The sequence below is a fragment of the Malus domestica genome, chromosome 01, assembly GCF_042453785.1.
Source record: "Malus domestica chromosome 01, GDT2T_hap1".
In the NCBI taxonomy this organism is placed as follows: domain Eukaryota; kingdom Viridiplantae; phylum Streptophyta; class Magnoliopsida; order Rosales; family Rosaceae; genus Malus; species Malus domestica.
In genome coordinates this window covers 20,393,927-20,538,105 of record NC_091661.1, presented here as the reverse complement: position 1 = coordinate 20,538,105, position 144,179 = coordinate 20,393,927, and the positions used below count along the sequence as shown (strand labels likewise).

Genomic DNA, 144,179 nt, shown 5'->3' with positions numbered 1-144,179 from the left:
TTCCCTTTCACTATATACCCATCCGGTTGACACATATAGATCTCTTCATTCAAATCACCATGTAGGAAAGTCGTCTTCACATCAAGTTGCACAAGCTCAAGATCATACTGTGCAACAAGAGCTAACATAATGCGAATTGAGGAATGCTTCACAACCGGAGAAAAGATTTCATTGTAGTCAATGCCCTCCTTTTGTGCATACCCTTTAGCAACTAATCTTGCTTTGAATCTCACATTGCTTTTCTCATCAGCATCTTCCTTCTTGGCATACACCCATTTGCAACCGATAGCTTTCTTGCCCTTAGGCAATTTAGCTAACTCCCAAGTCTTGTTCTTCAAGAGAGAATTCATCTCATCACCCATGGCATTGCACCACCTCTCCTTCTCCTCACTCTCAATGGCTTCCTCGAAATTGGATGGAATCTCATCAGTGATAATAGGAAGAGCAAAAGAAACATAGTCACTATACCGAGCTGGCTTGGTAATTTGTCTCTTTCCTCTGTTCTTGGTAATAGACCCTTGAGGTGAAACTTGCTCTTTAACTTGAATAGAATCTTCAAGTTCAACTTCTTCAACATCCTCATGGTCTCCAACTTCTTCACTTGTAGTTGCTTCGACATCATCGGAAATAGGATTTGAAATACCAGAGGTAACTTTCTCAAGCTCCACCTGTTGGACATCTTTCACATTCTTCTCAGAGACTTTGTACATACTTTCTTCATCAAATGTCACATCTCTACTGATTACAAGTTTTTTCATCTCTAGGCACCACAACCGGTAACCTTTTACACCACTACTAAAACCAAGAAAGATAGCCTTTTTGGCTCTAGGATCAAGTTTATTTTCAGTCACATGAAAATAAGCAGGTGAACCAAAAATACGGATATAATCATAATCAGAAGAAGGTTTTCCAGTCCATACCTCCATTGGTGTCTTACCCTGAACAACAGCTGAGGGTAACCGGTTGATGATGTGACATGCATAATTAACTGCTTCTGCCCAAAATGACTTGCTTAAACCCGACTGAGACAACATACATCTAACCTTCTCAAGCAAGGTTTGATTCAATCTTTCTGCAACTCCATTTTGTTGTGGAGTTCCCCGAACACTGAAATGTCTCACAATCCCTTCTTCTTTGCAAACTTTAAAGAAAGGGTCGGATGTGTATTCACCACCATTATCCGATCTCAAAATCTTAATCTTTCTCCCAGTCTGGTTCTCAACCATTTTCTTCCAACCCAAGAAAATGCTCAACACCTCACTCTTGTGCTTCATAGTGTAGACCCAAGACCTTCTTGAATAATCATCAACAAAGGTCACGAACCAATGTCTACCACTCAAAGAGGGAGTCTTTGTAGGACCCCAAACATCTGAATGCACATAATCAAGAATGCCCTTCGTCTGATGTACAGCAGTACCAAACTTCACTCTAGTTTGCTTTCCCAAGACACAATGCTCGCAGAAATCAAGCTTACAGGTCGTGGCACCTTTTAGAAGACCTTGTTTCACAAGCCCTTGTAGAGCTTTCTCACCTGCATGGCCTAATCTCATATGCCACAGTCTAGTAGTATCAGAATCAGATATGCCCATATTTTCTGAGACTACAGATGCTTCACCTGTCACAGTGCTTCCTTGCAATAAATACAAATGGCCACATCGAAGAGCTTTCATCACAACAAGTGCACCATAAGTAACTTTCAATGTCTGTCCATCTGAATGATACCTGAAGCCCTTAGATTCCAAAGTACCCAAAGAAATAAGATTTTTCTTCAAATTCGGTACATACCGAACACCTGTCAACTCTTTAACCATGCCATCATGCAACTTCAAACGAACTGTACCAATCCCTTTTGTTGTGCAAGGATTGTCATCTCCCATGAACACAACGCCACCATCAAACTCTTTCAAGCTTGAAAACCAATCTTTGTGAGGAGTCATATGATGAGTACAACCCGTATCCAACACCCACTTAGTAGCACAATCAAATGATGAGGAAGTGGTTAAAGCAAAATCAGAAAAATCTGTTTCAACCTCAGCAACATTGGCTTCAGAACTTTCTTTTCCTTTGGTCTTCAACTTAGGACAATCTTTCTTCCAATGGCCCTTATTACGACAAAAGGCACATTCATCCCCTTCCAAAGGTTTTCTACCTTTAGAGTTTCCTCTAGGTCGAGACTGTGATTTTTTCCTACTAGAAGATGATCTTCTCTCCGATGATCTACCTCTAACAAATAAAGCTTCAGATGTACTATCATCATTTTTGTCTCTATGCCTCATTTCATAATTCATCAAGGCATTTGACACATCTTCAAATTTCACAGTTTCTTTACCATGCATAATAGTGGTAACAAAATGCTCATAAGAGTCCGGCAAGGAATTCAACAATATTAAGGCCTTGTCTTCATCCTTAATATCCTCATCTAAATTTAACAAGTCGACAATCAACTTATTAAAAGCATCAAGGTGTCTAATCAGTTTTGTATCTTCTTTGTATTGGAAGCGGTAGAGCTTTTTCTTCAAGTGTAGCCGGTTCTCTGCACTCTTCGTCATATACTTGTCTTCCAATTTTTTCCACAACACACTTGCTAATATCTCCCGCATCACAAAATACTTCTGAGTTTTTGCAAGGCACAACCGAATTGAAGAGCAAGCCAACAAATTTAATTTTTCCCATTCCGGCTTCGACATAGCTTCCGGCTTCTCTCCCAAAGCGGCAAGTAGATCTTGTTGAGCCAACACATCTTTGACCTCACATTGCCACATCCCGAAGTTGTTTGTGCCATAAAACTTTTCCACTTCAAACTTTGCATTTTGCACCGTAGTTCTTGCAAACCCGGAGCTGCTTCCAAAAGGATTCTCATCTTGCCCGTCTGACATCTTTGGCAACTAGACAGTACCCAAGAGCAACCAGTGCTCTGATACCAATTGTTGTGCTAGGATAGCACCAAACCCGTTGGAACCAACTCAAGCTAACCCACAAGAAAATTATCAAATGAAAATGCAAGAACAAAATATTAAAGACACCAAGATTTTAACGAGGTTCCTCAACAGTCAATGTAACTGGAGTACGTCCTCGGAGCAGTAGGAGCTCACCCAAGAATCCACTATCAACCAAATGGGAGTTTACAAGAGCCAGATCCCCGACAGGATTGCTTGTTCGAAAACCGAAGAGGCACCACTTTCCCAACTTCAAGAGCTGGATCTCCTTGGATAAAGCTTGTCTATAATCTTCACACGCAACATCAGCTTTCCAGATACTACAGACCACTTTTTCAAAATGCTTTGACAGAGTTAAAACATGTGAAGCTGGCAGCTCCCACTACCGTTCTATGACCAAGCAGGGTAAAGGAATAGCATTATTACTTGATGTTAGGGAGACTCCTATATATGTCGACCTCCATCCCCAACGGACAGGCAGACCTGCAAAAATGCTCAACCCTTCCTCTTATCTGAGAGGGCACTCCCAACGAAGCCTTTTGAAATATTCAGCTTTCTTTCCCCCCTATAATACCTCTGTAAACAAGCTATACTAGAGTAAGAATATCTCATATTATCAGGGTTAAAAGCAAGAGTATCCCATATCATGCTTTTTCCCTGTCTTTTCCTTTGGCCTTGTTCTTACCTGCAAGACAAGGAGAAAGAGAGCTATCAGTTAGCACTTGGAATCAAGCTTCCAGCCAGGAACTGACTGCCTGGAACCCCTTACCTGATTACTTACCTGGCATTGCTCTCGAGTACTCATCTTCAACATCTTATGTTTCCAGGGAAGATACCGCATCTGCCTGAGGAACAGATAGGGCAAGTGAGATGGATACAAGGAAGCATGTGGAGACAAGCGTAACAGCACACGTGCCGATACATCCACTACTCTGTCAAAAGCAAAAGTATCCCATATCAGCAGGGTCGAACGTACTCTAGATTTGATGGACTTGTTTTGACCCTCAAATTCTTTAGTCGGCCTTATACTCTGGAGGAAACTAGAAAACCCTCCAGCCCAGTTCAAGAATAAGCATGTGGAAAGTTACTTCTTCAAAAGCAAAAGTATCTCATATCATCTCTTCTCATTTTTCTTCTCTTTATCCTTCATGCTGCCTGCAAGATAGGGAGAATGTGAACAATCAGCCGGAGCTCTGATTGCTTACATTGTCTGTCACCTCTTTCAGCAGATCCTCTAGCTCGGTGACTTGGGGGACTCCTACTACATGGTTTGTATCGCGCTTGACCAAGCCTGAAACTACAAGTAAGCTTCAAGTGAAATTGATACATTACCTTGTGCATCTTCACCAGTTACAGATACCACCCCTGGATGAAGGAAGAGTACTTCCAGAAAAGATGCCACATCTACCTATGAGACAGATAAGGCAAGTCAAGACGATACCACACTCTGGTACTTAGAAGTTTCGTGGTTACGAGATCATTCTCCCATAATATTTCCTAATGTCATTTGTACTAAATCATTCACTTGTACTCACTAAAGGAGAGCTTGAACTTATGTACTTGTGTAAACCCTTCACAATTAATGAGAACTCCTCTATTCCGTGGACGTAGCCAATCTGGGTGAACCACGTACATCTTGTGTTTGCTTTCCTATCTCTATCCATTTATATACTTATCCACACTAATGACCGGAGCAATCTAGCGAAGATCACAAAAAGTGACCGTTTTCGCTACCTAGGATCTATCTTGCAAGAGAACGGAGAATTAGATGGAGATCTCAACCATAGAATACAAGCTGGATGGATGAAGTGTAAGAGTGCATCCGGCGTGTTGTGTGACCGTCGTAGGCCACTGAAGCTCAAGGGAAAATTTTATAGGACGGCAATAAGGCCAGCGATGTTGTATGGCACAGAATGTTGGGCGGTGAAGCATCAACACGTACATAAAATGGGTGTAGCGGATATGAGGATGCTTCGTGGGATGTATGGGCACACGAGAAAGGATAAGATTGGGAATGAGGATATCCGAGGTAAAGTAGGAGTAGCCAAAATTGAAGGAAATATGAGAGAAAATCGGTTCCGGTGGTTTGGACATGTGCAAAGAAGGCCTACTGACACTCCGGTTCGAAAATGTGACTACGGGACAGAGGTTCAGGGCCGAAGGGGTAGAGGAAGACCTAGGAAAACTTTGGAAGAGACCCTAAGAAAAGACTTGAGTACTTGGATCTAACGGAGGACATGACACAAAACCGAGCGCAATGACGTTCTAGGATTCATATAGCCGACCCCACTTAGTGGGAAAAGGCTTTGTTGTTGTTGTTGTTGATTCATTTAATGTTGGAAACTGCTACCAGTTTCCAACCGCAATCCTCATATCAACAATCCTAGACTATACGATGAGATCATTATTCTTTTTCTTTCAAGTACAATTTCAGACAAATAGGCTGAATTACCGAGGCTTAAGATCTTCGAGTTGCATCAGAGTATTTGGGATATTTCACTTGTATTATGTCTGGCATCACCCCTGTAAACATGAATACTGACAAGAAAAGGTTTCACTACCAGTTAGAGAAAGAGGCACACATTAGTGGTGTTTCGATAGGACAATCAATTGGAATAGATATTCCACCTCCACGCCCCAGAAGAAAACCAAGCAATCCTTATCTTTGGAAGTCTAGTTCAGCTCCTTCCACATGGGCCACATCATATGCGGGAACAAAGGATGAAAGAAGTTTATCATCAGCATCTTCTTCACACTGTAAACGAATAGTGGACTTGGAGATCAAACCACTTCATGAGGTTATTGTTTTTATTATTTACGTTAGTAACATTACTAATAAGAAGATCACAGTTCCTCTGTTTCTTCAGCAAACAATAATGCCATACCTTCACGGGTAGTGCTCGGAAATCCTGGTACGTATAGGGAGTTTGTGCCTTCGGTGAAAGGGTTAATAACTCAGCATGCAACAAATGAATCTCATGTCACTACGAAACGAAAAGAAAATCCGCATATGCATACAATGTATGCCAAAAGGATAGATGAAGATAATGGCACAAGTGAAGCTTTAGAGTCAGGGAACACTAATAGTGTTTTCCGTAAGAAGTTTTTTTAAGGTGAAAAAGCATGTCATCAGAATTGTGCATTCCACGATAATCTAGAGGACTACGAATCATTTCTCTATAGTTCCTCTATATTTTCAAGTCTTATTGTATCTTCTCTGCTAAAAAATCTTACAGTTCATGCTACGGCTAGTTCTGCTGCGGTCACATTTTAGCCTTATGCAAATGCAAAAGATAGGAAAGACCATCAAAGTATGGCATCAATTGCTACTGCCACTGTTACTGCTGCAACTGCATCGTGGGCTGCTCATGGCCTACATCCTCCCGTGTCCATGACTAGAGTACCTGTTCCATTAATGGATTCTGGTCAAGCTCCACCGACCAAAATTGAGAGAGGAAAGAATTCTCTTCGAATTCCTTTGTAGGATCAACAATCGGACCCAAAACACTCAGAGGCTGTGGAAGCTCACCATTCAGCTTTGAAATCACCAATGATGCCTAATAGCGATGATGACATGGATGTTGCATCAACTGAAGAAGTTCAGGATTCAAACAATGCAAAAACAAGAAAACAGGTTTGCTTCAACATTGATTGGTTTACTCTATACTTCTCATCTATTTTCAGAACTTCTTATCAAAGAAAAAAGAAAGCAGTTCTACCGTTCGTCATATGGTTCCAACACACCTTCCGGTAGTGTTGTAGGGACAGATGCCTCAAAGAAGCGTAAGAAAGGGAAGGAAGAGCTGAAAGAAACTGACATAAATCACCCATCTACCACGTCTAGTGATAATTGCAGTAGAACTGTCAATGTTAAATTTTGGATGTATATTTCTTGATTGAACCAGATACAATAGACCACATATATAGGATGAGAGATTAAGGAGGACAACACTCAACCTTCCTTAAATCACTCCTAATCTATTTATAATATCAAGACTCCTTAATTTAAGGTTAATTACAACACAAGTAAACACAATGGATAAAAGACTAAACCCTAGCTGTTCTACACATTGAGTAAAAACTGTAAACCCTAATTGACAAACCGATTAGACTTGTGTCAATGGGACTCTCGATATCCTCCAATCTGTCAATGTTCCAACATTGCCCCTCAAGCTGGATCAAGAGGGTTCCTTAAGCCAAGCTTGGAAAGAATGCACAAAAACTGAACTGTAGGAAGAGACTCGGTAAATATGTCAGCCAGTTAATCATTACTGCGAGTGTAATAAGTGTTTATGGTTTTGGATTGAACCTAAGATCGAACATAGTGACAATCTACTTCGATATGCTTCGTTATCTCATGGAAAACAGGATTGGAAGCAATGTGCATGGCGGCTTGGTTGTCACAGAACATAAACATAGGTGCATTGCTGGGAAACCCTAGATTAGACAGAAGGCTTTTCAGCCAAATAAGTTTATAAGCAGTTGAAACCGTGGCACGATATTTATCCTCTGCGATAGATCAAGGTACAACACTTTGCTTTTTGCTTCGCCCTGTTACCAAATTGCCACCTACAAATGTACAGAAGCCTGTAGTTGACTTGCGATCAAGGGAATTTCCTACCCAATCAGCATCTGTATAACCCATGATGGCACTACTATCATTTTTTTTCTCTTCACAATATGCATGTGAACTAATGTAGGAGCATGCATAAATTGACTGACAATACTCACAGCGTAAGAAATATTAGGACACGTAATTGTGAGATAGATAAGCTTGCCTACCAACCTTTGATATTAGTGACATTGCAAAAGAGCGCACTATAACTATGAAGACAGAGCTTATAATCCAAAGGAGTGCGTGCAGGTTTGCAATCCAGTAAGTTAGATTCCTTCAGGAGACCAAGGATGTATTTCCTTTGATTTAGAAAAAGCCCTTTCTGTAATGTGGCAAGCTCAATACCGAGAAAATATTTTAGAGTTCCCAGGTCCTAAATTGCAAATTTGCTGCAAAGAGCAAGCTTGAAATAATGAATTTCTTCAATATTGTCACCTATCACTATGAGATCATCAACATAGATTAACACAACCAACTTCCCAAATGAACCAACACAGACAAAAAGTGAGGAATCAGCCCTGCTCGGTTGAAAACCAAATGCTTTAAGAACTTAGCTTAGTTTTGCATACCATGCACGTGGAGATTGTTTCAATCCATAAATGGATTTGTGCAGTCTATAAACCATGTTAGGATCATGAGATTGAAGGTGACTTGGTGGTAGTTTCATGTACACTTCTTCCTCTACCTCTCCATGTAAGAAGGCATTCTTCACATCCATTTGATAAAGGGGCCAGGATTGGTTCACAATAACCGACAATAAAACCCTTACATTGTTCATTTTGGCAACTGGTGCAAAGGTTTCCTTGTAATCCAAGCCATAGGTCTGAGTGAAACCCCGAGCCACCAAACGAGCCTTGTGTCTTTCAATGGTCTCATCTGTGTTGAACTTTGTTTTGTACTCCCAACGGCTGCCCACTGCTTTCTTTCCCTTTGGAAGTTTAACTACACTCCAGGTTTTATTGTCATGAAGTGTTTGCAGTTCATCCTTCATTGCACTTTTCCAAGGTGCAAGTTCATTTGCTTCTTAAAAACTGCTGATAAGAAACAAAATCTGTGAGATAATACCTAGATATGTAAGTGACATAGTCATGTAGTCGAAGTGGGGGCTGTTGAACTCTGGAAGTATTTCGTTGAATTGGGGCCTGAGGTTCAGGATCTATGACTGGAAGGGATGACAACTCTAGAGATACTGGTGAAGAGTCGTGGGATGTGGGAGTTTCTTGGTACTAAGGAACACTGGACAAGGAACCATATCACTTAAAAACTCCCCCTGGCCTTCATCACTCAGTTTCTTGGAAAAATAAGGAATGTTTTCATCAAATCTCACATCCTTTGAGACCATAAGTTTTCTTGTGGTTGGTTTATAGCACTTGTAACCTTTATAAGTGGATGAATAACCCATGAAAACACATTTGGTTGCTCTGGGATCGAGCTTGTCACAATGGAGAGATTGATTGTGAACAAAACAAGTGGAACAAAAAACCTTCAAATGTGAGAGATCAATTTTTCTGTCTTTCAACACTTCATATGGAGACTTGAAAGCTAGTACTTTGCTAGGCAGTCTATTGATAAGATAAGTGGCTGTAAGAACTTCTTGTGACCAAAATTTCTTGGGCACATTCATATGAAACATGAGTGATCTTGTCTTCTCAAGAATATCTCTATTTTTTCTCTCAGTAACCCCATTTTGTTTGGGTGTACCAACACATGTGGTCTGGTGCAAGATGCCATGAATACTCAAGTATTGAGACATGTTATGGCATATGTACTCAGTGCCATTGTTGAATCTTAATACATGAATTTTGATGCAAATTGAGTACCAACTATTTTATGAAAATCTTGAAAAACATTTGGAAGTTCACTATTATATTTCAAAAGATATAACCAAGTTATCCTTGTAAAATCATCGACAAAGGTTACAAAGTACCTATATCCATCAAATGACCCTAGTATTGGACCCCAAATGTCTGAGTGAAGGATTTCAAAAGGATGACTAACTCTAGAAGTCGAGGAATCAAAAGGCAACCTAGCAAACTTAGACAAGTGACAAACATCACAGTGTAACTTGTCTTTACACAAACTTGGAAACAAAAAAGACATCACTTTCTCAAGGGGATATGCCAAACATTGATGCCAAAGTTGTGGATCTTGAGAGATACTTGAACTGGCTTGAAAAATGTAACACCCCATCCTGGGATTTACGGAATAGAAAGGGTATCTTTGTATTTTCACTAATTTCTGGGATATTTTCCCTTTTAAAAATGATTTTTAGGTCTAAAATGGTGTGCCCAAGGGGCCCACCCCTGATTTGTTTGTCTCTCGGTCCCAATCACTCTCCCTCACCTCTCCCATAACTCTCTTACATCTCTCTTTCTTTCTTCTCTCTTTCTCTGCACTCTCGCTTCTCTCTCTCGAAACTCCCTCATCTCTCTTCCTCTATTGCACTGTGACGAACCACCCACGCACACCATCTCACCATCTGCTAGATGTAGACAGCATCACCATCCTCGTCTCTCCCTCATCAGTTTGATCTCCTTCCCATCACAACTAGAATGACGAAACCCAGAAAACTCTCTGGCCAGTTTTCATCTTCTTTTTTCGATTAGGTAAGCCTCGACTTCCTCTATCAATGCTAGATTGATGTATAAATGTGATTATTGAGTTTTATCTCGTTATTTTCAAGGTTTTAGAACAAGATTGACTTGGGGGGAAAGTGCACCCATCTCCGATGAACCCGTAGGTGTGTCGAGAGGTTTTCCGACCACCAACGGCTGTTCCACGGCGAACTAAATGTATATACTTACTCATCTCACCTTCCTATTCACATTGGTAGTTAGATCGGAGCTTAAAGTCTACGTTTGCAATCGGCCATCTTCTCTGTTTCGCACTAGGCCCTTCAGGCCTTTTTTTTTTAACCTACGGGCCTTAAGCCCATTTTGTTTCAGCCAATACCCTAGCCCGTTCCCTTTTTATTTTTGTTTTAATTCCTTAAAGACCCAAAGGCCTTCGAGCCATTTCCCTTAGGGCCTTTAGCCCGTTGACCCAACCTAAAACCTTTTTAGTTTAATTAAATTATTTTTTTTGAAATAAGGCCTTTGGGCCTTATCTAAAACCTAAAACCTTTTCAAAGGTGGCCCTCGGGCCGTGTGGGTTTAGGCCGAGCCCGGAGAGCTCCTAACCCATTTCCTAAATCCTTTTCCTCTATAACCCAGCCCATCTATTAACCCTAATCCTAAAACCCTTCTAACCCATTAACCCTAAAATTAAACCCAAACCTTAGGGCCCAAATCGGACCCAATACCCAAACCCTAAATCGAGTTGACTCGGGTTGACTCTGACGGGTTGACTTTGACTTTGACCGGTCAACGGTCAACGTTGACTTTTCAGGTTTCCGTCAAGAACCTCCTATAAGTTAATTTCAACGTCCTGGACCTGTTTTGAAGTCTGTTTTCCCAAATTCAATTGTTTGAGTAGAGTTTGACTAAATGTACCATTTACGTGCTTAGGGGAAATTATAACGGTGTTTCTGTCTTCACTAGTTGCGTGGCTCTTTGGTGGCGAAGTATTGTGAGTGGACCCCTTCTAAAAATGCATGTTTTATAGTAGAAATGCATACAGTAGAAATGCATACATGAAAAGCAAGATTTAATGATTACGTTTTAGGAAATGTTTTATGACATAACATGCTTATTGAGGCTAGTTTGAATTATTACTATTTTTCCTATAACCCGTGTTCTTATAGAATATCTGATGGATGACGATATGATATTTAGAACATGTTTTGACCTCTTTATAGTATAGATGATGGATGACTTTATACTATGAAGTTGCTTTTCAATATATATATGTTCAATGGTTTTGTACTTACCTAGTGGTCCTTATTCCGCTACAGGACGTAGGGATAGATTCTGGTCCGTCTCAGGCGACGGTTTGGTGTTGGCATAAGGCTTGGAGTGTGTTTCCTCTGGCTATTAGCACAAGGACGGGGAGCCGGCATGAGGCCTGGGTGTTATCAGACATTCGCTAGTGATTATTATATATACAAGTTATAATTTGAGACATTGCACGACATGCTAGGTTTCGGAAAACCTATGTTTATCATTATATATGTGTTTTTATAAAACATGGGGGTTAGTGTATTGATAATTGTTTTAGTGTGTGTATAAAACTTGGTCCACTCATGTTTATTTTGCGCCCCCTTCAGGACTTAGAATCGTGGCATATAATCCTGGCGTCAAAGCACTTCCGCATCAGCATCTTCGAGTCCTCTCGGTGTAAGATTCATCATTTGTTTCATTTAATTTTATATTGTTTCTTTTAGTGTTCTAATTAGTTGTATGCTTTAAACACGTTCCTTAAATGCATATTCATTACTCTTTTATATTTATAAGTCTTATCTATCCCGTGTTTTCAGCTTTTGCACTCAATAAATGGCTTTTGTCACCCTCGGGTGTCGGCCAGCACGTGTCTATCTTGGTATTCGGGGAATATCAGATTGGGGCATGTCAGATTGGTATCAGAGCGTGGTTTATTCAAAGCATACTTAGGATCTTATCTTACTCTAGTGGTGTGTCAGTTTTGACATCATTTGGATGTTACAACTTCTGGATTTGGTGACATTCGGCGCAGTTGTGTAAATCTTTCTCAGTTTGAATTGTCACATTCTGATTGAAATACAAGAATTCATGTCAGGATTGTGCCTCAGTAGTGATGAAGTGGATTGTTGGACAGCTTTCAACATCAGATCGATACTCCGCAACATGCGTTCCCTAGGAATTCCGGGCGGAGTCAAATCTACATAAGAGCGTTGAGAAACAGAAAATATGAAGTGGTGTTGTACTCTACGACATGCGTTCCCTAGGAATGGTGGGCAGAGTCATATCTCTTTGGAAACTACTCGAAACTTTGGAAATACGTATTGAAGAAGCGAGAAAACACTAGTTGTTGCGAGGATTAGTAAGTGGTAGTTGGTGGGATTGAATCAAAGTTCTCGGACTTGTTCCCACTGAAGAAATTCGTGTGGATCTTTAGAACAATTCTCGGCGATTGTTCTATCGTTAACCTTCTTGCTTACTCCAACAATGAAGTCAAGTTCTCTAACCATCGACCATTAGCTTCACATCAAATTCTTCGAGTGTTGACTTTGATTAGTTTATATACTTTTCTTGGGAAACTCCTCGGTAGCAGACGCTATTCTCACCAATTTCCCAAAATGAGTGCGATTCTTATTATTATTGTAGTTGGAATTGGATCATGAAGATCCAAACTTGTTTGGATAAACAAATTTATTGAATTTCACTTAAGTCTAGTACTTGGCAGTAAACCCTAGCTCATTGTCCACGTACTTTTCAGTATAGGAACAATTAGCCTATTGCTTGTAGCCCAACTGAGTAGTGCTCTTGTGTACTAGTTGTTCAGCCTTGTAAATATCAGTGTAATAGCTTGAGACTTGATAGGAGCATATTTATCCGACTTAGTTAGCTTGTTTCTTGGCATTTATGTTGTTAGTTCGTAGTTATTTTAGTATTTTAAGTTATTTTTGTGTGTTTGTAGGTCCAAAGGGTTAATGTGGCAAAGAAGTGCATTTTGGAGCATTTTTGGGCATGGAATGGATGGCATATGCTTGGAGCAAAAGGAATTGACGAAATTTGAAGTTTGTGCATCATCCTCTCCCTATAAATAACCATTTTAGCACACTCATTTCACCCAACACATCCATTCTCCAAACATTCACCCACTACACCTATTACATCCACTCATTACCACAACCCACTACACCCATTACATCCACTCATTACCAAACATTCATCCACTACACCCATTACATCCACTCATTACCAAACATCCACCCACTACACCCATTACATCCACTTATTACCACAACACTCACCCACTACACACATTACATCCACTCATTACAACTCCATACACTCATCTCCCTAGCCTATAAATACATCCACCCTTCACCATAATTTTGAGAGAGGCCATCATCCAAAGACACCACATCATCTACACAACTCTCCACCCTTCACCATAACTCACCTATATCCATCCACCACCACAAGAGACCATTCATTCACCACTCATACCTTGGTACCGCATATTTGCAAGGAAGGAGGATTGCTTGGAGTTGTGCTAGTCATTCAATTTGGATTGCTGGAACATTCTAGGTGTATTCTACTTTGGTTTTCAATGTTTAATTTTAATTGTTTCTATTTAATTGCAAGTATGAGGAACTAAACCTCTTTTGGCTAGAGGAGAATTTGAAACCATGAATATATTTGCAATATGAATTGATTTCTTCCAATTGTGATTTGATATGTTGTGATTGCAATTCAATTATCTATTTTATTCATAACGGATTTGTGTACGTTTATTAAGGATGCATACTTAGTTTTCATGCATGAATTTGATGCTAGGATATAAATAAGTTTCACCTAATCGTTACAAGTTTATATTCATGAGTAGTGAAGGTTGCTTGTCACAATTGCGTTAATTGAATTCTTGGCAAACGTATCATGCATTCATAGTTACAATTGCCTCGTCAACGCTTATGATTTTCATGGAACGTAATGATCTTTAATTGTATCTTTATTATGCATTCATATAGGGGACTTTTAAAGAATGATTTGGGTTGTCGCATGCATTCATCCAATTCAATGAGTAAAGGAAAATCTAAGAGTTAATTTCTGCATCACGGTTAATTTGGGGTGTTGAGTATCATAGTTTATTGAAAAGCAATTGGAGATTGATTTGTATGCAAGTGTGTCATGTGTGGAGAAAGACCTTCTAGCTAGCCCATCATCCATCCAAAACAACCAATTTCATGCAAATCTGTTTAGTTCTAGTTTCTGTTTTGTTTTACTTTATTTTCATCCAAAACCCAATCCCCCTTTACTTTAGTGTGTCTAATTAGTTAGAATCTGTTTTAGTTTGTGTTTTTAAGTGTTTTGAGTCTATAGAGTCTAGTTAAGTGTTTTTAAGTTTCTTTTTGTAAGTCAGTTTAGTTTAGATTAGCAATCCCTTCTAATCCCCGGTCCAGAACGATCCCTACTTATACATATACTACAATTGTCAAAAGAGGGTTTAATTTGAGTGCTTAACTTTCATCGCATCAAGACTCTACCATACTCATCCTTGTATGAAGATCGAGCTTTGCTCTGAATTTCTTTCAACTCATTGAGCTTTGGTTTGCTCAAGAGCATCATTTTAAGATAGCCAATCATGTCACTGCATGCTTACGCAGGCTGTTTCGTATCTTTCTTCTTCGTCATTATGTTGATTCAGAGGTTCTATATTTAATTTTTGAACTTTGAAACAACTCTCACAAAGTATTGTGAATTTCAAAATGTCTTTGGCCTTGTCAAATCTTATTAACAGTTCTTAACTATTCTTGAGCTTAGACCTGTTTCCTTTTGGCTAAGAAACCAGTTGACCTTATTGTGATGATTAGCCAAATAATCATAAACAGTGACTTCTATCTCTGCATCTTCATTTTCCTTCTCTTGTTTGTTTCTCAATGTAAACTGAATCATGCTAAAACAATACATCGAGGGTGAAAAAAAAAACGTTTGTTCTCGGTGTGGCTTCTCGTTCAAATCCCAATATCTTGTACTCTAGATTCTAATGGACTTGTTTTGACCCTTTAATTCTTAAGTGTTCTTTCAGCCTTCTTGACATGATTTCTCGCTCAATTAGTAAAAAATTCACGATCGATCGTTTCAGAGAAAAAAGTGTGCACCCAGTTCATGTCAATTCGGACAGGAACGTTAGGAGCATAACCTTTTCACAAGCTTACCAGACTTACCAGAAAGAGTTCTAAGTGGGTGTGAAGTTAGGCCATCTTTTGGTAAGAGATTGGTGAAGATTATAGCGTAAGTGATTAGCTGACTACATCACTATCTTCACGTTGAATTGAATAGTCACCACTCTTTATCTTGCTACAATTCATAACCATCGTATCGTACTCTGGTAGACATTTTCGATGATGTGATCTGTTCACCTCAACGCAGCTTTCCACTACCTCGTAGCAGGATCCTTCGGTTCACGAGCATATGGGCGTGAGGTTTGAGCAATCTTTTAGTAAGAGTTGGATGAAGGTTTTAGTACAGAAGGTCAGCAAATTGTATCACCATCTTACTATAATTCATAGGCACCATATCAGTTCTTTTCCAAAGTTATGTGTCGTCTCAATGCATCTTTCTACTGCTTCACTTCCGAACTTTATTGTTGTGAGTATGTGGATGTCGAAATGCTTCTAGTAGATCTATTGGTGTACTCTGGAATGGCACCACAGCACAGTCATGGCGAGAATTGAAAGATCTTTGCACTTCTCTCGAGTGTGCTCTCATGGGGTTTTTAGGTTGATCATTTGTGAGTCCTTCTTTCCACCAACATTGACCTTCTTTGACTAAAAGTCTGCAACTAAGCAAAAATGGAAAAGTGGATTGAGCTCTACAACAGTTCGCAAGAGATACTGCTTGTTGGGAAAAATGACTTCTCGTTTTCTACTTACTTGGCTTGAGCTTTTGAGTTTAATATTACCATGGTAGCCATTTGTCTTAAATCCCAAGATACCGTTTTCAAATGGATTCTCTAATGGTAAACATTGGAGTAGTTGGTTACATTTGGAAGAACTGAGGAAGATGGTGTGCTTGGTGCTGGATAGAGTTTTACAACGACAATTTTTGTTTTGTTCAGTTTGAGTATGGCATTTTTTGCGACATGGTACGAGAGTTTTCTACAAGCAACACTGGTTGGCAAAGAAGTATTGTGATAGTATTCGGAGGATCGAATTTACGACATGCGAAATTATGCACCCTCAGGAAATTACTGTTTGCTTATCAAGACGACGAATGTGTGATCGATATCGCGGGTGGCCAACTGTGGTATCGATAGCTTATTCGTTGGGTTCGTTAAGCAAGTGGGCAGGAAGGCCCATCTATGATAGCTGTCACGGAATTGTTATTCTTAGGACTCAACCCAAAGACACATTTGTTCTCGAAGTACGTGAGGTTACGAATGCTTGGGTGAGACCCATTCTCATTTTTCAGTTTTGGTTTTCAGTATAAGTATTTTAACTTCCTTTATTTTAGTTATTTGTTTTTGATGTTACAAATATTTTGGGAGAAGTATTTCCATTTTCAGTTTTAAGTTCAGCACGAGTTTTTGACCTATATGTTATTACTTATCTATTTTGGTGTTATCGTATTTACATACATATTTTTGACCTTATGTCAATATGCGTTTTCGACTTTATATCTTTATAAAGTATGTTTTCTACTTTTACACTAATGGGGAAGAAAGTAAGAGCTTGGAGGCATGATAGAGGATTTTGCAACCCGCTCGCGACGGTGTGGCATATTCTCTTTGATGCACCCATTCTGACTTGATTTCTTCGTTACGTATACATATATTCTTCTTCCTATTTTAAAGTTTTTCAGTGTAGCAAATTATTTTAAATTTCAGGAAGAAATTATTTTAAGGGGGTAGATTGTAACAACTCGTCCTGGGATTTACAGAACATAAAGGGTATTTTTGTATTTTCACTAATTTTTGGGATATTTTTGCTTTTAAAAATGGTTTTTGGGTCCAAAATTGTGTGCCCAAAGGCCCCACCCCTGATTTGTTTGTCTCTCGGTCCCAATCACTCTCCCTCACCTCTCCCGTAACTCTCTCATATCTCTCTTTCTTTCTTCTCTCTTTCTCTGCACTCTCGCTCTCTCTCGAAACTCCCTCATCTCTCTTCCTCTCTTGCACCATGAGCAACCACCCACACACACCATCTCACCATCTGTTAGAGGTAGACGGGATCACCATCATCGTCTCTCCCTCATCGGCTTGCACTCCTTCCCGTCACAACTAGAACGACGAAACCCGGAAAACTCTTCAACGAGTTTTCTTCTTTTTTTTCCGGTTAGGCCTATTCGTGTTAGATTGATGTATAGATGTGATTTTTGAGTTTTATCTCGTTATTTCCAAGGTTTTAGATTGAGATTGACTCGGGGGGGGGGGAGGAAATGTACCCATCTTCAGCGAACCCATAGGTGTGTCGAGAGGTTTTCCGACCACCACCGGCCGTTCCACGGTGAACCAAAGGTATAGACTTACTTCTCTCACCTTCCTATTTATGTTGGTAGTTAGATCGGAGCTTAAAGTCTACATTTGCAGTCGGTCGAAGCTAGGAAAGCTCCGGTGTTCTTTTCTGTTTCGCACCAGGCCCTCCAGGCCGTTTTTTTATACCCACGGGCCTTAATCCTGTTTTGTTTTAGCCTAATACCCTAGCCCATTCCCTTTTTATTTTTGTTTTAATTCCTTAAAGACCCAAAGGCCTTTGGGCTATTTCCTTTAGGGCCTTTAGCCCGTTGACCCAACCTAAAACCTTTCTAGTTTAATTAAACTATTGTTTTAGAAATAGGGCCTTTGGGCCGTATGCAAAACCCAAAACCTTTTCAAAGGTGGCCCTCTGGCCGTGTGGGTCTGGGCCGAGCCCATAAAGCTCCTAACCCATTTCCTAAATCCTTTTCCCCTATAATCCAGCCCATCTATTAACCCGAAACCCAAAACCCATCTAACCCATTAACCCTAAAACTAAACTCAAACCCTAGGGCCCAAACCCTAAACCGGGTTGACCCGGGTTAACTCTGATGGGTTGACTTTGACTTTGATTGTTGACTTTAACCGGTCAACGCTCCACGTTGACTTTTGGGGTTGACTTTTCGGGTTTCTGTCCAGGACCTCTTCTAAGCTAATTTCGACATCCTAGACCCGTTTTTTAAGTCTGTTTTCCCAAATTCAATCGTTTGATTAGAGTTTGACCAAATGTACCATTTATATGCTTAGGGGCAATTATAGCGGCGTTTCTGTCTTCGTTAGTTGCGTGGTTCTTCTGCGGCGAAGTACTATGAGTGGACCCCTTCTAAAAATGCATGTTTTATAGTAGAAATGCATACATGAAACGCATGATTTAATGATTAAGTTTTACAAAATGTTTTATGACATAACATGCTTATTGAGGCTAGTTTGAATTATTACTATTTTTCCTATAACCCATGTTCTTATAGAATATCTAATGGATGACGATATGATATTTAGAACATGTTTTGAACACCTCTTTATAGTATAGATGATGGATGACTTTATACTATGAAGTTTATTTTCAATATATATATGTTCAATGGTTTTGTACTTACCTAGTGGTCCTTACTCCGCTACGGGACGTAGGGATAGATTTCGGTCTATCCCGGGTGATGGTTTGGTGTTGGCATAGGGCCTGGAGTGTGTTTCCTCTAGCTATTAGTGATAGGAGCATATTTATGCGACTTAGTTAGCTTGTTCTTCTGCATTTATGTTGTTATTTCTTAGTCAATTATGTATTTTAAGCTATTTTCATGTGTTTGTAGGTTCAAATAACAAAGTTAGCAACAAAGTGCTATTTGGAGCATTTTGGAGCATTTTTGGGCCAAGATTGGATAGTGCAAGCATGGAGACATGAGGATGGACGTTTTTGAAGATTTGAAGGCTAGAAATCAGCATGTGTGTGTGCAAGTGTGTTGACCTACAACTCCAAACATCCATCCACTACACCCATTACATCCACTCATTACCAAACATCCATCCACTACACCCATTACATCCACTCATTACCAAACACTCACCCACTACACCCATTACCTCCACTCATTACTACAACATACACCACTACCACCTTAATTAGATGGTGGTCCTCTCCCTAGCCTATAAATACATCCACCCTTCACCATAACAGGGGGAAGGAGAAAAGATCCATCAAAAGACACTACATTACTCACAACTCCATACACTTACACTTTCATTCCTTGGCCGGGAGAACACAATCCACCCATCCACCCTTCACCATAACTCACCTATATCCATCCACCACCATAATTTACCACTCATCCATCAAACCACACCTTGTGCCGCAACAAAGAGAGGAAGGAGGACCCTTGGACATGCTTGCCATTCAAGTTGGATTGTTGGAGCGTTTTCAGGTGTTTTCATTCTTTTGTTTTCAATGTCTAAATTTGTTTATCTTTGCTTTGTGAGTATGAGGAACTAAACCCCTCTTAGCTAGGGGGAATTCGAAACCATGTTCATGCTTGCAATATGATTTGATTACCTTCAGTTGTGATTTCATAAGTTGTGAATTCAATTTGTTTAACTGCTTGATTGATAACTTATTCGTGTATGTTTATTAAGAGTGCACACTTAGTTTGCATGCATGAATATGATGCTAGAGTATAAGGGAGTTTCACCTAATAGTTACAAACTTATATTCACAAGTAGTGGAGGTCGCTTATAAACGATCGCATTAAATAAATTCTTGGCACGAGTTTCATGCTCATCATAGTAACGAATGCCTCGTCAATACTTATAGTTTTCATAATGCTTAATGATCTTTGATTGTATCTTTATTGTGTTGTTCTCGTAAAGAACTTTTGAAGAATGCTTGAATTGTTGTATGCGTTTTCCCATCCAATTCAATAACTTAAGGAGAACTTGAAGGTTAATTTAAGCGAACTTAATTAACCTGGGGTGTTGAGTTTCATGATTGATAGAAAGAACAACTAAAAATTGGTTTATGTGCAAGTGTGTCATGTGTGGAGAAGAACCCTCACTAGTAGAAAAAAGCTCATCTTTCAGGATCGATGCCCGTGGTAGATTGTAATCCACCACGAACACTGTGCCCGTTAGTAATCTGGATGTGATAGAAAGTCACAGATTCTACCACGGATTATGCTCGTTGTCAATTGTAATATAACCACAGATTATGCTCGTTGTAGATTAAGATCTAACACCACGTGCACTATAACCGTTGTGGATTACAAATTGGCCACGGCTAATGCCCGTTATAAAAAAATTTCTAAAAAAAATAAAATAATAATAAACTATTTAAGAAATATAATATATATATATATATATATTTAATATTTATATACAAAATAATACATTTACTACAATATAATAATTACATAAAAGATCAAAGATTCAAATTACAAGCTGTACATTAAAGCAAAGAAAGAAAAAAAAGAACCACCGAGTTATACTAAGAAATATCAATTTATCCATGAAGTACCAAATAAACCTCCAATAACCAAGACATAGTTACTTGAACACTTCATTTTTCTTTGAACACCTCCAAACAAAGGACTTCGAGAGTGAAACACTGCCTCGAATGCTTGAGCTTCAGAAGTTGTTGCCTCCTTTGATCTGCATAGACATAAGTATATGGATGAAAAGAAAAACAAAATCTTGTACTGCTATGGGTGGAACTATACATTTGATCTCAATTTAAAAAATGAATAGATAAACACATGATTAGATCACGAATCTACTACAGCCACTACATACATTTCTGGAAATATATACTATATATTTCTTTGCTGCTCCGTTCTATCTCCCACCTGACCTAAGTCATTAGCTTCTTATCAATTGCTTACACATTCAGGTTATCTAGTGCACAAAAACCAAACATGATACATATTTACTCCATTAACTACCACTTATGACTTGTCTCTGTCGTTGTAATCAACCATTTCCAGACCGATAAATGGTGATTTAAGACGGGGAATTGTTCGTTCCCACAATGCAATTGATTGAACTCATAACTGGAAAGATAATCATCACAAAGCCGAGTAAAAACACAACCATATGATTTTATCCATGAAAAATCATATCAAAATTACCTTCATTTTTTAAGCATTAACTACCACAAATAAACCATTTATCATTTCCCATAATTTGTAATTGATTAAATTAAAAAAATGGAAGAATTGAAACATATTAAATTATAACAATAAAATAAAAAAAGATGAAGCTTAATTACCCCCAGTGAAAAGAGTCCCATCTGAAATCGTATTCTCCAAACCAGACACCGGCGAGATCTCATGCGCTCTAATTGGAGGAGAAGACGGAGATCCAGTAGATTGGGAATAATGAGACGCCCAAAAAATTAGAAAAAATAGGCTTCTAAAAGTGTATGCAAACAAGGCAAAGAAGAAGATGTAAGGGAGCCAGATTGCAAAGAGAGAAAATGGGTTTGGGGTCGGAGAAGAAGAATAAGAGAGATCGAGCAAGGGGCAGGGAGTTTAGCAGGCGTTGAAATTCTGGGGAGGGGAGTCTTGCAGTAACTACCTAGTTGATGGGATGGGATAAACCGATAAATGAATTATAACTTCTTTATATTTTGAGAAGTTTTCGAGAGTGTTGTGAAATTTTCAAATTTTACAAATGTTTGAAATTTGGTAAAATTCTTGTGTCCCGCCTCCTAAAAAAATTTTAGTTAAGCATGTATGATTCTACCATAGATTATGTCCGTGGTAAACAACAAAAAGGCTTTGTGGATATTAACAATATTGACCACGAGCATTGTCTGTGATGGCATGGTATATTTACAATGCGCAAATTTGCGCATGATTATTTGCAGCTATTTCACAACGAGCTATAATTTGCTCGTGATAAAAATTGTTATTTACTACGTGCTTATTATGCCCGTGGTAAAATGGTACTTTTGATAACAAGCTCATAAAGTCCGTGGTTATATTGTCGTGGTAGATGAGCTGTTTTGTTCTAGTGCCTCTAGCTAGTCCATCATCCATAGTTTACCCAAATTCGTCCAAAATCTGCTTTAGTTTACAATCTGTTTGTTTTGTTTTCAAATTCGTCAAAATCAAATCCCATTTTACTTTAAAGTGTTTTATTAGTCAAAATCTGTTTTGATTTGTGTTTTTAAGTGTCTTGAGTCAAGTTAGAACCTAATTTCGTCCAAAACCATCCCTGGAGTCAGTTTAGAGTCTAATTCATTGTTTTAAGCAATTTTGAGTCTTTTAAACTAGTTTTGAGTTCTTTGAGTTTGTTTTGAATTCTTTGAGTCTAGTTTAGTGTTTTTAACTTTGTTTATATATTTTTAAGTCAGTTTAGAGGTTATTAGCAAGCCCTCCTAATCCCCAGTCTAGAACGATCCCTACTTATACTTATACTACAATTGTCAAAAGAGGGTTAAATTTGTGTGTTAAGTTAATTTGCGCATCAAATTTTTGGCGCCGTTGCCAGGGATTAGCAACTTTGCTAATCCCCTGTTGTTTCTTTTTCATGTCTTTTGTTTTAGTTACTGACTTTGTTTCTATTTGTGTCTTTTATTTTTACTTATGATATTTGATTTAGTTTTGTTTCCTTGATTTCAAGTACTAGAGAAGTAAGACATGGATTTTGCTACCATTCAAGCTCAATTGGCGAAACTTACTTCTCAATTGTCACAATATGCCGAAAGGACCACAATACAAAGTGTCCCTACAAATGGTGTGTCCTATGGGCAAGGATATCCAACTCATCAATGTTCTCAATTCACTGCGAATGAAGATGCTTGGGGTTATCAAGGCCATAGCCAATCATGGGACAACATGTTTTCCAACGCTTACAATTCGGATTAGAGAGATTATTCAGATTACATGTGGGGAGAACCTCAACAATTCCAACAAGATGGGTATTGGCAGCAAGAAGAGGAATTATATTCAAGACCTATGCAGCCACCACAACAATCTGCCCAATTCAATTCAGGTATGTCTTTGGATAATGATATGTTTAATAAGTTACTTACCTCTTTGAACCAGGAAGTAGAAAATGGAAACAAAGAGATGCAAAATCAAGCCAAGAAGACGGGTGAATTGGAGAAGCAAATTGGGTAGATTATGGAGTTCATGGCACAAATTCAAGAGCAAAGTGAACTCTCCAACTCAACTATTGAAAATTTGAAGGAAGATTTTGAAATCCATGATGCTATCACTTTGGGAAGTGCTATGGAGGTTGGAGGTGAACCCAAGACATCTAAACCAAGCCAAAACATGGATGAACAACTGCTCCTCAAAGAAGAGGAGAATAACAAGGCCACGTCAAGGGAAGAACCACCCTTGCCGCAGCCTCATATGCCTTCTATGCCATCCACTACAACCAAGGTAAGCCTAAATTCAATTTGTCCTAACCCCGTTTCACCAAATGTCTTTATTCCTTGCAGGATCATGCAATCCAAGGAAGAAGCGGGTGAGAAAGGCATCTTCGAAACCTTTCCAAAGAATCAAGAGCAAGAAGTGGATGGGGAATGTCTAGAATTCATCAAATAAGATACACTTGAGACAAAAATTCCCAAAGAAGTTGGAGTTTATGACACGGGACAAGTCATAACTCTCAAAACACCAAATCTGGCCAAGTCCCATATCCCTGCAACCTTCAAAGATGTGGTGTTCGTAATTGAGTTTGTGTTGAAGCAAGCAAGTAAGCCATCTTCTCCAACTTCAATTTTATTATATACTAACTTGCTGATTTTGATGATTCAGGCACCTACACTAGAATTTAAACCATTGTCGGATCATGTCAAGTATCACCGTCCATTCAAGGATCAATTTGATGTTATGGGCCCTATCCAAGTTTAGAAGGAAGTTTCGTCCGGCTGGAAGACGTTAAAGCAAGCGCTTCTTGAGAAGCAACCCATGTATTCAAATAAGGAATTTTTTTAATTACTCCACAAGCAGTTTTGCGTTTCTAAAAACCTTCCCTTTTCTGCAGTTTTATTTTACCATGATTATCATTTTTATTTGTTGCTTGTTTAATTGTTTTTGGCGTTGGTTTATTTTTGAAACACTGACAGATATGCAAGGTATTTTTACATTCATTTTCATGAAAAAAAAGAACATTAAGCAGAAAAATACAAGAGGGAGCCTTCACAAAGGCTGTTTGGGAGAAGTCTCAGTAGTCGGAGGAGCCTCAGCAGTCGGTAGAGCCACAGAATGAGGAGGTATTGGAGGTTGATCATTTGGAGCTTCACTACACGGTACAGCCCCAAAAAATGAAGGCAAATGATGTTGGAACAAACCCACAAACCTCTGATGATCAAGTAAAATCTGACCATCAGATTCCTGCATCTGGTCAATTTTCCTCTTCATGTTTGTGGCATAGTTGTGTGCGAGCTTGTGCAATTATTTATTCTCATGCTTGAGCCCTCTAATCTCTTGTTTGAGACTCATCACTTCAGCCACCTACGATTCAACTTGACGGGTTCGAGCAAATAGGCGTTGGGCCATATTGGACACAGAACCGGCACACTGCACACTGAAAGCCAAATAATCCTTAACAGCCAACTCATCAGACCGTTTGGAAAGCAATCTGTTATCTTTAGGAGTGACAAGGTTCCGGGCCACCACCGCAGCAGTTATGTCATTCTTCATCATCGAATCCCCAACGGTAAGAGGACCAATAGGGGATATGAAGGATGAGCGCCATATGTTGTTTGGAGAAGGCAGGACTACCTCTTCACCAAGGTTCAAGTCAAAACGACGGTCGAAAGGGCTAGACATTTTCAGAGGTGTTAAAGAAAGAAGAGGTCAGACAAGTCAAGGTCGTAGAAGTGCAAGAAAGGAGTTTCTACAGGCAGAAATTCAAGTGTGCTTTGAATGTCTTGCGTACCTCTATAAAAATCAGCACTCGACGGGATTTCAGAGATGGAAGAGGCGAGCTCAAAAATAGAAAAGGCCAACTCAAAAATCGAAGAGGTGCTAGCTTTCTCAAAAGCTGGGCTTGCTCAGAAACCATGGGCCAATCTTCTTTTCCATATTTGTCCGCACTTGTCACATGCAACCTCTGCACTCGACGGGATTTCAGAGATTGAAGAGGCGAGCTTAGAACTCGAAGAGGCAAGCTCAGAAATCAGAGAAGCATCTGCTTTTCCAGACGTGTCAGCATTTGTCATATGCAGAGTCAGTTTTGTGGCAATCACGGGCAGTTTGTCGAAGCGCTGATTCCAGATATCGAAGAGGTACTTGCTTTTCCAGACGTGTCAGCGTTTGTCACATACACACTCAGCCTTGCGAAAATTATAGGCAATTTGTCGAAGATCTCTTGTGAAGTAGAAAACACGTGGAGTTTACTATTAAATCATCCAACGGTTGCTGACAAGGGTGAAAGAATAATACCTGTTATTAATTCCTGTAAATGTCACCCTTCACCCTTCATTGCAAGGCAAACATACATAACCCTTCTTCTTCTCCGAGAATGCCTTGCCAACAAACCCTCTCGAGTCACTCAGTGTTCCTTATTCCTTGGGGTACCTCTGCAAACAACTCATCCAAAGCAAAAGTATTTCATATCATGAAGGTTGAAAGCAAGAGTATCTCATATCATGCTTTCTCCCTATCCTTCTCCTTGTCGTTGTTTTGGGACAAGGAGAAAGAGAGCAATTAGCCAGCACTTGGTATCAATCTTCCGATCTGGAACCGACTGCCTGGAACCCCTTCCTGATTGCTTACCTAGCCTTGCTCTCGAGTACTCATCTTCATCATCTTATGCTTCCTCTTCGTCTACCACATCTTCCTGGGGAACAAATAAGGGAAGTGAAAATGATACCTCGAAGCATGTGGAGACAATATGCCAATTCATCCTCAGCTGGGGACAAGGAGAAAGAAAGCAAGAGGTGGGCACTTGGAAATATTGAAGAAAGAAACAGACCAACACCTCTACCTCGTGCCTACCTGCCGTGCAGAAGAAACAAGCAGAGAAGAATGTAGACTGCACAATCAAATCAACCCAGCAGAAGAAGTTTGATTTGAAACCAAGGAACTCTCGCTCAGAATTCCGAACCAGTTCGAGATCAAAGCTGTGGAAAGATAACAAGATCATATATCTCCAAAACCAGATTTGCGTTCTTAAACTCTACTCTGTCTGGTTTTTACTTTGCCATACTTGTCATGTTTATTCGTTGTTTGTTTGAGTTTATGCTTGAAACATTGAGGACAATGTTCGATTTAAGTGTGGGGGGTAACCAAGTTATTTTGCATGAAATTCGTGGGAGTTTATCACCCATTACTTCTAGTGTTGTTTCTTGCTATTTTTAAGTGTTTTTATGCTGTTTTGGAGTGTTTTAGTGTGTTTTGACATAAAAATCCGAAAATCTCATAAAAATTTGAAAATTTGTTTTGAAAAACCCAAAAAGAGTTATTTTTGTGTGTTTGTTTGTGTCTTAAGGTACTTTCCAACACAATGATGAGGATTTGGTTTTTAATTACATGACTGTTAAAGAGAGTTATAAACATGGATGAAAATTTTATTTACTCTTTGGTGTATGCTTGGTTGTGGTTATAATTTATGAATTCACATGCAATCATAAAGGAAAAATCAGTTTTTGTAACATGCTTGAAAGAAGGAACTCAAATGAACGCTACAACGTTGTGAGACTTGAGCCTAAACGTTTATTTAGAGAGTTAATAATCTGTGCATCATTGTTTTCTAAAGTCGTTGCATAATCTCATTATTCTTTGCTTGGTTGCTACTTAGAAGACGTTTCATCATTTAGTTCCAAATGCTAGAACTCATGCCTATTTCATTCAAAGCATGCTATTGATTTGCATAACACATATTCAAGATGAAGTTGTGTAGTGACCACCAAAGCCAAATTGCCATGCCCCTATTTCATTATGTGTTATAGTTTAACCCCATTGAGCCTTGTTAAGCCTATGTTCTTTGTTAACCCACACTATCCTTACCTAGCCTAGTGTTAGGACCATCCATACCCTTGTTCTTGAAGCATAGTAAAACATGACTTAAAATGAACTCCTTTTTTATCAATGTATTGCAGAAAGCAAGTGTGGGGGAAGTGATTCTTGTGTATGTGTGTGTGCCAAAGTCCTTAATAAGGCACGGGTAGAAAAGAAAAAAAAAGAATTGAAAAAAAAAGTATGAAAAAGAGCTCTAAAGTGTGGTTTGTTAAAGAAAGGGTTCAAAACATTGAATTCGGCCCTAAGTGTTGCATAAATCTTCCCTTTGTAATTAAAAGTTGATTCTGCATTTTAAAGTGATTTCCAAGTGTCTATTTCATTGCTTTGCTTGCTATCGCCTTAAGAACGTTTGTTATCCCTATCCTTTCTTTGTTAGCCATTACCCCCAAGCCCTGTTACAACCCTTGACTTCAATCTTAAGTGTTGTGTGTTTCAATTTGTGGAGTTCGAAATTGGTATGAGCATATGGTGTCACTGGTTCTCGCATCTAAGTAGTAGCATATCATTCATGAGATCATATCTAAACATGCTTATTAACTCCAGAAATTGTTTTCTTTGTTATAACATATGTGAGTACTAGTCTTCCATGTTTACATCAATCTTATCACATATAACTAGTGTAAGGTGTGTAGTCAGAAAATGTGTGTGAAAATAGAGAGTATCTAGTAAGGAATTGAGGGAATTCTCTAAGGCATGTTACTACATTCAAAATGTTGTTTTAATTGATTAAATGTGAGCTAGTGAATGGTGACTATGATTAAGTATGCTCGAGGGTAAGGATTGCTTAAATCTATGTAAGTGGTGATCTTTGGCATGTCATCTTTCATTGAAAATCCCTGAGGCAAATGTTGGAAGGTCTAGGTTATGTTTTGTTTGTTTCGTTTGTTTTGTTTTGCTCGAGGACTAGCAAAAGCTAAGTGTGGGGGAATTTGATAGGAGCATATTTATGCGACTTAGTTAGCTTGTTCTTGTGCATTTATGTTGTTATTTCTTAGTCAATTATGTATTTTAAGCTATTTTCGTGTGTTTGTAGGTTCAAATAACAAAGTTAGCAACAAAGTGCTATTTGGAGCATTTTGGAGCATTTTTGGGCCAAGATTGAATAGTGCAAGCATGGAGACATGAGGATGGACGTTTTTGAAAATTTGAAGGCTAGAAATCAGCATGTGTGTGTGCAAGTGTGTTGACCTACAACTCCAAACATCCATCCACTACACCCATTACATCCACTCATTACCAAACATCCATCCACTACACCCATTACATCCACTCATTACCAAACATCCATCCACTACATCCATTACATCCACTCATTACCAAACATCCACCCACTACACCCATTACATCAAATCATTACCAAACATCCATCCACTACACCCATTACATCCACTTATTACCAAACACTCACCCACTACACCCATTACATCCACTCATTACCACAACATACACCACTACCACCTTAATTAGATGGTGGTCTTCTCCCTAGCCTATAAATACATCCACCTTTCACCATAACAAAGGGAAAGAGAAAAGATCCATCAAAAGACACTACATTCACATCTCACAACTCCATACACTTACACTTTCATTCCTTGGCCTGGAGAACACAATCCACCCATCCACCCTTCACCATAACTCACCTATATCCATCCACCACCATAATTTACCACTCATCCATCAAACCACACCTTGTTCCGCAACAAAGAGAAGAAGGACGACCCTTGGATGTGCTTGCCATTCAAGTTGGATTGTTGGAGCGTTTTTAGGTGTTTTCATTCTTTTGTTTTCAATGTCTAAATTTGTTTATCTTTGCTTTGTGAGTATGAGGAACTAAACCCCCCTTAGCTAGGGGGAATTCGAAACCATGTTCATGCTTGCAATATGATTTGATTACTTTCAGTTGTGATTTCATAAGTTGTAAATTCAATTTGTTTAACTGCTTAATTGATAACTTATTCGTGTATGTTTATTAAGAGTGCACACTTAGTTTGCATGCATGAATATGATGCTAAAGTATAAGGGAGTTTCACCTAATAATTACAAACTTATATTCACAAGTAGTGGAGGTCGTTTATAAACGATCGCGTTAAATAAATTCTTGGCAGGAGTTTCATGTTCATCATAGTAACGAATGCCTCGTCAATACTTATAGTTTTCATAATGCTTAATGATCTTTGATTGTATCTTTATTGTGTTGTTCACGTAAAGAACTTTTGAAGAATGCTTGAACTGTTGTATGCGTTTTCCCATCCAATTCAATAACTTAAGGAGAACTTGAAGGTTAATTTAAGCGGACTTAATTAACCTGGGGTGTTGAGTTTCATGATTGATTGAAAGAACAGTTGGAAATTGGTTTATGTGCAAGTGTGTCATGTGTAGAGAAGAACCCTCTAGCTAGCCCATCATCCATAGTTTACCCAAATTCTTTCAAAATCTGTTTTAGTTTACAATCTGTTTGTTTTGTTTTCAAATTAGTCAAAATCAAATCCCATTTTACTTTAAAGTGTTTTATTAGTCAAAATCTGTTTTAATTTGTGTTTTTAAGTGTCTTGAGTCAAGTTAGAACCTAATTTCATCCAAAACCATCCCTAGAGTCAGTTTAGAGTCTAATTCATTGTTTTAAGCAGTTTTGAGTCTTTTAAACTAGTGTTGAGTTCTTTGAGTTTGTTTTGAATTCTTTGAGTCTAGTTTAGTGTTTTTAACTTTGTTTATATATTTTTAAGTCAGTTTAGAGGTTATTAGCAAGCCCTCCTAATCCGTGGTCCAGAACGATCCCTACTTATACTTATACTACAATTGTCAAAAGAGGGTTAAATTTGTGTGTTAAGTTAATTTTCGCATCAATTAGCACAGGGACGTGGAGCCGACATGGGGTCTAGAGTGTATTTTCCTTTAACTGTCTACTCAGAGACGGGGAGTCGGCATAGGGCCTGGGGGTTATCAAACATTCACTAGTGATTATTATATATACAAGTTATGATTTGAGACATTGCACGACATGCTAGGTTTCGGAAAACCTATGTTTATCATTATATACATGTTTTCATAAAACATGGGGGTTAGTATATTGATAACTGTTTTAGTGTGTGTGTGTGTATATATATATATCAACTTGGTCCACTCATGTTTTTTTTGCGCCCCCTTCAAGACTTAGAATTGATGCATACAATCTTGGCGTCAAGGCATTTTCCCATCGGCATCTTCGAGTCCTCTCGATGTAGGATTCATCATTTGTTTCATTAAATTTTATATTATTTCTTTTAGTGTTCTAGTTAGTTGTATGCTCTGAACACGTTCCTTAAATGCATATTCATTACTCCTTTATATTTATAAGTCTTATATATCCCTTGTTTTCAACTTTTGCACTCAATAAATGGCTTTCGTCACCCTCGAGTGTCGGCTAGCACGTGTCTATCCTGGTATTCGAGGAATATTGGGATCAGGGCATGTCAAAAAACCTTGGGATCCTTTAGCTAGGTAATGGAGACCATTCAAAAAGAAACCTTTACCAATCATTTTCTTGGTGATGATATCCTAAAAGATAACATTGTGAAGAGAGAAAATGGCTAAACAGTTTAAAGAATTGGTGATGGTTGCTACTAATAAAAGGTTGAAAGGGAATGGGGGAATATAAAGGGCTACTAACTCTATGTGTTTTAAAAGTAGATTGACTTTCCCTTTCCCTACAACTAAGGCATCTTCACCATTAGCTAATGACACTTGATCAAGTTTTGATAATTTTCTAAAATCATGCAAGTTGGTAATTTGATTTGTCATGTGATTCGTGGCTCCTGAGTCTATAATCCAATAGTCATGTTCATTACTGGCATTTAAGGCAGTTAAGAAGGCACTTGAAATAACTGGAATATCTTTCTGCAAGACATGATCATGTTCAGCCAAGAAACCAGCAAATCTTCCAAGTAAAGTTGTGTTCTTCTTCTCAACAACTGCAACGGCTTCATCTCCATTGTTATGCACTTGTTTGTTTTGAAGATATGTTGTGAAATTCATTGATTAGTGCAACATGATTGGCAGTGAAGTTCACCATTCCTTCAGTCGAAGAGGTAGTTGCATGGTTGGCCTTGTAAGAATTGTTGTTCAGGTTTCTTTGTGAACCCTTTGTCTCCTTTAAGAACTTAGGCTTCAACTCTGGATGGAGGATCCAACACTTGTCTCTTGTGTATCCAAGTGTGTCACAGTAGCTGCACTTAGGTCTCATTCCTTTGTAAATTTTGCCTTCATTTCGGTTGTTACTGGAAACATCGACCCTTGTTTCGAAGACAACATCTTTCATCTCTTGACTCATGACTTTCTTCCTTACTTCTTCCCTTTGGATGATAGCGTAAACATTAGTGAAGGACGAAAGCTTAACAAATGTGACTTCTGAGATCTTCAAATTTTGGACCTAGCTTGCCAAAAGCTAAAAGATCTTGTCTTCTTCAGCTCTCTTGGTCAACACAGTGGCATCAGTGGTGTAGGGACGATAAACATCGATTTCATTCCATATGCTTGTAAGTCTACCAAGGTGTTGCACAAAGTTCTTTTCCCTTTGTTGGAGGCTAGAGATATCTTTCTTGAGCTGGACGACCAATGCAGCATTATTTTGATTTCCATACATCTCATTAACTTGTTTCCAGATATGCATCGATGACTCAGAATAGCTGAAAATCTCAACAATCCTACGCTTCATGGAGTTGAGAAGCCATGACATGACCAGCTAGTCTTTACATAGCCACGCCGCATAGGTAGGAGAAGTAGCTGCAGGAGCAGCGATGGCGCCATTCACATAGCCTAGCTTTAATCTTCCTCCAAGTGCAAGTGAAATGGCACGAGTCCAGGGAAGGTAATTGAATTCATTCAGCAAGACAAAACTGAGATGTTGATTAGGGTTGACCTCAACTTCGGTTGAATCTGAAGCAGCTAATGAGCTTTCAGCTTCAGAAACGTTGTCTTCAGCCATCTTGGTTTAAGGCAAAGGAAACTCAACGGAGATAAAAAAAAAGGCAGAAACATGAATTTAGAGTTCCTGCTCTGATATCATATTGAATTTTGGATGTATATTTCTTGATTGAACCAAATACAGTGGACAACATATATAGGATGAGAGATTAGGGAGGACAACACTCAACCTTCCTCAAATCACTCCTAATCTATTTACAATATCAAGACTCCTTAATTTAAGGTTAATTATAACACAAGTAAATACAATGGATAAAAGACTAAACCCTAGCTGTTCTACACATTGAGTAAAAACTGTAAACCCTAGTTGACAAATCGATTAGACTTGTGTTAATGGGACTCCTAATATCCTCCAATCTGTCAATGTTCCAACAGTCAACAACATGAGTGATTCATGGAAAGAGGTCTCAAAAGAGGTATTCAAACATATATGTTTTGCAATCGGATTGGATTATTGAATAATCTGTTTTTCGAGTTCATTGTTTTCTTATCGTGTTAACTTCCTCTGTCAGGGGCGGATGGCCTTTCAAGCATCATTCTCTCGAGAGGTATTGCCCCAGATTTTTTCACTTCCATATGACCTCAACCATAAGGGGCATCAAAAGGACATTATGGAAGAAGAAAAGCAAAATTTTCAATTGTAAAACTAATAGGTATAACCAAGGCCATATTTTCAATTGCAGTCCTGGCCATATTTTCAATTGTGTTTGCTTTGCACCAAAGTTCAAATCTCCCTTCATAGTTTAAGTTATATTAGAATATCGTTCGAATAAAGAATGACCAGAGTTGGAATTTGTCACCAAGGAGAAAAAGTTCGATACGTAAATTATCAAAAGAATAAGGAAAGTTGAAAAATGTACATGCAGTAGGTGGCTGGGGACCTGGATTCTGTACCATTCTTGTATAATGTTACTCAACCATCTAGAAAAATTCAATATTGTAGATATGGCACCATATCAGCAAAATATGTAAAATTCATTTTTAACTACCTTGGTGACTTTTTTAGAAGAATCGAATTTGAGACGGCTGAAGAGATAAGCTTTGAATGGAAGGTTCTTCTGATAAGTTAATATATCCAAAGAAAATTGTGTTATTGGAAAGTTCTCTAATGGCGATTAAGAGCTTAATTAGGTAGATACAATTAAGTGCCTAATAAAAAATTGGAAAGTTCACTTTTAATGAAAAACTACATTTTTAATTTTCTCTGGTACTATTCATTACACTTTTATTTGTCATTTTTCATTAAAACTTAAGTTTTGTTTGGACTTTTCGTTAGTTTTCTTAAAAAATTGATGATAGGCAGATTAATTTTTATTATTTTCATAGATACTGCTACCACAAATTAAATGTATTTTATCAACTTATGGTATAGAACTCCACCTGTGTAAGTTTATCTTACATTGCCGGTCCCAAGCCCAGGTAAAGAAGGAGGGGGAGGGCGTCAGGTAGTCGACAGTCGGCACTCCTTGGTTACGTCGAATCCTTATGAAAATGAATCCATAATGAAATCGCGCAAAAGCTAGGGCGTCACCCGTAAGTGGCACGCTATGTGGCCTGAGCACAGTGATAAGTGAGCAAGGGTCGCTGTATCTCCATCGGCACCCGGATGCAGTGTTAAATGAGCAAGGGGGCCATATAAACTTCTTTTCGAACGACTCCACTCAAAGTTGTTTGGGAGCATATGCTCCTATCAACTTTACACAGGACACACAAAAGAAGTACTTTGATCCTATTGGACGGGGGAGGGTGAAGAAGTTAGGACAGAAGGGTAGAGTTCAAGAGAGTATAATGCGTTTAGGAACGTGGAATATAGGAATCTTAACGGGAAAATCTATGGAAATAGTGGAAGTTATGGTGAAGAGAAGGATAAATATTATGTGCCTACAAGAAACTAAGTGGGTTGGTCTTAAGGCAAAGGATCTAGAAAATTCAGGGTTTAAACTTTGGTATTCGGGCACAAATAGAACGAGAAACGGTGTTGGCATCATCGTGGACAAGACCTTGACACAAAATGTTGTAGATGTCAAAAGGGTAGGAGATAGAATCATGGCAATCAAGATTGTAATAGGACAAGAACTCATCAATGTGATTAGTGCGTACACACCTCAAGTAGGGTTGGATACGAGTTCGAATGAGAAATTTTGGGAAGACCTTGGAGACTTGGTGCAAGGAATTGCCCAGACGGAGAAGTTATTTATAGGAGGAGATTTAAATGAACACGTGGGCAGGGAGACGGGCAACTATGGAGGTTTTCATGGTGGCCATGGTTTTGGGGAAAGAAATGAGGATGGGGAAGCTATCTTGGATTTTGCAATGGCATATGATCTCTTCTTAGCCAACACCTTCTTTAAGAAGAGAGAAGAACATGTGATCACCTACAAGAGTGGGTCGTCAAAAAACACAAATAGATTTTCTTCCAATGAGGAAAGAGGATCGTATAACTTGTAAGGATTGCAAAGTTATACCGGGAGAGAGCTTGGCTAATCAACATTGCTTGTTGGTGATGGATGTACATATCAAAAGAGAGAAAAAAGAACAAGACTTGGAAGTGCCCAAGGACTAAATGGTGGAATCTAAAAGGAAGAAAAACAAGCCATTTTCAAAGAGAAAGTAATCACCCAGTGTGTGTGGGATAGAGAGGGGGAAGCTAGCCAAAGGTGGGATTCCATGGCTAGTTGTATCCAAAAAGTAGCAAAAGAGGTATTAGGAGAGTCCAAGGGCTTTGCTCCACACCAAAAGGAATCTTGGTGTTGGAATGAGGAGGTACAAACAAAGGTGAAGGCTAAGAAGGAATGTTGTAAAGCTTTATACAAGGACAAGACCGATGAAAATGGTGAAAGGTATAGAAAAGCGAAGCAAGAGGCAAAGAAAGCTGTGAGAGAAGCTAAGTTAGCGGCTTATGACGATATGTATAAGCGACTAGATACCAAATAAGGAGAGTTGGATATCTATAAACTAGCTAGAGCAAGGGAAAAGAAGACAAGGGACCTAAACCAAGTGAGGTGCATCAAGGATGAGGATGGAAAGGTTCTTGCTACAGAGAACGCGGTCAAAGACAGATGGAGAGGTTATTTTCATAATCTTTTCAATGAAAGACATGAAAGGAGTACTTCTTTAGGGGAGTTGAGTAACTCAGAAGAGTGTAGAAACTACTCATTTCATCGTCGAATCAGGAAGGAAGAAGTGGTTGTAGCTTTGAAGAAGATGAAGCATAGAAAAGCAGTAGGCCCAGATGATATACCGATCGAAGTGTGGAAAGTCTTGGGAGAGACAGGTATAGCATGGCTCACTGACCTTTTCAATAGGATTTTGAAAACGAAGAAGATGCCAAATGAGTGGCGAAAGAGCACTTTGGTGCCTATCTACAAGAATAAGGGCGACGTACAAAATTGCATGAATTATAGGGGTATTAAGCTAATAAGGCATACAATGAAGCTCTGGGAGAGAGTCATTGAGCATAGATTAAGGTAAGAGACACGGGTTTCGGACAACCAATTCGGGTTCATGCCAGGGCGCTCAACCATGGAGGCAATCTATCTCTTACGAAGATTGATGGAAAGATGTAGAGATGGGAAAAAGGATTTACACATGGTCTTTATAGATTTGGAAAAAGCGTATGATAGGGTCCCAAAAGACATTCTTTGGAGGATTTTAGAGAAGAAAGGAGTACGACTAGCATATATCCAAGCTATAAAGGATATGTATGAAAGAGCAAAGACTGCTATAAGAACTCATGAAGGACAAACCGAAAGCTTCTCCATAACTGTAAGATTACATCAAGGTTCATCCTTAAGTCCTTACCTTTTTGCGTTGGTAATGGATGAGTTAACAGGACATATTCAAGATGATATTCCTTGGTGTATGCTTTTCGCAGACGATATAGTGTTGATAGATGAAACTCAGGAAGGGGTAAATGCGAAGCTTAACCTTTGGAGAGAAGTGTTGGAATCTAAAGGTCTTCGCCTTAGCCGATCAAAGACAGAATATATGGAATGCAAGTTCAGTACAAATGGAGGCCAAAATGAGTTAGGGGTGAGGATCGGAGATCAAGAAATACCAAAGAGCGATCGTTTTCGCTACTTAGGATCTATCTTGCAAAAGAACGGAGAATTAGATGGAGATCTCAACCATAGAATACAAGCTGGATGGATAAAGTAGAAGAGTGCATCCGGCGTGTTGTGTACCGCCGTATGCCACTGAAGCTTAAGGGAAAATTTTATAGAACGACAATAAGGCTGGCGATGCTGTATGGCACAGAATATTGGGCGGTGAAGCATCAACACGTACACAAAATGGGCGTAGCGGAGATGAGGATGCTTCGTTGGATGTGTGGGCACACGAGAAAGGATAAGATTAGGAATAAGGATATCCGAGGTAAAGTAGGAGTAGCCGAAATTGTAGGAAAGCTGAGAGAAAATCGATTACGGTGGTTTGGACATGTGCAAAGAAGGCCTACTGACGCTCCGGTTAGAAGATGCGACTACGGGATAGAGGTTGAGGGTCGAAGGGGTAGAGGAAGAAGTAGGAAAACTTTGGAAGAGAATCTAAGAAAAGACTTAAAGTACTTGGATCTAATGGAGGACATGACACAGGACCGAGTACAATGGCGTTCTAAGATTCATATAGCCGACCCCACTCAGTGAAGAAGGCTTTGGGGTATTTAACACAATATGTTGAAATGAAGCAAAGCTTATTTATTGATATCTCCGCTAAGTTACAAATATGTACATATACATGAGTCAAAATAAACAAACAAGAGGGAGCCTTCACCGAGGTTGCTTAGGAGAAGTCTTAGCAGTCGATAGAGCCTCAGAAAGAGAAGACACCGGAAGGGGATCATTCGGAGCCTCAGTACTGAATAGAACCCTAGAAGGAGGAGGCATCAGAGGTTGATGATTTGGAGCTTCATTACGTGGTACAGCCCCAGAAGACGAAGGCAATAAATGCCTTTGGAACAAACCCACAAACCGCTGATGATCAAGTAAAACCTAACCATCAGATTCCTTCATCTGGTCAAGCTTCCTCTTCATGTTTGTAGCATAGTCATGTGCGAGCTGGTGCAACTGTTTATTCTCATGCTTGAGCCCTCTAATCTCCTGTTTGAAACTTATCACTTCAGCCGCCAATGATTCAACTTGGCGGGTTCGAGCAAATAGGCGTTGGGCCATATTAGACACAGAACCTGCACACTGAACACTCAGAGCCAGAGAATCCTTAACAGCCAACTCATCAGGCCGTTTGGAAAGTAGTCTGTTATCTTTGGGAGTGAGAAGGTTCCTGGCCACCACCGCAGCAGTCATATCATTCTTCATCACGGAATCCCCAACGGTAAGAGGACCAGTAGGGGATAAGAAGGATGGGCGCCATATGTTTTCTGGAGAAGGCGTGGCTTCCTCTTCAACAAGATTCAAGTCAAAACGACGGTCGAAGGGGCCAGACATTTTCAAAGGTGTTGAAGAGAGAAGAGGTCAAACAAATCAAGATCTTAGAAGTGCAAGAATGGAGCTTCTACTGGTAGAGATTCAAGTGTGCTTTGGAACTTAATGCCAGCCTCTATAAAAATCTGCACTCGACGGAGCTTGAGAAATCGAAGAGGCGCCTACCCAGAAATTGAAGAGGCGTTTTGCTTTCTCAAAAGCTGGGCTGCTCAGAGACCACGAGGGCCAATCTCAGAAATTGAAGTGGCGTTTGCTTTCTTAAAAGCTGGCTGCTCAAAGACCACGAAGGCCGATTTCAGAAATCGAAGAGGCGCTTGTTTTCTCAAAAGCTGGGCTGCTCAGAAACCACGAGGGTCGATCTCAGAAATCGAAGAGGCATCTGCTTTTTTCAGCCTTGACTCAGCTTTGCTGAAATTACGAGCATTCTGTTGAAGATTTCTGGTGAAATAGAAAGCACGTGAATCTTACTTTCAATCATCCACTTTCCACGCGCACCATCAACTCATGGGTACCACAGATAACTTTACCGAAGATCTCTGACAAAGTTTAGACACATGAAGCTTGCAGCTCCCACTACATCACTATGACCAAGAAGGGTAAAAGAATAGCAAAGAAACAGCACTAACAAAGTTTAGACACATAAATTTTGAAGATCTAACTACTATATTATTACCCACAAGGGTAAAGGAACAGCACCACTGCTGGATAATTGGAAAGTCCCTATGTGTCAACCTCTGTGCTCCGTGGCAAGGTAGACTAGCAAACATGCCCAACCTTTACTCACATTCGAGAAAACACTCCCAACAAGATTGCTTGCTCCAAAATCGAAAAGGTACCGCCCTCCAAATCTCGAGAGCCAGACTCCCAACATGATTACTTTCTCAAAAATCGAAGAGACACCGCTCTTCGAATCTCGAGAGCCAGACTCCCAGCAGGATTGCTTTCTCAAAAATCGAAGAGGCACCGTTCTCTGAATCTCGAGAGCCAGATCCCCTACAGGATTGCTTGTTTAAAAACCGAAGAGGCACCGCTTTCTCAACTTCGAGAGCCAAATCTCCTTGGATAAAGCTTGTCTGTAATCTTCACACGCAACATCAGCTTTCCAGATACCACAGACAACTTTTTCAAAGTGCTCTGACACACGTAAAGCTGGCAGCTCCCACTACCGTGCTATGACCAAGCAGGGTAAAGGAATAGCATTACTACTTGTTGTTAGGGAGACTCCTATATATGTCGACCTCTATCCTCAACGGACAAGCAAACTTGCAAAAATGCACAACCCTTCCTCATATCTGAGAGGGCACTCTCAACGAAGCCTCTCGAAATACTCAGCTTTATTTCCCCCTGATAATACCTCTGCAAACAAGCTACACCAGAGCAAGAATATCTCATATCATCAGGGTTAAAAGCAAGAGTATCCCATATCATGCTTTTTCCCTGTCTTTTCCTTTGGCCTTGTTCTTACTTACAAGACAAGGAGAAAGAGAGCAATCAGTTAGCACTTGGAATCAAGCTGTCAGTCAGGAACTGACTGCCTGGAACCCCTTACCTGATTACTTACCTGGCATTGCTCTCGAGTACTCATCTTCAACATCTTATGCTTCCAGAAAAGATACCACATCTGCCTGAGGAACAGATAGGGAAAGTGAGAAGGATACAAGGAAGCATGTGGAGACAAGCGTAACAAAACACGTGCCGATACATCCACTACTTTGTCAACAACAAAAGTATCCCATATCAGTAGGGTCGAACGTACTCTAGATTTGATGGACTTGTTTTGACCCTCAAATTCTTCAGTTGGCCTTATACTCTGGAGGAAACCAGAAAACCCTCCAACCCTGTTCAAGAATAAGCCTGTGGAAAGTTCTTTCTTCAAAAGAAAAAATATCTCATATCATCTATCCTCCTTTTTCTTCTCTTTATCCTTCATGCTGCCTGCAAGATAGGGAGAATGAGAACAATAAGCCAGAACTCGAAATCAAACTTCTGATCTGGGACTAATTGCCTGGAGCTCTGATTGCTTACCTTGTCTATCACCTCTTTCAGCAGATCCCCTAGCTCGGCGACTTGGGGGACTCCTACTACATGGTTTGTATCGCGCTTGACCAAGCCTGAAACTACAAGTAATCTTCAAGTGAAATTGATACATTACCTTGTGTATCTCCACCAGTAAAAGATACCACCCCTGGATGGAGGATGAGTACTTCCAGAGAAGATGCCACATCTACCTATGAGATAGATAAGGCAAGTGAAGACAATACCACACTTCGGTACTTAGAAGTTTCGTGATTACGAGATCATTCCCCCACAATATTTCCTAATGTCATCTGTACTAAATCATTCACTTGTACTCACTAAAGGAGAGCTTGAACCTATGTACTTGTGTAAACCCTTCACAATTAATGAGAACTCCTCGACTCCGTGGACGTAGCCAATCTAGGTGAACCACATACATCTTGTGTTTGCTTTCCTGTCTCTATCCATTTACATACTTATCCACACTAACGACCAGAGCAATCTAGCGAAGATCACAAACTTAATACTTTCTGTTGTACCAAAGTCCTCATTGATTTTGTGCATCAACAATCCTTAAGTCCTTACCTTTTTACATTGGTAATGGATGAGTTAACAGGACATATTCAAGATGATATTCCTTGGTGTATGCTTTTCACAAACGATATAGTGTTGATAGATGAAACTCAGGAGGGGTAAATGCGAAGCTTAACCTTTGGAGAGAAGTGTTGGAATCTAAAGGTCTTCGCCTAAGCTGATCAAAGACAGAATATATGGAGTGTAAGTTCAGGGCAAATGGAGGCCAAAATGAGTTAGAGGTAAGGATCGGAGATCAGGAAATACCAAAGAGCGACCGTTTTCGCTACCTAGGATCTATCTTACAAAAAAACGGAGAATTAGATGGAAATCTCAACCATATAATACAAGCTGAATGGATGAAGTGGAAGAGTGCATCTGGCGTGTTGTGTGACCGTCGTAGGCCACTGAAGCTCAAGGGAAAATTTTATAGGATGGCAATAAGGCCGGCGATGCTGTATGGCACAAAATGTTGGGCGATGAAGCATCAACACGTACACAAAATGGGTTTGGACATGTGCAAAGAAGGCCTACTGACGCTCCGGTTCGAAGATGTGACTACAGGATAGAGGTTCAGGGCCGAAGGGGTAGAGGAAGACCTAGGAAAACTTTGGAAGAAACCCTAAGAAAAGACTTAGAGTACTTGGATCTAACGGAGGACATGACACAAAACCGAGCGCAATGGCATTCTAGGATTCATATAGCCGACCCCACTTAGTGGGAAAAGGCTTTGTTGTTGTTGTTGTTGTTGTATCAACTTATGGTATAGGCTGTCTTGGCTCCAGGTCTGCTGTTCTGAAAATAGTCTCTCTTTTATGTCTCTTCATTCATTTTTTTACACTTGTCATACCATTTAATTCTAACTTTGTTATTTTTTAATAATTAAAATAAATAAATAATAAAAAGTAAAAAATCCCTAAGGCGTATAATCCTCCAGGCCCTGCAAAACACAAGGCAATGTACCCCAATCATCATCTGACAAAAAACCTTAGGGCGTTTGCAGGAAGAGATGCATCGCAGCGACAGTGGCGGTTTCCCACTGCCACTTCAAGGTTTAGGGGGTGGGGGTGGGTGGGGACTGGGGAATTTTGTTTCTTCTTCTTCCTGTCAACCTTTCCCACTGGCACTTAACTCTAACTTGGTAGATACCGCTACCATTGATTATATTTATTTTATCAACTTATGGTATAGGCAGTCTTTAAGAGAAGAGACTCATTTTTTTTTGTGAGACCTACATCATATCGAATTTCAACGATCTGAATCGTTTATTTTTTAAGTTGTATCTCATACATCATCCTTACAAAATATTAGCCAAATCAAAAATATTTGAGACACCTAATTGAGTTCAAAGAAATTGACAAACATTATGTTCTAAAAAGAAAATTGAAATTTTGTTGTGAGAATTAAATAGGCAAATGGTATCGGAGTAAATTGAATTTTTGCAAGGATGATCTATGAATCGAGACTTAAAAAATAGATGATTCGGATTATTGAAGTTCGATGTGGAGTGGATCTCACAATTAATCTCTATTTTTTGAAAAATGCGGAATTTTTTAAAAAGGTTGAAGTCTATTCTTTAAAGTGCCTAATGGTATATGTATCATATATGATAATGTCACAGCCCGTCCCGAAATTTCATTTATCGTTGATGTGAATTGACAGAATTGCCCTTAAAGGTTACTAAGGTATGTGTGACTTATTTATTTGAATAAAACATACCTTCCTAAGTTTTTGGAAAGTTAAGCTGGATTAAAAATTATGTGCATTTTGTGTGGTTAGGGTCTTAGGAGGACCACACATCACCTAAAGTACTTCTCTCTCTCTCCCGTAGACTTCCTCTCTTTCTCCCCTCTCGGTTTCTTCCCATGCACTGTCCACGTACGGACAAAGCTGGAACTTGCTCATTTCTTCACAGATCAAGACTGAAAAGGTAAGTTTTAGAATCCTTGTAAGCTTGTGAGTTTGTTGGTACCATTTTTGGAACTTAGAACCTTCGAAAACTCATGAAATCCGAACCCTAGTTTTGAGTACTGTTCATATGGACGTAAATATGGTTGTTTCAGGGAATTTGAAGCTCTTAGGAAGCTTAGTAAGGATCTAAGGAAGATTGGAGAAGAAGAATCGAAGGAATTGGACGTAAGTATCCCTAGTTTTTCTAATCCCCGAATTGGTCACTATTCACGAACTTTTAAACCCTTATGTTTTTGTGAACTTTAGGACCATAGCAAGCTCAAGGAGGTTCTCACGACCTTTGAGGTGCTTCATTGGTAGAATTTGAACGTCGGAGGACTGAGAACAAAGCTTTTCAAATTTGGCCGGATTATCGAGCTTCCTCAGGTAAGATCTAGTGGATTTTAGACCTTGAAACTTATGCAACGTGATTCTACATACTTAGGGCTTCATTTTAGCGTAAATTTCATGAGAAATGGTTGAGAATCGATGGAGAATAAAGAGTTTGAAAATTTGCCCAGTTTCCGGCGCCGGCGACGGTCACCGGAGCTGGAGGTTGAAGACGACGAATATTCCGTCAATTTTGACGGAATATTTTGACGCCGTTAGTTAAGTTGACGGTTTCTGTTAGGATTAGGTGGAATATTCCACATAATATTCCTAACGGCGACACAATCCCAACCCCGTGTGCCAGGCACGTACCGCGTCTGGGTGACGCATCTGGCCGTGCCTTGGCCGACGAGTGAGGGTGCGTGAGGCTTCCAAAAAAATTTCTAAAAATTTGGTGATGATCCTGAGGTTGAGTAGATCGCGTTGGTATATTCAAATACCAAAATTGAGCAATGTATGAGAAGTTATTAGCTAGTTTTGCCTATGTGCTTTAAATAACGTTTTTATAGTTGTTTCGCATATAGGTGAGACCTATCCCGAGGGCGAGCGCATTCAAGGGCGTCACTGGGGTTACGACCCTTTGACATACCAGTGAGTGGGCAGTTATTTTCTGTATATACTTATATACTACTGACTTTTCCCAGAAATTTAATTTAAATGAAAGTATGTTTTAAAATGCCATGCACACATAATATGAAATATATGAATTAGTATTTGATGCATATATGTGAAATGGTGTTGTGGACGCACAGGTGAGTATCAGGTGAGCTTTATGTTGTTCATGTGATTTATTGATGATTTGAATTGTGTTGAGAGCTCATAACCTGCATCCCTAGTGTTAGTGCTTATATTATTCACCCCGCACCACACGCTCACCTTGGATCCAAGTAGCTGCATGTCGTACAGACCATTAGAGGTGTTTCTGACATGTAGTACAGACCATTAGAGGTGGTTCCGACTTGTAGGTGACTTTAGATTGTTATACAGCTGTTGTTGAGAAAAGCACTAGAGCATATTCTTACACCATTCTTGTCGTACAAACTACTTCTGGTAGTTCTGATTTTATGTGCAGAGTAGCGCCGTATAGGTCACAGTTGTTGACTACGGTTGGATTGAATATTGAGCTATAGAATTAACCGTACAGGACAGCTGCAGGGTCTCTAGTTGATTCCTTATTTCATATGTTATATTGATGCATCCTTATTATGCTTTGAAGCATAGCATGGCATATTTTTCCTGAAAAGTGTTAAAGACTTGTGATTTGAGTTTTGCTATTATATATGGTAATATATATACTATTTTTCTGGGAAAGTATACAGGTTTTACAGTAAGGGGTTAGAAGTGTTATTAATTGAAATATTTTCAAAAAGCTTTGTTTTACTGACCCACTCAATCTTGTTTTGCGCCCCTCCAGGTTCTAGTTGGTAATGTTGGTGGCTCACGAGGATTCCCACAGCGTTCTGACAGACTACTTAAATGTAGGACTCACCTTTGGGTGTTGTAATTTAATAATGGCCCTACTTGACTGCACCTAGTACTTATGCTCTGCTTATGTGTGTTTCGCACTTAAACTCACTCTAGCATGTTAGTTGGATATAATTGCTAGTAGTTGGTTTTTATTCCTTCGTATTTCTTGTACCTTTTTGCTTCCGCGTATACTTTTGGTTACGTCACGCTCATGTGACGGCCAACACGCCTTGATTCTAGGATCGGGGTGTGTCAGTTTGGTATCAGAGCCTAGGTTTGCAGTCCTGTATAAATTATGAATGCTCTAATGATCTTTTTGGTGTCTTCTGTCAGAACTATGTCACCTCGTAGGGAATCACATCGTGCTTCTGAGCCTAATTTCCCTGATATAACTCAATTAGGGGAAGCGATGGCCCAAGCCTTTCAGACTGCAATCCGTCCTCCTCAGAGAACACCCCTAGAAACTATGTATAATCTGAAATTAGACCGCTTCATGGGTAATTAGGGTCTTGAAGGGGCAAAAAAGTTGTTAGACCGTATTGAGAAGACCTTTCAGTTGATGCTGAGTCAAGGGAATCTTCCTGCTAATAAATGGGTCGAGACCACTACCTGGTTTTTAGGACGAGAGCCTGCAGCTTGGTGGGAAAATCAAACTCAGTTTATGTCAACTGAAGCGGCAGCTGATTGGGAAGTATTCAAAGAGAATTTTAAGAAAATATTTATTCCCCCGGAGTATATTGATCGTAAGAAGCAGGAGTTCACTCAATTGAAGCAAAAGAATATGTCGACGCATGAGTATTATAGGAAGTTTACAAACTTATCCCGCTATGATCCTGATACAGCTAGTAATCAGGTCGAGATGCTTCGCCGTTTTAAGCAGGAAACTAAGAGGAAATGGCGGATGTTTGCTAGTGCGATTCCTTGCACCACTTACCATGAGTTTTCTAAGATTTTGGTTCGGATGGAGGATTCCGAAAACCTTCATAGTAATAGTGAGGAAGATGAAGATAAGAATGATAATCATAGGAAAGATGTCAAGGGTAAAAGTATCTCCACTCAGGGACCCCGTAAGACACAGAATTTCAAGAGAAGTGGAGCGAGCTCGAGTTCTTCCATAAGAGGATTTAGTGTCACAGGCCCAAGGAGAGGTGGAAGATTTACTGGTAGACCCAGGTTTCAGAGACAGAGAGACTTTGGTGGTGCTGGTGGTTCAAGTCCTCCATTGTGCTGCCGTTGTAATTTCAGACATCATGGAGAATGTAGGAGAAGTGGCGGTGGTTGCTACACTTGTGGACAGTTGGGACATAGAGCTACACAGTGTCCCCAGAGTTAACATAAGCCTCAGTAGTCTGTTATGCCACCTCCAGCGTCGATTCAGCAGAACTTTAAATCAGGCAGTTATGGTCAGACGGGTCGCGGTGGTGCTTACCCCTATCAGGGTGATGCTGCTCCCTATGCTTCCAGACAGTATCAGTATTCCCAAGATCCTTATTTTCAGACTGGGTATTCCCAAGATTCTAGAGGTTATACTTCATATCCTTCCATGCCAGCCAGCGGATCTCAGTGGCATCAAGGAGGTCAACCCCGACAGGGAGAGGTTGCTGCTAGTAGTGCAGGACCGTCTAGGCAGTCTAGCCAGACAGGATAGGGATGTACTTCTCAGGGGCGAGGTAATCAAGGTAATAGAGGTCGTGGAAGACCACAGCAAGCTCATGAACGTGTTAATCACATCTCACTGCAAGATGTTCAGAACCATCTAGATTTGATATTGGGTACGTTAAACATCCTTGGTCACTTTTCTAGAGTTTTGATTGATTGTGGTGCTACACATTCTGTGATTTCTCATACATTTGCTCAAATGACACAACCTCACCTACACCTCTAGGATTTGAATTAGAGTTTGCTAGGCCTAGAGGGGACAAATGTTATGTTGATAGTGTTTATCCAGGGTGTCCAGTGATGGTAGATGATATAGTTATGCCAGCTAATCTTATCCCGTTAGATATTGTGGATTTCGATGTGATTTTAGGGGCAGATTGGTTACATTATAATCGTGCCCATATAAATTGTTACAGGAAATCAGTTACTTTTCATCGTCCTAGACTACCAAAAGTTACTTTAGTGGGTGAAAGAAGTGGGGTGAGACATGGTGTTCTTTCTGCCATAAGAGCAAAGAAGTTGTTATCAAAAGGTTGTCAATGATACTTAGCACATGTGGTGTTAAATGATGTTGTTCCTAGCAATGTGGAGGAAGTTAGAGTAGTCAGGCACTATCCTGATGTATTCCCAGATGATTTGTCTGGATTGTCGCCAGACAGAGATGTGGAGTTTTCTATTGATTTGCTTCCAGGTACGAATCCTATATCTTTGACTCCATATAGAATGGCTCCAGCTGAATTGAGAGAGTTGAAAATTCAGTTACAGGAATTAACTGATAAAGGTTTCATTCAACCTAATACTTCACCTTGGGGAGCTCCAGTGTTGTTTGTAAGAAAGAAAGATGGAACTTTGAGATTATGTATTGATTACAGGTAATTGAATCGGGTAACGATTAAAAACCGTTATCCATTACCTCGTATCGATGATTTGTTTGATCAGCTTAAAGGTGCATGTGTGTTCTCTAAGATTGATTTGAGATCTGGCTATAATCAGTTGAAGATTAAAGATGAAGATGTACCTAAAATGGCTTTTAGGACCCGTTATGGACATTATGAGTTTTTGGTGATGCCATTTGGATTGACTAATGCACATGCAGCTTTCATGAGGTTAATGAATGAAGTATTCCAGCAATATCTTGATAGATTTGTCATTATTTTTATTGATGATATTCTGGTATACTCTAAGTCAAAAGCAGATCATATTCGACATCCTAACTTGGTATTAAAGAAATTAAGAGAACATCGGTTGTATGCCAAGTTTAGCAAATGCCAATTTTGGTTGAATCAAGTGGCATTTTTGGGACATGTAGTATCGGCACAAGGAATTCAAGTGGATCCTCAAAAGATAGCAGCAGTGGAGAATTGGGAACAACCACGAACCGTCACTGAGGTACAGAGTTTTCTTGGTCTAGTAGGTTATTATCGACGGTTTGTTCAAGATTTTTCTATGATTGCTTTACCACTAATGAAGTTAACCAGGAAGGATGTTAAGTTCGAGTGGGACGATAATTGTGAGCAAAGTTTCCAGTAGCTGAAATATTGGCTCACTCATGCTCCAGTATTAGTACTTCCTGACAATAGTGGTAACTTTGAGATTTACAGTGATGCTTCCTTGAATGGTTTGGGATGTGTCTTATTGCAGCATAAGAGAGTGATCACCTATGCTTCTCGAAAGTTAAAGATTCATGAAAGGAATTACCCTACTCACGATCTTAAGTTAGCAGCCATTGTTTTTGCTTTGAAGATTTGGAGGCATTATCTCTATGGTGAGAAATGTAAGATTTTCACAAATTATAAGAGTCTTCAGTACCTTTTTACTCAGCATGATCTTAATCTTCGTCAGCGAAGGTGGATGAAGTTACTAAGTGATTATGACTGCACTATTGAGTATCATCCGGGTCGTGCAAATGTGGTAGTTGATGCACTGAGTAGGAAACCTCAAGGTCGACTTAATGCTTTGTATGCTTGTCGTGTTCCTCTTCTTACAGATTTGAGAGCTACTAGAGTAAAGTTGGAGATAGAAAAGCGAAGAGAAGCTTTTCTTGCTAGTTTCCAAGTCAAGCCAGTTTTGGTCGATCGTGTACTTGAAGCTCAGATGGTTGATGAAGAGATCCAAGAAATGATCCGATTGAGAAATAAAAGGAAAAAGAAAGACCTCAGGATTCGAGAATCGGATGGCATGCTTATGCAAGAGAACAGAATGTATGTGCCGAATAACGAGAAACTAAAGAAAGAAATTTTGGATGAAGCACATTGTTCGGCTTATGCGATGCATCCAGGAGGAACTAAGATGTACCATACCATTCGACCATTTTATTATTGGCCGGGTATGAAAAGGGAAATTGCATAATATGCAAGTAGGTGTATTGTTTGTCAGCAAATCAAAGCTGAAAGAAAGAAGCCTTTTGGACGGATGCAACCACTTCCTGTTCCTCAGTGGAAATGGGAAAATATAACTATGGATTTTGTGTATAAGCTTCCACGTACACATAATGGATTTGATGGTGTTTGGGTGGTTGTAGATCGGCTTACCAAGTCAACACACTTCATTCCAGTAAGGGAAAAGTATCCCCTGAATAAATTGGCTAAGTTGTTCATCACGAAGATTGTGAAGTATCATGGAGTTCCAGTGAATATTATTTCTGATCGAGATCCAAGATTTACTTCTAAGTTTTGGATAGCTTTTCAGGAAGCTCTTGGTACGAAATTGCTTTACAGCATTGCTTATCATCCTCAAACAGATGGACAATCAAAGATGACTATTCAGACGTTAAAGGATATGCTGAGATCTTCAGTATTACAGTTTAGTGATTCTTGGCATGATCACCTAGACTTGATGGAATTTGCCTACAATAATAGTTTTCATTCGAGCATTGGTATGTCACCATTTGAGACACTTTATAGTAGAGCTTGTCGTACACCATTGTGTTGGTCAGAGGTTGGCGAAAGAGTGCTAGAGGGCCCAGAGATTGTGGATGAAACTACTCAAAATGTTCAGGTGATTAAGTCTAACTTGAAAGCAGCCCAGGATTGACAAAAGAGTTTAACAGATAGACTTGCCACTGATCGAGTATATGATGTGGGTAATTTGGTATTCTTGAAATTGTCACCTCGGATAGGTGTAGTGCGGTTTGGAAAGAAAGGCAAGCTAAGTCCTAGGTACATAGGACCTTATGAGATCACTGAAAGGATTAGTAAAGTTGCTTACAGATTGGAGTTGCCTCTGAAGTTATCTAAGGTACATAATGTGTTTCATGTCTCGATGCTTCAACATTATGTTTCAGATCCTTCACATGTGATTCCTCCTCATCCTTTGGAGATTAATCCGGATTTGATGTATGATGAGGAGCCAGTGACTATCTTAGATTGGAAAGACAGGGTTCTAAGGAATAAGACTGTGAGCTTGGTAAGAGTATTGTGGAGGAACCCCTTAGCGGAAGAAGCTACTTGGGAGAGAGAAGATCGAATGAGAGAGATGTATCCAAGGTTGTTTTCTCAGTATTAGTGGATTGATTGGTTGTATAAAGTTCGAGGATGAAATTCTATAAGGAGGGTAGATTGTCACAGCCCGTCCCAAAATTTCATTTATCGTTGATGTGAATTGACAGAATTACCCTTAAAGGTTACTAAGGTATGTGTGACTTATTTATTTGAATAAAACATACCTTCCTAAGTTTTTGGAAAGTTAAGCTGGATTAAAAATTATGTGCATTTTGTGTGGTTAGGGTCTTAGGAAGACCACACATCACCTAAAGTACTTATCTCTCTCTCCCGTGGACTTCTTCTCTCTCTCCCCTCTCGGTTTCTTCTTCCCGTGCACTATGCACGTACGGACAAAGGTGGAACTTGCTCATTTCTTCACAAATCGAGACTGAAAAGGTAAGTTTTAGAATCCTTGTAAGCTTGTGAGTTTGTTGGTACCATTTTTGGAACTTATAACCTTCGAAAACTCATGAAATCTGAACCCCAGTTTTGCGTACTGTTCATGTGGACGTAAATATGGTTGTTTCAAAGAATTTGAAGCTCTTAGGAAGCTTAGTGAGGTTCTAAGAAAGCTTGAAGAAGAAGAATCGAAGGAATTGGCCGTAAGGATCCCTAGTTTTTCTAATCCCCGAATTGGTCACTATTCACAAACTTTTAAACCCTTAAGTTTTTGTGAATTTTAGGACCATAGCAAGCTCAAGGAGGTTCTAACGAGCTTTGGGGTGCTTCGTTGGTAGAATTTGAACGTCGGAGGACTGAGAACGAAGCTTTTCAAATTTGGCCAGATTATCTCGCTTCCTCAGGTAAGATCTAGTGGATTTTAGACCTTGAAACTTGTGTAACGTGATTCTACATACTTAGGGCTTCATTTTGGTGTAAATTTCGTGAGAAATGGTTGAGAATCGACGGAGAATAAAGAGTTTGAAAATTTGCCCAGTTTCCGGCGCCGACGACGGTCACCGGAGCTGGAGGTTGAAGACGACGAATATTCCGTCAATTTTGATGGAATATTCTGACGCCGTTAGTTAAGTTGACGGTTTCTGTTAGGATTAGACAAAATATTTCACAGAATATTCCTAACGGCATCACAATCCCAACCCCGTGTGCCAGGCACGTGTCGCGCGTGGGTGGCACGTCTGGCCGTGCCTTGGCCGACGCGTGAGGGCGCGTGAGGCTTCCAAAAAAATTTCTAAAAATTTGGTGATGATCCTGAGGTTGAGTAGATCGCGTTGGTATATTCAAATACCAACATTGAGCAATGTATGAGAAGTTATTAGCTAGTTTTGCCTATGTGCTTTAAATAACGTTTTTATAGTTGTTTCACATATAGGTGAGACCTATCCTGAGGACGAGCGCATTCAAGGGCGCCACGGGGGTTACACCCTTCGACATACCAGTGAGTGGGCAGTTATTTTCTGTATATACCTATATACTACTGACTTTTCCCAGAATATGAAATATATGAATTAGTATTTGATGCATATATGTGAAATGGTGCTGTAGACGCACAGGTGAGTATCAGGTGAGTTTTATGTTGTTCATGTGATTTATTGATGATTTGAATTGTGTTGAGAGCTCATAACCTGCACTCTTGGTGTTAGTGCTTATATTATTCACCCCGCACCACACGCTCACCTTGGATCCAAGTAGGTGCATGTCGTACAGACCATTAGAGGTGGTTCTGACATGTCGTACAGACCATTAGAGGTGGTTCTGACTTGTAGGTGACTTTAGATTGTTATACAGTTGTTGTTGAGATAAGCACTAGAGCGTATTCTTACACCATTCTTGTCGTACAGACTACTTCAGGTAGTTCCGATTTATGTGCAGAGTAGCGCCATACAGGTCACAGTTGGTGACTACGGTTGGATTGAATATTGAGCTATAAAATTAACCGTACAGGACAGCTGCAGGGTCTCCGGTTGATTCCTTATTTCATCTGTTATATTGATGCATCCTTACTATGTTTTGAAGCATAGCATGGCATATTTTTCCTGAAAAGTGTTAAAGACTTGTGATTTGAGTTTTGTTGTTATATATGGTAATATATATACTATTTTTCTAGGAAAGTAGACAGGTTTTACAGCGAGGGGTTAGAAGTGTTATTAATTGAAATATTTTCCAAAAGCTTTGTTTTACTGACCCACTCAATCTTGTTTTGCGCCCCTCCAGGTTCTAGTTAGCAGTGTTGGTGGCTCACGAGGATTCCCACAGCGTTCTGACAGACTACTTAAATGTAGGACTCACCTTTGGGTGTTGTAATTTAGTAATGGTCCTACTTGACTGCACCTAGTACTTATGCTCTGCTTATGTGTGTTTCGCACTTAAACTCACTCTAGTATGTTAGTTGGATATTATTGCTAGTAGTTGGTTTTTATTCCTTCGTATTTCTTGTACCTTTTTGCTTCCGCATACACTTTTGGTTACGCCACGCTCACGTGACGGCCAGCATGCCTTGATTCTAGGATCGGGGTGTGTCAGATAATGTATAAATTTTGGGAACTGTTATTAGCACTCCAAAAATCTCATTTTACACTCATCACAAGTGTATTTTTCTTTCTAATTATAGAAAATTTGGAGTGCTAAATGAGATTTTTGGAATGCTAATAACAATTCCCTAAATTTTTTCTTTTAATTATTTTTCCATGTAAGGAGTTAGATTTTCATATTTAAATTAAAATTTTGCATAAATTAAGAAAGACTTTTTATAATAGCACCTTACAAAACCTTGAATGCACACCGCATTAAATTTTAATACTAAATGATTTATGTATGGTACTATGCAATGACAATTTTAACCTTATTAGGTTTTAAAAAATAAAAAATTTCTAAATACACCACAAATCACTTTTATTATTTATCTTCATCAACTATCAAAACTCATCACACCCTCCATTTTTTATGTTATTCTCAACTAGGTTTATCTAACATAATAGAAAGTACAGAGCATTTAGGAAGCATGAATACTACAAATTGGATGAACACAGATATCCAATAGCTATAAAATTTGTTAGCAAACCATAATTTGTCATATTAAAAATGCCTACAAATTGGTAAGAGCTTTTGGCTTCATTACACGGGCCAAATATTGCTTCGTAAGATACTACATCAAAGCACAACTTAAAAGTTCACATGTATCAAAATGACCATCGAAAATTAATAGGCTACACAGGCAAGCCCTAGCCTGAACAACAAAGTTGAACAAAAAATAAAATCATAAGACGCTTAATTTCTAAGATGTTAGAGCGTGATTCGGATGGTGAAGCAGAAAACTCGAGTCACAGTTCAATGAGCCTACTAAGCTATTTAAAAATGAACGAAAAACAACAGAGTAGAACAAAAAAAAAAATCATATGACGCTTAAAAATGAATGTTACAAGATTTGAAAAATGTGAGGTGTATAGAAAAGGTAGGGTGTATGGAGAAAATGTGAGGTGTATGGTGAGAATATGGGGTATGGGGGTACTATGTGGAAGTATGTGGGGTGTATTAAGATAATTTTTAATTAAAAAAGCAAATGTAGGGTGTATTAAGTATGTGCGGTTTATTCAACAATACGTTAGGTGTTAATATAATAAGCCAAAAAAAATTATTTCTTGAAGTGGATCAAAGTACCCCTTTATTACATATGCAAAATGTTAATGCGAAAGGTATAAAATCCAGAACAATACTTGGCTATTCAAAGATTAGTAGGAACTCCTACTCAAAATTCTTAGTATTTTAATCACAATGCTTTGTGCTTATGATCAGAACCATTCATACTATGAATCATACTATAAAGATCATCTTTACAAAAAATAAATTAAAACTAAGGTCGTTTAGTCAATCTATTGTGGCAAATACATAAACGTTTGTAATGCTTTTACTAATACTGTTCATTTGTTTTTAAACAGTTTGATGACTAAACGACCTTAGTTTTAATTGATTTTTTTCCAGAGATGATCTTTATAGGATAATTTATAATATGAACGGTTCTGATTTTAAACACGAAGTTCTATAAATTGACAACGAACAATTTAAGAAATTTTGAGTAGAAGTTCTTATTCATATTTGAGTAGCCAAGTAGTATTCTAAAATCCAAGGAGGAACCTGTAAATGTAATACGTACCATTACATCTTGTTTGTACCATACTTAGGGCCTCCGTATTTAGATCTCGTATAAATACTCAGGGGACTCAAATGTAATTATGTAATAAAAGAAGGGGCAAATGTGTAATAAGTGAAGAGCCCTTATTCTATAAAAGGACCCCTCACTCTCCTCATTAAGGGAGGCCAATTCTTAGGCCATGGGAAGAGCTCTTGATGCGAAAATTATCTTAACACACAAATTTAACCCTATTTTAACAATTGTAGTACAAGTATAAGTAAGGATCGTTCTGGACCGGGGATTAGGAGGTCTTGCTAATAACCTCTAAACTGACTCAAAAACATAAAACTAAACTTAAAAACACTTAACAAGAGTCACAAGACTCAAAGCAAACTTAAAATACTCAAAACAACTTAAAACAACTAAATAAACTTAAACTAGACACTAGGAATGACTTTGGACGAAAATAGACTTTTACTTGAATCAAAATATTTAAAAACACAAATTAAAATAGATTCTAACCAATTAGACACACTAAAGTAAAGGGGGATTGAGTTTTGGACGAAGTTGAAACAAACAAACAAATATGAAAAACTAGACAAATTGTAAAACAAATTTGAGAAATAAGATGATGGATGGGATAGCTAGAGGCTTTTTCTCCACACATGATATGTACGCAAACAACTCGATTTCCAGTTACTACTTCATTGAATTATGAATGACAATGCCCCAAATTAACCGTGACATCACTAGTTAACTCTCAGAGTTTCCTTGTTTTACTGGATTGGATGACATCATTCGACAACCCAAAACATTCTTTAAAAGTTCCCTACATGACATCATAATAGAGATACTATCAAAGATCATTATGTTTAATGAAAATCATAAGCATTGACAAAGCACTTGCAACTATGACATCATGTCACTCATGCTAGGAATTGAACTTAACGCGATCGTTTATAAGCGACCTTCACTACACGTGAATATAAGTTTGTAACGATTATGTGAAACTTCCTTATATTCTAGCAACGGATTTATGCATGCCAATTAAGTGTCCACCCTTAATTAACAAATACAAATAAGTTATCAATCAAATAGTTAAGCCAATTGCATTCACGATTCAAGAGTTCATAACTGGAATTTATCAAATTATATTGCACACATAATCATGGCTTTGAAATCACCCCTAGCCAAGAGGGGTTTAGCCACTCATATTTACAACAAAACGAAAGGAAATGAATTTAAACATTAGAAACAAAAGAATAAAACACCTAAATGCTCCAACGATCCAAGTTGGACAGCAAGCACGTCCAAGCACTTTCCTTCCCTTCCTTTGCTACAGCACAAGGTGTTGGTTAGTGTTTGAAGGTTTGTTTGTATGGAGGAATGGATGTGAAGATGAATGGACGTGTTTGGATGAAGGTTGTGTTGAAATGGGAATGAATGATCTAACCAAATATGAACTCAATTTATGTTACACACAATTCCTTTTATAGAGGAAGTGCATGGCAATGGAGGGGAACATGGAGTGGTGTAGCAATTAAGTGCAATGCTGCATGAAATCTGAAATGATGGAGGGAATAAGGAATTGTGTAGCAATTGAGTGCAATGATTCAATGTAATGATGGAACAAGGAATGATGTAGCAATTGAGTGCAATGATTCAATGTAATGATGCATGAAATCTGAAATGATGGAGGGAACAAGGAGTAGTGTAGCAATTGAGTGCAATGATTCAATGTAATGATGCATGAAATCTGAAATAATGAAGGGGACAGGGGTGATTATGCATGGCATGGGTGGAAAGGTGAGTAAGTGGTGAATCAATGAGTGCAAGGATGTGAAAGGATATTGTGCACATGGTAGACAAAGGAAAAGAAGTGGAATGATGCAACAATTGAGTCAATGGAGGGAACATGGATGATGATGCATGGTATAGGAATCCAAAGGGAGTGCAATGGTGGTGCACAGCAATGATGGAAAGGTGAATGGTGGAGTGACACCCCTTTGTGGCTGAGCTCTTTGTCCTTTTTACATTAATTCTTCTTTCTCTTTAACACATTCCTAGCCTCTTTAGTCTTCAATTTCATCCATCCACCTTGCTCCATGCATGTGCTATTCATTCCAAGCCCAAAACTGCTCCAAAATGCACCAAAATGCATCTTATTGCTTTATAAGGCCTATGGACCTACAAACACACGAAAATAGCTTAAAATACATAATTAACTAAGAAATAACAACATAAATGCATGAGAACAAGCTAACTCAGTCGCATAAATATGCTCTTATCAGCTCTCTCACCCTCAGAAGCTCTCACCCTCTCCCTCACAATCCTCTCAGAGAAATAGAATATCAGTGTGGACGTAGCCCAAACATTGGGGTGAACCACGATACATCTTATGTTCTTTACTTTCTTGCAGATTCACGGTCGGATTTACGTTGTTCCAAGACCCATCCGGTTTGTGCATCAACATTTGGCGCCGTCTGTGGGAATCGACATGAAAAGCTATGTCGGTTCTTTCACTTTTTTTTTTATCTCCACCTTGAATCTGCAAAAAACCCAGAAACATAAAAGATCCAAATCTCAAACACTCATCAGCTTTCTCTCTCTAGGCATTTTCCATCCAAACCATCACCATGTCCCTATTTAACACCCAGTTCTCCTTCTTCTTCCTCACAGTCTTTCCATTGACCTTTCTCCTCTTTCTCTCTCTATCCTTCTCTCTCTCCTCTACCAACATCCATGACCTCCTTATCTCCCATGGGCTGCCACCTGGCCTTCTCCCGAATGAGGTCAAGTCCTACACTCTTTCAAACAACAGGGAGCTCCAGGTCTTCCTTGATGCCCTATGCCTCACAAAATATGAGAATAGGGTTTTCTTTGAGAGTGTTTTAAGGGCAAATCTCAGCTATGAAAGTCTTATTGGGGTCGAGGGTTTATCTCAGGAGTAGCTTTTTCTTTGGCTGCCGATCAAAGACATCATCGTTGATGATCCAAGATCAGAGCAGCAGCAGCAAAAAGCAAAGGCTTGGATCAGGCAAAAATGGGTAAGGGTCCAGCCACTGTAAAAACGATGGATGCGGTCTCTGTCTCTCTGTTTCTCCCTTGCCATGTCTGAACGACCTTCTCGCTGCTCCTCCTATAGCAGACGGGGTCAGCCACCGCAACAACCCCAAAGCCTTAATTTCCCCCTCCAAAACCCCATCAACCCTACCCAAAACCCTGGCTTCACTCCTCCTTAGGTTTCGAGCTCTGAGGTCTTTCGGCCTCAATTGTATGGATTTTCCTCCGTCGAGTCTCCAGAAGTAGTGGCAGCGTTTCTGGAGAAATACACTGGACAATGATATGTTTCTGATGTAAAGGTTTTTCCCCCGAAGGACTGAAAATCAAGAGCGTCTGCCATAGTGGTACAGACCCATCTGCTTGACGCCAAAGTTCTGAATCGGTGGCAAAGGAGATCACGAAGAAGGTGAAGTTGCTCAAAGGGTTGTCGAAGAACCTGGCGGCGTATTCTCATATGGGTTTTGGACCGTTGGATTCTCAAGAGGGTTTGGTTGATCAACTTCAGAGGAAGATGATCTCGGAGAGAGCTGAGGAATTATTGCTAAAACAATTGGAACAGCTAAGAGCAGAGAAAAAGAATATTTCAGAAAAAGAAAAAGGGAAGAAATGGGTAGAGAATGAGCGGAGCGATCAAGAAAAGCAAATGGGTGGTGTCGGACAAAAGAAGATGCCCACACTTTCATCATATGCATGTTCCCATTTTCTGAAAAAAGAAAAGCAGAAAGAGAAAAGAAGAAAGCAAAAGCAAAAGCAAAAAAAAAAAAAAGGGAAATGGCATTATTCCCTTGTCTGTCATCTGTCAAAAGAAATAAAAATAAAGAGAAAGGAAAAGGTAAAATGTTCAGTAGGCGCAATACGCATATGGAAAAAGATTGTAATTTATTTTTCTTATCTTTCGCAGATATCTGTATAAACCCCATCAGAGGGTAATACAAAAAAAAAAAAAAAAAAAACAGGGCAAGCCCAAAATAATGGGCTGGAATGTTATGTGGAGGGCGAAGGCCCATACGCCCAAAAGAGCCAGGCCCTCTATTATCACCAACCAGGTGATCAAAAGTACGTCCAATACTACAAAAATTATTCGGCAACCTGCCGCTATTATCACCAACCAGGTGATCAAAGGTACGCCCAATACTCCAAAATTATTCGGTAGCCTGGCCTGTTGCTATTATCACCAACCAGATGATCAAAAGTACACCCAGTACTCCAAAATTATTCGGCACCCTGCTGCTATTATCACCAACCAGGTGATCAAAAGTACGCTCAGTACTCCAAAATTATTCGACAACCTCCCACTATTATCACCCACTAGGTGATCAAAAGTACGTCCAGTACTCCAAAATTATACATGAGCATCACTCATGTCATTCGTACATAAACATTCATGAGCATTACTCATGACAATCATACATAAACATTCATGACCATCATTCATGTCAACATTCATGAGCATCACTCATGTCAACATTCATGAGCATCACTCATGTCAACATCCATGAGCATCACTCATGTCAATCAACATAAACATTCATGAGCATCACTCATGTTAATCAGCTTCGAAAGCTTCATTTATAAAGCTCCAGCTTCAAAAGCTTCATTTACAAAAGCCCCAGCTTCAAAGCTTCACTTGCAAAGCTTCACCTACAAAGCTTCAGTGCAGGGTATATAAATACTGCCTCCGAACAACTGCCATTTCGGCCCATACATGGATTCAATTTAAAGTCTCCAACCAACAAACTCTATTGACTGAAGACTTGGGGGACTACATTATGCACCATATATTGGGCCTCAACTGGGCCTCATGAAAAATACTTGGGGGACTTAACCCATTATTTATGTACTGAGGAACGAGCCCTTATTCTATAAAAGGGACTCCCTCACTTTCATTAGAGAGCACCCATTATTCATGTACTGAGGAACGAGCCCTTATTTTATAAAAGGGACTCCCTCACTTTCATTAGAGAGCACATATTATTCATGTACTGAAAAGCGAGCTCTTATTTTATAAAATAGACTCCCTCACCTTCATTAGAGAGCATCGCCGCCATCTGAGCAACCGCCTCGCCGCAAGCATCACTCCTAACCCATCACTTATGTATTGAGGAGCGAACCCTTATTCTATAAAAAAGACTCCCTCACCATCATTAGAGAGCATCGCCGCCTACTGAGCAACCGCCTCGCCGCGAGCATCAACTCTAGCCCACCATTTATTTATTGAGGAGCGAGCCCTTATTCTATAAAAGGGACTTCCTCACCTCAAACGCCTCAAGCCGAGCCAAACAAGGCAACATAAACGACAAGCCGAGCAGTCTCGCAGCATGTGCTACTTCTAGTTGAGCATCATTTCAGATTGGGCACCGCCTCATATCGAGTATTCAGTTCTAGACGACATCTACTTACTTTGGCCCACACATAGACTGAATTTCAAGTCTCCAGCCAAAAGACTCTCTTGACTGAAGACTTGGGGGACTACTGTTTGTACCATACTTAGGGCCTCCGTATTTAGATCTCGTATAAATACTCGGGGGACTCAAATGTAATTATGTAATAAAAGAAGGGGCAAATGTGTAATAAGTGAGGAGCCCTTATTCTATAAAAGGACCCCTCACTCTCCTCATTAAGGGAGGCCTTAGGCCATGGGAATAGCTCTCTCACCCTCAGAAGCTCTCACCCTCTCCCTCACAATCCTCTCAGAGAAATAGAATATCAGTGTGGACGTAGCCCAAACATTAGGGTGAACCACGATACATCTTGTGTTCTTTACTTTCTTGCAGATTCACGGTTGGATTTACGTTGTTCCAAGACCCCTCCGGTTTTGTGCATCAACACATCTCAAAATTCAGAAAACACGCACAAAAGGATCCTGTAATTAATTACACCCTACACTTATTTCTCTTTATCGATCCTTTTCCATTTTCTCTTCTTTTCCTTTTTTAGTTTGCAGTTATCCTGGATTGATGACATTATAAATTGATAAGCTTTGCTCCCACAAAGGGCCACAGCCCCAACTTATAGAACTATTTGAAAATCAAGCACAAGCACCAGCAGGGTTCTTGTTAGCGTTACAATGGCTACACTGTTATCCGACCTTGTGTCTGGTGCAACCCATGTTCCCTCTAACTATGTCCGACCGGCACACGATCGTCCGAATCTGGACCAGGTCCAGTCCTCCGATCACTCCATTCCTCTCATCAATCTCCAAGGCCTTGAGGATTCTAGGCGCTCTGACATAATCAAACAGATAGGCCTTGCCTGCCAAGATTACGGTTTCTTTCAGGTACAAAATTAAAATACGTCCCATAAAACATACATGAATTTTCGAGATTATGTGTTATATATAGTTCCTTCAAACGAAAGTATATATTAACTTAATTTCTTTCTTTTAATTAATTTGTTTCCCTGTAAAATGGAGGTCCAAAACCATGGAATTGAAGAGGCCGTGATCGGTAACATGCTGAGTGTATCAAAGGAGTTTTTCCATTTGCCAGAAAGTGAGAGGTTGAAGAGTTTCTCCGATGATCCACTTAAAACCACGAGGCTGTCGACGAGTTTCAATGTCAAAACTGAGGAGATCTCCAGTTGGAGAGACTACTTAAGGCTCCACTGCTACCCTCTAGAGGATTACATGCATGAATGGCCGTCCAACCCTCCATCTTTCAGGTAATTTTCATGACATTTATCTAACAAATCGTGTTTTTATGAACGTTTAACATGACCAAACGGTTTTCGATTTGATAACCTAAAATATAAAACGGTTCTAATTGTTTAAATAGCCTTAGGAAAGATATATTTAACATGCAATTATACACATACAAGTTTTAAGAAAATTTCCTCTTATTATACAGTTTGATATGCATGTTAACTAATATCGTTATACTGTTAATAATTTGTATCATTCATTTGGCAAACTTCTGCAGAATTCTAAATATCGGCTGGCTTATTAAGAGCCTTATTAAATCAATTACAATATGTTAACTGAATTAGAATATTTTCTACAGAGAAGATGTGGCTGAGTATTGCAGGAATGTGAGAGGATTAGCAGTGAGACTGCTCGAAGCCATATCAGAAAGCTTAGGGTTAGAAGGGGATTACATGAACAAGGCACTGGGGAAGCATGGACAGCACATGGCAATCAATTACTATCCGACTTGTCCTCAGCCAGAGCTCACCTATGGCTTACCCGGTCATGCTGATCCTAATGTCATCACTGTTCTCCTTCAAGATGACGTGGCAGGCTTGCAGGTTCTCAACAATGGCAAATGGGTGGCTGTCAAACCCATCCCACATACTTTCATTGTCAACCTTGGTGATCAAATCCAGGTCAGTTAACTCTCTCGTAAGTCTAAATCAAATGAAGGTAATTAAAAATGCGTTCTAATACGAGCTTACGTCAGTTAAGGATGAGTACTGATTGATGGGAAGAGTGACCTTACATGGACTTATAAGTAAGTTAGGTTACTCTTTATATTGACAATTGGTTTTATGATGAAACCCCAACTTTTTTCATGATATTAGAGCAGCTTGCCCCTCGTATGAAGTCAAATCATATGCGCTTCACATCATCCCAGTCACACACACTCCACGTCACCAAGTTATGTTGTCCATGTGTATTATCAATTAGTTTATGATGAAATCCTAACTTTCTTCAACATCGATGGTTTAAATAATTGTCACTCGTTATTACATAATAATATTGATGGTAATGCTAGAAGGCTAAATTTATAGATAAAAATGTTCATTCATATTAATGACACATCATTTAGTTGTAAACTTTGTCTCAAAATTTAGTCTCCCTAACATTATCCTACAAAGAAATGTCTTAGCGTGGCTCATATTTTGCATGATTTTCTATTGGTGACATATCATTTAGTTTGTAAATTTTATCTTCAAATTTAATCTCCCTAACAGTACCTGTCAAAAATTTCTTAGCGTGGACCATACTTGCATGGTTGACAAGTGTGGCAAGTATTTGTAATCTCGAAGGGTAGAGTAAGGACTAGGCAATGGGTGGCACGTTATGTGACCCACAAAAAGGACAAGGATTGTCTACCCTCCTTGTTCTCGTGCTCTCCCGTGCCCTCATATTTTGTGTAGTCACGGTTAAACCACGTCAACATTTTATATTATTTTTTATAGAGATAATAAGACAAAAATAAATAGTAATATAAAATGTTGACGTGGTTTAACCGTGACCATACAAAACAGGAGGGCACAGAAATAAGTAGGGCAGGCAATCCTTGTCCCCACAAAAAAGCACAAAACTAGCCGAGATCCCGCCTGTTCAAATGGACAAGGATTGTCTGCCCTCCCGTACCCTCCTATTTGTGTGGTCACGGTTAAGTCACGTCAACATTTTATATTACTATTCATCTTTTTCTTATTATCTCTATAAAAAAAATAATATAAAATGTTGACGTAGTTTAACCGTGAACACATAAAACAGAAGGGCACGGGAGGGCACCAGAAGTGGAAGTACAAACAATCCTTGTCCCGTTCAAATTTCTTTCTGTCAAATGATGTTGGCATAAATATGGTGAGATCATCGCCGATGTACATATTTGATTAGGTCTTCCTGAATCCTGACACATAATAGTATCGATCCGTGGGTTCAAATTCAACAACAGAAACGTGTTCTTTACAACAATCTCTGCTCCATATAACACATCTTCAACCTTTTAATTGGACCGCCAATGATCCAGTGCTGCCTACAGAGTCAGTTTTGAAGAATCTACCGTTTGAAATATAATACAAATTTACCGAGTCTATGCAGTGCATAAATATGTGAAATCTCGATCTATTGGTCCAACTTATATAGTGTCATTTGTTGTGAGTGTGATGTCGTACCTCACGCCCACTGGTAGGTACTTAACCCTCACTCGTGCTAACAAATACTATTCTAACACGCACGCTATGCATGTCACACTGTAGTTTCACGATAATAATACAATATCGTACTGAAGCGTTGATAAAAAAACATGACATTGTATATTTGCTCAAAACACTACTATTCGGACAGATATATATAATTCACTCTCCTAATAATGGCGCACAGGTACAAATAATGTTCAAGAATACTTTATAAGTATTTTGAGCTGCATTAACATGTCTTTATCTTTTTTACGCTTGATTAGAATTTTTTGGGAAAACTTGAGCTATAAGAGCAACTCTACTCTTTAGGACGATAATTGCTTGCGCTATTAGGTAATTATTGGTTTAATGAATAGTAATTGTCTAAGGACATCTCCACCAGAAATAAATTGCCCGGGTAATTGGCATTAATTTTTTTTTTAAATATTATGTTTAATTTCAAATTCTATTCCTTTTAATTTTTTTTCTATTTTTTAATAATTTTGGTTTATTATCTTAAGACCTCATATATTGTTGAATAAGCCCCACATACTTAATACACCTCATATTTACTTTTTCAACTAAAAATTATCTTAACACACCTCACATACTCCTCCATAATACCCTCACACCCCACATTCACAACATACACCTTACATTTTCACATACACCCCACATTCTTTAAATCTTATTATATTAAAGTTCTGTTAGTCGATGCACCTGTTACCTTAAATAAAACATTATAAAAATTGATCTGAGTTTATATTCTTGCTTATGTGGTTTTCATTATTTTCCATGGAATGATCTTTCTTTTCCTTCTTTTTGTCCAACATAAAAATTGATCTGAGTTTATATTCTTGCTTATGTGGTTTTCATTATTTTCCATGGAATGATCTTTCGTTTCCTTCTTTTTGTCCAACAGATAGTTTTGCTACTTTGGCTTTCTCCTTTGCTTTCATTTAACATGTTGAACTATCTCCCGGTGACTCGTGTTAACGTAGAGGACTATGTGTTGGCATCTTGGTTAGGGATGATGGTATTCACTTGCTTTGTTTAAATACCGATTTAGTCATGAAGATCATTTTTTTACCAGAGCTCATAATTTACTAATCTATCTAAATGTCAAATCCGAAAAGTTCAGTGCCCACTGCCAATTTAGCCACAAAGATCTTTTTTTTTACCAGAGACCATTTATACCCTATTGTTCCTAGGTTAAAAATTCGGTTCTGCAATCATGCTTGAATGATATTGCAACCCCACCCATCCTAAGAAATAAACAGCAAGCATGCTTAAAAAAATTTAGCAAAAGAAAAAAAAAACACCACTAAACTATCTCAAAGAAGATTTGAATATTTCAGAATATATCTTTGTCTATTATGATGCAGAATACTTAACAGTTAATAAAAAAAACATAATGACCAGACATTGTGAGTGCAGGTGTGTACAAACTACAAAATTATAAATAAACTTGCGGGTAGTTTTAGGATTTTATTTTTCATGATTTGAGTGTAGGAAAAAAATAATTGCTTTTTTTAATTTTAGATTTTTTTGAGAAAAATAGTGTTTAAATAGTCATTTTATACAAGTCATTTAACATTAAATATTAAGTGGGGTGTATTCAATAATTTGTGAGGTGTTATTAAAAAAACCTATAATTTTTTTTTTTATTTTGTTCCAAATGAATGATACAAACCGTTGGATTACAATTTGTGCAATCCAACATCCCATGTTGTACCACATGGGCTCAACCATTTTTCAGATTTTTTTTTAAATTAAAAAAGGTAGATTATTGTGGATCGTCAAATTTGAGAAATCCAAAGGCCCACGTTTGAACAGAAACTGAGTGCACCTGAGCACGGGTCCCACCAACACTTTTTGGTCAACTCACTCTCCTCACTCGCGCATGAAGGCCACGCACCTGATGCACACCAAAAAAAAAAAATCTAAAACGTGATTGACGTCGGATCCACTAAAGTGGACACAGGGGAAAGAATGACCCAATTGCTTGGTCTAGGGGTGGTGTTGGGCCACTGAATGGCCCCATTGATTTGGGGTAAGAGGATTGCATCACCCAATTGCAAGGGGAATTGTGAGGGGGGTGGTGTTGCTCTAAGGAATAAGCTGGTTCTAGCCATTCCGATATAAGAAACCATGTATCTTTTCCCATAGTAGAACTTCAACCTTTGCTAACTGCATGTGTGCGCCTTATCAAATTTTTTACTTCACAGGTTCTTAGCAATGATCGTTACAAGAGTGTACTCCATCGGGCGGTGGTGAATTGCAACAAGGAAAGGATCTCCATCCCAACATTCTATTGCCCATCGTACGATGCCGTGATGGAACCAGCCCCACAACTGATTGATGATCGTCATCCTCCCCTCTACAGGAGCTTCACTTATGCTGAGTTCTATGAAAAATTCTGGGACCGTGGCCTTAACACTCGATCCTCTTTGGACTTGTTTAAGACCACTTCTCATTCTGCTTAATGATTTCATCTGCTACCCCTCAATTTCTCGATGCTGCATGTTCAACATTTCAGAGCTTCTAGTTAACAGTAACAATAAATCCAATACTATGTCTTTGTTATCAAATATTTAAGAAATAAAGGATCAAGTGATCAACTTCCCATAGTATATAGGTCATAACTGATGTTGGATCAATTTTCTCTTTTTTGCTTACAGTGGTGTAAGAAAATCGAAACCTTTTGTTTAACCACTTGAGCTAACTCGCAAGGGCGTCCCACCATTTCCGAGATAGCAACAATCATGCCGTTGATTTGATGAAAAATAATAATTCCAACAGCTATGGGCTAATTGATTCAAGGCTGTAAATAACTGAAAAAATGCATGGCTCTTGTATCTCTAAGTTATATAGCTAGAAAAGGATTGTCACGTGTCAGCTGGTTAGGGAGCCAAGTGAGGAGAAAAGTCTGGCTCCTTAAGGTTGAGGAGTTTTGTGAATTTTGGAAGGTGGTAATTCACCAATTCTCATTAATTCAATTCTCTGTACAATACTACTATCTGTAGCCATATGTTTACAATCAATTCCTACTAACTAGCCACTAATTGACAGCTTATAATACAAGATAGGAATGTAATCAATTACAATGTATTAATCCTTGATATCATTGACTCATAATATTGGCAAGTATCTTGATGATGATCCTTGACTTTCTCAACACTCCCCCTCAAGTTGGTGAGTGAATGTTGCGAACTCCCAACTTGGCTAGCAAAGAATGAAATCTTTCCTTCCCAAGAGCTTTAGTGAACAAATCAGCAAGTTGTGATATGGAAGGAACAAATCCCGTCACAATTTTTCCTTCCATAATCTTATCTCGAACAAAGTGACAATCAATCTCAATGTGCCTCGTTTGCTCGTGAAACACCAGATTTGCCACAATATGAAGAGTAGCTTGATTGTCGCACAACAAGGTAGCCGGCCCTTGGTCTTGAATTTGAAGATCTCAAAAAAGACTTTGGAGCATGCAAGCTCACAACATGCTACTGCCATAGATCTACATTTGGCTTCAGTAGAAGATAAAGATACGGTTTTCTGTCGTTTGCTTTTCCATGAAATAAGGCTATTTTCAAGGAAAACATAATAATCAATAGTTGAACGCCGAGTGGTAGGACATCCTGCCCAATTGGAATCACGATATGCCTTTAACTTCAATGAATTCTAGAAAGAAACATCATGCCTTGCCCTGTTGTGCCCTTCAAATACTTGAGGATGCCTAGGGCTACTTCATAATGAGACTTTTGAGGTGATTGCATGAATCTACTCAATAAATGAACTGAATATGTAATATCCGGTCAGGTTATAATGAGATATATCAACCAACCAACCAATCTTCTGTACTTGGCTGGATCATCTAAAGCATTCCTATCATCAGGGAGCAATTTTAGATTTTGTTCCATAGGAAAACTTGTAGCCCGTGAAACCAACATCATTTAGAATATCCAACAGATACTTTCTTTGTGAAATGAAAATATCTTGTTTCGAGCGTCCCACCTCAATCCCCAGAAAATATTTCAAATTACCAAGATCTTTGATACGAAAGGTGGTATTCAAAAATGTTTTAAGATCATCAATCGCTTTCAAGTCATTCCATGTTATCAGTATGTCATCCACATAAATGAGAAACACAATAAAGGACTTCCATCTTCTCTTAATGAAAAGTGAGTAGTCTACTTTGGATTGAACATAACCAGCAGATCGAATAACTTGTGAGAACTTGAAAAATCATTGTTTAGAAGCTTGCTTCAACCCATAAAGCGACTTATTGAGGCGACACACCAAATTTTCCCCATGTTGCTGAAGACTGGGTGGTGTAAGCATGTAGATTTCCTCCATGAGATCACCATGAAGGAATGCGTTATGGACATGAAGTTGATGAAGTAACCATGAGTGAGCAGCAGCAAGAGCAAGTAAGCAGCGGAAAGCGACAAGTTTGGCCGTGGGGGAAAAAGTGTTGTGATGGTCAATACCTTCTAATTGGGTGTAACCTTTAACAACCAACCGAGTTGTGTAACACTTAATACTCCTATCAGATTTTCTTTTAATCTTATAAACCCACTGACATCCAATTGGGACTTTCCCGGAGGGGAGAGGAGAAATTGTCCAAGTGTTATTGGCTTAAAGTGCCTTGAGTTCCTCATCCATGGCCTGGCGTCACTGGGCAGATTTGGCATCTTCTGTATAACTGTTAGGCTCCAAAACAATAGACAATTATGCAATGAAGGATTGATATTTGGGAGAAAGCCCTTGATGGGACAAGTAATTAGAAAAAGGATACCTTGTACTAAGACCGGAATGTGAGGAATTAGCTGGGGGCAACGTAATAGTCGGGCAAACATAATCATGGAGCTTGGTCGACAGAACTCAAATATGACTGGAATGTCACAAAGGATGCAGTGGTAGGTTGGGCAGGTGATGGACATGGGTCCAGAGAAACAGCATGCCCATTAGGAAGGGCTGAAACCTGGTCAAGCTCGTCAGTGGCAGAGGTGGATATATTTGGGATTGGTGTTGGGCTAGAAGAAAGGCATGGGTTAGCTGTTTGGTGGTCTAATGGGTAAGGATCAGGGGCGGGTAGAGATAAGATTGGGCCTGGTGGAATGCCAATTTTTGGGTCCGGGGTAACTGTTTGAGGTTGGGGATATTAGTGAAATGGGAAAATAGTCTCATGAAATGTGACATCTTAACTTTAAAAATTTGTTTGGAATTAAGATCATATAATTTGTAAGCTTTTTGCCCGAAATGATACTCGAGGAAAACACATTTTTTAGCCTGAGCATCGAACTTATGTTGTGGGTGAAGATTAGTGGCATATGCCAAACACCCAAAAGTGCGTAGATGGGTATATGAAGGAGGGTGACCAAATAATTTGTCATAAGGCGTAAAGCCCAATAAGAGAGGGGTAGGAAGGCAGTTAATTAGGTAAATAGATGTGAGAATGCATTCATCCCAAAAGTGCAAGGGAACATGGGACTAAAAATGCGAAGCCCATACAGTTTAGAGAATATGTCTATGCTTACGCTCCACAACCCCATTTTGCTGAGGGGTGGAAACACAAGAGCGCTAAAAAAGTATGCCATGTCATTAACGAAATTATGCATAGAAACAAATTTGTCGCCATTGTCAGTAGTAATGGTTTTAAATTTATGGTGAAATTGTGTTTCGGCATAGGCAATGAAAGATTTAAGAAAAGATTGTATGTTTGATTTATGACGCATGAGATAAACCCAAGTGCAATGCATAAAATCATCAACAATAGTAAGTAAATAACGAGCACCCAAATGAGACGCTACTCTATGTGGTCCCCAAATATCACAATGTATAAGTTCAAAAGCATGCTTAGTATTAATACGACTTAATCCAAAGACAATCGAGTTTGTTTTTCCAAAGGGCAAATGTCACAAGGTTTATTTTCAAAATGGGGAAATTTCAGGAAAATATTTAGCTAACAGTTGAAGTCTCAAGGGTGAAAGATGACCAAGTCGACAATGCCACGTGACGGAAAAACCTTGGGAGATGAGATAGTTATAAGTGATATCCGCCCTTTAGAGTCCACCAAATAGTAAAGCCCATTACGTTGTCACCCCCAACCAATTATCGTCCTCGTCTCTAGGTCCTGTAAAATACAAAAATCAGGATAAAAGGTTACTGAGCATCCTAATGATCGAGTTATCCGACTAACGGAAATTAAGTTGATAAAAAAATAAAGCTATGCCATGAACATTATAAAGAGATATTTTGGAACCAAAGCTGTAGGTGACAACATAATTTATGGGAACTCGAGTCCTATTAGGCAATGCCACTAGTGGTAGAGGTGGATTTGAAGTTGTATTAGTCAATGGGAGACTAGATATGTGGTCAGTGGCACCACTGTCTATAACCCATTGGAAAGAAGGAGGCCCATCTGCTATATTTGCCTTGGAATCAAGGCCTTATCTTTTGGCTCATCATAAACAAAAGTTGCTGGAATCGTTCGGTTGTGAGGTTGGGCATGGAGGATAGTGCCACGGTGGATGCCACATTGTTGACAGCAGGTTTGCCGCTCGGCTTGTTGTCGAACCCACCAGAACTGCTCAAACCACTAGATTTACCATGAAGACGGTGCCCCAACGGATATCCATAGAGCGTTCAACACATTTCAATAATGTGATGGTCCTTATCACAGTACGAGCAGTGCAACGGTTTCCTCTCGGTTCATTTTTCTTTTCCATTGCTGCTACTATTTCCACGGCTTGTTTGAACAGCCATGGTTGTAGGTCCAATAAGGCTAGGCCCAGTAGCCGTGCCTCTCTGTTTCTCTTCTTGTGTCAACATGGAATAGATAGATCGAATCGAAGACAGTAGCTGGATAAGCAAAATCTGCCCATGAATTGCAGAATATGAGTCGCCTAACCCCATTAAAATATGCAAAACCTTGGTTCTCTCCACCTATTCATTGTTGGATTGAATAGCCTCACAAGAACACAACTTTAAAGTTTGGTAGGAATCCATCTCGTCCCATAAACCTTTAAGCTTGGTGAAATACACATTGATAGGTTATTAATTATGTGTAAGACGTGTAAGGTCACGCTGAATTTCAAAGAGAATAGACACATTTTTTCGAGAAAAACGTTTTCAAATATCCCAAACGTCTTTGGCGATTGTCATGTACACCACACTGGTGGCAAGTTGCCGGAAAGCGTGTTAAGAATCCATATAAGGATCATGTCGTTGCTCCGTTGCCAAAGAGCAGATTATGTGGGCTTTGTCTTCGTAGATGGTTGTTCAACACTTCCATCAACAAACCCTAATTTGTTCTTCGCACTAAGTGAAATTGACATGGAACGACACCAAGTGCCATAATTTTCACCGGTAAGTTTTGTTGAAACGAGCATCATTCCAGGGTGATCTGAATTATGAATATAGAAAAGACTAGCAGGATCATTAGAGGTTCAAGTTTGGCCATCGCTGATTTTGTGTCAATGCCAGATGTTGAATCCTCCACCATAACCCAAGAAAAAATGACTAAGAACCTAGGAAAGGCTCTGATACCATGTGAATTTTGGAAGGTGGTAATTCACCGATTCTCATTAATTCAATTCTCTGTACAATACTACTATATGTAGCCATATGTTTACAATCAATTCCTACGAACTAGCTACTAATTGACAGCTTATAATACAAGATAGGAATGTACTCAATTACAATATATTAATCCTTGATATCATTGATTGACTCATAATATTGGCAAGTATCTTGATGATGATCCTTACTTTCACAACAAGTTTCTCCTAAAAAATACATAGTGACCGATTTATGAAATTACAACTGGACCAAAATCGAAATTAAGTTACCTTCGTGTGTGGTACTCTTGTCTACGAATTTGTAAGTGACAACGGAGTCGAATTTGGTGAATTATGGAGAGTTTGAATGCCTTATCAAAAGTTGCCATGGAATCGTAACAACGTCCACCAACTTCTTATAAACACCTTTTTGGATAAATAATCTAAATGTAACTTCCAAAAAATTTCTTCTTGTTTGATAATAAATTTCTCCAGTCTCATGAATATAAAATAAATAAATTTAACGCGTCACTTGATATTGTTGTTTGTACCATACTTAGGGTCTCCGTATTTAGATCTCGTATAAATACTTGGGGGACTCAGATGTAATTATGTAATAAATGGAGGGGCAAATATATAATAAGTGAGAAGCCCTTATTCTATAAAAGGGCATTCTCACCCTCACAATCAAAGGGCTCTCTCTCCCTCACAATCCTCTCACAAACAGAGAAATACAATATCAGTGTGGACGTAGCCCAAACATTGGGGTGAACCACGATACATTTTGTGTTCTTTACTTTCTTGCAGATTCACGGTCGGATTTACGTTGTTCCAAGACCCCTCCAATTTTGTGCATCAACATTTGGCGCCGTCTGTGGGAATCGATACGAAAAGTTGTGTCGGTTCTCTTTCATTTTTTTTGAAACGGTGGGTTTGGAAAATTAGTAACACGCGAGACACCTCATTCGGCAACTCTCTTCGCCTGAAGACTTGGGGGACTCCCACCATATGCTACGGCACCTTGATAGCTCACCTGATACCAAAGCCAAAGCCGAGGCACCCAGATTACACGCCCCCGAATAACGCGGGCATGTTTTGTTGCTACCATGAGCAAAACGGCCATGATAGCGAGAAATGTATCATCCTCCGTGATCGTATTGAAGCTTTGGCACGAGAAGGAAAAATTGATCAATTCCTTCTTCACCCTCAAAGGGATAACCGTAACCAACGCCAGGTGAATGTCATATATTCCATAAGTGGCGGCACACCCATATCTGAATCTTCCAATAGGGCCATGAAAAACAGTGAACGAAGTCTGATGCCTGGTCACCAAGTGTTTCACGTGGAAGACATCAGGGGAGGGAAGTATCAAAAACCTAACTGGGATCCGATATGTTTCTACCCTGAGGAAGAAAGAGGCATCATCTACCCTCATAACGACCCATTGATCGTGGAGGCTCACATAGCCAACTTTGATGTTCGACGAATCCTCGTAGACACGGGGGCTTCGGTCAATATCATGTTTGCCGAAGCTTTCAGGGCACTCAGTGTAGCTGAACACTTGCTCGATCGCTCGATTTCTCCTCTGATAAGCTTCTCCGGTGATATCGTGCAACCCTTAGGGAGCATACATTTACCCTTTACTATTGGTACAGGCCCTTACACGGCTACCATTACCACTAACTTCCTAGTGGTTGACTGCCCAACGGCATACAATGTCATCTTTGGGCGCACAGGCATCAATGATCTCAAGGCTATGGTATCCACGCATATGCTGTTGATGAAATTTCCAACCCCCCATGGCAACGGCTACATCAGAGGAGATCAGCTTAGTGCACGATCATGTTACAACACTTCAGTTAAGCAACAACACTTGCCCGGACCCAAGGAAACCCTGTCTGTACATGACCAAGTCACAAAGACCAGCCTAGATGAAGCGACCTTGGATCTTCCTGATAGCAACAATCAACCCGATGATCCTCGAGATGACTCTTTCACCCAGCAAGCCTAACCTGCTGAAGAGTTGGAGAAGGTACCTATCTCAAGAGATCATCCAGACCGCATGGTGAATATTGGCACCACATTGTCACCACCCCTTCGGTTAGCATTGATATCTTTTTTGAAAGAGAACACTGAAGTCTTCGCCTGGTCATACGAGGACATGCCAGGCATCTCTCCCAATGTCATCTGTCATCGTTTGAGTATTGACCCCAAGATCAAGCCGGTGAGACAGAAGCGAAGATCTTATGACGCTGAACGATACGAGGCAATGAAAGCAGAAGTTGAAAAACTCAAAGGCATAGGCTTTGTCCGCGAAGTCATTTACCCGACATGGGTAGCAAATGTGGTCCTTGTTAGGAAAAATCCGACCAAAGAAAGTCTTTCGCTTCAAAAGGTCTTGTGGAAGATGTGTGTTGACTACACCGACCTAAACAAAGGGTGTCCAAAAGATAGTTTCCCTCTTCCTCTTATTGACAGGCTTATAGACTCTACGGCAGGGTGTGAGCTCTTGAGCTTTATGGACGCTTATTCAGGATACAACCAAATCCTCATGAACCCCTCAGACCAAGAACACACGGCCTTCACTACTGACAGGGGACTATATTGCTATAAAGTCATGCCTTTCGGCCTAAAGAATGCAGGAGCAACTTATCAGAGACTGGTCAATTCAATGTTCACCGAACAAATTGGGAAGAACATGGAAGTTTACGTTGATGATATGCTAGTCAAAAGCAAACATGCTGACCAACACATCACCGACCTATCTGAAACTTTCACCATTCTAAAGAGGTATCGAATGAGGTTGAACCCCAACAAATGTGCCTTCGGCGTGGGCTCTGGCAAATTCTTAGGCTTCATGATTAGCCAACGAGGCATTGAAGCTAACCCTGAAAAGATCAAAGCAATCCTCGACATGAAAGAGCCAATAACTTCAAAAGACATCCAAAGCCTTACTGGCAAGGTGGCAGCCTTAACCAGATTCATCTCTAAGGCCACAGACAGATGTGCTCCTTTCTTCAAAGCACTCAAGGGAAATAAGAAGTACATTACATGGACGGAGGAATGTGCCAAGGCATTCAGGAACCTCAAAGAGTACATGAGTAAAGCCCCTCTGCTCTCCAAACCAGAAGTTGGTGACACTCTCATCATCTATCTATCGGTTTCGGCTTCAGCAGTCAGTTCTGTTCTTATTCGAATGGACAGTGGTGTCGAACGGCCCGTCTACTACGCTAGCAATGCCCTACAAGATGCGGAGACACGATACTCCAACATTGAGAAATTAGCTCTAGCATTGGTCATGTCTGCTCGGAAACTTCGCCCTTATTTCCAAGCACACGCCATCATCGTGCTTACCAATCACCCTATTCGACAGATACTCCAGAGTCCTGACACGTCTGGGCGAATGATCAAATGGGCGATAGCATTGGGTGAGTTTGACATCTCCTACCAACCAAAACCAGCCGAAAAAGGTCAAGCAGTAGCAGATTTCATCGCCGACTTCACATATCCTGTTGACATTGCTTCTACACCTGAAGCAGTAGCTTCATTACCATCGGAAGCTCAGAAAGTAGAATCAACGACCTCAGCATGGAGTCTGTATGTTGATGGCTCATCCAACCAACAGGGCTGTGGAGCGGGACTAGTCTTGACTACGCCCGACAAAGTAGCAATGGAGTATGCTCTTCGTTTCAAATTCAAGGCATCAAACAATGAGGCCGAGTATGAAGCTCTTCTAGCAGGATTACGTTTGGCCAAACACCTCGGGGTTAAACAAATTGATATTTTCAGTGACTCCCAATTAGTGGTCAACCAGGTTACCAACAACTTTGATGCTAAGGACAGCTCCATGGCAGCATATCTTGCGCAAACACAACTTTTGCTCAAGCACTTCCACTACCAGATCACCCAAGTTCCTCGAGCGGCAAACAGTCATGCAGACGCCCTGGCTCGCCTCGCCTCAGCTGTGGAAGACAAGATTGGAAGAAAAATTCATGTCGAATTGTTGGCAACACCAAGCACCATGGCCGCAGAAGTATGCAACTTACAACAGGGGGATAGTTGGATCACCCCGATCTATAATTTCCTTGCTCATGGCACCCTCCCAAATGATAAAGTCCAGGCTAAGCAAATTCGATACAAGTCTACCCGCTACCTGATCATCAATGATCAACTCTATAAGCGAGGTTTTAGCCTGCCATACTTAAGGTGTCTTACGCCTGCCGAGGCGGAAATCGTCCTTCGGGAAATACATGAGGGAGTCTGTGGAGATCATGCTGGATCTCGGTCCCTAGCACACAAGACTTTTCGCCAAGGATATTACTGGCCAACACTCCACCAGGATGCCATCAAAGTATCCCGCTCATGTGACAAATGTCAACGATATGCGACTATTCCTCATTCCCCTCCAGAGCCTCTTACTCCTATGATCAGCCCTTGGCCCTTCGCCCAGTGGGGACTTGATTTGATCGGCCCAATGCCGGCAGGGAAGGGCAAAGTCTGTTACGCAGTCGTTGCAGTGGACTACTTCACAAAGTGGGCCGAAGTAGAACCCTTGGCAACCATTACTGAGGCAAAGATAGAAGACTTCGTGTGGAAGAACATCCTTTGTAGATTCGGCATTCCCAATGCGATAGTCACTGACAATGGGCGACAGTTTGACAACAAGAAGTTCAGGTTGTTCTGCTCTAAGTTCAACATCAACTTATGTTTTGCCTCTCCAGCTCATCCCCAGTCTAATGGACAAGTTGAGGCCATCAACAAAATAATCAAGCGCACTTTGAAAACCAGCTTGGACAAAGCTAAAGGCTGTTGGCCAGAATTTGTACCCCAAGTTCTTTGGTCATATCGCACTTCATATCGGACTTCAACAGGAGAAACTCCATTCTCACTTGCCTTTGGCACAGAGGCGGTTGTCCCTGTTGAGCTCGAGCAAGCAACATTCCGAGTCCAGAACTACATTCAAAGTGAAAATGACAAACAACTCACCCTCAACTTGGATTTAGTCGAGGAACACAGAAACCAAGCTCACTTGAGGAATGTCGCCTACAAGCAGCGCATCTCCAACTATTATGACTCTAGGGTCAAGCCTCGTTCTTTCAAAATAGGAGACTGGGTCTTAAAGAAAAGATTACTCTGCGACAGAGTCCCGAGTGAAGGCACACTTAGTCCAAACTGGGATGGACCGTATGAAATCATTGGCATCAGTCGCCCTGGCTCTTACACACTTAGAAGCTCTGATGGCAAGACCCTTGGCCATCCATGGAACGCTGATCACTTGAAGTACTACTACAAATAGACTCACGATGTACAAGTGTTGAGCTATAGCCGTTCGGCATCCTATGTAATGAAGGCCATTTGGCAATGAATTCAATAAAGAGGTAATTTAGCCAACTCAGCCCTCACTCTTTTACATTCATAGCAAGCGATGCCAGAACCCTTCTCAATCAGAAAGCAATCCGTCTTCCACAGTCACTACAAAACAAGCAAATGAAAACCGTGTCAAGCGCCAAAAAAAAAAAAAAAAAAAAAAAAAAAAAAAAAAAAAAAACAGCTTCATCCAAAAAGCTTCACCCGAAAAGCTTCACCTCCAAAGCTTCACCCACAAAGCTTCACCTAAAAAGCTTCACCCAAAAAGCTTCACCATCAAAGCTTCACCCAAAAAAAACTTCACCCGAAAAGCTTCACTTAAAAAAGCTTCACCTACAAAGCTTCACCTAAAAATCTTCACCTAGAAAGCTCCCTCTACATACTTTCATCTACAAAGCTTCACCATCAAAGCTTCACCTCGAAAGCTTCATCTACAAAGCTTCACCATCAAAGCTTCACCTAGAAAGCTTCATCTACAAAGCTTCATCTACAAAGCTTCACCATCAAAGCTTCACCATCAAAGCTTCACCCAGAAAGCTTCATCTACAAAGCTTCACCATCAAAGCTTCACCTCGAAAGCTTCATCTACAAAGCTTCAACACAAAACCTTGCTCCAAATAAACAAATTTTGTTCACAAAACCCAAGATGCCCTTGAACTTGTACAAAAACACTTGGGTAAACATAAACCTTTTTTGTTTTACACCCACAAGGGCCCAAAATTTTCCTTCTTATTTATTCACTTATATATGTTCCCAAACATATTATAATAGATCCAACAACAAGCCAAAGTCCCAAGTTTCATAATGGACAAAAGTACAAGCAATTCATCAATAATGAAGGTGCTACAAAAATTGGAATCTGCCCCAAAATAGAAATCCAACCCAAGAGACTTTTTCTCTCTCTCCCTCTTCCGCCTCCTTTCATCTATCAAATTTCTGCAACCTCTGCTCTTCTCCAATGGAGCTGAATTTTGGACACCCTATAGTTCTTAAGCATATGAACAACTTTCAAGAAGGAACCATTTCTGTTTGAGCGACGGAAATTAAAGTGTTGAAGCTCCAAACATGACAGTCGGATTCTTGCAGATTTCGAAGCTGCTGTGATGTTTCGAAGATCTGGAAATATTTAACCATTAGTTCATTCTGAATTTTTGATATGTTATGAAAGAGACGATGAGGAACAACTTCAATGCAGAAAGCATGCCGATCTGAACAATAGAAAATGGAGTTTCGAAGCTCACAACAAATCTGACGGGTTGACAGAAAAATAATAACCAGTCATTCATCATACCTGGATTTCTGGAGTTATACTGCTCCGAGGGATCTCAAATTTGGATATGTTGTAGTTAACGAGCTGAGGAACAACTTCAATGAAGAAAGCATACCGATCTGAACAAGAGAAAATGGAGTTTCGAAGCTCACAACAAATCTGACGGGTTGACAGAAAAATAATAACCAGTCATTCATCATACCTGGATTTCTGGAGTTATACTGCTCCGAGGGATCTCAAATTTGGATATGTTGTAGTTCACAAGCTGAGGAACAACTTCGATGAAGAAAGTATGTTGATCTGAACAAGAGAAAAGGGAGTTTCGAAGCTCACAACAAGTCTGACGGATTAACAGAACATTGATGAACAGTTACTCATCATACTTGAATTTCTGAAGTTGTACTACTCCGATGGATCTCAAATTTGGATATGTTGTAGTTCACAAGATAAGGAAAAACTTTCATGAAGACGACTTTGCAATCTGAGCTATAGAGAAAGGTGTTATCTTGCATCCACTCAGGCTGATTAGTGGAAACGAAAAGCAATTCCACCAAAGAAAAGATGAAAAAGAGAGAAAAGCTACTAATTGCACTTGATCTTGTCTAGTCAATAGCATGCAGCATCAAACACACAAAAGTTGGAAATATTTTTAGATAAAGCATATACGAATGTGTGACATCGAAACAAGGATTCGTTACTTTGACAAATTAGTAACACGCGAGACACCTCATTCGGCAACTCTCTTCGCCTGAAGACTTGGGGGACTCCCACCATATGCTACTGCACCTTGATACTCGGCAGTCTCACAACCACTCAGTGACTTGGATTTTTCAAGTCTCCAACCGAGAAGTTTTCCTCACTCGGGAAATTAAGGGAACACTACCTCAAACTACATGCTTCACTCACAAAGCTTCAACAATACAGGTTTCAACAAAAGCAAAAATTCAAAGAACTTTATGAAGAAGGCTTTGGTGTATTTAACACAATATGTTGAAATGAAGCAAAGCTTATTTATTAATATTTTCGATAAGCCACAAATATGTACATATACATGAGTCAAAATAAACAAACAAAAGGGAGCCTTCACAAAGGTTGCTTAGGGGAAGTCTCAGCAGTCGGTAGAGCCCCAGAAAGAGAAAGCACCGGAGGGTGGTTATCCGGAGCCTCAGTACTTGACAAAACCCCAGAAGGAGGAGGCATTGGAGGTTCATCATTTGAAGCTTCATTACCAGGTACAACCCTAGAGGACGAAGGCAATAAATGCCTTTGGAACAAACCCACAAACCGCTGATGATCAAGTAAAACCTTACCATCAGATTCCTTCATCTGGTCAAGCTTCCTCTTCATGTTTGTAGCATAGTCATGGGCGAGCCGGTGCAACTGCTTATTCTCATGCTTGAGCCCTCTAATCTCCTGTTTGAGACTCATCACTTCAGCAGCCAATGATTCAACTTGGCGGGTTCTAGCAAATAGGCGTTGGGCCATATTAGACACAGAACCTGCACACTGAACACTAAGAGCCAAAGAGTCCTTAACAGCCAACTCATCAGACAGTTTGGAAAGTAGTCTGTTAACTTTGGGAGTGAGAAGGTTCCTGGCCACCACTGCAGCGGTCATATCATTCTTCATCACAGAATCCCCAACGGTAAGAGGACCGGTAGGGGATATGAAGGATGGGCGCCATATGTTGTCTGGAGAAGGCGTGGCTGTCTCTTCTCCAAGGTTCAAGTCAAAACGACGGTCGGAGGGTCCAGACATTTTCAAATGCGTTGAAGAGGGAAGAGGTCAGACAAATCAAGATCTTAGAAGTGCAAGAAATGAGCTTCTACTGGTAGAGATTCAAGTGTGCTGTGGAACTTAATGCCAGCCTCTATAAAAATCTGCACTCGACGGAGCTTCAGAAATCGAAGAGGCGTTTGCTTTCTCAAAAGCTGGGCTGCTCAGAGACCACGAGGGCCGATCTCAGAAATCGAAGAAGCACCTGCTTTTTCAGCCTCGTCAGCACCTGTCACATGCACACTCAGCTTTGCGGAAATTACGGGCAATCTGTCGAAGATTTCTGGTGAAGTAGAAAGCACGTGAATCTTACTATTCAATCACCGCTCTCCATATGCACCATCAACTCCTCGGGTACCACATATAACTTTGTCAAAGATCTCTGACAAAGTTTAGGCACGAGAATTTCGAAGTTCCAGCTACCCTACTATTACCCATAAGGGTAAAGGAACAGCACCAGTGCTTGACAACTGGAAAGTCCCTATGTGTGTCGACCTCCGTGTTTTGCGGCAAGACAGGTTGGCAAGAACGTCCAACCTTTACTCACATTCGAGAAAAGACTCCCAACATAATTACTTTCTCAAAAACCGGAGTAGCACCGCTTTCCGAATCTCGAGAGTCAGATCCTCGACGGGATTGCTTGTTCGAAAACCGAAGAGGCACAACTCTCAGAACTTCGAGAGCCAGATTTCCTTTGATAAAGCTTGTCTGTAATCTTCACACGTAACATCAGCTTTCCAGATACCACATACCAATTTTTCAAAGTGCTCTGACAAAATTAAAACACGTGAAGCTGGCAGCTCCCACTACATTGCTGTGACCAAGAAGGGTAAAGGAATAGCATTACTACTTGTTATTGGGAAATCCCTATATACATTGACCTCCCTCCTCAACGGACAGGCAAACCTGCAAAAATGCTCAACCCTTTCTCGCATTCGAAAAGGCACCCTCAACATAACCTCTCGAAATACTCAGCTTTATTTCCCCCCGATAATACCTCAGCAAATAAGCCACACCAAGAACAAGAGTATCTCATATCATCAGGGTCGAAAGCAAGAGTATCCCATATCATGCTTTCTCCCTATCTTTGTCTTTGTCCTTGTCCACACCTGCAAGACAAGGAGAAAGAGAGCAGTCAGTCGGAACCTGAAATCAAACCTCCAATTTGGAACTGACTGCCTGGAACCTTTGCCTGGTTGCTTACTTAGCATTGCTCTCGAGTACTCATCCTCAACCGCTGTCAAGGTCACGAATTCCACCGGCAAATACCTCATGACAGTTGATCAGATATTGGCTCTTTACACTGAAGCTGCCAAGCGTGGATGAGTCACTATGAAGGAATGTTCTGAAGGACCATTAAAATGCAAAGGTTGCACACCACTTCTGCCATGCAAAAGATTGAAGCAGAAGGTTCAACGGTGAGCTGAAACAGATCACTACAGCACGACACCTTTCCATACCACATTCATTATTCCGTCAACAGCAAAAGTATCCCATATCATCAAGGTCGAACGTACTCTAGATTTGATGGACTTGTTTTGACCCTCAAATTTTTGAGTCGGCCTTATACTCTGAAGGGCACCAGAAAACCCTCCAGCACAGTTCAAGAATAAGCCTGTGGAAAGTTACTTCTTCAAAAGCAAAAGTATCTCATATCATCTCTTATCCATTTGCTTCTCCTTATCCTGGTAGTTGAATGAGAGACAAGGAGAAGGAGAACAATCAACCGGAAGCCGAAGTCAAACCTCTGATCCTGAGTTGCTTACTTGGAAGTTTGACTGCTTACCTTGTCTGTCACCTCTTTCGGCAGATCTCCTAGCTCGGCGACTTGGGGGACTCCTACTATAGGGTTTGTATCACACTTGACTAAGCCCGAAACTACAACTAAGCTTTAAGTGAAATTGATACATTACCTTGTGCGTCAACATCAGCTAAGTACACCATTCCCGGATGGAGGAAAGGTACTTCCAGAGAAGGGCAGATGAAGATCAGACCACACTTCGGTACTTAGAAGTTTCGTGATTACTCAAGGGATTGGATCTTGCAAGTCCCCAACCGAGGAGTTTCCCTCACTCGGGAACTTAGGGGAGCACTGTTTGTACCATACTTGACCAATCCCGAAACTACCGAGCACCGGCCAACGCTATACTGTCAAGGACCCAGAAGAGTTCCCCTCCGACCAGGAGGCCAATCACTACTCGACACGTGTCAAGATTAAAAGCCAATCAGAGCGCAGCACGTGTCGACATCAAGAACCAATCATAACATGACACATGTCAATGTGACAAAGCTACAAGTTTTTCTATAAATAGAGGTCATTCCCCCACAATATGGCCTAATGCCATTTGTGTTAAATCATTCACAAGAACTCACTAAATTGAGAGCTTGATCCTTTGTACTTGTGTAAGCCCTTCACTACTAATAAGAACTCCTCTACTCCGTGGACGTAGCCAATTTGGGTGAACCACGTACATCCTGTGTTTGCTTCTTTGTCTCTATTCATTTACGTACTTATCCTCACTAGTGACCGAAGCAACCAAGCGAATGTCACAAAACCTGACACTTTCTATTGTACCAAAGTCTTCGCTGATTTTGTGCATCAACATTTGGCGCCGTCTGTGGGAAACGACACTTATTCCTACTCTCTTTAGCTGTGTCAAGCTGGTTTCTATCATTCGTACACTTTCTTTTGACCAGGCATCCCTCTCCAACATGGGAAGCGAAGGAAGCCACAGCACACAGAATGACACCCCTCTTGCACATAGTGCGAAACAACGAAAGAAGGAAGGAAAAGGAGTTCTTCTTCAAGCTAAAGTCGATGAGTTGGAAGCTCAGAACAACAAGATAGCAATGAGGAATGAGGTCCTCTAGGAGCAATATGAGAAGCTCTTCGAGACACTCCACGAAGCTAGGCAAGCTCAGACACGCGAGCTTGTTGCCCCCGTGGAAGTCAACCATCAACTGGGTGCCCTCCAACATGGAGGGTCACATGCATTCGACATAGATATCCCTGATAGGGAACAGATTACCCCTCGACTTGATAATCAACATGAGGCTTCTCTTAACCCAGTTGCTTCGACCCGAACCATGAGAAGTGGAGGGAGACACCTCTTTGCTGAAGGGGCAGAAGGATCGAAAGCCGTCTTTCGCGATTGTCGGGATTTCCTGAAGCAACGTCGAGAGAATTCCATCCATATAAGCTCAAAGATTAATGACCCAAGGATTTCTGAGAGACTCGGTCCCTTGCCACGGCCCAAGCCGGCCACCAATTTGGGGAAGGGGCAACAAGTCCTAGAGAGACATGAGGGTACAGGGGACTCAGAGGTGTTCCGACAGACATACCCTGGAAGCCAGTACAGCGAGTCCAGGGAAAAATCACATGCCCTTGATCAAACCTTCCTAATTCCAAGAGGAGATGGAGATTTACGAAAGAAAGCTCCAGTGACACATAACTCCGCTCAGGACCCCCTTGTCCTACAACTTCTTGAGGAAGTAAACAAGTTGAAGGCTGAACGTCAGGCTGAAATACCTGACTGGAACCAACCCAGGCCTGGCCCTCTTACAAGGAGGATCCTCAACACCCCCCTTCAAGCAAAGACAAAGCAAAAGCTTGGCTTGCAACTTTATACTGGAAAAGAGGACCCGATTGAGCACCTTAACCTCTTTGAGTCCACCATGGCATACCGGATGCACACCGACGAAGAGCGATGTCTTCTCTTCCCCTCCACCCTCTCTGGTGGAGCTCTAAATTGGTATTGTCGTCTTACACCTGAGACGGTAGACTCATTTGAGGAATTGAGGAAACTATTTGTTTCCCAACACATTTTCCAAACCGATCGCTTGCACTCTGCAGATGACTTGTACACTATCCGCCAGAAGCCAGACGAGTCATTACGTATGTATGCTGGCCGCTTCAGCCATGAATACTCCCGGTGTGCCGAGGCAGACGACAAGACTGCCCTCAAAGCCTTCACGGCAGGCCTACGTGATTGTTTCTTTAAATACATGATCAATGCCAATACTTGGAAGACTTACTCTGAGGTGATGGCGCAGGCTTATAACCATGCCTCCGCCGAGGCAAAGACATATCAGGAGAAACCCCCTACAACCATCCTTTATCAACAAGTGGGAGGTGGAAGCCAGACTCACCTAAATGAGAAGACCTCGACTTTCCAAACAGCAGTGGCACCTCCCCATGCCTTGCATAATGCTTCACCGAATCAACAGACATATCAATTTCAAGGCAAGAGGAAGGATTTCCATCCTCACCACTCTCCTTTCAGTAAAAAGAGTAAGGGACACTATCCCGATAACCAAGGGTATCGCCACAATAACGTTCGCCCCCAGGCAGTCAATGCAGTGGGTCAAACCCGCGTCAAGATACCCCCTACCCCAAGGTATGAGACATACACGCCCTTGAATGCCACATGCGCGGCCATTTACCCCAGCACAGCTCACCTGATACCAAAGCCAAAGCCGAGGCACCCAGATTACACGCCCCCGAATAACGCGGGCATGTTTTGTTGCTACCATGAGCATAACGGCCATGATAGCGAGAAATGTATCATCCTCCGTGATCGTATTGAAGCTTTGGCACGAGAAGGAAAAATTGATCAATTCCTTCTTCACCCTCAAAGGGATAACCGTAACCAACGCCAGGTGAATGTCATATATTCCATAAGCGGCGGCACACCCATATCTGAATCTTCCAATAGGGCCATGAAAAACAGTGAACGAATTCTGAGGCCTGGTCACCAAGTGTTTCACGTGGAAGACATCAGGGGAGGGAAGTATCAAAAGCCTAACTGGGATCCGGTATGTTTCTACCCTGAGGAAGAAAGAGGCATCATCTACCCTCATAGCGACCCATTGATCGTGGAGGCTCACATAGCCAACTTTGATGTTCGACGAATCCTCGTAGACACAGGGGCTTCGGTCAATATCATGTTTGCCGAAGCTTTCAGGGCACTCAGTGTAGCTGAACACTTGCTCGATCGCTCGATTTCTCCTCTGATAAGCTTCTCCGGTGATATCGTGCAACCCTTAGGGAGCATACATTTACCCTTTACTATTGGTACAGGCCCTTACACGGCTACCATTACCACTAACTTCCTAGTGGTTGACTGCCTAACGGCATACAATGTCATCTTTGGGCGCACAGGCATCAATGATCTTAAGGCTATGGTATCCACGCATATGCTGTTGATGAAATTTCCAACCCCCCATGGCAACGGCTACATCAGAGGAGATCAGCTTAGTGCACGATCATGTTACAACACTTCAGTTAAGCAACAACACTTGCCCGGACCCAAGGAAACCCTGTTTGTACATGACCAAGTCACAAAGACCAGCCTAGATGAAGCGAACTTGGATCTTCCTGATAGCAACAATCAACCCGATGATCCTCGAGATGACTCTTTCACCCAGCAAGCCCAACCTGCTGAAGAGTTGGAGAAGGTACCTATCTCAAGAGATCATCCAGACCGCATGGTGAATATTGGCACCACATTGTCACCACCCCTTCGGTTAGCATTGATATCTTTTTTGAAAGAGAACACTGAAGTCTTCGCCTGGTCATACGAGGACATGCCAGGCATCTCTCCCGATGTCATCTGTCATCGTTTGAGTATTGACCCCAAGATCAAGCCGGTGAGACAGAAGCGAAGATCTTATGACGCTGAACGATACGAGGCAATGAAAGCAGAAGTTGAAAAACTCAAAGGCATAGGCTTTGTCCGCGAAGTCAATTACCCGACATGGGTAGCAAATGTGGTCCTTGTTAGGAAAAATCCGACCAAAGAAAGTCTTTCGCTTCAAAAGGTCTTATGGAGGATGTGTGTTGACTACACCGACCTAAACAAAGGGTGTCCGAAAGATAGTTTCCCTCTTCCTCTTATTGACAGGCTTATAGACTCTACGGCCGGGTGTGAACTCCTGAGCTTTATGGACGCTTATTCAGGATACAACCAAATCCTCATGAACCCCTCAGACCAAGAATACACGGCCTTCACTACTGACAGGGGACTATATTGCTATAAAGTCATGCCTTTCGGCCTAAAGAATGCAGGAGCAACTTATCAGAGACTGGTCAATTCAATGTTCGCCGAACAAATTGGGAAGAACATGGAAGTTTACGTTGATGATATGCTAGTCAAAAGCAAACATGCTGACCAACACATCACCAACCTATCTGAAACTTTCACCATTCTAAAGAGGTATCGAATGAGGTTGAACCCCAACAAATGTGCCTTCGGCGTGGGCTCTGGCAAATTCTTAGGCTTCATGATTAGCCAACGAGGCATTGAAGCTAACCCTGAAAAGATCAAAGCAATCCTCGACATGAAAGAGCCAATAACTTCAAAAGACATCCAAAGCCTTACTGGCAAGGTGGCAGCCTTAACCAGATTCATCTCTAAGGCCACAGACAGATGTGCTCCTTTCTTCAAAGCACTCAAGGGAAATAAGAAGTACATTACATGGACGGAGGAATGTGCCAAGGCATTCAGGAACCTCAAAGAGTACATGAGTAAAGCCCCTCTGCTCTCCAAACCAGAAGTTGGTGACACTCTCATCATCTATCTATCGGTTTCGGCTTCAGCAGTCAGTTCTGTTCTTATTCGAATGGACAGTGGTGTCGAACGGCCCGTCTACTACGCTAGCAAGGCCCTACAAGATGCGGAGACACGATACTCCAACATTGAGAAATTAGCTCTAGCATTGGTCATGTCTGCTCGAAAACTCCACCCTTACTTCCAAGCGCACTCCATCATCGTGCTTACCAATTATCCTCTTCGACAGATACTCCAAAGTCCTGACACTTCAGGGCGAATGATCAAATGGGCAATAGCGTTGGGTGAGTTTGACATCTCCTACCAACCAAAGCCAGCTGAGAAGGGCCAAGCAGTGGCAGACTTCATTGCCGACTTCACATATCCGGTTGACATTGCTTCTACACCTGAAGCAGTGGCTTCATTACCCCCGGAAGCTCAGAAGATAGAACCAACAACCCCAGCATGGAGTCTGTATGTTGATGGTTCATCCAACCAACAGGGCTGTGGAGCGGGACTAGTCTTGACTACGCCCGACAAAGTAGCAATGGAGTATGCTCTTCGTTTCAAATTCAAGGCATCAAACAATGAGGCCGAGTATGAAGCCCTTCTAGCAGGATTACGTTTGGCCAAACACCTCGGGGTTAAACAAATTGATATTTTCAGTGACTCCCAATTGGTGGTCAACCAGGTTACCAACAACTTTGATGCTAAAGACAGCTCCATGGCAGCATATCTTGCGCAAACACAACTTTTGCTCAAGCACTTCCACTACCAGATCACCCAAGTTCCTCGAGCGGCAAACAGTCATGCAGACGCCCTGGCTCGCCTCGCCTCAGCTGTGGAAGACAAGATTGGAAGAAAAATTCATGTCGAACTGTTGGCAACACCAAGCACCATGGCCGCAGAAGTATGCAACTTACAACAGGGGGATAGTTGGATCACCCCGATCTATAATTTCCTTGCTCATGGCACCCTCCCAAATGATAAAGTCCAGGCTAAGCAAATTCGATACAAGTCTACCCGCTACCTGATCATCAATGATCAACTCTATAAGCGAGGTTTTAGCCTGCCATACTTAAGGTGTCTTACGCCTGCCGAGGCGGAAATCGTCCTTCGGGAAATACATGAGGGAGTCTGTGGAGATCATGCTGGATCTCGGTCCCTAGCACACAAGACTTTTCGCCAAGGATATTACTGGCCAACACTCCACCAGGATGCCATCAAAGTATCCCGCTCATGTGACAAATGTCAACGATATGCGACTATTCCTCATTCCCCTCCAGAGCCTCTTACTCCTATGATCAGCCCTTGGCCCTTCGCCCAGTGGGGACTTGATTTGATCGGCCCAATGCCGGCAGGGAAGGGCAAAGTCTGTTACGCAGTCGTTGCAGTGGACTACTTCACAAAGTGGGCCGAAGTAGAACCCTTGGCAACCATTACTGAGGCAAAGATAGAAGACTTCGTGTGGAAGAACATCCTTTGTAGATTCGGCATTCCCAATGCGATAGTCACTGACAATGGGCGACAGTTTGACAACAAGAAGTTCAGGTTGTTCTGCTCTAAGTTCAACATCAACTTATGTTTTGCCTCTCCAGCTCATCCCCAGTCTAATGGACAAGTTGAGGCCATCAACAAAATAATCAAGCGCACTTTGAAAACCAGCTTGGACAAAGCTAAAGGCTGTTGGCCAGAATTTGTACCCCAAGTTCTTTGGTCATATCGCACTTCATATCGGACTTCAACAGGAGAAACTCCATTCTCACTTGCCTTTGGCACAGAGGCGGTTGTCCCTGTTGAGCTCGAGCAAGCAACATTCCGAGTCCAGAATTACATTCAAAGTGAAAATGACAAACAACTCACCCTCAACTTGGATTTAGTCGAGGAACACAGAAACCAAGCTCACTTGAGGAATGTCGCCTACAAGCAGCGCATCTCCAACTATTATGACTCTAGGGTCAAGCCTCGTTCTTTCAAAATAGGAGACTAGGTCTTAAAGAAAAGATTACTCTGCGACAGAGTCCCGAGTGAAGGCACACTTAGTCCAAACTGGGATGGACCGTATGAAGTCATTGGCATCAGTCGCCCTGGCTCTTACACACTTAGAAGCTCCGATGGCAAGACCCTTGGCCATCCATGGAACGCTGATCACTTGAAGTACTACTACAAATAGACTCACGATGTACAAGTGTTGAGCTATAGCCGTTCGGCATCCTATGTAATGAAGGCCATTTGGCAATGAATTCAATAAAGAGGTAATTTAGCCAACTCAAAAAAAAAAAAAAAAAAAAAAAAAAAAAAAAAAAAAAAAAAAAAACAGCTTCATCCAAAAAGCTTCACCCAAAAAAAAAAAAACTTCACCTCCAAAAAGCTTCACCCAAAAAGCTTCACCTAAAAAAGCTTCACCCACAAAGCTTCACCTAAAAAGCTTCACCCACAAAGCTTCACCCAAAAAACTCCACCCGAAAAGCTTCACTTAAAAAAGCTTCACCTACAAAGCTTCACCTAAAAAAGCTTCACCTAGAAAGCTTCATCTACAAAGCTTCATCTACAAAGCTTCACCATCAAAGCTTCACCTAGAAAGCTTCAACACAAAACCTTGCTCCAAATAAACAAATTTTGTTCACAAAACCCAAGATGCCCTTGAACTTGTACAAAAACACTTGGGTAAACATAAACATTTTTTGTTTTACACCCACAAGGGCCCAAAATCTTCCTTCTTATTTATTCACTTATATATGTTCCCAAACATATTATAATAGATCCAACAACAAGCCAAAGTCCCAGGTTTCTTAATGGACAAAAGTACAAGCAATTCATCAATAATGAAGGTGCTACAAAAATTGGAATCTTCCCCCAAATAGAAATCCAACCCAAGAGACTTTTTCTCTCTCTCCCTCTTCCGCCTCCTTTCATCTATCAAATTTCTGCAACCTCTGCTCTTCTCCAATGGAGCTGAATTTTGGACACCCTATAGTTTTTGAGCATATGAACAACTTTCAAGAAGGAACCATTTCTGTTTGAGCGACGGAAATTAAAGTGTTGAAGCTCCAAGCATGACAGTCGGATTCTTGCAGATTTCGAAGCTGCTGTGATGTTTCGAAGATCTGGAAATATTTAACCATTAGTTCATTCTGAATTTTTGATATGTTATGAAAGAGACGATGAGGAACAACTTCAATGAAGAAAGCATGCTGATCTGAACAATAGAAAATGGAGTTTCGAAGCTCACAACAAATCTGACGGGTTGACAGAAAAATAATAACCAGTCATTCATCATACCTGAATTTCTTGAGTTATACAGCTCCTAGGGATCTCAATTTTGGATATGTTGTAGTTCACAAGTTAAGGAACAACTTCGATGAAGAAAGTATGTTGATCTGAGCAAGAGAAAATGGAGTTTTTGAAGCTCACAACAAGTCTGACGCGTTGATATACAAATGACGAACAATCACTCATCATACCTGAATTTCTGGAGTTGTACTGCTCCGATGGATCTCCAATTCGGATATGTTGTAGTTCACGAGCTAAGGAACAACTTTTATGAAGATGGTTTTGCGATTTGAGCCACAGAAAATGGTGTTATATTGAAGAGCTACCACTCCCTCTACGTAGACACCCTCCTTGGTTTACCTAGCTCCAACACCCACATTTCCTTCAACAAGACTGCAGCAAATCCGATTGTGAGGAAAGATGGCAATCTTTCCAGCCAAAAAGGAAAGGCAAAGCAAAAGAAAATTAAACACATTGATGGCATATTATGAAAGAAGAAAAGGAAAAGTAGTAAATGATGATGAAGTGTGGGAACAACATCATGACAAATGATGATGAGTCATGCTTTCCCCCCTCCTTGGATTCGGCTGAAAACATCCCCCTATTTGGATTCAGCTGAAAACATCCCACTCAGTCGACAAAAAAAAAAAAAAAACAAAAACAAAAAAAAAAAAAAAAAAAAAAGGGCCTAGGCCTCCACTTCTTTGGGCCTAACACATCTTCATAACAAAAAAACAATATATGAAGAAAGAGCCCTGGGTTACCACTTCGAAAAGAAACAAGTGAAGTTTTCCTACTCATGACATTGACTACTAGCTAGACACCTCATTCGGCAACTCTCTTCGCCTGAAGACTTGGGGGACTCCCACCATATGCTACTGCACCTTGACACTCGGCAGTCTCACAACCACTCAGTGACTTGGATTTTTCAAGTCTCCAACCGAGAAGTTTTCCTCACTCGGGAAATTAAGGGAACACTACCTCAAACTACATGCTTCACTCACAAAGCTTCAACAATACAGGTTTCAACAAAAGCAAAAATTCAAAGAACTTTATGAAGAAGGCTTTGGTGTATTTAACACAATATGTTGAAATGAAGCAAAGCTTATTTATTAATATTTTCGATAAGCCACAAATATGTACATATACATGAGTCAAAATAAACAAACAAAAGGAAGCCTTCACAAAGGTTGCTTAGGGGAAGTCTCAGCAGTCGGTAGAGCCCCAGAAAGAGAAAGCACCGGAGGGTGGTTATCCGGAGCCTCAGTACTTGACAAAACCCCAGAAGGAGGAGGCATTGGAAGTTCATCATTTGAAGCTTCATTACCAGGTACAGCCCCAGAGGACGAAGGCAATAAATGCCTTTGGAACAAACCCACAAACCGCTGATGATCAAGTAAAACCTTACCATCAGATTCCTTCATCTGGTCAAGCTTCCTTTTCATGTTTGTAGCATAGTCATGGGCGAGCCGGTGCAACTGCTTATTCTCATGCTTGAGCCCTCTAATCTCCTGTTTGAGACTCATCACTTCAGCAGCCAATGATTCAACTTGGCGGGTTCTAGCAAATAGGCGTTGGGCCATATTAGACACAGAACCTGCACACTGAACACTAAGAGCCAGAGAGTCCTTAACAGCCAACTCATCAGACCGTTTGGAAAGTAGTCTGTTATCTTTGGGAGTGAGAAGGTTCCTGGCCACCACTGCAGCGGTCATATCATTCTTCATCACAGAATCCCCAACGGTAAGAGGACCAGTAGGGGATATGAAGGATGGGCGCCATATGTTGTCTGGAGAAGGCGTGGCTGTCTCTTCTCCAAGGTTCAAGTCAAAACGACGATCGGAGGGTCCAGACATTTTCAAATGTGTTGAAGAAGGAAGAGGTCAGACAAATCAAGATCTTAGAAGTGCAAGAAATGAGCTTCTACTGGTAGAGATTCAAGTGTGCTGTGGAACTTAATGCCAGCCTCTATAAAAATCTGCACTCGACGGAGCTTCAGAAATCGAAGAGGCGTTTGCTTTCTCAAAAGCTGGGCTGCTCAGAGACCACGAAGGCCGATCTCAGAAATCGAAGAAGCACCTGCTTTTTCAGCCTCGTCAGCACCTGTCACATGCACAATCAGCTTTGCGGAAATTACGGGCACTCTGTCGAAGATTTCTGGTGAAGTAGAAAGCACGTGAATCTTACTGTTCAATCACCGATCTCCATATGCACCATCAACTCCTCGGGTACCACATATAACTTTGTCAAAGATCTCTCACAAAGTTTAGGCACGAGAATTTCGAAGCTCCAGCTACCCTACTATTACCCATAAGGGTAAAGGAACAGCACCACTGCTTGACAACTGGAAAGTCCCTATGTGTGTCGACCTCCATGTTTTGCGGCAAGACAGGTTGGCAAGAACGTCCAACCTTTACTCACATTCGAGAAAAGACTCCCAACATAATTTCTTTCTCAAAAACCGGAGTAGCACCGCTTTCCGAATCTAGAGAGTCAGATCCTCGACGGGATTGCTTGTTCGAAAACCGAAGAGGCACAACTCTCAGAACTTCGAGAGCCAGATTTCCTTAGATAAAGCTTGTCTGTAATCTTCACACGTAATATCAGCTTTCCAGATACCACATACCACTTTTTCAAAGTGCTCTGACAAAATTAAAACACGTGAAGCTGGCAGCTCCCACTACATTGCTGTGACCAAGAAGGGTAAAGGAATAGCATTACTACTTGTTATTGGGAAATCCCTATATACATTGACCTCCCTCCTCAACGAACAGGCAAACCTGCAAAAATGCTCAACCCTTTCTCGCATTCGAAAAGGCACCCTCAACATAACCTCTCGAAATACTCAGCTTTATTTCCCCCCGATAATACCTCAGCAAATAAGCCACACCAAGAACAAGAGTATCTCATATCATCAGGGTCGAAAGCAAGAGTATCCCATATCATGCTTTCTCCCTGTCTTTGTCTTTGTCCTTGTCCACACCTGCAGGACAAGGAGAAAGAGAGCAGTCAGTCGGAACCTGAAATCAAACCTCCAATTTGGAACTGACTGCCTGGAGCCTTTGCCTGGTTGCTTACTTAGCATTGCTCTCGAGTACTCATCCTCAACTGCTGTCAAGGTCACGAATTCCACCGGCAAATACCTCATGACAGTTGATCAGATATTGGCTCTTTACACTGAAGCTGCCAAGCGGGGATGAGTCACTATGAAGGAATGTTCTGAAGGACCATTAAAATGCAAAGGTTGCACACCACTTCTGCCATGCAAAAGATTGAAGCAGAAGGTTCAACGGTGGGCTGAAACAGATCACTACAGCACGACACCTTTCCATACCACATTCATTATTCCGTCAACAGCAAAAGTATCCCATATCATCAAGGTCGAACGTACTCTAGATTTGATGGACTTGTTTTGACCCTCAAATTTTTGAGTCGGCCTTATACTCTGAAGGGCACCAGAAAACCCTCCAGCACAGTTCAAGAATAAGCCTGTGGAAAGTTACTTCTTCAAAAGCAAAAGTATCTCATATCATCTCTTATCCATTTGCTTCTCCTTATCCTGGCAGTTGAATGAGAGATAAGGAGAAGAAGAACAATCAACCGGAAGCCGAAGTCAAACCTCTGATCCTGGGTTGCTTACTTGGAAGTTTGACTGCTTACCTTGTCTGTCACCTCTTTCGGCAGATCTCCTAGCTCGGCGACTTGGGGGACTCCTACTATAGGGTTTGTATCACACTTGACTAAGCCCGAAACTACAACTAAACTTCAAGTGAAATTGATACATTACCTTGTGCGTCAACATCAGCTAAGTACACCATTCCCGGATGGAGGAAAGGTACTTCCAGAGAAGGGCAGATGAAGATCAGACCACACTTCGGTACTTAGAAGTTTCGTGATTACTCAAGGGATTGGATCTTGCAAGTCCCCAACCGAGGAGTTTCCCTCACTCGGGAACTTAGGGGAGCACTGTTTGTACCATACTTGACCAATCCCAAAACTACCGAGCACCGGCCAACGCTATACTGTCAAGGACCCAGAAGAGTTCCCCTCCGACCAGGAGGCCAATCACTACTCGACACGTGTCAAGATTAGAAGCCAATCAGAGCGCAGCACGTGTCAACATCAAGAACCAATCATAACATGACACATGTCAATGTGACAAAGCTACAAGTTTTTCTATAAATAGGGGTCATTCCCCCACAATATGGCCTAATGCCATTTGTGTTAAATCATTCACAAGAACTCACTAAATTGAGAGCTTGATCCTTTGTACTTGTGTAAGCCCTTCACTACTAATAAGAACTCCTCTACTCCGTGGACGTAGCCAATCTGGGTGAACCACGTACATCCTGTGTTTGCTTCTCTGTCTCTATTTATTTACGTACTTATCCTCACTAGTGACCGAAGCAACCAAGCGAAGGTCACAAAACCTGACACTTTCTGTTGTACCAAAGTCTTCGCTGATTTTGTGCATCAACAACCTCCATCGTGGATCTGCAAAACCAAGAGACATTCTCTCCATTTCCTCTTGCACCGAGAGACAACACCATCACTTTCACCACTCTCCGTCACCATATCAGGCTCCAGACCATTTTCCCACATCCAGTTCAGCAACCCTTTGGCCTTCTCAAAATGCTTATTCTTGCACGAAATCTTGATTAGAACATTGTAAATCTGCAAATTCGGCTCCAAACCCACCGTTTCGAAATAGGCAAAAAACTTCTCAGCTCGGTCCTGCTGATTGGACTCAATAAATGCATTCAGCAGAGAATTGTATGACCTTACGCCGGGCGCACACCCGAAAATCTTTTCCATCTGTTGAAACACGACCAGAGCTTTATCCGGCATGGAGTTCTTCATATACGATTTGATCACCGTCAATGTCACGTCCTCAGGGTACTTGCATTTCTGGGTCCGAACCAGCTCAACGACTCGGTCTACGTGGGCGACGAGTTTCGAGTCGACGAGCCGGCGGAGGATGTGGTGGAAGACGTCGGGGGAATGGTTGTAGTTGGGGTGGCGGGTCACTGAGTCGAGTAGTGCGAATGCGGCGTGAGGATTATTCTCAGCTTTAACTCGCTTCAGGACTCGCTTCGGAAAGAGAGATTTGGGGAAGTCGACCATGGCAGTGGCAGAGGTGCAAATTTGTGTGGTTGCAGTGTCTCATTATACAGCGTGTTAACGGTAGCTTTTGCTTCGGCTACAAGGGGGAGAATCGCCGCCATCGAATCAGTGAGTTATCTCGCGATACAGCACTGTACAACAAAACACCCTGGCTTCGCTGGTGAACTTGTCTCTGGAGAAGCCCAACAAGGTGAAGATCGTACAGTCAAGATTCGTGCCACATTTGGTGGATGCAGCAAGCACAGCTCTTCGATGGGCACTCCACAACCTGGTTAGGTTTGGAAACTGGGTAACTCTGGTTCATATTTTTCCAAACCTCAAGATCCAGAAACAAAAAAAAACAAAAGCAACAAAGGTGCAAAGGAAAGGCAAAAGCAATCAAGTGAGCTGAGAAAAACGAAAGCAAAAGCAAAGCAGAAAACGAAAGCAAACGCAAAAAAAGAAAATGGCATTATTCCCTTATCTGTCATCTGCCAAAAGTAAGAAAAATAAAGAGAAAGGAAAAGGTAAAACGTTCAGTAGGCGCAATACGCACATGGAAAAAGATCTGCAACAACCCAGTATACAGTAAGTGCAGTACGCACCAACGATCTGCAACTGTCAAAGCTTTTGTGTCGAAACCTTTGTTTTGAATGACGTAATTTATTTTTCTTATCTCTCGCAGATATCTGTATAACCCCATTAAAGGGTAATAATAAAATAAAATAAAAATAAATTTAAAAAAAAGGCAAGCCCAAAATAATAGGCTGGAATGTTATGTGAAGGGCGAAGGCCCATATACCCAAAAAATCCAGGCCCTCTATTATTACCAACCAGGTGAACAAAAGTACGTCCAGTACTACAAAAATTATTCGGCAACCTGCCTCTTTTATCACCAACCAAGTGATTAAAAGTACGCCCAGTACTCCAAAATTATTCGGCAGCCTGCCACTATTATCACCAACCAGGTGATCAAAAGTACACCCAGTACTCCAAAATTATTCGGCAGCCTGTCGCTATTATCACCCACTAGGTGATCAAAAGTACGTCCAGTACTACAAAATTATACATGAGCATCACTCATGTCAATCATACATAAACATTCATGAGCACCACTCATGTCAATCATACATAAACATTCATGACCATCATTCATGTCAACATTCATGAGCATCACTCATGTCAACATTCATGAGCATCACTCGTGTCAACATCCATGAGCATCACTCATGTCAATCAACATAAACATTCATAAGCATCACTCATGTCAATCAGTTTCGAAAGCTTCATTTACAGAGCTCCAGCTTCGAGAGCTCTAACTTCAAAAGCTTCATTTACAAAAGCTCCACCTTCAAAGCTTCACTTGCAAAGCTTCACCTACAAAGCTTCAGTGCAGGGTATACAAATACCGCCTCCGAACAACCACCACTTCGGCCCATACATGGATTCAATTTGAAGTCTCCAGCCAACAGACTCTATTAACTGAAGACTTTGGGGACTACACTATGTACCATATATTGGGCTTCCGCAACTGGGCCTCATAAAAAAATACTTGAGGGACTTAGCCCATTATTTATGTACTGAGGAGCAAACCCTTATTTTATAAAATGGACTCCCTCACTTTCATTAGAGAGCACCCATCACTTCTGTATTAAGGAGTGAGCCCTTATTCTATAAAAGGGACTCCCTCACCATCATCAGAGAGCATCACCGCCTGCTAAGCAATCGCCTCGCCGCGAGCATCACTCTAGCCCATCACTTATGTATTGAGGAGCGAGCCCTTATTCTATAAAAGTGACTCCCTCACCATCATTAGAGAGTATCGCCGCCAGCTAAGCCACCACCTAGCCGCGAGCATCACTCATTACCCATCACTTATGTATTGAGGAGCGAGCCCTTATTCTATAAAATGGACTCCCTCACCTTCAACGCCACAAGCCGAGCCAACCAAGGCAACATAAGCCACAAGCCGAGCAGCCTCACAACATGTGCTACTTCTAGTTGAGCATCATTTCACTTTGAACACCGCCTCATATCGAGTATTCAGTTCTAGACGACATCTAGTTACTTTGGCCCACACATGGACTGAATTTCAAGTTTCCAGCCAAAAAACTCTCTTAACTGAAGACTTGGGGGACTACTGTTTGTACCATACTTAGGGCCTTCGTATTTAGATCTCGTATAAATACTCGGGGACTCAAATATAATTATGTAATAAATGGAGGGGCAAATATGTAATAAGTGAGGATCCCTTATTCTATAAAAGGGCCTATTCACCCTCACAATCAAAGGGCTCTCTCCCTCACAATCCTTTCACAAACAGAGAAATACAATATCAGTGTGGATGTAGCCCAAACATTGGGGTGAACCACGATACATCTTGTGTTCTTTACTTTCTTGCAGATTCACAGCCGGATTTACGTTGTTCCAAGACCCCTCCGGTTTTGTGCATCAACAATTGTGATTTAGTTGTACTTATTATAAATAAAAGATGTTAAGTTCGAATTTCGTAAATAATGAGTTTAATAAAAAAATCTTAAGTTCGAATTTCATAAATAATAATTTTAATAAGAATTTATTATGACTAATCATTTGTGAGATTTAGTCCAAATTACAGTATTAGTGTAAAGACGCATCATTTTAACCAAACATAACCATAGGCAAAAAGATTCGCACGTTTGTCTTATTTTAAACTTGCGATTAGTAACAACGTACAAAACTCGTCGCATCATTTGGTCGACTCTTCATTCATTGGTACAGACAGTCAAATGAATCAGTTATTCATCCGCAACTTTAATTGAAGTGGTAGTTGGAGACTTTTAGTTTGCTACTTGGACCAATGGTTTTAACTCCTGTTCTGAAAAAAAAACTCAATTTAATATTCAAATTTGTGGATTTGGATCTCATTCAATTCTAAATTGTGGGGATCTTAATGATTCTCACATCCTAATCGTTTATCGTATATCGTACGGCTAAAAATCATTTTAATTTTCTTTATTTAAGATTAAACACAAATAATACTTAACGAAAATTAACGACACGATTTAAAATTAACGGTCATGATGTGAGAATCTCTAAGATCTCTACCAAAGGGATCCAGAGAGGATCCTCATCCCAACCTTGTGCTCACTGTCATTCAAAATTATTTCCCATTACTTAATTTGACTATTCAAGCAATCCATGCCCGCAGACAACTTTGTTTAATCCCAACTTGTAAGCTATAATATATCAAGTATGAAAATAAAACAATAAAAATAAATCCAGTCAAAAATAAAACAATAAACAATGAAAATGACAGAACACTTAACCTAATAAATCGAAGATTTTTTAGCATATAAAGCAATGTAGACAGCTTAGCTAGATGCACAAGCACTAGTCCAATGGCTTCTCTAGAGGAACCAAAAGGCCTTCCTGATATTCCTCTTGATGATGAAGCAAGGAAAGAAGAAGAGAGCTACTGCCATGCACTGCAGCTGGTGGTTTCTTCAGTGCTGTCCTTCTCCATGCAGTCAGCAATTGAGCTTGGCGTTTTTGACATCATAGCAAAAGAGGGTCAAAATGCGAAGCTCTCTTCATCTGAGATCGCAGCTCACATCGGAACCAAGACCCCTGACGGACCCATGATGCTAGATCGCCTTCTAGCTGTCCTGGCCAGCAACTCCGTGCTCGACTGCACAGTTGTTAACGGTAAACTTGACAAGTGTTTCCGGAGGCTCTACAGCCTTACCCCTGTGTCCAAGCACTTTGTGACTAATGAAGATGGTGTTTCCTTAGCCCCTGTGTTGACTATGGTTCAAGACGAGGCCTTCTTAAAAGGCTGGTATGTTTTTTAGTCAAGACTTGCTGCTCAACCACATTTTGAAAATTGGGCATGTTCATGTATGTATGAAGAGGATCAAAATGTGTCCCAGATTCGTTGGTCATGAGCTTCGTATATACATGAATGTGTCCCATATTTGTTCAAGGATAAGATCAAAATTTCCAAATCCGAAACTGTTAAATTATTTTAGAACCGGAGTTCTCTCTTTTATGGAAAAGTTTTTATTTGATCAGAAATTTTAATGGTAGAATCGAAAATTCCTAATCTAACTAGCACTACCCCTAGTCTAGATCTAAGAATACAACATTAAAGTAGCTATAGCTAACTCTAATTTTGTGAAAATCGACAGGCGTCAGGTGAAAGATTCAGTTATTGAAGGAGGAATTGCCTTTGACAGAGCTCATGGCATGCACCACTTTCAGTATCCAAGTGTCGACCATAGGTTTAATGAAATATTCAACAAGGCAATGTTCAACCACAGCACCATAGTTATGAAGAGAATTCTCAAGCTCTACAAAGGTTTTGAGCACGTTACGCAGCTTGTTGATATTGGTGGTAATTTGGGAGGGGCAATTAGTCTCATTACTTCTAAATATCCACATATTAAAGGCATCAATTTTGACTTACCTCATGTTATAAAACATGCCTCCTCTTATCCTGGTACGACTTTAAATTTATAGTATTATGGCTTATAATTTGAATTCTATCTTTTCTGCGTAATAAAAGATTGGAGTAATTTATTTTGCAGGTGTTGAAAATGTAGGAGGAGACATGTTTGAAAGTATTCCAAATGGGGATGCCATTTTTTTGAAGGTGATTTTTAAACTCCTGATGCATTATTTTTGTTTGTTAAATATTCAATTTGGCCTGAGAAAAGTAATATTATAAATTGGAATTTTCTTTTTATTTGATCTTTTATACCATGAGAAGCCTTTTTCCAATGAATATCATTAACCGAAGCTTTTCTGTTTAACTAATAATTCCATTTTTGTTGGGACTATTTTGTAGTTCATACTTCATGACTGGTTGGATAAAGACTGCATAAAGTTATTGAAAAATTGTTACAATGCAATTCCAGACAATGGAAAAGTGATCGTGGTGGAGGCACTTCTCCCAATTAAGCCAGATTCTAACCTATCTGTGAGGACCAACGGCCAACTTGATCTGCATATGATGACTCAAACCCCGGGAGGGATGGAGAGGAGCCAAGAAGAATTCATGGCCTTAGCAACTGCTTCTGGATTTAGTGGAATCAGATATGAATGTTTCACTGCTAATCTTTGGATCATGGAATTCTACAAGTAGAGGAGTGTTGTTACGGTTCATGGTCCTGATAATCCCACACGCAAATACCTAATAATCTCATCTTTTTCTTTTTCTTCTGAAGTTTATTTTCTATCATACAAAATAAGAATACATTTTTATGTATGTGTAACTTGACGTTTGAAGGGGACTATTTTTGTGTGTTGTTCCAAGGGATTTTTAGTAGCTAATTAATTTCAGTCGTTATATACACATAAGTTTTGTGTTGGGACCTACTTATATTTTGTGTTGCGACTCAGGCCAAAACTTTATTGATATGAAGTAAACAAAGCATTAACATCGTCGCGAAGGTAATTAAGAGTTAACCAACCCCGGAATGAAATATTGTAGCACTATCAGAAAATAAATAAATAAATGATTATTTTTTCTGTTGGAAATTTAGTGTCAAAACTTTTGATTGAAAATATATGTTGTCTGCTAGTTGTTAATAAATAGATGTGTAATGCTCAATTGGTCAAAATTTTAGACGACATTTGCAAGTCATGTGATGTGTCATCAAAAAAAATTAAGTACGTTAATCAATGTTTAAGTAATAATTCATTCATCAACAACCTCATCATATATTTTACAGAACATAATTTAAGTAAATAGTATTCGTACACTAGTGCAAAAAACAGTTTGCGCGACGCAGGTCCTTCGTTGCGCAAAGTCAAAATACGTCGCGCAAAAATTAGCCCAACGAAACCTTCGTCGCACACTAACTGTCGCGCCAAGGCAATGAAAGCAGGGTTTGCGCAACGAAGAAGTAACCTACGTCGCGCAAGGTAGTTTTGCGCGAAGCATATCCCTACATTGCGCAAACTGTCTTTGCACGACACATGTCCCTAAGTCGCGCAAAACTACTTTGTATGACGTAGGTTATCTGACGCAAGTTACTTCTTCGTCGCACAAACCAATTTTTTTTTTTTTTGGCAAAAATATTTTTAATTTAATTTTTAATAAATATTGTAATTAAATTCTAAACAATAATTAATATACCAATGGAAATTGAGGCAAGAAATATATGTTTTTTGGTAAAATTTCCACTGAGCATTGTTTAAAGAATATTTTGTATTATCATTAATAAAAACAAATGTATATAAGATCAATGTGGTAAAGCCAATACATTCATTACAAACCTAAGATATGTGTTTGAACATATTAACACACGTCCTTAAACACTAAAAATACAAACTTGAATTCTTTCGAAGACGTGCAGATAAAAGCATCTTCCCTTTTGTACATACAGTGTATGTAGCTCCTTCATCACTCCTTCATAGAGCTTTTTCATCACTCCTTCATATAGCTACTTCATGTATCTCACTACTTCATGCAGCTCGCTACAGTTTATGTAGCTCCTTCATCACTCCTCATATCTCACTACACCAAAACCACACAACCACAAGTTTAATTATGATACAAATATCACTACACCAAAACCACACACCCTCTTTGTTCTAAATATGAGCTGCCATGTGATAAAACATAATAATTGAGCCATTTCTCACTTAGACTCCAAAAGGTTGCAGAGAAGATATAGGAAAAAAAAACAAATACAGATTAAGGGAACAAAGGCAATACCAAAGTTCATTACATTTAATAGTTCTCAAAGCAAATTGAAAGCTTAAGTACATGGAAGATAAGGTTGGCTTGTAGCTACCATTTGAAATAAAAGTAGTAATTCAATGATTAAATTGATTGACATCATGATAATATCACCAAGTTAATAGCTTGCCAGCTAAGGTAGAGAGAAAGTTCGAAAGGATAAGAGGTCGTCATAGTTGGCAATTGGTACATGATTTATATATTGGAAATCTGCCTTAATCCAATTATTAATCCTAAAAGTGCATCTTACGACATAGGCGCATTGCAAATACGAGACAAAACCCCTCATCTGATAACTCTCAAGCAAGCATGTAGCTAAAGAAAGATAAACAGATTATGCATGCAGCAAATAGCTATTTTAATTATGTTTCTAATTTTTTAATTCTCATACCAGGAATTTGATATGCTATTTGAAGATTTTGGTGGGTTTGATGGGCTGTACATGAAAATGCTTGCCTGTGGTATTCCAACTGCTGTTCACCTGATGTGGATTCCTCTTTCTGAGTTGGATATCCGTCAACGATTTCTCTTGCCCATATAGCTTGACCTCAATCCTCAAATTCAGAGAACTTGTGAAAAGGCATGTTTTCAGTTCAACTACAATCACTGCCCTCCGTTCAACATCAATACCTTTCAATGGTAGTTCCCTCCGGAAAAATAGATTCACAAAAACACCCATTCGCTTGACCTCCATGTACTGAAAATAGATTATCAGTTTGACAGCTTTCTCTGATGCATCTCCCGGATCCCAAATAGGCCAAAAATCAAGGTTACGAGTGAACCAAAGATAGAAATCAGCATGTAAACCAATAGCCAAGGCACCAAAATTGCTTTCTAGGTGACCTTCGAGAGAGCATACTAAATCAAAATAGGTGCCCATAGTGCATTCACTTTGTCTCTTAGACTTTTCATCAACCAAGAGAAATAAGATTGAAGCAGTTGGTAGTACCATCCATCTGACCCCCACATTCTCAATTGCCTTTGCAACATGATCGAACTCCACATTTTGAAATTGGGAAAGCTCATTCCATTTGTATTTATAATTTGGGGTTGGCTTCCAAGGAATGGCAAAGGCAATTGGTGGTATACTTGTAGCATATTGGTGAAAAGTAGCAGAGATTCCTTGAAATTTACTTACTAAAAGCTCAACAATAATTGTGCAACCAGAGGGATTCTAGATATAATTAGTGTTCTCAAAAATGTAGAGGTTTCTCTAGTGAGATATTTCCATTTTGTCTTCACTACCTTTCTCAGACATTTTCTCAAACAGTTCCAATGCATAAAAATCTTTCTTCAATAATTTTCTCACAACATAACAATTAACCCATCCACATTTATCAGTCAAGAAGTCTTCATACATGATCACAATAACACCAGTACGATATGCTGGAATAAACTTCAAAATCCAATACCATTTCTACCTAACATTCAACCAAATTAAAGTTTTCCAATTTCTACCCCACATTTTAACCAAGTTAAGTTTTCTATTTTCTATCCAACATTCAACCAAATTGAAGTTTTCCAATTTCTACCGCATTTTAACCATGTTAAATTTTTCTAATTTCTATCCAACATTCAACCAAGTTAAATTTTTGCCTAAGAGACGGTAAAACAAAAAGGAATTGAAAGCAAAAGCAGTACCAAAAGTGACGGCCAAGAAGGAGGTGGCGGGAACAACGAAGGAAGCAAGCTGCTTGATAGGAGCAACAGACAATGAGCCTCCGCTCTTCGATTCTCTGTACACTCTTCGAACACCGGATGGCCTAGAAGCGGCTTTTACCGCTAAGCATCTCCTTCTTCGCGGTAGGATAGCAGGTACAACCACGCCCTGCCCACGATAGCCCAGAAAAAGCACTCCTAGACCCTTGTGGCTGCAGTAAAATCTGAGAACCGAATAGGAGTTTTAGTATTCAAGTAAGAGAGAGAGATAGAGAGAGATAGAGAGAGAGAGAGAGAGAGAAAGTACCTTGGGATGAGAGCAGAGAGAGATGGCGGAAGTGGAGCCCATATGGTGAGAACGAGCCGGAAGTTAAAAGAGCATAGAGATATGGTTGTTGGAATGAACGGATACGGCTATGGAGGTTTTGTTGTTGTTGCAGAGAGCGAAGTAGCGGCGGGGACTATGGAGATTGTTATCCACGGTCTCGCGAATCGAAGTCTCGCTCACAGCAACCATGGCAGAAAAAGGAGGTGGGTGGGTGTGCACAGGAGGGAAACCAGGATTCGAGAAGGATGATACCATTGATACCATTGAAACCAGGATTGAGAAGGATGAGGAGGAGGCTGGCTGGGTGCAGTCGCGAATAAGGCTACGCGAGACGGAGTGAGAGAGAGGGCGAGATGAGCGAGAGGGATGAGAAGGAAGGACTCTTTTCCATTTTGTCCAAGTAAATGGGGAAAATTCAAAATAAGCGCCTATTTTTTACAATTGGACCCGATAATTTTAACAACTTGCACCTTAGGTGCACATTTGTTGCGCAAAACAGTTTTGTGCGACGAAGATTGTCATCACGCAAAGTTATTTTGTGTGATGAAGGTGTACCTACGTCGCACAAATGACGTTTGCGCAACGTGGCTTGTGCGTCGCGCAAGATTTTGGTGCCGAAACAAGACTTATATTGTTTTTTTCCCACAATAATATATTTTTCTAACAAAATCCCGATCCGAACTACAATAATAAATATAAAGCTACTTAATGAATATACATATCATTCAATTTCTTAAGTGTTATGAGTACAAAATAAATAAATTTAAAGCTACTTAATAAATAAATATATATATATATATACACACACCATTGAACTTGATGTGATACGCATTCTACGAAATTAGTTTCAACAATCCAACCGTCAAACTTGTTTGTATATGCTTCGAGATCGCATACGCAAAAAATCGCAAAAAACAAACATTCGGAGATTAAGTAACGGGACAAAACTTTTTTACAGTTATAAACGAAAAATCACGGTTTAATGGTTATTTTAACTCCTATTTTGATGATTTTTTACAGCTACAATCATTGACCTTACAAGAATACAATGAATGAACTCGATCTTCAATTTAAAATATTTACACTAGTGGATACCACAAAATCTTATGTTATACTTAATGAAAGTATAAATAAACTCTTTAAGTGTTAGTGAATCTATTGTTTTGATGAGATACGCATTCTACGAAACTAATTTCAACGATCCAACCGTCAAACTTGTTTGTATATGCCTCGAGATAACATACGCCAAAAATCGCAAAAAACAAACATTCAGAGATCAAGTAGCGGGACAAAACTTTTTTACGGTTATAAACGAAAAATCACGATTTAACGGTTATTTAACTCCAATTTTGATGATTTTTTTACAGATACACTCCTTGACCCTATATGAATACAGTGAATGAACTCGATCTTCAATTTAAGATATTTACACTAGTGGATACCACAAAATCTTATGTTATACTTAATGAAAGTATAAATAAACTCTTAAGTGTTAGTGAATATATTGTTTTGAACTTTTGATGGGATACGCATTCTACGAAACTAGTTTCAACGATCCAACCGAAAAATGTGTTTGTATATACTTCGAGATCGCATACGCCAAAAATCTCAAAAAACAAACATTCAGAGATCAAGTAATGGGACAAAACTTTTTTACGGTTATAAACAAAAAATCATGATTTAACGGTTATTTTAACTCCGATTTTGATGATTTTTTTACAGATACACTCCTTGACCCTATATGAATACAGTGAATGAACTCGATCTTCAATTTAAAATATTTACACTACTTATGTTATACTTAATGAAAGTATAAATAAACTCTTTTAAGTGTTAGCGAATCTATTGTTTTGATTGGATAGGCATTCTACGAAACTAATTTCAACAATCCAACCGTCAAACGTGTTTATATAAGCTTCGAGATCGCATACGCCAAAAATCGCAAAAAAAAAAAAAAACATTCAGAGATCAAGTAACGAGACAAAATTTTTCGACGGTTAGAAACTAAAAATCATGATTTAACGGTTATTTTAACTCCGATTTTGATGATTTTTTTGCATCTACACTCCTTAATCCTATATGAATACAATGAACTAATTCGATCGTCAATTTAAAATATTTACACTAGTAGATGCAAGATCTTATGTTATACTTACTGAAAGAATAAATAAACTCTTAAGTGTTAGTGAATCTATTGTTTTGAACTTTTGATGGGATACGCATTCTACGAAACTAGTTTCAACGATCCAACCGAAAAACGTGTTTGTATATACTTCGAGATCGCATACGCCAAAAATCTCAAAAAACAAATATTCAGAGATCAAGTAACTGGACAAAACTTTTCGACGGTTATAAAGAAAAAATTACGATTCAACGATTATTTTAACTCCGATTTTGATGATTTTTTTTACAACTACACTCCTTGATCCTATATGAATACAATGAACTAATTTGATCATCAATTTAATGTATTTACACAAGTGGATACCATAAAATCTTATGTTATACCACAAAGTCATTGACTTTGCGTGACGAAGGTGTGCATTCGTCGCACAAAACAATTTTGCACGACGAAGACTGTTGTCGCGCAAAACTGCTTTGCGCGACGTAGCACCTACGTCGCCCAAACCAAGACCTTTACTATTTTTTTCCCAACATTGCGCGACAAAGGTGGTTATTCGTCACACGAAGCTGTTTTGCGCGACGGCAGTCTTCGTTGCGCTAAATGCCTTTGCGTGACGTTTTGTTGTTACCGTTGTGCAAACATACTTTGTGCGACGCAATTTGCTCCGTCGCGTAAGTATGTTTTTGTACTAGTGGTAGCACTCCCCTAAATAAATACATACAAAGAAAACATTGGAGAATTTTATGAACTGATGAGTAGATTTTATATTATATATTTAACCCTATTCTTAGTATATTTTGGTCAATATTTTGAAAGAATTTTGATACTTTGAATTGTATTTCCAATATAGGACTTTCGACTTTCTCTGGAGCAAAACATGGTCAAATGGAGGAATTTTGGAGTAATTCTAGTTGGAGGACGTTCGTGAGTCAGTTAGCTTGATCGTATCAAAATATCAGATTTTTCCACCAAGCGGTTATTTTCTGGCAATAAAATAAAGAAGAATTGTGCGGTGCTGGAATATTGACTTTTTGGGTTTAAATTGCGTTTTTGGAGCCCATGATGACCTCGGATGGGTTCGTTGCCTTCTGAAGATGTGTTCAGAACGTCCTAATATTTAAAACAAGCTATTATGGGTTGGATTTGGAGGATATCTGAGGCTAAAACGTGGCTGGACAAGTGCTTGGCAGATTCTCCTAGTTTTATTAGGATTTTATTTTCTAAGATATTTTATTATTATTTAGTTTCCTAGTTGGAGTAAGTGACCTATGTTTTAGGGTTTGTGCGATGGCTTAGCAAATATATTGATTTGCCATTCTTAGTTTTTCCTATGCTTTCTTTTATGCAACTTTGGAGACAGAGAGAATTGCTAGTGTTCTTGGAGATTTTCTACTTCAAGGTGTTTTCAATCATTTTCTTAATAATATTTTCTATGATTTTAATTATGAATATGCGTAATTAATTCTTTTTGCTAGGGCGAAGCCTTAAGCCTTAGCATGAATATATGATTTTTATTTAATTGCTTATGATTGATTGCATGCATACTTTGAATTATTGATCACCGTGATTAAAACTATCTAATTGTCTTAATGCTTAATCACCATTAGGATCTTTAGAAAAGTAATTTGATGCAATTTTGGTCGGAATGTTCCCTGAAATTGACGCTGGCTTCTTGTGATTAATAATTGTAATTTCACTTAGGATGAACACCACGTCTTAAGGATTGCATGGTTTTTCAAAGGGTTTTCATAAAGCATAACGAATATTTCATGTTCAGATTTGATCCGAACGTCCGGACGGGTTGCATGTTAGATATACATTCTATGTTGGAGGTTCCAAGTAGAATATAAATTAGGAAAACCTAACCTTCAAAGTGACATGTGTAGATCATAAGTAATTGGTAAGAATACATAGGATTGCTAGGTGATGGTGGAACCCTAGTGCTTTTATAAATTGGTATTTAAAACTCTTTTCTTTTGTCATATTAGTTTTTAATTAGAATTCGTTTTTAATATTACCCAATTTCAGAATCTCTTTTCTCAATTTTTAATTCTAAGTATTTGATTAGGAATTGTTTCTACATAAAGTATCCAAATAGTCCTTGAGAAGAACGACCTTGCATGAGCATCTATACTACAACATTCTTGTATTCTTGCAAGTATTTCAAGTGATTTTGACCCTATTTGCATAGACATTAATAATCCTATCATGAACCATGCATCATAACTCTACCTACTCTTAATTTGGTGGAATTTATCTTTAAAATTAAAACAGTCAATTAATAAAACAACCCTCATAAGTTGTAATTTTGGTGCTATATTATTGACACTCCAAAAATTTTATTGGATGTGCACTCCTCATACATGTACTCTTTTTTTTTTTCGAGTATAGAAAGTTTCTCTACAAACACTTTCATAACCAGTTAAAGCAACAAAAAAAATATCTTAACTAGTCACTTGTCATATTTTAGTTGATTCTCATGACAATTCTCCGACACACAAACAATAATTCATGGCCGTAGATTTCTAATAAGGGCCACATGTGACATCCTGTCCCGAGATTTATCGTATTTGATTATCAATAGTTGTGAAATTATCAAAATAACCCTGAGATGCCACATAGGCCTTCCATGTGGACTTCAATTTTCCTTTCACTTTTCCAGTCTTATTTTACTATTTTTGAATAGTACTCATTTTTACAAACACGTTGCAGCAGACGAAACTCAATTCGAAGTTATAACAAATAAGTTATGTTCGAAACAGTACAAATTCACCTAAGATAGGTTCAAACTTTAAAAATCAACGTCGTGCAGTGTGCACCACTACCTTGGTTCAGCCAGCCCCTCCATTTCTCTCTATTTACACACTTAATCATTATTTTATTCATCCTTACTATAACACTCTTATCTCACACCTATTTCTGTAGCTTTCTTTATTATTATTTTTTTTTTCTTTCACACACACACACTCTCTCTCTCACTCCCTCAGTTGAAATCACTCTTTATCTCTCCATTCTCTCTTTGCACTATCGAATTCACACTCTCTCTAGCACCGAAGAGAGAACCCACACTATCACCCTAGTCCCTTCACAAATCGAACTCCAAAACCATGAAACCTTAATCTTTGGGACTCAGGGAACCTAGTGATGGTCTTGCATGTGTCATCTGTACACTGTGAAGTGCAGTCCCATTAGACCCCAGAGCTTCAAGCTTTCACCTTCAATCTTAGGTGAGATTATTTCCTTCTCTTTGAGTTCTGGGTTCCTATCTGGGTTGGAATTGAAGTTTCTATTGGATTGAGCTTTAATTTGTGTGTTCTTATCCCATCCTCTACATATACATGCCCAACCTCGACATCAAATTCCGGCAAAACTTCCGTTGAGTTTGTGAGTGGTGGCACTCAGACTCACTTGGAATTGATCCTAGGTCACTAAATATATTTATGCATGTGGTTTTTTTTAGCTGGAAATTACTAAGGTTTGACATGCATGCATACTGCTTCTTATTTCCTAGAATTTGACGAGTTGCACCGAGCACCACCATACCCAGTCAACTTCGGCGAGTTCCACCCCAATCACCGCATCTCTTCCTCTTTCTCTTGTCACTTTCCCTTACTTCAACCTATGTCTCCCTCACCTTCTTTGCACTCATGGTGTTGAGACGCTGAGACCATCACTATTCCTGATGAATCTCCGCCGTTCATGACCTAGGTAAGCTTTGGGGTTCCTCCTTTCTCTTTCTTTTTTATGTTTAGTTCAATTTCTAAGTCAGCGTGTTCGTTTTGGTGAGTTTGGGATGCAGAAACAATGACAAAAAATTTCCCAGATTTTTCGACGGACCCGAAGCCTTTGTAGGCTTTTTCCGGCCAAATCTGACCATGACCGAGCAACCTAATGGTACATTTCGATTCCTTATTTCTTGGGCTTCAATTTGATATATTGGGTTGCTAGTTTTATTTGAGATTTGAAGCTAAATGGAGCCGGGGAAGTTTTCCGGCTAAATTCCCAATTTTTGGTGTTCTTCTTCGCTTGGTCTGGCAGGTTCAACCCGCGAGCCCAACGAGTCAACCCGAACCAAGAAAAAAAAATCCTAATCCGATAACCCGCCCAAACCTTTGGGCCGTTACCCAACCTGGCCTAATTCCAAAATGGATCCTTGAATATTCCTAGAATATTCTATGGAATATTCCTTGTGTTGACTTTTACGAATTTTCTCGGAAACCCTCCAAAGCTAATTTCGACGTCTATAGTCCATTTTGAAAAATTCTGAACTTTTAACATAGTTGACCACCGGATCATCTCAGTTGACTTTTAGGGTCGATCGTTGACTTTTTTGTTGACTTTTTACAAAAATTCTCCCGGGATCCCTCTTAGCGTATTTCGACGCTCTAATTCCAAATCTGCACTCCGCTTTCTCAAATTTGATCGTTTAGGTTGAGTTTTACTAATGGGTCCCAATATTATACTTAGGTGCAATTACTATCAGAAACTCCGATTTTCTTAGCTCAAAAAGATGTGACATCGCAAGTAACTGTGATTGGGTCTTTTCGTTTTTATGTATATATATATGTATATGTGATTTTTCCCAACAACTGCTTTTATATACTATGATGTGACATGCCATGTTTAGCTTTACAAATATACTTTCCGTACATTTTATGTTTTTAATATTATTTGTGAGCATAAACTTGTGGCATGACATCCTTGCGTTTTGCCTGCTTATTATTACATGTTTGCATGGTGTCTCTCAATTATTTGTACTGTCTTGGGCCAAGGACTAGCTTCACGTATAGTTCACATGCACCATTTACATTCGCTTTGGATCCAGAGTTAGGTGCCAACCTGTCCTTTTGTGTGATGTTTTGGACTCGTATGTGATGCGATTAGCGTAACTCACGTGATGTAGTACTAGAATGTAAAACCTACACTCAGCTTGTTCCATTGTTTGAATACCTCTGCAGTGGACTTGCGTGCCTACATAAATGAATGAGCATTGATTTCTTATAATAATTTTTTGAGATTTAATGTTGAGATTCCTTGTTGTTGTACCCTATATCTTTGACTCACTTCTGCAGTAGGGTACCTACTACATACTATTATTATAATATTTTTGAGAAACCATATACTTGTTTTATAGTGAGGGGTTACACTTTTCGAAAAGGTTTTTTCAAAACTTTATTTTCAGGCCCACTCATCCCTGTTTTTCACCATTCCTCGGATTTTTGTGGCAGAGGTTTCGTGATGACAAGGATTGTTGGTAAAAGCTGCTATGTAAGAGACTTCTCCTTTCGATATAAATGTTCCTATTCTTCTTTTACTGCAATTTATCTATGCTCTAACATCACTTGTGTGATATGAGTTCAATCCCGCTCACATGCGCGCTGTAAATTAGTCACTTTTAGGTTTTAATTTCTTCATATTTTCCACCTCACTACACTTTATGGCTTCGTTACCTTTTAGGTGTCGACCAGCACATAGCGATTTGGGTGTCCAGGTGGTCGGATAGAGTTTTGCAGACTTCTATAAGAATTGCACTTGTAGATTTAGGTAGAAGTTTGATCGAGTCTGAGAATTTAACAAACGTTTGGTAGAATTCTAAGGAGTCCCACTTATAGATTTTTATATGTTTGTTTTTTTTTTTGAAAGAAAATCGCATTGCATCACCGTGGGCTACATATTCTAGCTAGATAATTAAAAATATTTGGTGCGGTGAATATTGGCAAGTTTGAGTGCATGAATATTGAACTGTATTCAAACAGGGTTATGGTGACATGTAAAAAAGACGTGCGTATAAAATAGAGGAACTAAAACAAAAATTCAAATCTCAGTGGCACAAAGTAAACTCACTTGATAAAAATAAAATTTGTTTCCATGTAAGAAGTCTTGAAATAGACTAGTTGGAAATTGAGAATAGGAAACTCTCTTGCGCCGGCTTCTGCCATCGGCTTTGAAGTCGGCAGCAATCTTCTTGAAATCAGTCTTGGTCTCTTGCCTCTCATAGTCCGTTTTTTGGTCTCTTCCCTTTCACATTCCGTCCATTTTATTTGATGTTGAATTGTAGTCGTAAAACGTTGTAGTCGTTGTGATACTTGGCCGGCCCCTAGACAAGCTTTCGAAGTGAGACCCTAAAGTTTTCTGACCTCCAATTCTTTTTACATTGATATGTATAAAAAAGAATTCGCTAAATACATAAAAAGTCTATTTCTACATGATATTTTTGTGTGTTGTTCGAAGGGATTTTTAGTAGCTAATTAATTTCAGTAGTTATATACACATAAGTTTTGTGTTGGGACCTGTTTATATTTTGTGTTGCGACTCAGACCAAAATTTTATTGATATGAAGTAAACAAAGCATTAACATCATCGCGAAGGTAATTAAGTGTTAACCAACCTCGGAATGAAATATTGTAGCACTATCAGAAAAAAAAAATGATCATTTTTTATGTTGGAAATTTAGTGTCAAAACTTTTGATTGAAAATATATGTTGTCTAGTTGTTAATAAATAGATGAGTAATGCTCGGTAGGCCAAAATTTTAGATCACATTTGCAAATCATGTGATGTGTCATCAAAAGAAATTAAGTATGTTAATCAGCGCTTAAGTAATAATCATTCATCAACAACCACATCATATATTTTACAATATATAATTTAAGTATATAGTATTCGTAGCACTACCCTACATTGATGCATACAAAGAAAACATTGAAAAATTTTATGAACCATGCATCATAACTCTACCTACTCTTAATTTGGTGGAATTTGTCTTTAAAATTAAAATAGTCAATTAATAAAACAACCCTCATAAGTTGTATTTTTGGTGTTATATTATTGACATTCCAAAAATTTTATTAGATGTGCGTTCCTCTTTTTTTTTTTCCGAGTATAGAAAGTTTCTCTACAAACACTTTCAGAACTAGTTAGAGCAACAAAAAAAAAATTATTAACTAGTCACTTGTCATATTTTAGTTGATTCTCATGACAATTCTCCGATACACAAACAATAATTCATGACCGTAGATTTATAATAGAGGCCACATGTATCCACAATTGAGAATCACCGATGACCATCTCTTGCAGTTGTTCGTAGAACAATTATCTAATCATGTATTAAATATGGAATTCTATAACCTTTGTATAGACTTTGAATGTTTCCATAGAGTCCACATAGAGTTTTGACCCTTAAAAAAAAAAAAAAAGACTCCGGACAGAGTTTTGCAGACTTCTATAAGAATTGCACTTGTAGACTTAGGTTGAAGTTTGATCGAGTCTATGCGAATTTAACAAACGTTTGGTAGAATCCTAAAGAGTCCCACTTATATATTTTTATATGTTTGTTTTTTTTGAAAGAAAATCGCATTGCATCACGGTGGGCTACATATTCTAGCTAGATAATTAAAATTATAAGAAAACTAATGAAAAAAGCTTGAAAAGTTTTAGTTTTAATAAAAAACTATGTTATAAGTTTTGTTTAATGATTAGTACAAGGGCCATATTAAAGTAGTCCAACTAAAAATGGCCAAACTATAATAAATTATAATTTGACGATTTTACCCCTAACTTTTTTAAGTTGTGTTCCAAATTTTCGTCGTTAATGGAGTTCATCGTTGTTTTGCAAACCTTCTTCTTTTTCTTTGAAACAAAAATATAGATCCTCATGCTATTTATTTATATTTTAATTTATTTTGTTGATGCACAAAATCAGCGAGGACTTTGGTACAACAGAAAGTGTCAGGTTTGTGACCTTCGCTTGGTTGCTTCGATCACTAGTGAAGATAAGTACGTAAATGAATAAGGACAGGGAAGCAAACACAAGATGTACGTGGTTCACCCATATCGGCTACGTCCACGGAGTAGAGGAGTTCTCATTAATTGTGAACGGTTTACACAAATACATAGGTTCAAGCTCTCATTTTGTGAGTTCTAGTGAATAGTTTAGTACAAAATGACATTAGAGATTATTGTGGGAGAATGATCCTTATTTATAGAGGAGAGTTTCTAGTTTTGTTCTAACATTGACACGTGTCGTGTTGTGATTGGCTTCTGATGTTGACACGTGTCGAGCTGTGATTGGCTTCTGATGTCGACACGTGTCACATTGTGATTGGCCTCCTGGTTGAAGGGAAGCTCTTCTGGGTCCTTGATGGTATAACGTTGACCGGTGCTCAGTAGTTTCAGGATTGGTCAAGTATGGTACAAACAGTGCTCCCCTAAGTTCCCGAGTGAGGGAAGCTCCTCGGTTGGGGACTTGCAAGATCCAAGCCATTGAGTAATCACGAAACTTCTAAGTACTGAAGTGTGGTATCATTTTCACGTGCCTTATCTGTCTCATATGTAGATGTGGCATCTTCTCTGGAAGTACTTTTCCTCCATCCATGGGTGGTATCTTTAACCGATGAAGATGCACAAGGTAATGTATCAATTTCACTTTAAGCTTACTTGTAGTTTCGGGCTTGGTCAAGTGCGATACAAACCCTATAGTAGGAGTCCCCCAAGTCGCCGAGCTAGGAGATCTACCGAAAGAGGTGACAGACAAAGTAAGCAGTCAAACTTCCAAGCAAGCAACCCAGGATCGGAGGTTCGACTTTGGCTTCCGGTTGATTGTTCTTCTTCTCCTTGTCTCTCATTCAGCTGCCAGGATAAGGAGAAGCAAATGGAGAAGAGATGATATGAGATACTTTTGCTTTTGAAGAAGTAACTTTCCACAGGCTTATTCTTGAACTGTGCTGGAGGGTTTTCTGGTTCCCTTCAGAGTATAAGGCCGACTCAAGAATTTGAGGGTCAAAACAAGTTCATCAAATCTAGAGTACGTTCGACCTTGATGATATGGGATACTTTTGCTGTTGACGGAATAATGAATGTGGTATGGAAAGGTGCCGTGCTGTAGTGATCTGTTTCAGCTCACCGTTGAACCTTCTGCTTCAATCTTCTGCTTCAATCTTTTGCATGGCAGAAGTGGTGTGCAACCTTTGCATTTAAATGGTCCTTCAGAACATTCCTTCATAGTGACTCATCCACGTTTGGCAGCTTCAGTGTAAAGAGCCAATATCTGATCAACTGTCATGAGGTATGTGCCGGTGGAATTCATGACCTTGACAGCAGTTGAGGATGAGTTCTCGAGAGCAATGCTAAGTAAGCAACCAGGCAAAGGTCTCAGGCAGTCAGTTCCAGATTGGAGGTTTGATTTCAGGTTCCGACTGACTGCTCTCTTTCTCTTTCTCTTTGTCCTGCAGGTGTGGACAAGGACGAAGACAAGGACAGGGAGAAAGCATGATATGGGATACTCTTTCTTTCGACCCTGATGATATGAGATACTCTTGTTCTTGGTGTGGCTTATTTGCTGAGGTATTATCGGGGGGAAATAAAGCTGAGTATTTCGAGAGGTTATGTTGAGGGTGCATTCTCGAATGCGAGAAAGGGTTGAGCATTTTTGCAGGTTTGCCTGTCCGTTGAGGAGGGAGGTCGATGTATATAGGGATTTCCCAATAACAAGTAGTAATGCTATTCCTTTACCCTTCTTGGTCACAGCAATGTAGTGGGAGCTGCCAGCTTCACGTGTTTTAACTTTGTCAGAGCACTTTGAAAAAGTGGTATGTGGTATCTGGAAAGCTGATGTTGCGTGTGAAGATTACAGACAAGCTTTATCTAAGGAAATCTGGCTCTCGAAGTTCTGAGAGCTGTGCCTCTTCGGTTTTCGAACAAGCAATCCTGTCGGGGATCTGGCTCTCGAGATTCGGAAAGCGGTGCCGCTTCGGTTTTTGAGAAAGTAATTATGTTGGGAGTCTTTTCTCGAATGTGAGTAAAGGTTGGACGTTCTTGCCAGCCTGTCTTGCCACAGAACACGGAGGTCGACACACATAGGGACTTTCCAGTTGTCAAGCAGTGGTTATGTTCCTTTACCCTGTGGGTAATAGTAGGGTAGCTGGAACTTCGAAATTCTCGTGCCTAAACTTTGTCAGAGATCTTTGGCAAAGTTATATGTGGTACCCGAGGAGTTGATGGTGCGTGTGGAGAGTGGTGATTGAACAGTAAGATTCACGTGCTTTCTACTTCACCATAAATCTTCGACAGATTGCCCGTAATTTCCGCAAAGCTGAGTGTGCATGTGATAGGTGCTGACGAGGCTGAAAAAGCAGGTGCTTCTTCGATTTCTGAGATCGGCCATCGTGGTCTCTGAGCAGCTCAGCTTTCGAGAAAGCAAACGCCTCTTCGATTCCTGAAGCTCCGTCAAGTGCAGATTTTTATAGAGGTTGGCATTAAGTTCCACAACACACTTGAATCTCCACCAGTAGAAGCTCCCTTCTTGCACTTCTAAGATCTTGATTTGTCTGACCTCTTCCCTCTTCAACACCTTTGAAAATGTCTGGCCCCTCCGACCGTCGTTTTGACTTGAACCTTGGAGAAGAGACAGCCACGCCTTCTCCAGACAACATATGGCACCCATCCTTCATATCCCCTACTGGTCCTCTTACCGTTGGGGATTCTGTGATGAAGAATGATATGACCGCTGCGATGGTGGCCAGGAACCTTCTCACTCCCAAAGATAATAGACTACTTTCCAAACGGTCTGATGAGTTGGTTGTTAAGGATTCTCTGGCTCTTAGTGTTCAGTGTGCAGGTTCTGTGTCTAATATGGCCCAACGCCTATTTCCTAGAACCCGCCAAGTTGAATCATTGGCTGCTGAAGTGATGAGTCTCAAACAAGAGATTAGAGGGCTCAAGCATGAGAATAAACAGTTGCACCGGCTCGCACATGACTATGCTACAAACATGAAGAGGAAGCTTGACCAGATGAAGGAATCTGATGGTCAGGTTTTACTTGATCATTTGCGGTTTGTGGGTTTGTTCCAAAGGCATTTATTGCCTTCGTCTTCTGGGGCTGTACCGCATAATGAAGCTCCAAATGATCAACCTCCAATGCCTCCTCCTTCTGGGGTTCTTTCCAGTACTGAGGCTCCGGATAACCACCCTCCGGTGCTTTCTCTTTCTGGGGCTCTACCGACTGCTGAGACTTCCCCTAAGCAACCTTTGTGAAGGCTCCCTCTTGTTTGTTTATTTTGATTCATGTATATGTACATATTTGTAACTTATCGGGAATATCAATAAACAAGATTTGCTTCATTTCAACGTATTGTGTTAAATACACCAAGGCCTTCTTCACTAAGTTCTTTGAATTTTTCCTTTTGTTGAAGCTTGTATGTTGAAACTTTGTGAGTGAAGCATGTAGGTTGAGGTAGTGCTCCCTTAATTTCCTGAGTGAGGAAAACTTCTCGTTTGGAGACTTGAAAAATCCAAGTCACTAAGTGGTCGTGAGACTTCCGAGTATCAAGGTGCAGTAGCATATGGTAGGAGTCCCCCAAGTCTCAGGTCGAGGGAGTTGACGAATGAGGCATTTCCTTTCTAAGTGGTAGCCCAAAACTCCTTCTTCATATATATTTGTTATGAAAGTTGTTAGGCCCAAAGAAAAGGAGGCCTAGGCAATTTTTTTTTTTTTTTTGATTTTTTTGATTTTTTTTTTTTTTTATTTTTTATTTTTTTTGATTTTTTTTTTTTTTTAATTTTCAAATTTCCGGATTTTTGAATTTTCGAATTTCCGAAAAAATAAAAATTAAAAATAATATATATATATATATTTAAAAGCTTTGTTGGTGAAGCTTTGGTGTTTAAGCTTTGTAGGTGAAGCTTTGAGGTTGAAGCTTTGTTGGGCATCATGAATTGATTTTGCTTCACACTATCTTGATGAAGAGTGTGTGAAGCTTTTATATGTTTTGGTGTTGAAATTTTGTATTGTAGGTGAAGCTTTGGGGTTGAAGCTTGATAGGTGAAGCTTTGGTGTTGAAGCTTTATAGGTGAAGCTTTGGTGTTGAAGCTTTATAAGTGAAGCTTTGGTGTTGAAGCTTTATAGGTGAAGCTTTGGTGTTGAAGGGTTGAAGCTTGATAGGTGAAGCTTTGGTGTTGAAGCTTTATAGGTGAAGCTTTGGGGTTGAAGCTTTATAGGTGAAGCTTTTGTTGGCACCATAAATTGATTTTGCTTCACACTATCTTGATGAAGATAGTGCAAAGCTTTTGAGATTGATATTTGTCCTCCATTGATGAAGCTTTTGTTGGCACCATAAATTGATTTTGCTTCACACTATCTTGATGAAGATAGTGCAAAGCTTTTGAAATTGATATTTGTCCTCCATTGATGAAGCTTTTGTTGGCACCATAAATTGATTTTGCTTCACACAATCTTGATGAAGATAGTGCAAAGCTTTTGAGGATTGTAGTTGTGTTCCATTGATGAAGCTTTGTTGAATTTCCCAATTTCCAATTTCCTCTTTTTTTTTGTTTTTGTTTTTGTTTTTGTTTTTGTTTTTTTTTTTTTTGTTTTTTTGTTTTTTTTTTGTTTTTTTTTTTGTTTTTTTTTTTTTGGGAAAACTAGAAATTTGAAAATGTGGGAGAGACAACGTATACAAATTTTGCTTCCATACTGTTAAGCGAGAGATTGTGATGCAAGCCACATCTTGTAGTAGTCAAAGGTTTGGATGAAACATATAAATTGAATTTGCTTCGAACAGTCTTGATCAAGAGCGTTTGAAGCTTTCTATGAGTTGTAGTGTTTGCATTGTTACAGAGGAGAAATGTCTGAAGCAGATGCAAGAGGGCTGAAGAGCTTGATCTTCGTATACCATGCACTGAAGCCATTGTTGGCTTGCAATAAGACTTTGTTGGTGACTATAGCTCTTGTTAGGCATAAGTGCTCCCATAGTTGAGTTGTAAAGCTTGATGGTTTTTGATTATTTGTGAATGCTAGGAGTTCACATGTACAAGTTGTACCACTCGTCTTCTGGTTAATGGAATGAATGGTAGGTTGCTTTCATCACTTGGTTGGTGGTACGAATGTGAATTCCTTAATGACCTTTCATCACATTTCATCACCTGGTTGGTGACATGAAGGAGAGTACGCGTTGTACATTTCATCACCTGGTTGGTGGCATGAAGGAAAGTACGCGTTGTACATTTCATCACCTGGTTGGTGGCATGAAGATGAGTTCATTCTTCACCTGATTGGTGATAAGGGTGGCAAGTTTCCAAATAATATTAGAGTACGGGTTGTACATTTCATCACCTAGTTGGTGGTACGAAGGTGAGTTCCTTCATCACCTAGTTGGTGAGAATAAGGGCAAGGTGTCGAGGCACATTGTGGCAAATGTCGAATGACACAAAGTGTGTTGAACCCTTTCGAAGCACAGTTGGCTTATGTATGGATGTGTTGGAATGTATGATGTTTATGCATGAATGTGTTGGAATGTATGATGTTTATGTATGAATGTATTGGAATGTATGATGTTTATGTATGAATGTGTTGGAATGTATGATGTTTATGTATGAATGTGTTGGAATGTATGATGTTTATGTATGAATGTGTTGGAATGTATGATGTTTATGTATGAATGTGTTGGAATGTATGATGTAGATCCTTTGTATAGTCTTGTTGACACATACTTAGATTTTGTTTTGTATTGGAAACATTTGTGTTGAAGCTTCAACACTTGAGTGTTTCATTGCTCAGAATGGAAAAGAGTTTATGGCCGAGTTGGCTAAATCACCTCTTTATTGAATTCATACCAAATGGTCTTTGTTACATAGGATGCCGAACGGCTATAGCTTAACACTTGTACAATGTGAGTCTATTTGTAACAGTACTTCAAGTGGTCAGCATTCCATGGATGGCCAAGGGTCTTGCCGTCGGAGTTTCTGAGCTTGTAGGAGCCAGGGCGGCTGATGCCGACGACCTCGAACGGTCCGTCCCAGTTAGGACTGAGTGTTCCTTCACTCGGGACCCTATCACAGAGTAATCTTTTCTTCAGTACCCAGTCTCCCACTTTGAAAGAGCGAGGTTTGACCCTTGAGTCGTAGTAGTTGGAAATGAGCTGCTTGTAGGCGACATTCCTCAGGTGAGCCTGATTTCTGTGTTCCTCGACTAGATCCAGGTTGAGGGTGAGTTGTTTGTCGTTCTCACTCTGCATGTAATTCTAGATACGGTATGTTGCTTGCTCAAGCTCAACCGGGACAACTGCTTCTGTACCAAAAGCAAGTGAGAATGGAGTTTCTCCTGTGGAAGTCCGATATGAAGTGCGGTATGACCAAAGAACTTGGGGTACGAATTCTGGCCAACAACCTTTAGCTTTGTCCAAGCTAGTTTTCAGAGTGCGCTTGATTATTTTGTTAACGGCCTCGACTTGTCCATTAGACTGTGGATGGGCTGGAGAGGCAAAACATAAGTTGATGTTGAACTTAGAGCAGAACATCTTGAACTTCTTGTTGTCGAACTGCCGCCCATTGTCCGTGACTATCGCATTGGGAATGCCGAATCTACAGAGGATGTTCTTCCATACGAAGTCTTCTATTTTTCCCTCAGTAATGGTTGTCAAGGGTTCTACTTCAGCCCACTTTGTGAAGTAGTCAACTGCAACGATTGCATAGCGGACCTTGCCCTTGCCTGCAGGCATTGGGCCGATCAAATCAAGTCCCCATTGGGTGAAGGGCCAAGGGCTGATCATAGGAGTGAGCGGCTCAGGAGGGGAGTGAGGGATAGTTGCGTAGCGTTGACACTTATCACATGAGCGAGATATTCTGATGGCATCTTGGTGGAGTGTTGGCCAATAGTATCCTTGGCGAAAAGTCTTGTGTGCTAGGGATCGAGACCCAGCATGATCTCCGCAGACTCCTTCATGTATTTCCCGAAGGACAATTTCCGCCTCCGCAGGTGTAAGGCATCTTAGGTAGGGCAGAGTAAAACCGCGTTTGTAGAGTTGGTCATTAATGATCAGGTAGTGAGCAGACTTGTATCGAATCTGCTTAGCTTGGACTTTGTCATTTGGGAGGGTGCCATGGGCAAGGAATTTATAAATTGGGGTGATCCAACTATCTCCTTGTTGTAAATTGCACACTTCCGCAACCATGGTGCTTGGTGCTGCCAACAATTCGACATGAATTTTTCTCCCAATCTTGTCTTCCACTGCCGAGGCGAGGCGGGCCAAAGCGTTTGTATGACTGTTTGCCGCTCGAGGAACTTGGGTGATCTGGTAGTGGAAGTGCTTGAGCAAAAGTCGTGTTTGCGCAAGATATGCTGCCATGGAGCTATCTTTAGCATCAAAGTTGTTCGTGACTTGGTTGACCACTAATTAGGAGTCACTGAAGATATCAATTTGTTTAACTCCAAGATGCTTGGCCAAACGTAAGCTTGCTAGAAGGGCTTCGTATTCGGCCTTGTTGTTCGATGCCTTGAATTTGAAACGAATAGCGTATTCTATCGCCACTTTGTCAGGGGTAGTGAGGACTAATCCTGCTCCGCAGCCCTGTTGGTTGGATGAGCCATCAACATACAGACTCCATGCTGGGGTTGTTGATTCTATCTTCTAAGCTTCCGATGGTAATGAAGCTATTGCTTCAGGTGTAGAAGCAATGTCAACAGGATATGTGAAGTCGGCGATGAAATCTGCTACTGCTTGACCCTTTTCGGCTGGTTTTGGTTGGTAGGAAATGTCAAACTCACCCAATGCTATCGCCCATTTGATCATTCGCCCAGACGTGTCAAGACTCTAGAGTATCTGTCGAAGAGGGTGATTGGTAAGCACGATGATGGCGTGTGCTTGGAAATAAGGGCGAAGTTTTCGAGCAGACATGACCAATGCTAGAGCTAATTTCTCAATGTTTGAGTATCGTGTCTTCGCATCTTGTAAGGCCTTGCTAGCATAGTAGACGGGCCGTTCGACACCACTGTCATTTCGAATAAGAACATAACTGACTGCTGAAGCCGAAACCGATAGATAGATAATGAGAGTGTCACCAACTTCTGGTTTGGAGAGCAGAAGGGCTTTACTCATGTACTCTTTGAGGTTCCTGAATGCTTTGGCACATTCCTCCGTCCATGTAATGTACTTCTTATTTCCCTTGAGTGCTTTGAAGAAAGGAGCACATTTGTCTGTGGCCTTAGAGATGAATCTGGTTAAGGCTGCCACCTTGCCAGTAAGGCTTTGGATGTCTTTTGAAGTTACTGGCTCTTTCATGTCGAGGATTGCTTTGATCTTTTCGGGGTTAGCTTCAATGCCTCGTTGGCTAATCATGAAGCCTAAGAATTTGCCAGAGCCCACGCTGAAGGCACATTTGTTGGGGTTCAACCTCATTCGATACCTCTTTAGAATGGTGAAAGTTTCAGATAGGTTGGTGATGTGTTGGTCAGCATGTTTGCTCTTGACTAACATATCATCAACGTAAACTTCCATGCTCTTCCCAATCTGTTTGGCGAACATTGAATTGACCAGTCTCTGATAAGTTGCTCCTGCATTCTTTAGACCGAAGGGCATGACTTTGTAGCAATATAGTCCCCTGTCAGTAGTGAAGGCTGTGTGTTCTTGGTCTGAGGGGTTCATGAGGATTTGGTTGTATCCTGAATAAGCGTCCATGAAGCTCAAGAGCTCACACCCTGCCGTAGAGTCTATAAATCTATCAATGAGATGAAGGGGGGGGAAACTATCCTTCGGGCATCCTTTGTTTAGGTCGGTGTAGTCGACACACATTCTCCACAAGACCTTTTAAAGCAGGAGACTTTCCTTGGTCAGATTTTTCTTAACAAGGACAACATTTGCTACCCATGTTGGGTAATTGACTTCACGGACGAAGCCTATGTCTTTGAGTTTTTCAACTTCTGCTTTCATCGCCTCGTATCGTTCAACATCATAAGATCTTCGCTTCTGTTTTACTGGTTTGGTCTTGGGATCAATACTCAAGTGGTGACAGATGATATCGGGAGAGATGCCCGGCATATCTTTATATGACCAAGCGAAGACCTCGGCGTTCTCTTGCAAAAAGGAGATCAGCGACAACCGAAGGGGTGGTGACAAAGTGGTGCCAATCTTCACCATGCGATCTGGATGGTCTTTGGAGATAGAGACATTCTCTAACTCTTCAGCGAGTTGTGCTTGCTGGGTGAATGAGTCATCTCGAGGGTCGTCGGGTTGACTGTTGCCATCATGAAGATCCGAGTTGGCTTCATCTGGACTGGTCTTTACTACCTGGTTATGTATAGAGAGGGTCTCCTTGGGGACAGGCAGGTGTTGTTGCTTAACTGAAGTGTTGTAACATGATCGAGCACTAAGTTGATCTCCCATGATGTATCCATTGCCGAAAGGGGTTGGAAACTTCATCAACAACATATGTGTGGATACCATGGCCTTGAGATCATTGATGCATGTGCGCCCAAAGATGACATTGTATACCGTCGGGCAATTGACCACTAGGAAGTTAGTGGTAATAGTAACTGTGTAGGGGCCTATACCAATGGTGAAGGGTAAGTGTATACTCCCTAAAGGTTGCACGATATCGCCAGAGAAGCTTATCAGAGGAGAAATCGAGCTATCGAGCAAGTGTTCAGCTACATTAAGTGCCTTGAAAGCTTCAGCAAACATGATATTGACTGAAGCACCTGTGTCTATCAGGATTCGTTTCACATCAAAATTTGCTATGTGAGCCTCCACGATCAGCGGGTCGTTGTGAGGGTAGATGATACCTCTTTCTTCCTCAGGGTAGAAACATATTGGATCCCAGTTAGGCTTTTGATACTTGCCTCCCTTGATGTCTTCCACGTGAAACACTTGATGGCCAGGTCTCAAAGTTCGTTCACTGTTTTTCATGGCCCTATTGGAAGATTCAAACATAGGTGTGCCGCCGCTTATAGAATATATCACATTCACCTGGCGTTGGTTACGGTTATCCCTTGGAGGGTGAAGGAGGAACTGATCAATTTTTCCTTCACGTGCCAAAGCTTCAATATGATCACGGAGGATGACGCACTTCTCGCCATCATGGCCATTATACTCGTGGTAGCAGCAAAACATGCCCGTGTTTTTCGTGGACTTGTAATCTGGCTGTCTTGGCTTTGGCTTTGGTATCAGATGAGCTATACTGGGGTATATGGACGCGCATGTAGCGTTCAAAGGTGTGTATGTCTCATACCTCGGGGTAAGGCCTGTCTTGACACGTGATTGGCCCACTGCATTGACTGCCTGGGGATGGGCGTTATTGTGACGATATCCTGAGTTATCGCGATAGTGCCCCTTATTCTTTTTATTAAAATGAGATTGGTGAGGATGGAAATCTTTCCTTTTGCCCTGGGATTGATATGTCTGCTGACTTGGCGAAGCATTAAATGAGGCAGGGGGTGTGCTGCTACCGTTTGGAAGGTTGAGGTCTTCTCATTCGGTTGGATCTGGCCTCCACTCCCTACTTGTTGATAAGGGGTGACTGTAGGGGGTTTCCCTTGATATGTCCTTGCCTCGGCGGAGGCATGGTTGTAAGCTTGTGCCATCACCTCAGAGTAAGTCTTCCAAGTGTTAGCATTGATCATGTACTTGAAGAAACAGTCACGTAAGCCTGCCGTGAAGGCCTTGAGGGCGGTCTTGTCATCTGCCTCAGCGCAACGAGAATACTCATGGCTGAAGCGGCCAGCATACTTTCGTAATGACTCATCCAGCTTCTGGCGAATAGTGTACAAGTCATCTGCGGAATGCAAGCGATCGGTCTAGAAGATGTGTTGAGAGACAAACAACTTCCTCAACTCTTCAAATGAGTCTACCGTCTAGGGTGGAAGACGGCAATACCAGTTTAAAGCTCCGCCAGAGAGGGTGGAGGGGAAGAGAAGGCACCGTTCTTCATCGGTGTGTCTCCGGTATACCATGGTGGACTCAAAAAGGTTAAGATGTTCAATCGGGTCTTCCCTTCCAGTATAGAGTTGTAAGTCAAGCTTCTGCTTTGTCTTCGCTTAGAGGGGGGTGTTGAGGATCCTTTTTATGAGGGGGCCAGGCCTGGGTTGGTTCCAGTCAGGTATCTCGGCTTGACGTTCAGCCTTCAACTTGTTTACTTCCTCTAGGAGCTGTAGGACGAGGGGGTCCTGAGTGGAGTCGTGCATCACTGAAGTTTTCTTCCGTAAGTCCCCATCACCTCTTGGAAGTAGGAAAGTTTGATCAAGATAGCATGATTTTTCCTTGGACTCGTCACACTGACTCCTAGAGTGAGTACGTCGGAACATTTCCGAGTCCCCTGTACCTTCATGTTCTTCTGGGACTTGTTGCCCATTCCCTAGATTAACTGCTGGCCTGGGTCGTGGGAGAGGACCGAGTCTTTCAGAAACTCTTGGGTCATTGATCTTCGAGCTTATATGGATGAGATTCTCTCGACGTTGCTTTAGGAAGTCTCGACAATCGCGATAAACGGCTTTTGATCCTTCCACTCCTTCTGTGAGGAGGTGTTTTCCTCTACTCCTTCTGCTTCGGGTTGAAGCAGCTGGGTTGAGAGAGGTCTCATGTGGATTATCACATTGATGTGTAGCTCGATCCCTATCAAGGATGTCCGTGTTGGGTATCGGTGACTCTCCGTGTTGGGGGGCATTCAGATGATTGTTGACCTCAGCATGGGCGACGAGCTTGTGTGCTTGAGCATGCCTAGCCTCGTGAAGCATCTCGAAAAGTTTTTCATACTGCTCTTGGAAGACCTCGTTCCTTATCACTATCTTGTTGTTCTGAGCTTCTAACTTATTGACTTTAGCTTGAAGAGTAACTCTATTTCCTTCCTGCTTTCGTTGCTTCATACTAGGTCCAATGGGGGTGTCATTCTGTGTGCTATGGCTTCTTTCGCTCCCATGTTGGAGAGAGATGTTTGGCCAAAAAAAAGTGTACGAGTGGTGGAAACCAGCTTGACAAAGTTGAAGAAAGTGGGAATAAGTGTCGATTTCCCACAGACGGCGCCAAATGTTGATGCATAAAATCAGCGAGGACTTTGGTATAACAGAAAGTGTCAAGTTTGTGACCTTCGCTTGGTTGCTTCGATCACTAGTGAAGATAAGTACGTAAATGAATAAGGACAGAGAAGCAAACACAAGATGTACGTGGTTCACCCAGATCGGCTACGTCCACGGAGTAGAGGAGTTCTCATTAATTGTGAAGGGTTTACACAAATACATAGGTTCAAGCTCTCATTTTGTGAGTTCTAGTGAATAGTTTAGTACAAAATGACATTAGAGATTATTGTGGGAGAATGATCCCTATTTATAGAGGAGAGTTTCTAGTTTTATTCTAACATTGACACGTGTCGTGTTGTGATTGGCTTCTGATGTTGACACGTGTCGAGCTGTGATTGGCTTCTGATGTCGACACGTGTCGCATTGTGATTGGCCTCCTGGTTGAAGGGAAGCTCTTCTGGGTCCTTGATGGTATAACGTTGACCGGTGCTCAGTAGTTTCGGGATTGGTCAAGTCTGGTAAAAACATATTTCATTGAAATGTGATCGTCGTTATTATTCATAATGTATTTGAGGTACTGTTTTTCAATTTTCATCATCAGTGGAGTTCATCGTTTGTTTCTCCAGAAAATAAATTTGAGATCTGCAAGCTATTCAATAATAACGACGGGTCACTGTTTATGGACTGTACAAATAAACTATTTCTGGATTTTAAGTAATACTATTTCTGGAATCTAAGTTGTTTATACCATATTTAGGGCCTCGTATTTAGACCTCGTATAAATACTCAGGGGACTTAAATGTAATTATGTAATAAAGGAATGGGCAAATATGTAAAAAATGGAGGAGCCCTTATTCTATAAAAGGGCCTCCTCACCCTCACAAACTTTAAGCCTCTCCTATCTAGAGGAAAGCCCTCACACTCTCTCCCTCACTTCTCAGAGAAATACAATACAATCAGTGTGGACGTAGCCCAAACCTTAGGGTGAACCACAATACATCTTGTGTTATTTACATTTCTTGCAGATTCACGGTAGATTTACGTTGTACTAAGACCTCCGGTTTTGTGCATCAACATTTGGCGCCGTCTGTGGGAATAGACACGAAAAGCTATGTCGGTTCTCTTTCAATTTTTCATCTCACCACCATGAGACCTCACCACACTCTACCTTGAATCTACAAAAATTTCCCAGAAAACCCATGGAGCTATCTCCTCTCTGACTCAATCCCTCTCTGCAACTGCACAGACCACGTGTCTGGCATGCCTCTCTCTCTTATTCTTCTTTGTTTTCTTCTCTGTCTCTTTCCTCATATGCTGCTCCTACCCGCAGAGAATCAAAACTCACCTTCAGCACCATAAAAGTTTTCTTCCGCCCCCATGTCGATCGACGATTTTTCACAGATCTCGCAGCCATGGGTCCCCCAACTTTTCTCGGCCTTCCAGAGTTCAGCAAATTTCGAGTGGTGCTGGAACAATCAGCCATGCTCTCTGCCTCGGTCTCTGATTCCACGTGGTACCGGACAACCCCGCCGATCACCTGTACGAGCAGCTCCCGCAGGCCTGGTCCCATAACGCACAGACCACGTTCAAGTTGATTTGCAAGCCCATTACGCTTACAAAGTGAGGGACCGGCTAAGGAAGGAAGTTCGAGTGCCGCTGAGGAAGGTTCTCGAGCTGCCGGAGGTGTACATACCGGTGGGTTTCGATTTCGTACAACAGAGTGGTTTTCGTGGCGATGAAGAATTACAAGGAGTTACTTGGAGGCTGCTGAAAACTCTACCTCTCTTTCTCACCTTCATCACTGCACCAGAAATTCAGAATTTCCAGCAAGCATTAGAACATGGGTTCCCCGCCGCAGAATCTCAACTGGGTCTTCGATTATAGTGTGATTGAGGACATTCTTGTGCCAGGCGGTGAACTTCCGTCTCTTGACCCGCCCGTTTTCTCTTGGCCGGATCATTCATTTTCCGGTTCGACCACTCCCAGCGCAGTAACAAACTGGGCCCACCAACGGGGTCTTCAGCGCAGTAACTTGACCCTCATATTATAGTCTTAATACTTTATATGAGCTTTTGGTTATTCAAATCAAAACTGGGTTTTTTGCATCTGGGTTTCGAAAAATAATCTGCATCTTCGATTATGGAGAGTTCTTCTTGCGGGTGGTGTAAGTTTCGATGCCATGAGGGAGACATTGAATCAGATATACCGTGTTCTTTGGGTTCATGCAGAAATTGCTAACACGGATAAGAGAGCAAGAGTTGCAGCTGCTATTGGAAATCCAGCGGTAGGTTATAATGCCAATTATGGGAACCCTAAAAGTTGCAGGGAGTGGGAAACAAAAGCAGAAAGCAGAAAGAAAAATGAAAGCAAAAGCAAATCAGAAAACGAAAGCAAAAGCAAGTGAGTGTGAGGTGAAGAGATCAGGGTAAAGGAACAGAAAAGAAAAAGAAAAAAGATCATGTCATTGGGAGAATATTTTAGAAAGCAGCAAAAGAGAAAGCAAAAGCAAGGAATAAACATCCTACCAGAATGATGCAATTTATTTTTATCTTTCGGAGACATCTGTATAAACCCCATCAGAGGGTAATATGTATAAACCCTATCAGAGGGTAATATGTATAAACCCTATCAGAGGGTAATATGTGGAGGGCGAAGGCCCATAAGCCTAAAATGGCACCAATCAGGTCATCAAAAGTACACCCAGTACTCCGCAATTATTCGGCAACCCGCCACTATTACCACCAACCAGGTGATCAAAGTACGCCCAGTACTCCAAAATTATTCGGCAACCCGCCGCTATTACCATGATGAAGTGTAACCCGTACTCTAAATATCATTTGGCAACTAGCCATTCATGCCACCAACTAGGTGATGAAATGTACAACCCGTACTCTAATATCATTTGGCAACTAGCCATTCATGCCACCAACCAGGTGATGAAATGTACAACCCGTACTCTCCTTCATGCCACCAACCAGGTGATCAAAAGTACACCCAGTACTTCAAATTATACATAAGCATTACTCATGTCATTCATACATAAACATTCATGAGCATCGCTCATGACAATCATACATAAACATTCATAACCATCATTCATGTCAACATTCATGAGCATCACTCATGACAACATTCATGAGCATCACTCATGTCAATCAACATAAACATTCATGAGCATCACTCATGTCAATCAGCTTCAAAAGCTTCATATACAGAGCTCTAGCTTCAAAATCGTCATTTACAGAGCTTTAGCTTCAAAGCTTCACTTGCAAAGCTTCACCTACAAAGCTTCACTTGCAAAGCTTCACCTACAAAGCTTCAGTGTACGGTATACAAATACTGCCTCCAAACAACCGCCACTTCGGCCCATACATGGATTCAATTTGAAGTCTCTAGCCAACAGACTCTATTGATCGAAGACTTGGGGGACTATATTATGTACCATATATTAGGCCTCAACTGGGCCTCATGAAAAATACTTGGGGGACTTAGCCCATTATCTATGTACTGAGGAGCGAGCCCTTATTTTATAAAAGAGACTCCCTCACTTTCATTAGAGAGCACTCATGAAAAATACTTGGGGGACTTAGCCCATCACTTATGTATTGAAGAGGGAGCCCCTATGTTATAAAAAGTACTCCCTCACCTTCGTTAAAGAGCATCGCCGCCAGCTGAGCAATCGCCTCGCCGCGAGCATCACTCCTAACCCATCATTCATGTATTGAGGAGCGAGCCCTTATTCTATAAAAGGGATTCCCTCACCATCATTGGAAAGCATCAACTCTAGCCTATCATCCATGTATTAAGGAGTGAGCCCTTATTCTATAAAAGGGACTCCCTTACCTTCAAACGCCACAAGCCGAGCCAACCAAGGCAACATAAGCCACGAGCTGAGCAGCCTCGCAACGTGTGCTACTTCTAGTTGAGCATCATTTCAGATTGAGCACCGCCTCATATCGAGTATCAGTTCAAGACAATATCTAGTTACTTCGGCCCACACATGGACTGAATTTCAAGTCTCTAGCCAAAAGACTCTCTTGACTGAAGACTTGGGGGACTACTGTTTATACCATATTTAGGGCCTCGTATTTAGAACTCGTATAAATACTCGGGGGACTTAAATGTAATTACGTAATAAAGGAAGGGGCAAATATGTAAAAAGGGGAGGAGCCCTTATTCTATAAAAGGGCATCCTCACCTTCACAAACTTTAAGCCTCTCCTATCTAGAGGAAAGCTCTCACACTCTGTCCCTCACTTCTCAGAGAAATACAATACAATCAGTGTGGACATAGCCCAAACCTTAGGGTGAACCACAATACATCTTGTGTTATTTACATTTCTTGCAGATTCACGGTAGGATTTACGTTGTACCAAGACCTCCTGTTTTGTGCATCAACATAAGTCATTGTTTCTGGAATATAAGTTACTGATTCTAGAATCTAAGTCACTATTTTTGGATCCAAGTGAAATAGACACACTGTTTCTTAAATGTAAGTTAGAAAAGAAATAGTGAAATTCACTGTATTTGGATTCAAAGCAAAATAAGCATCATGTTTCTTAAATATAATCAACTGATGCATGAAAGAAAAGAAACAGTCAAAAGTTAAAACATAAACTGTTTCTGGAATCTAAGTTAGTGAACTTCTGAGCCCTATATTACTGTTGCAGGATAATATTAGTAGCAGAGAAGGTCGAATAGGTCTTCTCCAGGAAATCCTCTTTGGTTAAGGTCTCGTTACAGAACTTGAGAAGTGATCGGATTCGACAAACTTCAGAATTATATTCATTCACAGACTTAAAGTCTTGGAAGCGCAAATGTTGCCAGTCATGTCTTGCTTCAGGCAAAACGATGTCATTTTCATGATCAAAACGATCAGCCAAAGCAACCCAAGGTGCTCGATTTGTAGTGCATCATGAATGTGTCTTCGGATAAAGATCATGGTAGTGGCTTTCTCAGCTTCGCCAACTGCGTTGTCCATCTCATCTTTAATGGCGGGACGCAAATTCTTTGCGGTGAGGTGAAGCTTCACATCTTGGACCCACTTGAGATAGTTTCTTCCAGAAACCTCTAAAGTGGTGAAGTCGAGTTTGTTCAAATTCGACATGTTCCTATCCCAAAATAAATGGACAAGATGTGGTTAGTGTAATGGAGAAAAAATCAATACATTCACATAGGAGTAGAACATTCAAGTTCTAATAGACATGTATTGGTTTAAATTTTCATGAAAAAAAAAACTTCGGGTTTTCATGTGTGATGTTTTAAAGAAAACTTCAGGTTTTCAAACAAGGCATGTTTGTAGAAACTTTAGGTTTCGAAATAATTATGAACTTCAGGTTCATATGTTCCTGCAGACAAACACAAATATATATGCAAAAATATGCAACAAGAAAATATGCAAATAGATTTGTATGTCCAAAATTATAATTGAATTAATTATTATTTGGACTTCGAGCCAAAATTAAAGTGCAGGTTAAAAATTATAAAACCCAAATTGTCTAAAAAAATAAATAATTAAACATCGGGATCCAAAATATGGACCAAACCTAGGGGTGAGCTTATCAAATTTGGGTCGTGAGGTCCAGACCCAAAAATTGGGCTGATCAGGCCTCAAGGAAATTTGGGCTGCAAGCCTAATGGCAACAAATTGGCTGCAGAAAAAAGTCCAAAGAATTAGAGGCCCATATGGGCGCTGATCAAGTGCGACATGGTGCAGGTGCACTGATGCATCAACTACATGGTAGGATCGCGTGCATGTGGGAACATCGATGCACTAGCTCGGTGCTGAGAAAGGAGAGAGAGATCTGCAATTTTGTTATTGAAAAAAAAGAGAGAGAGAGAGAGCTGTCTTGAACTTCTTGAAACCATCGCCGTCGAGGATCACCACTACACTGACCTACACAATTCAGTTGATTTTTGGGTTGAGTTGGTCGAGATCTGCGTTTTGATGAAGATGAAGGCTTGTTTGGTCGATGATAGGACGACACTGTAGGGAGAAGGTAATTGGGTTTGGGTGTCAGAATCAGAAATAATTCAATGAATAAAGAAAATTACTTTTTAATAAATAATGGATTGAGAATATATAATAAATTAAACCAAATATCTAGGAGTTTGTTGCCGAATCTATTATCATCTTTAGATTAGGGTTTTCTTTGTAAATAACTAAACATACAAGGTCTTTTTGGATGTATATACTTTGTGTATTCTTTTACCTTTATTTTTTCATTTTATCATTCTTTTATTATCTATAGAAGTATAGTTTTTTTTTAGATGTAAATAGGTACTTATTTACAAGATATATATCGTCTAGCTGCCTAGGCGCTAAGCCCTTGTCCACTGCCCAAGGATTAAAATATCGATATTATCGGCGATATTTCGCCGATAATATCGATTTGGTGAGATGACGATATTTGTATACTTATCCATTTACTTATTGTCAAAATATCGCGATATTATCGATAATATCGCTTCTTCCTCTGCAGCTCCGGATCACTCAAGCTCCGTCACCGATCCGTTCACCGACTTCCCCTTCCTGAACTTCTCGCCGTTGTTTCCCGCCTGGGTTTACTGCTGATGCTGCGGGTGCACTGAGGACGCGTAGGACGCGCTGTAACAACTGAGATCCTGCATCCCATTGACCAAGACGAAGCGCCGCTGCCGCCATTTACTCTCCACCTCCGTTCTTCTGTGGCCGCACGATTTGGATCTGAACATAGGCAAAGCTACATCGCCCCTCCCCTCGCCGGAAATGAAGCCCAGGCGCGATTGTCCGCCCTCTGCTCAAGTCGGAAACCTGCAAGTCATGAAGCCCCTCCTGCTGCTGCGCGCTGCTGTGTTTTTTAGAGGTGTGGAGGTGTTGCTTTGAGAGGCGCAAAGTAAACCTTCGCGTGTACAGAGTAGAGTAAAGAGAGGAACAAGAAACAGACGAACGAGAGAAACAATTTGCAGAGTATACAGATTACAGAGTCGAGAGAGGAAGAAGAAAAGCATTTGGCTATGTTACTGAGTGTGCAGAGAGAACACGTGGCCTGTTTCAAGCCACTCCCACGTCTCACTTCTAAGGATACGTGGCTTGCTTCAAGTCACTCTTCTCTCTCTCTCACTTTTGAGGATTTGAATTCTCATTCAATCCAGTTTGAACCGGACCCGTGACCAACACAGCCACTCAAGGGTCGGTATAATGTGGATGTATTGGTTACATAAGTGATAAGTCATAATGGAGGAAATGGACTCAAACTTGGTAATTGCCAAAATTCTTGTTTTGTCAAACTTATTTAGAAATTTAGGTTTAATTTTCACGTACCTTGTTTTCCTTGCTTGGATCATTAAGAAATAATCTTGGACATATAAACACATAAGATTTAGGATCATTTGTTAGTGTGTTCCTAAAAAAAACACAAATGTAACACATTCTAGTCTTGGTTTTGTTTTAGTGCAATGTGTTTGTTTCTTTATATGAAATCTCGTTGGCAACAATTGTAACTTGTTTACAACAACCACAGCAACAAAACCTTATACTATTAAATGGGGTCAACTGTATAAATCGTAGAACGTTACTGGGGTTACCATGTAATGTATAAAATGTAAAATATTGTACTAATTCATTATATATAAATGATTATGATGTGTTTAAACTTCTTTCATTAATTACTACATATTTTCTACACTCACAATGTTTGCCAGCTCGCCATATAATAAACTTAAATCAGTTAAATCCATCATGCAATGCATTTCCTTCCAATTTTTTGTGATAAACTAATAGACAATTGACTAAATAAACATCCTGCAAAGTTTCAATAAAAATTTCCAAGTTTTTCTTACAATTTCCGTGGTTTCCATGTTATTTTTATCGATATCGATAATATCCCGATATTTCCATCGATATTTCCATGTTTTTGGACTACCGATATTTCCAATATCATCGATATTTTATACCTTGCCACCGCCCGACTAGCGCCTAGCGGTTTTTAGACCATTGGTTACAACAGAAAGCTCATAAGCTATTTATACAAAACATAGCTGAGTTAATACTAACAAACTACTTAATATCTTCTAGTTATACTAAAATGCACCAGACTTTTATGAACAAACCATTAAAGATTACTTAACGACTTTTAGCTATGCTAACAACTCAATGCACCAAATGAGGCCACATGTAACTGGATCAAACACATCACATAATGACACACAATCACTTAATATTGTCAACTATTTTTTTCAAAGTGACAATTTTATACCTATGTGGTACTGTATGGGTTTAAATATTATATTTGGACCGAAGATGGATAATTCACAATGGGATTAATTCTTGGTGAATTTAATTCTTGGCTCAATGATATTCCTTCAGGCCAGATGGTATCCAGCCCACGATGGATGAGACCAAGTCCTAACAAGAGTAGGATTCTTAAAGGCGGATTAGGTGAAGTAGTGGTTCGGCCTAGTCCTAATTAAAGTACAACTATATAGGACCAGGATGGGTTTGATAAGATTCAAATCATTCTAAGAATCAAAGTTTGTTGCTAATTAAGATAAGGAATGTATCTAAAGGTTCAGAGTCCTAGTTCTCGTAGAACGGGTCGAAGCCGCGTGTAGATTAGTTTTGGCTAGTGATAGGAAAATGTTGAGATATTCAGAGAGACACTGAAGAAGTATAGGTCTAGTGGGACTTTATTGCAGCATACTTAGTTATCATGAAACTCGCCCATATAAATAGAAGTGAGTCGACAACGTGAAAAATACCTTCAACTCACAAATGCCCTACGCAAAAAATTGCTCTACGCGAACATCTCTCATACTCTAAGAAACCACTGACTTCCCTAACTCCATCAACAAACCTTCAGTTTGGAATAACATCAGTGCATTGACAACTGAAGACATCTTCAATAATGATTAACCGCGCTAGAGCCATAAAATCAGGCGACTGAGAAGTATCTTCAATTTGGAGTAACAGTGTTGGTTCGAGTTCGGCTGGTTATCTATCCAAATCTCTGTCAGCGAGGAATCTTTGTATTTATTGTTGGAAGAGGTCATCTCATTAGCTTATCGGGAAGTGAGGTGTTGTCAAGTTATTTCATACATTGAAAGTCAAGCTTGTCTATGATTGGTTATTCTCAGGTGCATTTACAGTCAAGACACTTATCTATTTTGAGTATTTGTGTTCTTACAGTTTGATCCCAATTCGGCACACCTATATTTTTAAAAATATAGTTGAAGCAGTCGAACCTAGTGCAGAAGATCATGGACTTCGGAATGACTAGAGACCTTGTCTTCAAGTTCTAGAATCCAAGGCCAAGACGTGTTCCTTCATAGACCGTGATCACTTGAATACAAAATTCAGTAGCGCAATCGACACCACCACCACATTTATTCTCCTCGCCGACCGAGCTTGCTACTTGAAGATTCGGCAAGAACGGAGTGAACAAAACAACTTGACTACCTCGGAGATTAGAGTTATGATATTTACACCTTCATTTGTGGGATCAGATCTAATGATGGGTCCAGGTTGTGAGTTGGCACGCCTCACCAGAAGAATATAGTTAGCTCATTAGTTACTCGGTATGTACACCACAGAGGCTTAATAATTTTTAAGGCAACAGTTACTCATCAAAATTTTGTGTTGGATGCCTTTTAATTCAAGCTTTGAACTCTTATCAATTATAATTATAATTATAGAAGCAATCATCTTTTCAATTTGCTGATGCCTATCTAGTGTTGTTTAAAGCGCCATAATTCTTCTTGTGGAATTGTTTTAATGACCTACCTAGACGAATGAGGTTCATTTCTGGATCCTCTTTATAAGGATTTCGAGAATCTTTTAATTATATTCGTTCATCGTATATCATCTTATCAGAAATCATTGTAATTTTTTTTATTTAAAATTAAATCTAAATAGTATTTGAAAAAATTAACTATACGATATACAATAAATGAACATGATTGAAAAATCTCTATGATCCTCACAAAGAGAATCCAAAGAAGAACCTTATTCCACCAAGACAAAGTGGAACTGGCACCTAGCCCCGACACCATGATATAAATCGCCTTTTTTCTATTAATGAGATCTTATCCATATCATCATACAGATTTGCTGGGGGATAAAATAAGAAAGGGTCTACTTTATCTTTTATATAAACATGAGAACCCTTTCTACACATACGAAAGTCATGGAACACATATAAATAGCATTTCTAACAAACCCATCCAAGCCTCCACCACCGTCTTCATTATTTGACCAATTAGGTTCCCTAATATATATGATCTTTTGCATCCTGAAAATTTTGAAAATGGTAAAAAATAGTTTTGGACGTGGGTAGAAAGGAAAAAAAATGGAAGAATTGTATGAGAAAATTGAATTTTGTGTGGACAAAGTACATAGATATTTATAAAGTTTTTGGGTTAATTTTTATTTAAATAGTTTTTTAATTGTTTTTGCCGTTGATTTTTATTTTGGCTGTTTAGATTTTTTTTACCGTTAGATTTAATCATTTTCGATCTCAATTGTTAGATTTAATGTATTATAAATTAGACTTAAAAAATAAAGTTTGAATTTGCATCGTTAGATGGTCCAATCAGATCGGACGTCGGATTAAAAACTAGTCGTTGGCCTTGATTTGGGTGGCCAATAAAGTTGTCGGTGGTGGATCCCACCTGATGTAGCTATCTAGCGTGTGGGAATGTGGTGCGTATCAGTGAGCCGAATGTGGATTTTTTGCAGGCACGTGCACACACAATGGTGGGCTAGGTTCTTAACTTTGCCTGGTATTTTGGGTAGAAATTAGCCCAAGAAAAAGTTTTAATCCAATTTTTTTTTTCTTACACTTACTAATTGGAGAAACTTTGAGGGAGTTTAAAACTTAAATTCCCAACCATTGCAAATAGTCTAAAGAAAAAGAGAGAAAAATTAGACAAAACTCAAATGGAGACAAATGAAGAGAAATGTAAATTTACCATATTAATATTTTAGTGAAGTATTATCGGAACTTTTGAATTAACCAAAAGGAAGTTGTAGCTTTATATATAGAGAAGATAAGTAAACACATTCAAGTGGCATTATCACAATACAAATATAGACAGTGCAATGGCCCTGCAGCTGGAAGAAGAGGAAAACTTCTGCTATGCCATGCAGCTTGTGTTTTCTTCTGTTCTGTCCATGTCTATGCAATCAGCAATCGAGCTAGGCATTTTCGACATCATAGCGAAAGCCGGTCCTGGCGCCAAACTCTCTTCATCGGAGATTGCAGCTCATATCGGCAGTGGCACCAGGAACTCTGAAGCACCGATGATGTTGGATCGTATTCTAAGGCTCCTTGCCAGTCACTCTATTCTCAGCTGCTCTGCAGTTGCTAATGAAGAAGATGGGTCTGATTCTCAGAGGCTCTACAGCCTTGGTCCTGTGTCCAACTACTTTGTGACTAATGAAGATGGTGTTTCTTTGGGTCCCTTGATGGCATTGATTCAAGATAAGGTCTTCCTAGACAGCTGGTATGTTTAGTACTACGTACTCTCTTGCGCTTACTAATTAAACATGTCTTAACCCTTCTCTTTTTGTTCATTTATTTTGTTTTAGTAAAATTATTAGAAATAATTAGAGCAATGGTCCTGAAATTTAGTTTAATTAGAACTTGGTCTTTAATTAAATATATGTGAGTATATATTGGTCTCCGACCTTCTTACAGTGAAGATTAATTATTATTTTAAATAACTCTATTAGAACTTCGTTCCTTTTTTGGGTAACAAAAAAATCTAATTACTTAATACAAAGTAATAATAAAAAAAAATTGTCAGCACAGAAAAGTACGAGAAATAATTCAACTCTTGTTAAATTGAGTAGTTCAAACTTATTTGGCAAATTTTCATCTGTTTCGTATCTGAAATCACTTGCAACTTATTTATTCACAACAAATTATACAAATTTCCACATCAGTCACGACTCATTGGTGAAAAAAGTTTTGGTGTCTCTCTAGTTTTTTTTTCCTTTTTTAATTAGCCTAATTAATAGTAATTTATCTTTTTAACTCTAACTTGAGTGGTACACATTGACATTGATAGGTCCCAACTGAAAGATGCAGTTGTTGAAGGAGGAATTCCATTTAACAAGGTCCATGGGACGCATGCTTTTGAGTATCCAGGTTTAGACGCCAGGTTTAATCAAGTTTTCAACACAGCAATGTTTAACCACACCACTATTGTCATGAAGAAGATTCTTCATCTCTACAAGGGCTTTGAGAAACTTACCCAACTTGTTGACGTTGGTGGTGGTTTGGGAGTGACTCTTAGTCTAATCACTTCTAAACATCCCCATATTAAGGGTATCAATTACGACTTGCCACATGTCGTAAAACATGCCCCTTCATATCCTGGTAAAAATTACTTTAGTTAATTTGATTCATGATACTTAGTTGGAAACCCTTTTCCTCTCCCTGCACACTTATGTTTAGGCTTCGCCTTGAATAAAAAACAAGAGACATAAATAAACAGCGGTATACAAAAGACGAAAAAAGACGTGCGGAAATCATTTTCCTTCTTAATTAGTTTTTTTATCTTGCACAAGCCATGCAACTTGAAACAGGAGTTAATTTATTTTTGCAGGGGTGGAACATGTTGGAGGAGACATGTTTGCAAGTGTTCCATCTGGGGATGCCATTTTTATGAAGGTAATTTTTCAATTTTCGAGCATTAAATTTTTTTTTTTCCATTTCAGTTTGAGGTCATACTAACAAAGGTTATAATTTATCTTTTGATAAATTTGTAGTGGATACTTCACGATTGGAGTGACCAACATTGCCTAAAGCTGTTGAAAATTTGTTACAATGCTATTCCAGAGGATGGGAAAGTGATTATCGTGGAAGCAGTTCTTCCAGTGATGTCAGAGACTAGCACCGCCGTGAAGAGCACCTCCCAAATTGATGTGCTTATGATGACTCAAAACCCGGGAGGAAAGGAGCGGAGCCGAGAAGAGTTCATGGCTTTGGCAACTGGTGCAGGATTTAGTGGCATTAAATATGAATGTTTTGTCTGTAATTTTTGGGTGATGGAGATCTTTAAGTAAACACCTGCCTCATGGAAGTGTAATTCTGGCCTCTTGACCCATCAATCACAAGGGCACTGATGTAATTCATAATCAACTAAAAACACTTACCTCGAATGGACCCTCTGTCTGCAAACATGAAAAGTCTTTACTCTCATCACACCCTTCAATATTCGAAAGTCTTCTACTCTCTTCAATGTGGCCAGAATATGTTTTCTTTGGTGTTTAACCCCATGAACTGCGAAAACTTTATATGTGTTGTTTCAGCAGTCGAAACCTTTAATTTGGGTCGAAGAGACAATGCATCGTAATCTTTACCTCAAGACTATCATATGCGATGAGACTACTTGAATTTTTTTAGTCATGGACTCGCACCTTAATTCTTGGCAAGCGAGATTTCTGACTGATTCGAATATGTTTGCATGATATATTGTGCCACTGTGATTCGAAACATGAAGCTTGAACTTTATTTGAAATGTGATTCAGTGTTCATGTTATGAATTGGGTAATGCTTTATTATTATTTTGTTGGACTATGTGTAGATGTGTGTTGGGATAAAAATAAATCCGATTCATAATTCATATCTCGGAAACACCTATGCTTGCGAGCATGATTGGCAAAATATTTTTCTTAAAACTACAAGAGATGTATTAAAGCAACTTGTGTACATATGTATCTGATGCAGTAAGAATTAGGTGTTTTTATATGAATACACCTTATAACTTAGTAGAGGGTTAAGTTTGAAGGTGTAATCGTCTTGATAATTTGTAGTCTTCTTCTTTATTTTAGTCACTGTAATAAGAATTATAGTTTGGAATCCGTTTTCTTCTTTCCTCGTCCTTCATTTTGTAACATGGTATTAAATTGAGTTCAATACCTCTAGGTTCAATCCGCATTTGTTTGTTATTGTTTGTTTATCGATTCTTCATCTCTTATACTTCTTATTTAGTTTGGCTTATCTATAGTGCTAATCCGTGGATTTTGTCGTTTTTCACTGTGGGTTCGTTTTTTTGTTTAGATTTCACTTCCGCTTGTTTTTTGTTCTTTGGACTTATGCTTGTATTCTTTCCTTGTTATTGTTTCCAACTTTCATTTGTTTAATTTTTTTGGTTATACTACTTCTCTTTGTTTTTTTTAGTGTTCTTTATTTGAAGTTATGACTGCTTGGTTTCTTGATTGTCTTTGACATACGTAATTGGTTCCATGAACAGAGAACTCCATGACCTTAAAGAAGAAATTCTAGCCAATGCACCCCAAGGCCTCTAACTAGTCGACCCGAGAACCATATCGCACACTACAACCGCTAGGAGGTGAAAGTCACTAGTGAAGGCATAACCCTGGAGCCACACAGAGACCTTGTGAGCCATACCCTTGGTACAAAAATAGCGGCCTGTTGCGACCATCACCGCCTCACTGCGTGCCAAACCCAAGCGAGCAGCCACCGGAGAATTGAGAATGAACCCCTCCAATAGCATAGCGTGGCCTTGAGAACGCTTAGTGGCAGAAATAGCGTTTAGAGCAAGAGGATGCTCAAGTTGTTCCACCAAAATCGAGGGTGGTGTAGTAAAGTCATCAGGATCCGTTTCGGGATCCAAAAAACCTTCATCAAAAAGAAGCATGAGAATATGAGATTGGCGGCATTGACGCCCCGATTGATAATGATCATCGTAGTTAAAGCAGAGACTCTTCTCTCTACGTGCACACATTTCCGTTTGTGTGAGCCGCATGACCGGTTTAGGTGATGGTAGGGAAGTTGTTGGCGGAGGTGGTATTAGAGTTTGTGTTTTATGTGTTTTTCAATGGAGATCTCTGTGTTGGAGGTTGAAGAACAAAACAGAGAAATGAGAGAGAAGAAGATTGAAATGTGTCTCTTCGATTTCACTCAATATCCAAAAATACATTTGTAACCGTTATGTATGTAGAGGAAGGGAGATCCTTCACTCACCAATACACAACACAATCTCAACCATACATTGCTATCATCCTATGAGATGATGCCACTTGTCTTGTTATATCACTTAGATCCTATGCTAGAGAAGAGACCACTTGGACTATGATCCAATGGCTCAGATTACATCAGCAAGATAAAGCACATAAAAGGAAAATCAAAATTTGTAACTTTAGCTCCAAGATATTAGCTCAAGGGTTATTTATCAACACTCCCTGCTAACCCTTTAGCTGATTTCACACCAAGTAGATCTCTTAGGTAGACAAATCGATCTTTTGACAGAGCCTTGGTCAGTATATCTGCAATCTGGTCTTCTGTTTTGCAGTAGACAAGTTCAATCTCCTTTGTTTGGATAGCTTCCCTGATAAAATGAAATTTCCTACTGATGTGCCTAGTTCTCTGGTGTAGAACTGGATTCTTTGCCATTGCTATGGCTGAAGTGTTGTCGCACAAAATTGGTGTGCCTTCCACTTGCTCCTCACCAAAATCTTCAAGCACAAACCTTAGCCATTTAGCATGTGATGTTGCTTCTGCAGCACTGACATATTCTGCTTCTGCAGTGGACAGTGCCACTGTGTTTTGTTTGATTGATGCCCATGAAAACATACCGGATCCAAGTGTAAATGCATATCCTGAGGTGCTTCTCATGTCATCCTCACTTCCTGCCCAGTCACTATCACAGTACCCTATCAGAGTAGTTGTCTTCCCTTTTACAAATTCAATTCCAAAATCAAGAGTGCCCTGAATATATCTCAACACCCTTTTGGCTGTTCCCATGTGTTTCTTTGTTAGGTTATGCATGAATCTAGCAAGTAAACTAGAAGCAAACATTATATCCGGCCTTGTAGCAGTCAAGTATAACAAGCTACCTACAATTTGTCTATATTCACTTTCATTTGCTGCTTCACTACCATCTGTCTTGCATAACTTCTCATTCACAGCCAGTGGTGTTGCCACTGATTTGCAATCTTTCATCCCAAATTTCTCAATAAGCTTCATTGCATATTTTCTCTGGTGGATAAAAATGTTTTTATCTGTTTGCACTACTCCCATGCCAAGAAAATGATGAAGTAACCCCAGATCAGTCATCTCATAATGCTGCATCATGTCATTTTTGAACTCTTCGAGTAGTTTTGGACAACTTCCAGTATATACAATATCGTCCACATAGAGTGAAACAATAATGATACCTGTAGCTTCACTAGTTTTGACATAAAGTGTTGCTTCACTAGAACTCTTCTTGAAACCTGCCTTGCCGAAATAGGAATCTATCTCATCATACCAAGCTCTCGGAGCTTGCTTCAACCCATACAGAGCCTTGTTCAACTTATACACCTTGGTTTCTTCACTCTCCTTCACAAAACCTTGTGGCTGCTCAACATAAACTTCCTCCTTCAAAGTTCCATTCAGAAAAGCAGATTTTACATCCAACTGATATAGATTCCATTCCTTCTGTGCAGCAAGTACTATCAAGGTCCTAATAGTATCTAATCTTGCAACCGGGGCGAATGTTTCATTGTAGTCTATCCCAGGCTTTTGGGAATAACCTTTTGCCACCAGTCTAGCCTTGTTTTTCTGCACGGATCCATCAAGGTTCAACATGGTTTTATAGACCCACTTAACACCAATGATTGGCTTGTCAAATGGTCTATCAACTAGCTCCCATGTGTTGTTCTTCTCAATCATTTCAAGCTCAGATTTCATTGCATTTTCCCATGAGTCATCTAGAATAGCATCTTCATAGTTTTCAGGTTCTACAATGCACATGTTACACTGAGCCATGATCTCATTTACACTTCTCCATTTCTGTGGTGTGTGATCAGTTGTTTGAGAACTTTCGAAAACATTCTCACTTAGTGATGCAACAACATCCTCCACTTGAGTTGATGTATCCAAGAATTGTCTTGGTTCACATACTTCCACTTGATTCTGTCCTTCACTACAATCTGCCATTTGATTCTCAATAATCATGGGAACTTGTATTTCACTCTTATCAGTGTTCTCCCACTCCCATGAAGCATTCTCATCAAAGTGTACATCTCTAAACAGGATGATCTTATTAGAACTTGGATCAAACACTCTGTACCCTTTTTCACAGATTCCATAGCCTACAAAAATACACTTGCGACTATTTTCTTCAAGCTTATGCCTTAGTGTTGAGGGAATGTGCACATAGCATAGTGACCCAAAGATCTTCAAGTGTGCAATGCCTGGTTTTCTACCAGTGTATGCTTCAAATGGAGTTATCTTCTTGAGGGACTTTGAGGGACATCTATTAAGTATGTAGACTGCAGTGTTCACAGCCTCTGCCCAAAATGCATAAGAAAGACCTTTTTCATGCATCATAGACTTTGCCATTTCCACCACAGTCATATTCTTCCTCTCAGCTCCTCCATTCTGTTGAGGAGAATATGCCATGGTTAATTGCCTTTGAATTCCAAGCTCATTGCAATAACTATCAAATTCAGTTGATAAGAACTCTCCACCCCGATCACTCCTTAGACATTTCACCTTATATCCACACTGCAACTCTGTCATTGCTTTAAACTTCTTGAAACAATCAAATGCACTTGACTTGTTTCTGAGAAAATATACCCAAGACATCCTAGTACAATCATCAGTGAACAACAGAAAGTACTTATTTCCAGAGATAGATTCAGTTTGCATTGGTCCACAGATATCTGTGTGAACCAATTCCAAAGGAAATTTTGCTCTCCAAGCTGATTTTGATGGAAAAGACTCTCTGTGTTGCTTTCCTAGCATGCAGCCTTCACACACAACAGAGGTTTTTTCCAAATGAGGCAATCCATGAACCATTTCTTGATCTTCAAGCATTTTGATGCTTCTGTTATTTAGATGTCCCAAACGCTTATGCCATATCTGCATACAGTGTGTCACACTTGCTTTCAAGGCTATCTGATTTGCTGGCATCATTGTAAGAGGAAAACACCTGTTGTTTGTCATCTGCACTCTAACCACAAGATTATCCATTGACCAACCATCGAAGATACTCACAATATTTCCTCCAAACAATAGATAGTACCCGTGCTCCATCATCTGTCCAACACGTAGTAGATTCTCTTCAAGTCCAGGAACAAGCATCACTTCTTGAATGTGCTTTCTTCCCAATTTGGTCTCTATAACAAGAGTCCCCTTTCCTGCAACCTGAACAATCTCTCCAGTTCCCATTTTCACCCTGGAAGTCAGATTCCTTTGGATGTTGATTAGTAACCTTTCATCACCTGTCATGTGGTTACTACAACCACTATCAATGTACCATGAATGATTCATCTTCACATCTGTCATAGCATTGCATGCATAGAACAGGGTACCAGTTTCTTCAACATGGTTTACATAGTTCACCTTTTGTATATTTTTGTTTCCATGGCAGTCTCTGATCACATGCCCAAGTTTCCCATAACCTGTGCATTTTGGCTTCCCTTCAAACCAACATTTGCCATAATGCAATTTATCACAGTGTCTACAAGCTGTCTTGTTTCCATCATTAGAGACATTTGGTCTTTGAACAAAATTTGGCTTATTATCCCACTTCTTTCCTTTGAATTTCCAGTTTTTCTGAAACTTTTGATTTCCAGAATAACCTATTCCCTTAGAGTTTTTACCTCCAACATTTAGACTAGCAAAAGCTCGTTCAGTAGAATTTTCAGCATGTCTATCCAATCTGAGTTCAAAACTTTTCAGAGAAGCAACTACCTCTTGAATCTCAAGAGTTTCAAGGTCCTTAGAATGTTCAATTACGGAGCAAATAGGATCATATGATCTAGGCAAACTAATCAACAATTTTTGCACAACTCTCTCTCTAGACAGATCCTCACCATAACTCTTCATTTGATTCATTATATCAAACAATCTAGTGAGATATACAGATAAGGATTCACTATCTTTCATGCGAGAATATTCAAATTCTCGACGCAAACCTTGCAATTTTACGCTCCTTACTTGCTTATCTCCTCTGAACTCTTGCTTCAGAATGTCCCAAGCACCCTTTGAGGTCTCTTCGTTCACAATTCTGGGGAAAATTTGGTCTGAGACAGCACCTTGGATCAACCCAAGTGCACGAGCATCCTTCATCAGGATTTCAGCTAATGTCGGCTTCTCCACTTCCGTGACCTCGATCTCTTTTATCTTCTTCTTCTCCTTCTTTGGATCTGAAGCATCGAACCCATTTTCAACGAGATCCCATAACCCATGAGATTTCAGAATGGTTTTCATTCGAATGCTCCAGAACTCATAATTTTCTCCATTGAAAACTGGTGTGCGAAGCTCAGCAGTGCCTGATCCTGCCATGTTAGACATCGGATTCAAGAAATCACACCAACTCGATCGTCGTATGAGCTAGATTGCAGCTCGAATCAATTCCAGTTTTCTTTTCACAGATTTACGCCCAGTTTAGATAACCGAACCTGGCTCTGAGGCCATATTAGAGTTTGTGTTTTATGTGTTTTTCAATGGAGATCTCTGTGTTGGAGGTTGAAGAACAAAACAGAGAAATGAGAGAGAAGAAGATTGAAATGTGTCTCTTCGATTTCACTCAATATCCAAAAATACATTTGTAACCGTTATGTATGTAGAGGAAGGGAGATCCTTCACTCACCAATACACAACACAATCTCAACCATACATTGCTATCATCCTATGAGATGATGCCACTTGTCTTGTTATATCACTTAGATCCTATGCTAGAGAAGATACCACTTGGACTATGATCCAATGGCTCAGATTACATCAGCAAGATAAAGCACATAAAAGGAAAATCAAAATTTGTAACTTTAGCTCCAAGATATTAGCTCAAGGGTTATATATCAACAGGTGGGAGGGAAATGAAGGGTTGGGTAGATGGCGTGGCTAGAGAGGAAGAGATGGGTTTAGGGGTGTTGGCAAAGGAACGAGAAAACAGAGGGCAAGAAGATGAATGATGCCCCTGTTTGTGCTCATAAATACAAGCGAGTTCAATCGCATGGGCTAGGGATAAAGGCTCTTGTGCCACCATATCATCTTGTAATTCATCTTTGAGGCCCCCTAAAAAAAAACCCAACAGCTGGGCATTAGACCAATCCGGAGTTCGACAAGAAAGCCGAATAAAATGGTCAATGTAATCTTCAACCGACCCTATTTAAGTTATATGAGAAAGAGCCATGTGAAAATTCAAAGGATCGGCCGCCCCAAATCATTGCAGCAATTGGGTTGTGAAGGTAACCTACGATGAGAGCAGAAAACACATTTTGAACCAACGAAGTCAATGGGCAGCGTCGCTCACTACCGAGGTGCATGCCCGCTACTGTCACACGACAGCGGTCCTTAATCTCATGGTAGTCAAGAAATTCTTTTTCCATGGTAGTCCACCGATACGGATCATCCCCGAAGAAACGAGGAAGTTCAATCTTCAAATTTTTAGGCCCAGCAAAGGGTGGGGAAGGTGGCTAGTAGGGTTGAGGGTTGGGGTCCCGCAGATGGAAAGTAGAGCCACCAGAAAATATTGGTATATATCTGGAGGGTGGAGGACGGTTAGTGGAATGGTACAGTGAGTGAAGTGGTGGTGTGGTGTAGGAAAGGGATCGATGATGGACCAGCGGCCATATGGGAATCGAACGGGTGGGTAGTCGTGATGGGTTGGGAAGGCATAGGTCTGTGG

General features: G+C 40.1%; 4 protein-coding genes, 4 long non-coding RNA genes and 1 pseudogene across 15 annotated transcripts in view; 5 read left to right on the top strand and 4 right to left on the bottom strand.

Annotated features, from left to right (window-relative positions):
• LOC103430582 (uncharacterized) overlaps positions 1–13,864 on the top strand; it is a 16,990-nt gene extending 3,126 nt beyond the window's left edge. For all 4 annotated transcript variants that reach the window (XR_011582567.1, XR_011582570.1, XR_011582572.1 and 1 more), the window contains 2 exons: positions 11,444–11,825; positions 13,105–13,864. This is a non-coding gene — a long non-coding RNA (uncharacterized lncRNA). The remainder of the gene's footprint in view (positions 1–11,443; positions 11,826–13,104) is intronic.
• Positions 2,524–7,057, top strand: LOC103426343 (protein LATE ELONGATED HYPOCOTYL-like; annotated as a pseudogene).
• Positions 13,865–20,460: 6,596 nt separating the features above from the next.
• Positions 20,461–22,530, bottom strand: LOC139197307 (uncharacterized). Its single transcript, XR_011582586.1, has 2 exons — positions 21,398–22,530; positions 20,461–20,781 (listed from the first exon to the last, which is right to left on the bottom strand). It is a non-coding gene; the product is annotated as an uncharacterized lncRNA (long non-coding RNA).
• Positions 22,531–58,850: 36,320 nt separating this feature from the next.
• On the top strand, positions 58,851–64,674 carry LOC103420717 (protein DMR6-LIKE OXYGENASE 2-like). Its single transcript, XM_029099814.2, has 4 exons — positions 58,851–59,471; positions 59,607–59,854; positions 60,193–60,514; positions 64,270–64,674. The coding sequence occupies exons 1-4, from the start codon at positions 59,262–59,264 to the stop codon at positions 64,525–64,527; spliced, it is 1,038 nt and encodes a 345-aa protein (XP_028955647.1). The 5' UTR covers positions 58,851–59,261; the 3' UTR covers positions 64,528–64,674.
• Positions 64,675–75,678: 11,004 nt separating this feature from the next.
• LOC139197302 (uncharacterized) lies at positions 75,679–88,154 on the bottom strand. Its single transcript, XR_011582564.1, has 4 exons — positions 88,026–88,154; positions 76,440–76,537; positions 76,259–76,356; positions 75,679–76,083 (listed from the first exon to the last, which is right to left on the bottom strand). It is a non-coding gene; the product is annotated as an uncharacterized lncRNA (long non-coding RNA).
• A 4,153-nt stretch (positions 88,155–92,307) lies between these two features.
• On the bottom strand, positions 92,308–92,958 carry LOC114826153 (pentatricopeptide repeat-containing protein At3g09060-like). Its single transcript, XM_029106096.2, has one exon. It carries the CDS (start codon positions 92,956–92,958, stop codon positions 92,308–92,310), a length of 651 nt encoding a protein of 216 aa, XP_028961929.2.
• Positions 92,959–96,286: 3,328 nt separating this feature from the next.
• LOC103439452 (cathecol O-methyltransferase 1-like) lies at positions 96,287–98,232 on the top strand. Its single transcript, XM_008378016.4, has 4 exons — positions 96,287–96,757; positions 97,107–97,417; positions 97,506–97,570; positions 97,766–98,232. Exons 1-4 carry the CDS (start codon positions 96,318–96,320, stop codon positions 98,060–98,062), a joined length of 1,113 nt encoding a protein of 370 aa, XP_008376238.2. The 5' UTR covers positions 96,287–96,317; the 3' UTR covers positions 98,063–98,232.
• Positions 98,233–99,112: 880 nt separating this feature from the next.
• On the bottom strand, positions 99,113–102,162 carry LOC108172469 (uncharacterized). Of its 3 annotated transcripts, none has more exons than XR_011582563.1 (4): positions 101,631–102,162; positions 101,306–101,547; positions 100,056–100,402; positions 99,113–99,439 (listed from the first exon to the last, which is right to left on the bottom strand). It is a non-coding gene; the product is annotated as an uncharacterized lncRNA (long non-coding RNA). The 3 variants fall into 3 exon arrangements; XR_003772041.2 differs by having other exon boundaries at positions 100,056–100,361; XR_011582560.1 differs by lacking the exons at positions 101,306–101,547; positions 101,631–102,162 and having other exon boundaries at positions 100,056–101,298.
• A 31,543-nt stretch (positions 102,163–133,705) lies between these two features.
• On the top strand, positions 133,706–136,695 carry LOC103421923 (caffeic acid 3-O-methyltransferase 1-like). 3 transcript variants are annotated; one of them, XM_070823837.1, is made up of 5 exons: positions 133,706–134,318; positions 134,456–135,032; positions 135,600–135,910; positions 136,140–136,204; positions 136,303–136,695. In XM_070823837.1, the coding sequence occupies exons 2-5, from the start codon at positions 134,629–134,631 to the stop codon at positions 136,597–136,599; spliced, it is 1,077 nt and encodes a 358-aa protein (XP_070679938.1). In that variant the 5' UTR covers positions 133,706–134,318; positions 134,456–134,628; the 3' UTR covers positions 136,600–136,695.
• The last annotated feature ends 7,484 nt before the right edge of the window (positions 136,696–144,179 follow it).

Coding starts and splice junctions, on each gene's coding strand:
- LOC103420717 (XM_029099814.2), top strand. CDS start 59,262: ATGGCTACACTGTTATCCGACCTTGTGTCTGGTGCAACCCATGTTCCC. Junction 59,472..59,606: donor AAGATTACGGTTTCTTTCAG/GTACAAAATTAA, acceptor TGTAAAATGGAG/GTCCAAAACCATGGAATTGA. Junction 60,515..64,269: donor ACCTTGGTGATCAAATCCAG/GTCAGTTAACTC, acceptor TTTACTTCACAG/GTTCTTAGCAATGATCGTTA.
- LOC114826153 (XM_029106096.2), bottom strand. CDS start 92,958: ATGGTCGACTTCCCCAAATCTCTCTTTCCGAAGCGAGTCCTGAAGCGA.
- LOC103439452 (XM_008378016.4), top strand. CDS start 96,318: ATGGCTTCTCTAGAGGAACCAAAAGGCCTTCCTGATATTCCTCTTGAT. Junction 96,758..97,106: donor GAGGCCTTCTTAAAAGGCTG/GTATGTTTTTTA, acceptor GAAAATCGACAG/GCGTCAGGTGAAAGATTCAG. Junction 97,418..97,505: donor ACATGCCTCCTCTTATCCTG/GTACGACTTTAA, acceptor TTTATTTTGCAG/GTGTTGAAAATGTAGGAGGA.
- LOC103421923 (XM_070823837.1), top strand. CDS start 134,629: ATGGCCCTGCAGCTGGAAGAAGAGGAAAACTTCTGCTATGCCATGCAG. Junction 135,033..135,599: donor AAGGTCTTCCTAGACAGCTG/GTATGTTTAGTA, acceptor TGACATTGATAG/GTCCCAACTGAAAGATGCAG. Junction 136,205..136,302: donor GGGATGCCATTTTTATGAAG/GTAATTTTTCAA, acceptor ATAAATTTGTAG/TGGATACTTCACGATTGGAG.